General features: G+C 36.7%; 1 protein-coding gene across 21 annotated transcripts; it reads left to right on the top strand.

Annotated features, from left to right (window-relative positions):
* The first annotated feature begins 37,149 nt into the window (after nt 1-37,149).
* fgfr3 (fibroblast growth factor receptor 3) lies at nt 37,150-118,500 on the top strand. 21 transcript variants are annotated; one of them, NM_131606.2, is made up of 18 exons: nt 37,150-37,580; nt 45,345-45,569; nt 67,751-68,017; nt 73,452-73,517; nt 78,234-78,406; nt 86,466-86,589; nt 86,685-86,875; nt 92,536-92,680; nt 96,521-96,696; nt 101,715-101,860; nt 101,950-102,071; nt 103,251-103,361; nt 103,488-103,678; nt 103,837-103,959; nt 106,625-106,695; nt 110,479-110,616; nt 112,995-113,100; nt 113,194-118,499. In NM_131606.2, the coding sequence occupies exons 2-18, from the start codon at nt 45,425-45,427 to the stop codon at nt 113,356-113,358; spliced, it is 2,460 nt and encodes an 819-aa protein (NP_571681.2). In that variant the 5' UTR covers nt 37,150-37,580; nt 45,345-45,424; the 3' UTR covers nt 113,359-118,499. The 21 variants fall into 21 exon arrangements, with proteins under 21 accessions (NP_571681.2, XP_073776025.1, XP_021336334.1 ...); XM_073919924.1 differs by having other exon boundaries at nt 37,158-37,580; nt 73,452-73,505; nt 78,237-78,406; nt 113,194-118,500; XM_021480659.2 differs by having other exon boundaries at nt 37,158-37,580; nt 73,452-73,505; nt 78,237-78,406; nt 101,712-101,860; nt 113,194-118,500.
* The last annotated feature ends 25,679 nt before the right edge of the window (nt 118,501-144,179 follow it).

Here is a 144,179-nt window from a genome sequence, read left to right as displayed (position 1 = left end):
GCCCAGAAGCACACTTTTTATTTTTTGTGTTTCCACACTGTCTCGACTTTTTCCTGGTTTGGGGTTGTACATATAGTTAAGAGCACATAATATAAAGTGGGACCTTAGTTACATTGTAAAAATATCTTTTTTTAAAATGCAAAAACACATAATCCTTATTTCCTTTAGCTTTTTCTTGTTCACTCAACTTTTAAAAACATCAGCTACACTGACCAAAAACATTTTTGACAGTAATCAGTAAAACAAAAACATTTAGTTGGATTAACATAAGATTATATGTTTTCTGGAGACGTGAACTGCTCTGTAACAAAACTTTTTAAGTTGTGCCAACTGAATTTTATGTTTTTGCCTGAACAAAAATCCCTACTTCCTTTTTTTTTGTACTCAACTTTTTAAAATATTAGTTGCACATACCTAAAATGTCTGAAAAAAAAAAACTCTTGAAAATTGGTATTACAAAATAATACATTATCAGAACAAACAAAGAGAAAAAAAAAACTAAAACAAAGACAAATGTTAACAAAACATTAAGACACCAAATTAGAAACAGGACAGGAGGTAAAACAACAATAATAGTTTACAGCCAATAAAGGATCAAAACATGACAGGACAAACAGGGAAAAATGCTTTGTAATGCCTCACAGGGAAAAACAAGACTCAGCAAAGAGTCCAAGTGAATGAGTTGTCTTTATAGTCTTAGTTATCAGTACATCATGAGCTCCCAGCTGTGTGCGTAATCAGGAGTTGGTTCCTGATTTGTCATTTAATTATTACATGATTTTACAAAGTTGTTCATGAAAATTCAATATCCAATACAGTTGATTTCTCATTTGAAAATGCATTTGCATTTATTTTTTGATTGTTTAAGCATTTGATTTATCGTTTGGGTAGCTGTTTTAAATTAATGTTATTATTATTGACCTTAATTTTATGATTTTTGAGACTATTATTTTTGTCATTGTTAGGGTTAGAAATACTGCAACCTTTATTTTTTTAAGTAAGAAGGTCTGAGAATAACTCAACTTAAAGTAATAAATTGGCAGGAGCTTTTTTGGGTGAACTTTTTGGGTGAACTTTCACCCAACTTTATTTTGGGTCAAGTGAGCGTGTTTTTAAGTGAATTTTTTACAGTGTGTATGGGAACATTGGATGCGATATGAAGCCAAAGCTTTAGATATATGTCCTCACAATAAGGTCAGACTGCTGAGCTGTGACTTGACTGCTCACATTATACATGTGAAATCAACACATCACACAACCTTCTTCTTTTTTATTTAATGGCAGTTGCCAAACCCAAAAATGGTGTCTTTATTCCAGCGAATGAGAATTCACAAGTCCACACTTAGAGATTTTTGACTGAATAGAATATGCATAATTGGCATCCTGTCCTGGAAGAGGGCTCCAAGCTTGGAAACACATCCTAACTCATGTTATTTCCCTCATCAAAATAAAGAGAGAGAGGGGTCTGAGTACAGTGTATAGCCTGGCTTCAGAGTGCTATGATTTATTAAAGAATCAGCTTTAAAGGTGTGGAGTTGGGGTGGTGGAGGGATGCTGAAAAATAAGAGAAAACCTAGGGCATTGATTATTTAAAGGGGTTTGGTTTTAAGATGATTAGATAATAATGATTATCAATAATAAGTTAGCGATGTTAAAACATGTGCATGCTCTTTTCGTAATTTGTTTATTAAACATCACAGTGAGTGAAGCTCAAGTGAAATTTACCCTTTAATACTCCACCATCAGAGACATGTGAACACGAAGTGTAATTGTTTTTGCACAGGTGCAGTGAATGCACAAACACTGACCAAAGCCAGCCACATTTCTGACATTTCTGAAAATGATTTGACCATTCAGTTGCTGATCATGAGTGGTTAAAAGCCTCTCCGTTTCCTTTCAAAAAAGCTGAAATTCAGCCTGAGTAAAAAAAGAGTCACACAAGTCAGAATTTGCTCAAAGACGGATTAAAAACTGCACAGTTCTATTATTCTACTTCTACAAAAATAAACATATTTTGACCAACCAGCTTCTTTTGCTCTGGTAAAAGGCTCATTTTGGACAACCTGCTGAAAGTTTGTCACTTTACAATGACTTATTATCTTGAAAAGTCAATGACTGTTTAACACCAGTAACTTTGAGGAATCGGAAGGTGTTCTGTATTTTGATCAGTGTTTTTTTCCTTCACATTTATAATTTAAAGAGCCCATGGAATTATAACAAATATTTTATTAGATGTTAGTTTCAGTCTGTTAATTTTAAGGATATCTATCAGTTAGTGTGCTTCAAAAAACTGAAAATAAATTGCATTTAGAAAATATAAAACTGATATAAACATGGTCACTTCCATCTAAATACTTCTCATTAAATCCTAACCAATCACATGCTCTCCAATATCTGACATGCCCCGCTCTCTTCAAGACACTTCTCCTTTGCTTTTAATTTGCTGCTCTCACTAGCAAAGTTGTGATAAAACCAAAACACTATAGGCTATTTTAAAAAGGGGAGGAGCTAGATTGTGTCCAAGCAGCTTAACATAGTATTTCTAAAATTGAAACTGTAAGTCCGGTTTTCAGAGTGCAAAACTGAAGTCCAAACAATAAAGAGTAAATCCATCAATGTGCAGCTCCACAAGTCTCAAACCAAGCAAGCCAACAGCAACAGTGGCAAGGAACAAAACTTCTCCAATTGACAAAAGTGAAGAAAAAACCATGAGAGAAACCAGGCTCAGTTTGGCACGACCATTTCTCGTCTGGCCAAACTTGTTAACATCCTCTCTTAATTTTTCAGTTGAGACTATGTCAAACATTGAATAAGGAAATGCACATTTCAAAGCACTTCATGGGACCTTTAAGGGCCTACTCACACTATGCCATCCGTAACGTGCCCAGGCCCGTTTCCCGGATCGTTTGAGAAGTGTGAGTGTGCTGAATCAGTCTCAAGCACGGTTCACTTGGCCAGCCCTGGCCCGGTTGGAAGAGGTGGGCCTGAGCGCCGTTCACTTGGCCTTTGTGTGTGAGTGCAAAACGCGCCCAAGCCCGAAGCTGAAAGTGAGACGTGACTTTTAAGGGACTGTTTCATATGGATTTATTAATCATTCTTACTGTTCAGTGAAAGCAAACTGCCGTAGTTTATTAAAGACGCAAACTCCTCACTGCACGACAGCTGCACGCCTTCAGCAGACCTCCTCATTCCTGCAGCACGAGAGCTTTATGACTGTTTATGAGCGCCAAAAGTGGCGGATCTGTTCGGCGAAATATCTGACTGCGTGTCCCTAAGGAATGCTTGGCGAAATCAAATGACGGCATATCAAACGACTGAAACGATATAACTAGAGAAATCTCCACTGCCGCTGGGTGAGAGAGCGCTTCTCACTGAACAGCGCAGCAGCGATGACGTAAGCGTGCCGAAGCCCGTTTGTGGTGTGAGTGCGGGCCGTCGGGGGAGACGGGAGGAGGGACAAGCGTGCTTTGGCCCGGTTCGAGGCAACTGTACCTAGTGTGAAAACGGCCTAAGTTTAATACTTCAGAACATACATAACGCATGAAATATGCTTACAAATCAGTTTTTTACTGCGGTTAAGATATTTTTAAATAGAACTAACCAGTGAGCATGCAAATGTAGGAAATTGGTTGCTCCCCCAAAGCTGTTTGATGATCAATTAAATGATTTAATATCTCCTGAAAATGAAATTTTGTTTACTACCTGATTTCCATGGCCAGTAATAGCACAATGTTAACTCCACCAAAAAAAAAATATGCTGAATTTCCCAAATAAGATGGCTAATTTGCATAGAACTGAGTTTGTTTGTGCTTCATTTAATTACTTTATTTACATAATTAGGTTGCAGCGCTATTTCAGCACATTTCCCGCATAATAATCTAGTTTGCGTGTGGTTAATGATGAAGACGCTGATTATTTTATTGCTTCGGAAGTCGTTAAATTGCAGTCTTTTGCCAAATTTGCACATTTTCATATTATTATGGTTATCTGAAAGCATGTGGTGTTAGTGTATGCAAAAATTAAATATATATTGCTGTTAATAAACAGTGTTGAACAAATGTTAACTATTTTTAAAAATGTACATCTGAAATCCCTGGAACACTGCGATTCATCATCCTCTAAAGTGTACTTGATTCAGTTTAAATTGAATATAACTGATCCTGTTCATTAGTCAGTACCCCTGCCTAGTGTGTACACATAATCTTCTCTATTTCATTCCAGGCCATGCAAGCAAAAAAATGTCAGCTTACCACATTGCTCTGTAGTGGATTTTAGATTTCAGCCTGCATATCCTGTGCTTGGTAACCGCATGTGCGTAATACAGTAATTTCAACACGCACTTATTTGGGGGGTAATTACACAGTGCAGCAATTGAGATCTTAAAGGATGAGAGGCGATTACGTAGAAAAATGTCATAATTGCGCTGGCTTCATTGAAGTCATCATTCTCAGCTTCTTTTTTTGTGGCTCCTTTTTTGAGGAGGATTCGAGGTAGATGAAGAGTGAAAGGGAAGTTTTGATGCAAACCGCTGGGAGAAGCTCAGAACGGAGAGAAAGACACACACACACAAAAGAAGTGAGTGAAAGAGAGTACTGGGAGATGTGTAATTTGTATTTTGCCAACAAAAGCCCTAATCCCTATACAGTCCACCTTCACCAGGCCTGCAGTTCGCACCTCCTACTATTGTTGGGCAGAAAGTAAAGGGAGGGAGTGAGACTGTGTTAAACAGAAAGAGAGATTTGGGACTGAGGTTGCTTCGTTGTCAGCCTCCTACCGTTTTCTGCCTGACAGAGTTTATTTAGAGCTAATCTCTGCTCTTTCATCCCCTCCGGACGATCTTTCGCTTGCGTTTTCTCACAGGCTCTTAGGCTTGCTGTTTCTCTGGCGGTGTGGGGGTTAGAGGTCCGTGGGAGGGTCGCAACGGTTGTTGGAGTCGTTTAACACGAGCCGCTGATGAGCTTTGTGACAGGAGGCGGTCAAAATAAAGTTGCCAAACTGACACAAACATGTGCACCCGATCAACAGGTTCAAACAGGTCTTGAAAGAGGGGGAGAGTGTTTTGCACTCACACTCACAGCAGGTGAAAATGGTTGTCAGTTCAGTTTAAATTTGTTTTGAAACATCAGATATCATTGAGAGTCAGTGCAGGTGGAAGAATCCCATGGAGTTGTAGTCAGTGCATGTTTTGAGGATTTTTAAATATTATATTATAAAAATAGATTTTTTTATTGCAGATATTGAAATAAATTTGCTTCGGTGGAAGCCTATTTCACTACATGATAAGTAATTCATAAGTACAGTGCCTTTCGAAAATCATCAAACCTTTTTTTATAATTGTAACTTTTTTTTTTTCATACAGCCTGAAATCAAATCACATTCCAAAGCCCTTGAAATTCTTTTGTAGCCTTCTTCTAACCTGTGCCATTCTACAACTTTATCCCAATGGGCTTTGATAGCAGGGTCTAATGTGACTGAAGGTATAGATTTTCACAGGTTATAAGCACTGTAAATCACATATATGACCATACATGACGATATGTGAATTTTCATAAACTAATTTCGAGAGGAGCACATGATCACTTTCTCCTTTTTGCCCTATCGTTATTTTGGAAGAATCCCCCCTTCCACCCCATCTCCTCCTTTTCCTCCCCTTTCTAAAGAGGGAACCATCGAGACCTACCTGATCTCGGATCCCCTGATATGCTTATTGAGCGGGCGGGAGCCCTGGGCTCAAATATCTCTGAGCTCAGGGTTCTCTCCCAGGACAACATGCCAAACCTGCTATTCACCTTATTCTCAGCTGACGAGCGGGCGCTGCCATTTGAATCTTTTTGTCTCGCGACTTCCGATCACATTCACTTCCATTCATTTTTGACGTTAACAACTGCTCGTTACGCTGCTTGATGTTGCAATTTAATATTTTCTTATTATATTATGCTACTTGGTCTGTGTAGTCATGCAAACATTTGTTTGTTGAGCAAGTAGTTTGGCCATTTTCTGCCGTTTATTATTCCTAGTTATTTCTCCCATAGGCGTCTGAATCGGAAGTTCTAAGACAATCGTGAAAACAGGCGCACTTCCGCATTTTAGAATAAGGTCAATAAATGCTAAGAATATCTAAGTGGGAAGTCTTGAAAGGTAATATGTTTGAACATATGTGTACATTTTTGTAATATTAGTGATTGAAGAGATGTATGTGCAGTAAATGGGCATTTTTGCTATATTTTGAAATGTATGTTGCATGTATGACATATGTTTTAGGTAAAATACAAACATGAACTTATATATTTTATTTACATTGTCATTAATTAAGTTATTTTATTTTCGGCTTAGTCTGTTTATTAAACTGGGGTCGCCACAGCGAAATGAACCACCAATTTATCCAGCATATGTTTTATACAGCGGATGCCCTTCTAGATGAAACCGATCACTGGGAAACACCCATACACTCTCGTTCAAACACATATATGAACAATTTAGCTTCTCCAATTCACCTAAATACCAAATGTTTTTGACTTGTGGGGGGAAACCCAGAGGAAACCCACTCGAACATGGGAGAAACATGCAGACTCCACACAGAAATGCCAACTGGCCCAGCTGATGCTCAAACCCAACGACCTTCTTGCTGTGAGGCAATTGTGCTACCCACTGCACCACCGTGACGCCAATTTTATAAAATAATTAATATAATAATGTAGACTTTATGTTTTGACAGGATAAAGTACTGACTTTTTATACTTACTGTCATAAATATGCATTTTAATTGCAATTCATATATTGTTAATCTGTTATTAGATTATTGATACATCTTGACTGATCATAAAAAGACATTATGGGATATTTTGTCATAATTCTGGCCACCTTAAGTCATTGGCATTGTTTTTTATTAAAGCATGATCCTTTTTTCTAACTTATGCAGCAGATGTGTTTCCACAGATCTGTATTTATTTATTTACCACATACTTATGAATCACAATTAAACATTTTTTATGTCATGATTTTTTCTTATGATTTTTCTTTTTTAGTTTTATTGTTTTTCAATATTTCAACATAAAAAATAGCATTTTTCATCAAATAAAACTAAAAAGTTGCAAACAATTTGAAGTAGTAAAACATGGTTTTAAGTGAATCAATGTGACTGCATCAAATTGCAGCAACAAAAGTCATTTCAAGACTCATTTTCTGACACCTTTAGTCTTTTAGGAAAGAAAGGTCCATTTTTTATAGCACAGTAAAGTAAAAGTCACAGCTCAGACAGAAGTCACCAACCAGCCTCCCTTCAACTGGACAGCCGAGTAAATTCACTTTCTCAACTTAAAATTAGCCTCAATGGTTAAGGATCTTTTTTTGCCTTTTCACAAATCTCCTAAACAGAGTTGGGTGTAAATCGATCAACAGCAATGCGTTACTGTATTGTAAGTACATTTTTGAGAAACGTAGTAATGTAAAAAAGTTTGATTTATGTATAAACTAATTTTAAAAGGATCGCATGATAATGATTGAACTCGGCTGGTTCTGCATTAACTATGGATGATCCACCAATCAGACGATTACTAACCCACTATAAAGAGCCAGGGTTTCTCACTACAGTCATCTTCGATTTGAAGAATCCCCCCTTCCACCTCTACTCCTCCACCTTTCCCTTCATAGGGTGGCACGGTGGCCCAGTGGTTAGCACTTTTGCCTCACAGCAAGAAAGCACCGGTTCTAGTTCTTTAACAGGCCGGCTGTCGTTTCTGTGCGAGGTTGGCATGTTCTTCCCATGCTTGCGTGAGTTTCCCCTGGGTTCTCCAGTTTCCTCTCACATTCCAAAAACATCCACTGCAAGTGAATTGATAAATCTAATTTTAGCCCTACAGTTAAACTTTCATCCAGAAGCATATCTCTTCATAGCAATCATTTTAGTCATCAGCTCTTATCAAAAAGGGGGAGTTGTTAGGATCTACCTGAGCTCAAAGCTCCCCTCTCGCCCTGCAAACGGGAGGGAGCCCAGGGCTCAAGGACCTTTTGAGCTCAGGGCTCTCTCTCCCTGGACAGCATGCCAAACTTGCTTATAATCAATCATCAGCCAAGTGTGAACTCTTGAATTACATTTTAAATTTGTGTATATTGATTACAGTTACTAAACTCAATGTGATTGCATTACTTACATTACAAATATAGTTTTTAATGAAGCTTTTTTTTAAATCCCGTTTTGCACTGCACAGTCAGTTAAGAAGCATGCGCTTTTAAATTAATGGAGAATGCGAGCTGAAATGGCTGCTGTCGAGAGTGGCTGCTTCTTTAAGTGGAAACACAAACACTACTTTAATTTCATCAAATGTAAAAACAAAAATATGTCTGTAAAATTCAGCCTATGGCCTGTCTCTAAGGACTTTCAACTGCTTTTAACTCGACCAGTAACTTGTTCAGCACAAGAAACAGAAAGCATTCTACAACGATATTCGTTACCAAGGAAAACACCAGCGCCCAAAAACATGGCAGCCCAACTCAACCTAAACAGGCTAAATTTAATTTTTGAGGATTGGGAGTGGAGGTATCTTATGAATGTAAAGAGAACTGCTTCACATATCTCATCTTTTGTGCGAGCGCGTGCATATTGGGAATGCATATTGCGTGCACACATATGGAGCGCATATTTTCCAGGTGCGCTAGCATTTCCCAGGTCCCAGTTGAAAACAGTGAGTCACCTGTCAAGAACTGACCAATCAGCTTTATACTTTGTAAGGAATATACACATTTCTGTAGACTAACCTCAAACACAGAACACCCAACACTACAGTGCTTTTTCAAACTATGTACTTCAATAGTTACAGGTATCCAGTTGTCTTCTTTTGTGTTAAAAAAACAACAACAAAATGGGTTTTGAACAAGTGAATAATGAGAGATTTTTCAGTTTTGGGCAAACTCTTTAAGTCTTATGAATATGTCAAGCTGCTATGATCAACCCATTGTAATGTTTCTTAGTGAATATTACATTACTGAAAGAGCTGCTGTTTATTTCGTATTTTTATTGGTATATTTTATATGTTTAGGTAACTTCAAAGTACTTTTTACATAAAGTAATTAGTAATGTAATCAGATTGTAATTTTTCAATAGCAATCAGTAATTTGTAACCTATTACTTCTTAAAAGTAATTTACCCAACACTGCTCCTAAATATTTGCAGATTCCAAATTGATTTTGCCCACTGTATTTTTCCAAGCAATAGTCAATCCAGGACAATTTGGATATTTACAGTTGCTAACAGTGCAAGAGTAATCTATGATAACCTTTTACACTGCTTCTGAAAAAGACCAAAAAAGATAACCCGAAAGCAAGAGATAAACTGCTTCATCTAATCCAGGTCTCATCCAATCAGATAAAACAAACCAGCAGCTCTTAAATTACATCCTCATGTCCACGTGTGTGCGTGTGTGTGTGTGTGTGTGTGTGTGAGTGAGTGAGTGAGTGAAAGTGCTGAACAAAAGAGATGGAAAATGTGGTGATGGCAACTTTGTGAGTAAAGAAGCAGTGAACGGGGTATGGGAAGCAGCTTTTTGTCCACCCCCTCAGTCATTAGTAGTAAGAGAAGAGTCCTCACTCAGCCTCTTTCAGTCTGTTTCATCTCTAACTCTCTCCCTCTCTCTCTCTCGCTCTCTCTCTCTCTCTCCCTCTCTCTCAAATGCAGCAGATTGCATGTCACTTTCAAACCCCGCTCTCTCTCTCTCTTTCTCTCTCTCTCTCTCTCTCTCTCTCCCCCCCGCTCCCTCTTCTATCCCTATTTCTTTTTGATGTTAGCCTGATCACTGAGGTTTGAACTGAAAAATCCAACAGCTAAAAATAGAACTTGAACAAGCTGAAAATTGGCTTTAATCTGCTTACGTTTCATAAAACGTTCGTGTGTGTGTGTGTGTATGTGTGTGTGTGTGTGTGTGTGTGTGTGTGTGTGTGTGTGTGTGTGTGTGTGTTAGGGTACGTTAAGAATCCTAGTGTGTAAACATGCATAATAATCATAGATTAATTCTGACCGAGAGCAAGGTTATGAGTTTACATAAACCTCAATAATAATTCTCATGTGTCTCGTAGAAGAGCCCAGATTTTTTCTCTTTCATAACCATGAAAATGAATCATTCAGCAGTAGCTGCATGTGGGATATGCGGTAGCAGTAAAGGCTGGATTTATGAACAAGAAGAATCAAAAGCAAGGGTATCCTGTTGTATTAGTGGGAGTGTAAATTCAAACAACAGAGCATATGAGAATATAATCACTATACAGATGCACAGCATTTAATGCACACCTTTCAGAAATCCACATTTCACACGCATACATAAAATCCTTGAGTTAAGAGAAAGAAGAGGTAAAAATGATCAACAAAAGTATAATAAATCTCATAAAATGTAGAATATGAGGGGAAAATTTCTTTTTTTTTAGCATATTACACTACAAAAATATATATTTTTAAACTCTTTCAAACTACTTAATTAAAATGAACTGAAACAACACAATTTTTGAGATTTCATTGGGATAACTTAATTTTTTTATTTTCAATTCACATAAATTTGTTAAAAGTGCCAACTTAATTGATTTGTGTTGAGACAACATGAATGAATTGTGTGGAACCCTGCGTTTTTTACAATGTATTGTGAATTATATTAAAGAAGACTAATGATTCATTTAGATGAAACTTGCAGTTCAGTGAGTCACTGTTGGATTCAGAAGCCTCTCTGATGGATTAAGTGACTTTATTTAGTGATTTACAGAACTGAAATAAACAGGTGACTCCTGTATTTGAATGATTCTTTTTGAATCATTAATGATGTAACATCTCCAAATCATTTCCAAATCTGCTTTAAAGTTGAATGTGTTGTCCAGTCAGGGATGCTTTTCTGCAGATCTCCGATGCAACAAGCTACTGCTGCCTTTGTCAGTTGAATCAGTTTGGTCATTCTCATCTAAGATCAGGATGGCATTTTTAAATACAAGAACAAGGCTAACAATCCATGCCAATACAGTAGATGTCCTTTTACTATATTTAGTGTTGAAACATCATGATCTTTGTATTCTCAATACTTTAATACAAAAGTAAAATTAAACTATTCGGAAAGCTTTGTTCTAGTCTTGAACTCATGAGGTGAAAACCAAATTTTGAGAAGCTCAAAGCATTTTTCTTTTCATAAAAGATCCGTTAGAACTAAAAAAATAACTTTAGAGAGCTGCGAAAGATTCAAAATCAATCTCAGCACCCTCCATAAATTGTAGAGTATGGAAGAAAAATGTCCTATTTTTGGCATATTATTGTGAATTATATTAAAGAAGACTAATGATTAATTTAGATGGAACTTGTTGTTCATTGAGTCATTTGTTGGATTCAGAAGCCTATACAGTTGATGAGTTTGTTCAGTGATGGATTTGCCAAATTGAATTAAACAGGCAACTTGTGTATTTGTGAGTCTTTTTAAATGGTTAATGAATCACAAGAGTGATTTTGCACAATTATGCTCAACAATTGGCATAATCAATTCCTTATTTAAAAATTTACTACTCCTTACACCAGGTTATCTTTTCCAGTCTTTTTTGTTAGTGAGCTTGTGTGAATTATAAACTTTGTTTTTAGCTGACAAGGCAAGGCAAGGCAAACTTTATTTATAGAGCACAATTTTACACAACCGTAGTTGATCCATAGTACTTTTCAATAAAATAAACTAGACAATAAAACAAAAAAACTGGTATTAAAAATACAAGGAAATGTATATGTTTAAAAGTAATACTAAAATACAAATAATTAAAAAAAAAATAACATGCATACGTCACTAAGAGGCAAGAGACTAAAAATAAGTGTTTAAGTTAGATTTAAAAGCATACAATGAAGGAGAAATCCTGATGTTCCAGAGCCTTGGGGCTGCAACACAGAAAGCTCGTAGAAGCAGAAATCACCTTTTGATTTTGCAGCGAGACCGAGGGACAGACAAAAGAAACTGGTCATGGGATCTTATCGGTCTACAAACTGTATAAGGCCTAATAAGTTCACTGACATAGGCCGGGGCAGAATTGTGCAATGCTTTATAAGTGAAAAGAAGAATTTTAAAATCAACTATTTATTTTTATTTTTTATTTTTAACCTGTATTTTATAGGAAGCCAGTGCAATGACGCGAGGACAGGGCAGATATGATCTCTTTTTCTGGTTCCTGTTATTAATTTGGTGGCTGCATTTTGGACCAACTGTAGCCGAGAGAGTGTTGCCCGAGACCAATGTACAAAGAGTTGCAGTAGTCTAACCGAGAGGACAAGAGTTTCACTGTTGTGCTCTTCTTCTGCTGCTTTCAATAAATCCTCTTTAAGGTTGGATGTGTTGTGCATTCGGGCATGCTTTTCTGCAGATCTCAGATATAACAAGTTACTGTTGCTTTTCTTACCAGCCTGGTCATTCTCCTCAAAGATCAGCAAGGTATTTTAAAATACAAGAATGAGTCTAATTATCCATGCAAATAGAGTAGAGGTCATTTTATTATATTTAATGTTAAAACATCCTGATCTTTGTATTCTCAATGGTTGCTTCTTTTATACAAAAGTAAAGTGTTGCTGTTCAGAAAGCTTTGTACAAGTCTTAATATACTCATGACGTGATAAACAATTTTTTACTTTAACTTTAGAGAGCTTTAAAATCAATCTCAGTGCCCTTCATAAATTGTAGAATATGAGGGGAAAATCTCTTTTTTTATGGCATATTATTGTGAATTATATTAAAAAAGATTAATGATTCATTTAAATGGAACTTTCAGTTCAATGAATCATTTGTTGGATTCAGAATGCTCTCTGATGGATTTAGTGACTTTGTTCGATGATGGATTTACCAAACTGAATTAAACAGGTAGCTTGTGTATTTCTGAGTCATTTTTGAATGATTAATGAGTCACAAGAGTGACTTTGAAAGCACACTTATGATCACCAATTAGCATACCAATTCCTTATTTAAGAAAGTAATTCAAGCATGTACTACTCCTCAGTCCAGGTAACATTTTTTAGTGTTTTTAGAAAGTGAGCCTGTGTGAATTGTAATCTTAGTTGGCTGTTTTAGCAGACAAGAGTGTCACTGTCGTGCTCATCTTATGCTGCTTTTCAAATCTGCTTTAAAGTCGGACATACTGTGCATTCAGGGATGCTCTTCTGCAGATTGCAGATGTAACAAGTTACTGTACAAGTTACTATTGCCTTTCTATCAGTTGAATTGGTCTGGTCATTCTCTAGGATCTTCAAGGCATTTTTACCGACAGAATTGACACTCATTGTTTGTAAAAACTACAGATGGTTGTGTGATCCAAGTAGATCAGCAGTTTCTGCAACAACTCAGATCAGCCCATTGGACACCAACAATTATTTAACCTTCAAAGTCACCTAAAATTACATTTCTTCCTTTATCTCATGATTCTTTTGAACTTCAGCGATCTTCATGGCCACATCTCCATGTCTAAATGCGATGTGTTGCTGCTAAAGTATTAGGTGCTTAGATATTTGGATTCATTCATTCATTCATTCTTTCATTCATTCATTAATTTATTTTCTTTTAGGCTTAGTCCCTCTATTGATCCAGGGTCACCACAGTGGAATGAACCGTCAACTTATCTAGTACGTTTATAGACAGCGGATGCCCTTCCAGCTGCAACCCATATCTGGGAATCATCTACACAGATAATTTAGCCTATCCAATTCACCTGTACCGCATGTCTTTGGACTGTGGGGAAAACCGGACACCCGCAGGAAACCTACTGCGCCACTGCGTCACCTATCATTCAGTTAAAAATAACAGAAAATTGCTGGGTTGACTGTTGCACCAAAACTAGTGCTTCATGTTGTCTCAACACAAATTGTTAAGTTTTTTCTTCATTTAAGTGGATTGAACATAAAACAAATGTGTTGTTCTAAATAAATGCCTTGTTTTGGCTTATTTTAAACAAGTTTAAACAACCAGCAAAACTCTATTTTGGAGTGAAGATATACCTCAAACATAGTTGAATTGTTCTTATTTCTGCTGTGCTGCTGCACACTACTACCAAAGTAAAGCAATCTGCTAGAATCTCGTACATAAATCTTTTAGATAAAACAGGAGTGAACAGATGACTCACGCTAAAACCCCAAATCAAATCCTCCTTCTTCCCAGCATCTAGCCAAGTCATTTATCATTTTAAATCAAACTATACTGTAGTTGATGACATTCACCTTACAAGGCTACAAGGCTAATGACCTATGCAAATACAGTAGATGTCTTTTTGGCATATTTAATGTTCAAATATGATGATATTGGGGTCTTCGTATTTCCTTTTTTCAATACAAAAGTAAAGTTTAGCTGTTCAGAAATTGTTGTACTAGTTTTGAACTCAAAGAAAAAAAATTTTTTTTTCATAAAAGATCCACTAGAACTGAAATAACTTTAGAGAGCTGTAAAATGTTTAAAAGGATGATGTCATCGGCTTATTGGATTGGCTGTTAAGTGTTACATTGTTGGCGCTTCTTCAGAAACAAACACATACACAAGGACATACTGAAACTCTCCCACCCAGTCTTTTGGTATATGGTAAAAACCAATTACTTGCCTGTGCAGTAACGGTAAACAGTGTATGCAGTGGAGATTAGTGGAGACACGATGACTTTAATAGAATTAATCGAACATGAAAACAGGATCATGAAAACACCTTAATCATATTATTGTCTTATTTAGATTAAACATGTCATTTTATCACTAATCTTCATGTAAACGTAGATACTCAGCAAATGTAGTCTTCAAACTGTACTTTAAAAAATGTACTTTTAAAATTCCACATGCACTCCAAATGAAGGTAAAACAAAATGGAGTATGCTTCTTTTTTGCTTGCAGTCTTTTGAATTTCAGTCTGCCTTCAGAGAGCTATAGAAACAAAATATATAAGTCATGAGAATAATTTTTATGGAGCTTTTTTATGATGTTCTTTTGTCTTTTTTGGATCTTTATAGCCTTGAACTGTCATAGTATGACAAGTGACAGTAATAAGTAGACATTTGCACCAAGATATTCAATAACAAATTTGAAAAAAGCAACCCTACCTCTGAAAAGCAATGCAGCAAATTCAACATTTAATGCTTTAATCTCTTTTTCTCTGTGTCTGTCTTTTGTGACAGGTTTTTGTCCGGCTTTTTTTTAAGGCTGAGCGCTATGTGTACAGTGGGGTCTATAGAGACTGCCCAGTAATCCTGCTCTCTCTTAAGGCTCAGTCTGAATCTCAATAGGAATGTAGGGGGCAGATTTACTCCTAAATCCGTTGGTAAACATCGCACCGACGCTGCTCTCGGAGTACCAACAGGTCTCCTGTAATTGTTCTCTGTGTGTATTTGTGTGTGTCCGTGTGAGTGTGTATACAGCGGAGGGTGTTTCTTTGTTTGTTCTGGTGACTCACAGTTCTTGGCCCACTCGCTTATTGAGTTAGATGCTAGGCTAAGCTAATCTCTGCGAAGGAAAAACAAGCACACGGAGAAGCGGATTTGTTCTGCTTTTTCAGTTCTGCTTTTTTAGTGGAATTATGTGACCCATGCAAGAAGGTTATGTGCCAGCATCATGGTAATGTGCTAAAAGTCCCAAAAAACATGATAGCCTAATATAATAGTGTTTATCTATTTATTTATTTTTTTTGGTATTGAATGCTAAGCTAGCAGTATAATAGGTAGCCTTGTACATTTGTTTACATAAGAAAGTATATAAGACAGTTAGAAAAGGTAATCACAACATATTTCCACCAAGAATTGTGATGTATTAATTCATTTAAAGCTAAAATATTGGTGTTGCAGTGTCTAAAATTTAATAGATACATGTCTGATAGCATGGCACATTTGATTGTTGTTTATTTGTAAAATTAAATTCCTCTAAATGATTCCTCTAAATTAATTTAGTAAATTAATAATTTCTCCAGATGATTGTAGCTCTTTTATGACAAGGAATGATACTAAAATACTATGCTTTGATTAATCATGTGATGATCCTACATCACATTTCACATTATATTTAATGTTGTTATAGGCAGTGTTGGGGAAAGTTACTTTTGAAAGTAATGCATTACAATATTGAGTTACTTGGCAAAAAAGTAACAAATTGCTTTACTGTAACCTTTATTTATCTTTATAATTAAATATATTATTAAATATATAAATATATATATTAGGTTAATGTTATCAGATTATGGAAAGTTAAAAGCAATGTGTTTGCTACTTTGGTACTATTTGTCTTAAGTAAAATCACTGTCCATTGAGACAATCCCGTTTTCCTTTTCTTCGATGCGTTCTAAATAATGAGTACATTCTCTCATTGACTGCGTGATTCATTGTGACTATTTTAAATTCAGAAATGTTTTTTTAAAGCTAATTAATTAAACTAAAAAGTAACTCGCATTACATTTTTTTAAGAAGTAACTCAAATATTAGGTATTATTTGAAAGTAATGCGTTACTTTACTCGTTACTTAGAAAAGTAATATTGTTAATTAACTTGCGTTACTTATAATGCGTTACACCCAACACTGGTAATAGGTTTGTATATTAGAGTCATTTAATGTTAAAATTATTTGATGTTATGAAAATGAAATATTTAATTGCACTTTATTAATGTTAAATTAATGTTAAGCTTAAAATGAGTCTGTACCGTCTAAGATGGTGCTACTTTTTCCGCAATTTTTAAAAAATGCTTTTTAATATTGTCACTTTAGGATTATAAGGTTCTATCTGACATTTTTATCAAAATTGAGTTATTCAAATATTCTTATTAAATGACAACTTGTTTACATTTGTGGTGTTTTTGTTTAAGTTGTTTACATTTTAAGAATTTTTAATTAAATTAAAAAAAAAGATTTTATCTAAAGTTGAACTCTAGCTTGGCTCTATAAATATAGGTAGTACATATGTAGATACAAACTTTTATCTTGTGTGTAATTACTGTGTTGGTACATTGTATCTACTATGTAATTACATTTTTAATACATTGTAATTACATCCAAGACAATATTTATAAACTCAAATGGCTTTTTTGTATATTTCATGTACAGTATATTTGTATGTGTAAATATATGCAGTACATATGTAATTATAAACTTTGATTTTGGGTGTAATTATTAGGTAAAAACATTGTAGCTACATTGTTGTAAAACTGTATTTATATTGTTATAACATTGTACTATGTAATTGCATACATTTATTTTGGATATAATTGTTATGTAATAACACTGTTAAAACATTGTACTTACTATATTGTTATAACATTGCAAATACATTGTTCTAACATTTAAATATATATAATAACAAACTTTCACAATGTATTTAGATACTGTCATTAGACTGTAATTACATTGCAGTTACATCCGAGATAATATTTATAAGTTTAAATGTTTCTTTGTATATTGCATGTATGATATGTGGTTATCTATAGTTGTATTTGCTATTACAGTGAAATTACATTGTATTTGCATTGTTATTGCATTGTAATTACATTCAAGATGCTATTTATAAACTTAAATGTTTCTTTGTATATTTCATGTACAGTATTTGTGTATTCATACGTAAATATATGCAGTACACATGTATTAATAAACTTTTATTGTGTACAATTGCTGTGTCAGTACATTATAATTACTATGTCATTACATTGCCATTACATTGTAAATACATCCAAGACAATGTTTATAAACATGTTTCTTTGTATATTCCATCTGTAGTGTTTGAGTATTTATACGTCAGTAAATATATGCAGTACATATGTAATTACAAACTTTGATTTTGAACGTAGTTAATATGAAAAACATTGCAGCTACATTGTTACAACATTGTATTTATGTTGTTATAATATTGTACTATTTAATTACAAACCTTTATTTTGTATGTAATTATTATGTAATGGCATTGTTAACATAGTAATTACATTATTGTAATAACGTTGTTATAACAATGTAGTAACGATGTAACTACATTGTTTTAGCATTGTAATAAGGATGGAGTTACATTGTAATTACTATATTGTTATAACATTGTAGTTGCATTGTTCTAACATTAAAACATGTAATTACAAACTTGTTACAAAGATGTAATTTGTAATTACAAACTTGTCTTATGTGCAATTACTGTGTCGTTACATTGTATTTACTATGTCATTACATTGTAATCATATTGTAGTTTCATTTAAGATACAATTTATAAATGTGAATATTTATTTGTATATTGGATATACAGTATTTGGCTATCCAGAGTTGTATATATAAATATACACAGTACACATGTAATTACAAACTTAATTACTATGTCATTACATTGTAAATACTTTGCTTTTGCTTTGTAATTACATCCAAGATACTATTTATAAACAAGTTTCTTTGTATATTTGTGTATTTAAGCGTAAATATCCACAGTACATATGTAATTACAAATGTTTATTTCGGTTGTAGTTACTATGTAATAACATTGTAACTACATTGTTATAACATAAAATATTTAATTACAAAATGTTATAATGGATGTAACTACTATGTCATTTCATTGTAGTTACATTGCAGTTGCATCCCCAAAAATTATTTATAAACCTAAATGTTTCTTTGTATATTTTTAAGTCAGATCATAGACTGGTCACACAAAAGCAAAAATTAGCTTTTGCACTGTTGCAAATTTTAACGAACAATAAACTATTGCCCACATCTGCATCTGAGTCTGAAATTTGATATATGACAAAATTACATACATGACAATTAATTTCATATTTGAATTTTATATAATTCAAATGTACTTCAGCAAAAAAAAAAAAAAAAAAAATATATATATATATATATATATATATATATATATATATATATATATATATATATATATATATATATATATATATATATATAACAACAGTTCTGTCTGGTTCTCGAATCTGATTGGCTTATAGCCGTGATATATTTAAGTAATATCAGCACCCGTACAGCCTCTAAACCCTTTTAGTAGTGTACTACAGTACACTAAAGTAGACACTACAGATCTAAAGTTTAAAAGATGCTTGCTCAGCTGTTTAACTGTCAGCTTATGATTTAAATCCAACACGGAAGAAAGTGGTTCCTCATACAAAAGGGTTTTTGAGACTTTCCATGTTTGATTTTGTTTTTATATAAACAATTATGCCGTCAAACTGTTGTATAAACGCAATATCACACTCGTAGCAGTGAGATATGGCTGTATATCGGCACTGGTGGGGGCAGTAAGCCAACGCACACCTCCCACCAGTGCCGGTATACAGCCATATCACACTGCTACTCGTGTGATATTGCTCATATACATACATACAAACTTTTTTGTTCATTTGAAATTTGTCCATCATTGTCAGTGTCATTATTTAACTTTATGCATATATTGTGATCATTAAAATCTAAACAACTGATTATTCATTTCTTTTGTGGTATGATTTTTTTTGGGTTGAGGGGTCATTGAGGATTTCGAATATCGAAAAAAAAAAAAAAAAGTTTGTGAACCACTGACATAGTAAAAGTGTCTACTTTTAACAGCATCTCAAATGTTGATCTTTAATAACCAGCACAGATGTGATGTTTAACATGTCTGTTCCCCATCAGCACAGTGGACGTCCGATGCTTCAGAGAAATGCATTAAACTCTTATCAGTGGAGAATGTGGCGTTAATTCAGGGTGTCTGAGCGGGAGATTAAGAGGAGATGGAGCGGGGCTTTAGGGTGAGCGGGAGGACAGGAGGGGTGCAGCAGGCCCAAATTCCAGGGATGCCTACTGGATCAGGGACGAGGGCTGCTGTGTTTGGATATGGATCAGCAGCAGTTGCACAGGCCTGGGACCAGAGTCCATCTGCTCCACTTCAGATGAACAAATCCACCTACAGCCTTTAATAACGCTGCATCATCGGGCATGATAACACACGTCTTATGAATCCATTGGAAAACTAATATCATTTGACTCATGTTGACGAGCTAGGTTTCAGTGCAAATGAAGGTGACATCATTGTGATCTACTCCCAGATTTATAGGACATCCACTTGCAAATATGCGTCCTCAGAAAGACTCTTGAATACATACATACAAATTGAAGGGTGAGATGAGAGTGGTCAGCGGCTTTCAGAAGGATAATGGGAAACAGAGGGAGATGGGAAGAAAAGATGCTGATGGGAGAGAATGATATGTGATGGATATAAGCACGGGCTTTCAGGTATATATGCCAGAAACTACTGCACACGGTGGACTTCTAAAATGAGAGCGTCCTCTGTTTGCCTTTGGTTTTCTTTGGTCTAATGTAAATTCACATTCTCTTTGATGTTTGTGGGTTGAAAGGGTTTATAGAATAACATTTGCCTTACACTGTAAACAAAAAAGCTAAGCTATAACATTTGTGTATGTTTATTTTGGCTAAATATTTATTTACTACCAGTTCACATATAACTAAAGTTTAAACTTCTGTAAGGATAACGCTTAATGAAGATTTTTATTTATTTATTTATTTATTTATTTATTTATTTATTTATTTATTTATTTATTCATTTATTTATTTAGTTAATTATTTATTTATTTATTTATTTTGAGAGAGAAAGAACGCGTTGACAGAGAGACATGGTGAGAACAGTGCATTTTATTCAGCAAGAAATCATTTATTTAAAGTAAGATATATGTAGAAAATTACAGTACAAAAGATTTCTGTTACAAATTATTTGATTTTAAATCACACTTACTGGCCACTTTTTTAGGTACACTTAACTATTAACGGGTTGGACCCCTTTTTGTCTTCAGAACTGTCTTAATCCTTTTGTGCCATTGATCCAACAAGGTACTGGAAATCTTCCTCAGAGATTTTGGCCCATGTTGACACAATAGCATCATACAGTTGCTGCAGATTTGTTGGCTGCACGTTAATGATGCGAATTTACCATTCCATCACATCCCAACGGTGCTTAATTGAATTGAGTTCTGGTGACTGTGTAGGCCATTTGAGTAAAGTGAACTCATTGTCATGTTAAAAATAAAAACCAGTCTGAGATGATTTGCGCTTTATGAAATGGTGCATTATCCTGCTGAAAGTAGTCATCAGAAGATGGGTATACTGTGATTATAAAGAGATAGACATGGTCAGCAACAATACTCAGGTAGGCTGTGGCGTTAGCACAATGCTTATTTGGTCTTAATAGTCTCAAAGTGTGCCAAAAAATATCCTGCACACCATTACAAAACCACCACCGGCCTGAATTGTTGATACAAGGCAGGATGGATCCATGCTTTCATGTTGTTGATGCCAAATTTTGACCCTACCATCTGAATGTTGCAGCAGAAATCGAGACTCATCAGATCCGGCAACGGTTTTCCAATCTTCTATTGTCCAATTTTGGTGAGCCTATGCGAATTCTAGCCTCAGTTTCCTGTTCTTTGCTGACAGGAGTAACACAGAGATGTTCAGAGATGCTCTTTTGCACACTTCAGTTGTGATGAGTGATAATTTGAGTTTGTGTTGCCTTTCTATCAGGTTGTGATAATGGTTGTGCGTGAAAATCCCAGTAGATCAGCAATTTCTGACATATTCAGACCAGCCTGTCTGGCACCTAGAATCATGCTATGTTCAAAGTCACTTAAATTACCTTTCTTTCCCATTCTGATGATTGGTTTGAACTTCAGCAGATTGTCTTGACCATGTCTACATGCCTAAATGCATTGAGTTGCTGCCATGTCATTGGCTGATTAGAAATTTGTCTGAATGAGCAGTTAGGACAGGTGAACCTAATAAACTTGCCAGTGAGTGTATTTAAAATAAGTTTCTCACCATTAAATTTTTCTTTTATTTTGTATTATTTGAACACAGAAAAACATGCCGAAGACGATTAGCATATAGGAGTGTGCACATGTAATAACCAATATACAGGTTGCTAAATAATAATATTAATAATAATGGCAACAACAACAACAATAATGACAATAAAAAGGAAAAACTGAAGAATTGATGACAAAGACCTACAAAAAAAAAAAAACTTAGATATACTATCTATACTATATATATATATATATATATATATATATATATATATATATATATATTCTTTTTTTTTTTTTTTACATACACATATACATATACATATGCATATACACATACACATACACATACACATACACATACACATACACATACACATAGACATAAAAAATATTTCCAAACCAGACAAGAGAAGACAATAGAAGACAATAAACCAAATCTGTAATCAAAACAATGCTGAAGGAGATACAATGAAGGAAAGTTATTACAAGCCCAAAGAGGGAACCTTAAATTTGAACAGTTTCTAAAGGATTATGTGACCCTAATTAAAGTAATGGCTGTTGAATTAATTACAAAAAAATGAAAAATAAAAAATTGTACAAAAAAAAGCATTATATTCAAATATTATATTTTTTATTGTATTTTTCAGCAAATAAGTGTAACTTCGGTAAGGGAGATATTTTAAAGCATAAAAGAAGTGTATTCTGCATGTTTTTTGAACAATTAGTTTATATTATTTCCAAAATTAGAAATATTTATATTATGTGTTTCTCCTCGTTGCTGTTTCCTGCTGTTATTACAGTTTTTTAAAATTGCTATGACACTTTTATCAATACATTTGACAAGTTTCCTAAACTCTTAACACAGTTAGCACAACATCCGTCTTGGTGGGCTATACAATTAACACATTTCTTGTTGTTTTGACACAAAATGCATCCAGTTAACACAAATTTGAAATGCTTTAACTTCTTTTACACACAAGCACAACCAAGAACAAAACAATGTAATTTTACAGTCAAATTTACAAATGCTTTAACACAGTATGTCAGAACAGATAACACCATGTTCTAAACAGAACTTATATAGGATAAAGTCAAAGTGAACAGCTGTTCTAATTGTGAATTATAACACAAATATATTCCCTGTATTTTATTCAATTGCCAATGAGAAACAGCATATTGCGGTTATATAAATGAATAAATAAATGTATATATATATATATATATATATATATATATATATATATATATATATATATATATATATATATATATATATATATATATATTTCTTTATTTATTTATATAACCGCAATAGGCTGTTTCCCATTGGCAAATGAAAAAAAAAAAATATATATATATATATATATATATATATATATATATATATATATATATATATATATATATATATATATATATATATATATATATATATATATATATGACAGCTGATTCCCATCTAGAAAGCACACTCATGTCCTGTTTTGGTTTTTCCAATCACATGATCATATGTTCTAATAGAGGACTCTTGAGGTTTTTGAAAGGAACAGTGAGCGCATCAAAGAACTCTGTCACCAATACGTCCATGTAAGATTATGCAATACAGTCATTACTGTACTATACACAGTGTGTTTTGCAGTAAACTACTCTTTAAACGTGGAGTTCATTAGAACATACAGTACATATACAGTACAGCATTTGCATACACTGTGTCTAATTACTTTCAGAGAGTCATGAAGTTGGAGGCCAATCAAGTACCACATGAAATTTTCAATGTTGACAAAGCTGGGGATGTCGCCGTAGGAAAAACATAATAGGCCAAAGGGCCACAGTTACCGTGCAGGGCCACACAAGATATCAAGTATAATGTGGATGAGATCATGTGGCAAGAATAGAAGATAACTTTGTTATTTTACAGTTTTTTACAATTGCTATGACACTTTTATCAATACATTTAACAAGTTTCCTAAACTCTTAACACAGTTAGCACAACATCCGTCTTCGTGGGCTATACAGTTAACACATTTCTTGTTGTTTTGACACAAAATGCATCCAGTTAACACAAATTTAAAATGCTTTAACTTCTTTTACACACAAGCACAACCAAGAACAAAACAATGTAATTTTACAGTCAAATTTACAAATGCTTTAACACAGTATGTCAGAACAGATAACACCATGTTCTAAACAGAAATTATATAGGATAAAGTCAAAGTGAACAGCTGTTCTAATTGTGAATTGAAACATAAATATGTTCCCTGTATTTTATTCAATTGCCAATGAGAAACATCATATTGCGGTTATATAAATAAATAAATAAATAAATAAATGTGTGTGTGTGTGTGTGTGTTTATATATATATATATATATATATATATATATATATATATATATCTTTATTTATTTATATAACCGCAATATGCTATTTCTCATTGGCAACTGAAAAAAAATAAATAAATAAAAAAATTTATATATATATATATATATATATATATATATATATATATATATATATATATATATATATATATATATATATATATATATATATATATATATATATTTAAAACCGCAATATGAGTCTCTCATATATATATCAGTTGCCAATGAGAAATAGCATATTGCGGTTATATAAATAAATAAAGATATATATAAACATATAGATAAACAGCTGATTCCCATCTAGAAAGCACACTCATGTCTTGTTTTGGTTTTTCCAATCACATGATCATATGTTCTAATAGAGGACTCTTGAGGTTTTTGAAAGGAACATCAAAGAACTGTCACCAATACGTCCATGTAAGATTATGCAATACAGTCATTACTGTACTATACAAAGTGTTTTGCAGTAAACTACTCTTTAAACCTGGAGTTCATTAGTACATACAGTACACTACATATACAGTACAGCATTTGCATACACTGTGTCTAATTACTTTCAGAGAGTCATGAAGTTAGAGGCCAATCAAGTACCACATGAAATTTTCAATGTTGACAAGGTTGGGGATGTCGCCGTAGGAAAAACATAATAGGCCAAAGGGCCACAGTTACTGTGCCGGGCCACAGAAGATATCAAGTATAATGTGGATGAGAACATGTGGCAAAAGACCGAGCAGAATAGAAGATTACTTTGTTATTTTATCATAATTGTGGTGCTTTTTCTGTTTGCAGTGATGTCCTTCTGCAAAAAAAGTCTGTACTGCAGAAATTCTGTGTCTGTATTTTTTTTTTTTTTTACATAAACTGTAAGTTTTATAAAGCAATTTATTTTTTTTTTTTAATAGAATTTTTGCCCTAAACGAAAGAAAATGCATGCATTTACTTAACCCAACAAAACAAAACTGTAACGAGACTTCAAATATAAGGGCAGAGCTGACACATAAACTAATGGAGTTTCTGTAATGTCAGCTGATGATAGTGTTTTTTATGTCAGTGTTTTCTGATTGACTGAATGTTTATGTTGGAAGAGAACATGTGTTTGTGTTTTGAACAATAATTTCATTTTGAAACATGATTGTAGTGTTTTGTTAGACATGGTGTAGTGTGTTTGTTTATTATTGTATTTTGAAAAGTAGTTTGGAGGTTTAGTTTATAATGTTTGATTTTGAGCATAAAATTAACTGTTTTGCCAATTGTGTATTTTAGGTGTGTTGCTGCGTTAAGAGTTTAGCAAACTTGTTAAATGTATTGAAAAAAGTGTCATAGCCATTGTAAAAAACTGTAATAGCATTTTGTATTAAATGTTTCCACATCTTCTTTCTTGTATCCTCTGAGAAAACGTCGCTGCCAGAATCTCATTTCTGCTCCCGTGTCCTTGTTGCTCAAACTCGCTTTCACATCTCAGTGATGTAGCATCTAATTGATTATTCATTACAGTACCGGCAGGTGACTGCATACAGATACTGTATACAGAAATAGAACTAGTGACACAGATATGCCAGTTTCCTCTCTGTATTGGACATAATTGCACAAAGTCCAAAGACAATACCTTTACACAAGCACATTTTCCGTGTTGGCTTTGCACGTGGATCCGGGTGTGTTGATGTGTGTTTGATTTTGTGCCTTTATTCTATGTGCAAGTGTGTGTGTGTGTGTGTGTGTGTGTGTGTGTGTGTGTGTGTGTGTGTGTGTGTGTGTGTGTGTGTGTGTGTGTGTGTGTGTGTGTGTGTGTGTGTGTGTGTGTGTCGTGGTTTAGAGAGAGAAAACAGACTCTGTATTAAACAGACTATATATTGCTGAGAGACACACCTTATGATCGGTAGCTGAATGCATATTGTTTCTTGGTATATTTAACAGAACTTGTGTGGAATTACACAAACATTATTTAAACTAAGGATTCCACAAAGCAGTTTTGCTAGCAATCACTTAAAAGAAGTGTTTAGGTTTCTTAAAGAGCCATTCAAAGAACAGTTCTTGAAAGAATCTTTTTTTTTTTTTTTGTATAAAGAACACTCAATGCCAAAACTATTCAGAAACAAGCTCTTAAAATAACCACTATTTTCTTAGTATAAATATGTTTTGATAATATTTTTTTTAAATAATTTTTTGATAGAGCTCATTGAGTATGCTGGGTACTCATACATTTCAAGTTCTGCAGTCCTTGAGCGAACTCCTAACTCAGAGTAGGTTCTATCCCAGCACAACAGGAGCTGCGGTGATGTAAGTATGCTAATTGGGTAAATGTATGCTATATGAAACATGGGCACATATTTTAAAGTATTACAAGATATCATATGTGATTTAGGTCTTCTTTTTGCTGTTTCAGTCACATATCTGTACATACATATAGTCTACATTCCATCTTAATTATCACAAAACACATGTCACAGTGAAAACACAGCTTCCATGATGTCCTCTAGAAAGTTCCTTGATGGTGCAAATGCAACTAGGAAGCGGATCTGATGAGGAAATTAGTTTTCTAGAGTTCACACTAAGCTGATGATTGATACTAAAGCGTATTTGGCATGCTGTCCCGGGAGAGAGCCCTGAGCTCGTAATATCCTCAAGCCCGGGGCTCCATCCCATTAAGCTGGATTTTAATTTTCTTTCTTTTTTGGATTTATACCTCTGCTGAGTGCATGCGCACCTCACAAAAAGGACGAGGCTTTTATACTTGATGCGTTCTTCATTGTGATATTTTTTTTTTTAAATGACAGGGAGCGGTCAAAAATAACCCACTGTAAAGTCAGACGGATCAACAGAGAAGTAGAAAGTTTCCAGCACTATGTCATATCATTAATATAATTCAACATGTTTAAACAATTTTTTAAAATTATTTTTATAAAATATTTTAATGACTACATTTTTTTATAACCATTCAAAAAAAATTTAAATCAAACTGTGATGCATCATTTACTTTTGTTTATATCTCGGAAAGTTTTACATATAAAAGTTTATTAAATATTAATGACAAGAGAACATGTGTTGCTCTACAAATATATTTTTATTAGTTTGAGAATACAAGCAAAAGCATACACTTACTAAAAATACATATGTTTTTTTTTATTATTTAATCTAGCCCGCTCTCCAATTCTCACATTACTGTCTGGCTAGTTTTTGTCCCATACTTATACTAAAAAGGCAATAATGCTCCAACATTCCTGACCATTATCACCAATAAGGCCTAAAAAACAGACATCAGTAAATTGTAAACCGATTGGTTCAAATATTCCTTTCCGGTTGTCAAAGAAATAATTTGTTCCTAGATTATAGTTTTGTAATTATCAAATTGTTTTAAATTCTAAACTGTAACATATAGCTTACATTAAAAGCTATGAATGATGGAAGAACATATTTCTGTAATTGTGTACTTGGGTCTCCACTTTTGCCATGGCCTCTTTTGGCTTTTACAAACTTATCCCTCAGGTTTTTCCAAACTTAAAAAAAAAAAAAAAACGTTTCTCCTTTCCAAAGGCTGTTGCAACGTCTAACCAAGAAATATTGATGGTTATTTCTTCTTTCTGATGGTTATGTCACACACATCCGAAGTGAACCTCTGCAAATTCCACGATGACGTCACATTTGCCGCGTGACTCAGGTGAACTAGCGGACAGGTCGAGTATAAACCAGGCTTTAGAAAGGAGAAAGGGGAGTTTGTGCTCAGGTAGGTCTTGAGAGCTCCCCTGCTTGTAAGCATGCTGAGAAGTGTCTGGCTAAGTGTTGTCCTAAGATGCTATTTTGGAATAATCAATGTACTTATGGTGTATGTCTTTGGATGGTGGGAAGAAACCAGGGAACCCAGGGGGAAACCCACACGTACAAGGGGAGAACATGCAAAGTCTGCACAGAAACGCCAGCTGACCTGGTGAGGGACCGAACCAGCCTAGTGAGTGGCAGAACCAGCGGCGTTCTTGCTGTGAGGCAACACTGAGCCGCTGTGCACCCTATTGGAAAAAGGGGGGAGTAGGGATGAAAGGGGGGCTTCTTCAAGACGAAAATGACTGGAGTCAAAAACTCATTATTTATAGTGTGTCTGTGTGAAAAAACCTTTAACACTGCATTGTTAGGAACTTTGTAAGGGGATTCACAACTCGAAAGCTATTTCTTCATAACTCTGGTTTAAAAGTGGTACTAACCCTGTTTCTAAGGGTGTGTTCACAACATGTAAAGCAGTCAAAACAGTGGCAAAAATTCCAAAGATTTCCTGGAAGGAACCTCATTTCTAGCTGCTTGTCCACTATTGTGCCGAATAGTTCTAAGAACAATCAGGTATGGTTCCATTTGTATTTTCTTGTGAGCCTGATATGAGCGAGGGAAGACTACAAACCGATCTCAACCTGGAATATATGGTTAGACATGCATGCTGAGCTGTGCTGGTAGAGTGTGCGCATGTGACATTGCTACTCTACTGGATGCCAATTTCTCCATAGTAGAAGCATGCTATTTTTTGTTATTTAAAGAGGTAAATATGTGTTCAAACTAATGGCCAAAAACAGAAATAACAAATTGTCAATCATATCGCTATTTACATTATACTTGCATTACCAAGGCAACGATTGACGCATTTTTATTATGTTCCAAAAAGCTTAATTATCAGCACCACTGTGAAAAAATAAATTCATATCTGTGCGGATGCAGGCCCGGATTTGTGTGAAATGGAACTATTAAGCAAAGTGAACTGTTTGGACTGATTGTGGAAAAGTGGCTTCTTATGCCTGTATAGAACTATTATGGGTAACTCTAATGAGTACAAAGAAATTTGCTTGAGCTTTCTGTCCTTTTTATGGTCACATACAATGACATCATGCCCTTTTTTTGGTTCATTTCAATGTTTTTATTTTACATTGTGCTCATAATACACGACCAGCTATTCCTTTCAGGCCCTGTTTACACTAGTAGGTTTTGGTTTTAAAACAACCATTTAGAATGAAAAAGATCTGCGTCCACACTAGCGTTTCACTCAGCGTTTCTGAACAGCTCTCCGTCTACAACACACCAATGAAAACACACAACTCACATCACATGACCACACACACACTCTGGCATGAGCTGCAGCTTGTATGGACGTCTGAGCTCCAGGCAGTCATCTACCCAGATGAGAGCTGTGCTCGTCGGACTGTTTATCAAGGATCTACCGCTGGATCTAATATCACTATATTTGTTAAACGTGATATTTAATTCATCTTGTTGTTTATATCTAACGACATATTCCTCAACTTTGGTATTTTGAATTTATTACTTCTTAGGTAACGTGTTTTGGCTCATGTTTTTCTTTTCTTTTTCATTATCTTATAACCTACTTCAACACATTTTTTATTTGATTTTTGATAAATTTTTTATTCTTATTTTTAATTTTTATTATTTGTTTTTATTTTCTTACACTTGTCTCTTTTATACCTATTTATGTAAAGCTCTTTGAATTGCCTCTGTGTATGAAATATGCTATATAAATAAATTTGCCTTGCCTTGCCTTGAGCACAAAGATAGATTAATAATTAATGAATACACTGATTCTGCAAATTGACTGATTGCTTGCCTTTATTTCCTATAATGTATAAACCTGTTGTATGTAATACTTTTATAATAGCCATTATTGATTATTTAAACTGATATTTAGCAAAATAGAGCATATGTTTCGTATTTTCAATGAGAATGAAAAGAGGCAGTAATGTTATAGGCTCCGTTTTGTTATAAATATGCATATGACGCTCATAAATATGTAGCTACACGATGCTTCAACATTTCTTCTGTCTTTTAAGTTGCTAATATCAAAATGAAAATTGCAGTTCCTTAAATCATATTTTAATTTTATTGTTAAGAAAGTGAAACAACATAGCCAGGGTGATGCGAATAAGGTTATAAAGTACACTGTTCTCTTTGAAGATGTACCCTTCCTCTGGAGTTTGTTTTCCATATCATACTTGTGAAGTCTGAACATACAAGGAGAGGATGCAGAACTGAAATGTGTGTAAACTACTTAATATTGAGGAAAAAGCCCCAATCAGAATTGTCTCCAGCCCCGCCTCCGTTTTCAGATGTCTCCGTTTTCCCCCATCCACACTGAGACGGAGCAGAAGTGTTTTAGAGAGAAAGCGGCCTCTTCAGCGTTTTCAAAACGCTCCGTTTTCAGTGCTCAAAAACTCCAGCGTAGACTTATGCATTTTAAAAAATAAAACGTATTAGTGTAAACGGGGCCTCAGATTTAACTTTATTATCCCGTTTAGGGAAACTAAAACTGCAAGGTGCCATAGCACAGATGAAGTTCCATGTACACATTACCAAACTATTACCACAAATTATACAATACATCATTTTTTTAGATGCGTCTCCCTCACTGCTGGACTCATTTAATAACCTAATGGCCACAATTATAAAATCATTTCTAATTCTGTTTGTCCTGCATATAGAAACTCTAAAACTACGCCCTGATGGCAACAGCTGAAACACTAAAAACAATGAATGATCTGGGGTGCATAAGATACCTGAGCTCTTTTTAAAACATAACTATGGTAAGTTACCATTGGACCAGTTAAAACCGATGATCTTGCCTGCCACCTTCACAAGGCTACTCAACCTGTTCTTATTTGACAGACTTACTGTACAAAGCTATTTCAAAGTGAACTGAATCTCTGCAGGAGCCTTTGTTTTTGTTACCAAACCTGCCAAGTGTGAAAACACTCTAAATTATAACTGTAAATAAAGCAGGGTTTGAAACAATTCCCATCAGTGGTTAAGCGCAGTGTGAACAGCTCTAATTAGAAATGAAATAGGAAATAGAAAGTAAAAGGTTTTTCAATTAACTTACGTTACAACCAGCACACACACTCACACACAATCAGATACTTGCAGTCAATATGCAAAGAGACAAAAGAAAACAAACAGAATTTTATCAGCCCTTTAGGCTATCAGTAAAAGTATGCACACTGATAAGAGCTGAACTAGCAAAAGGATCTTTCTAGTGCTTTCTCTCACACACTTACAATCTACAGACATTCTCATCTCTCCTCTCCTCGCGTTTACACACTTTGAGAGCTCATGTGGTGTGCCGATGCTTTAAATCTCATGCTCATCCTGGGTTGTTTTCAGGGATTTAGCCCCATCTGTAATCAATGAAGGAGGTATTGATTTGTGATTATCTCCTACCGCTCACAAAATCACAACTCTCTGATGTTGTGAAACATGGCCAGTAGGTGCTCACAAAAGACCTTATGGATTACAGGGATCAATGAGAAGTGTTTTTCAGGGCATAATTGTGGGATGGTTTAATATTCAACGTCTTGTGAAGGGAGACCCTGGTCTTCACCTCTGCCCCATTGTGTGTTGTAGCCAGAGGCTGGGGTTATGCTGAGGGGTGAAGCTGGGGAGAGTTCGGGGGTTCACGTGGCTCTTGGGGTAAGAGGTCACCTATCCATTCTGTTCTTCAAGTTTCAGAAAGGCTGACGTTGCATTCTGTGTGGCTTTGGGATCATTATTTACCCCTATGCTACAAACACATGCTGATTTTATTGAAGCATCAGTCTTTCTTTTGATAATAAAGTAGTTTCTGTTGTTTAAAAGACCTACCCCTGACTGACAAAGATCCAAAATTTCCTATACATGAGCTCATTTGTCTTAATTTAGCTGCTATTCTATCATAAATTGTGAAAAAAAAACAATCAAAAAAGGCTTTAAGACCAAGCGAAATCCTTGGCTGTCGCTTCGGTGTGACTTCGGCTAATCAATTTTGACTAATGCAAACTATTGTTTTTCATGGGTCCAACATCCAACAGTGCAAGAAAACATACAATCTGACGTAAGTGAAGTCATCTTTCACTGAGGTATTGTTTTTAAAGAGAGACATTTTATAAGTCATTTTTATTCTAAATGTTGGACCTTATTCCTGAAACAACAAAAAAATAGCAATAAAAAGGTGTAAAGCATGAAAAGCGGTCCGTATTAAAATGAATTTAAATACTATTTTAGCTAATGCTGTTATTGATCAATATTCAAATTTACTCTTTTTCAAGAGAGGTTAGAAAAATTCTACATTATTATTATTATTGTTGTTGTTGTTGTTGTGCAATAGACAACAGTTTTAATTTAAAACTTTAACAGATTCCTATTTTTTTAATGATGTAATATGATACATTTGTATTTTAAAAATAAGTATTTATTCATATTTCTTTGTTCTAAATCTTCAGGAAATGTTTTTTGGTACATCAAAATGTGATTATGACGACCACCTGGCAAGCTAATCCAACTAAAAGTAGTGCTTAAATTGTCACAAAAACATGCTATTTAAATTTCATAATTAAATAGAAAATGAGGCGAATAACTCCAAAAAGGTCCACTTTTTGAAAAAAAAGAACCTTCTTTTCCACCAGGTTGGCTATAGGCCTGTATTCGAGTCCTGATCGGGAGGTAACATCCGAAGCCGATTGAATCGGAAACTGCATGATCGGGCTGGATTTCCGATCATGTGATAGGATCTGGACATCCCTAGTGCTTTACACAATAATTATCATTCCAAAGCAATACAAGCTTTACAAAAGCACAATATTACTATATTACAGTCAAAATCAGAAACTGAATCAGGAGTTGTGTATAGAGTGGGCAGTATATAAATATGGTTAACCTGCAGTTATACAGTGTATATAGTGTCATTTCAAAAAGGTAAGGTCTATGTGTATGATACATGTTCAATGAAGTGTATTTGTGTTTTAAGCGTATGTGTTGAAATTCTCAAATTCTGAATGAGTTGCACTCCACAATATAGAGGCTAGTGGAAATAGAGAGCAAAGAAGATAATTAGCACACAAAAAAAGTATCTGTAAAATAACGAAGAAAAAACAATTGTTCAACTTATTACCCAGTATTTGCTCTATAATTTGTGTGACCAACCCAAATAAAAGGGCTGCAAAATTTGAAGAAAAAATCTAATTGTGATTTATCTCAACAAAATTCCAATTTAAAATGTGATTTACTACCATAATTTTATAAAAGAGTTTCCGGTTTGATTTGGTGTTTTTAACTGCCTTAAAGAAAGATTTATTTATTTAAAACCATTTAAACCATGAAAAATTACGAAAATAGCTTAACAGCATTTTAAATTCAATTTATTAAATGATACATAAAATCTTAAATAGAGGTATATAAAACCTTTACATTTTTCAAATAGATTTTATGACATTCACGGTGCATTGACAATGCTTTCCATACACAATTATAGATATTACTTCACAACACAAGAATTATTCTATTAAAATGTATAATTTATAAATATATTTATATTCATATAGTATTTGTAACACAATCTTGTCCTTTAATACAAGCAATCAGATAAATGAATTGTACCTTTAATTTTACCTGCTCAAAGAAAACACTCATTTTAAATGTTTCAAATAAAACTCAAGTACAGAACAGCACAGATAAACATGAGCATTTATAGCAAAAAAATAAATAAATGCTATTTATGTAAATAAATGTAAATCCTGCTTTCTCTTTGAGCACTGTTCAGCAAGTTCTTAAACGTCCCAATGAACCGGAATTTGCGATCGTTATTTTGTTTGTATTGTGACTCAGTTCCCAGAAAAAATAAAAATTTTAAATGAGCAAACAGCATTCGGGTTTAAAATCACGATTTCTGTTTAAAATCGATTAATTGTGCAGGCCTACCAGATAATATATAATATTTAATTTTGAACAACTAAAAATTCAGTATGTTTTTATTAAAGGTCAGGTGGCACGGCAATCCAGTACTGTTGCCTCACAGCAAGAACGCTGTTTTGGCCACTCACTGGGCCAGTCTGTGTTTCTGTGCAGAGTTTGCATGTTCTTCCCGTGTACGCGTGGGTTTCCCCCGGGTTTCCCGGTTTCCCCCCACCGTCCAAAGACATACACCATAAGTAAATTGACTTCTTCAAATTCAAAACAGCATCTTAAGACAACTCTTAGCCAGATATATCTTAGCACGTTCATAAGCAAGGGAGTTTTCAAATTCTCTACCTGAGCTCAAACTCCCCTCTCGTCCTTCAAAAGAGAGGGAGCCACAGGCTCGAGGATATTTTGAGCTCAGGCCTCTCTCCTGGGACAGCATGCCAAATACGCTTTATTATCAATTATCAGCTAAGTGTGAAGTCTATAGAAGTTTGTTTAAGATGTTGGCTTGAAGTTGGATTTTTGTCCCTTTCCAACACAACCTAAAAACAACCAAATATCAACGTCATTTGATGCCGTTATTGGACAACAAAATAATTTTGTCCTTAGACACTGGCTAGACATCGAATTATGGTCAACTGACTTTACATCCTAAATTTAACCTAATATTAATGTCTTATGATGATGTGTGCCTGCTGGGTATGTAGATTGTTTTACATAATTTTGGCTCATAACTATTTAAATAGAAACAATTATTTGGTAATAGGACACTAGAAACAACATCCAAAACCTTTTTTCTTTTGATATAATCACTGTAACCACATTGACTGAAAATACATTTTAGTATTTGGGCACATTTTTTTTACTCCCTCTTTCAGCCTTCATGTTTTTTAGCAGTCGTTTTTACCACACGCTGCCAACAAGCCACTAAAACTCCCATAAACACCCTCGCTGGGGTCAGAAGTCATCACTTACTGCACTGCGTCCAACTTGTCAATCAATAAATCAATCTTCTTTCTCAAGGCTCTAATAGATATAATGATAGTGGCAGCACATTAGTATTCACAGTGGATACGTTTCGAAATAGGCTAACAGGGGTTATTATTGAATGGGTGATGTTTATGTGTCTTTTTACTGAATGTCTTTAACCCTGGTGTCAGAAAACGGGATGTTGATGTGACTGAAGATCCTCATGTTTGCATGCTGATTTTACCACTCGCAGCCTAACAGCCCTCCTTTAAAGCAAACACAGATGGACAGCTACTAAGAACTCTCTGTCTGCTTCTCTAACACGTACACACACTCCTCTGGTAATTAAGAAGAGGTTTCTTCTCTTTATGGTCTCATAAAGTTCTCTCTGCAAACATGTTTGTAGCTTTAAAAGTAATTGAGTCTTTGTTTTGGTGCTTATTCTACAGAATTACGGCTTTCGTCGACACTTGCCGCTCGGCTAATCAGCCTTCAGGAGACACATGACAGCTTTACGAGATGAGAAATCAACACACAAGCACAGAAACACACAAACCACACACACATACACACACCTGTAGAGATACATAAGCAGAAATACCTGATTACGCAGCCTGTAATTACACACACACTTGCTTTTCTGGTTTCTCTTGAAGAAATGACAGCAGCCCGAGATGGCTGCAAGTAAAAAAATCAAAACATACAAGGAAAAAACTTCAGTTTGAGGATATAGAATTTCATTTTAAAGTACACCATTGCAAAATAGATATCAAATGCCTCCAAATGCTCAGCCTTGTGGTTTAATTCCCAGCAGCAAGTGATTTGTCAGTGAATTAGTCAATGTCAGAGACATGAAATGACAGTCAGCCAGAAACATTCTCGCTGGTAAGGTATTTTAGGTTTATTTTATCCCAGTAGTTTAAATCCTGAAGTGCTTTCTTAACTGCGCAGTGTGAGCTGAGAGGCATTACAGTAATGGCCATGTGTTGACATATAGAAACTCATATTAGTGACAGGATACTTTAAATTTATAAACATAATTGAAGCACAAATTATTCCATGACTGTTATGGAAAGGTAAATTTCAAGGTGCAATTGACTGATGCTATAAGTCTTGCACTATAAACTGGGAAAAAAAAGATAAACTGGAGTTGCTTCGGTTTCCCCCATAAATCCAAAGACATGCGCTTTAGGTGATTTGGGTAAGCTAAAATTGTCCATAGTGTATGTGTGTGAATGAGAGTGTATGGGTATTTCTTAGTGATGGCAGGGCATCCGCTGCGTAAAACACATGCTGGATAAGTTAGCAGTTCATTTTGTTGTGGCAAACCCTGATTAATAAAGAGGCTAAGCTGAAAAGAAAATGAATGAATTTACTTCACAAGTGCATCACCACATACAGATACACAACATCACTATAAATAAATAAATAAATAAAAATCTGTTTTCATTAATAATTCTGACATAATTGTGCACAAAAGACATTTACTTTCCTTATCCATATTTTCTCCCACATATATCCTGCAATGTTCCACAAAATCAGATCTGCTGTCCTGCAACAAAACTGTATCTGGTTGCTTTCAGTGTTTTTTTTCCTATTAGAAAAGTCAATGGCTACAACATTCTTCAAAATATCTTTCTTACTGTCCAAGAACAAATAGAAATAAATTACATTTAAAAATCAAAGCTTTAGATGCACTTGACAGAAAAGAAATGGTCAGTACATTGTGAGATTTTTGGGGGGCTGATCTACAGCATGTCTAATGCAAAGTGTTCTGATCAAGTCATAAATTTAGTGTAGACATTATAAATATATCTCCCAAAAATATATATTTTGTGAAACATAAGGCAAACTTTGTTTCGTCAAATGTATGCGTATTTCTCCATAAAGTCTGAGACTCCGCAGCAGTTACCATGGGAGCTTCCTAAAACAATGACAGCCAGCTCAGAGTCAGACTGACTTGTGTACTTTTGTGCTTACTGAAACGTTGTTGTAATACCCCCAAAACCTCGCTATAATTCGCACCCTAAAAGGAGTACATACAGCAAAATCTTTGCTATTTTTAATTGTTTTTCTGCTGACTCTCTCCACGGTCCGTAGAGCGGTTTGGGTTCGCTGAGCGCAGCTAATTTGACAGTGAGTAAGTTGATTGAATATTCGGGTTTGGTGTGGGAGGCGCCTGCGGCTCTCTCTCTCTCTCTTTCTCTCTCTCTCTCTGCCCTGAACTCGCAAGGGGGGCGGCAGGCGGCGAGCACTGCACTCGCAGCAGGGACACGGTTTGAAATCCGATCCTAGTTAATTTTTTTCCCTCTCTCCAGAGCCCGGTGCTCAAACTGTTAGTGGGAGTCTGTGAGCCAAGCTTTCACACAGCACCAAACGCCCCGCACTTCACAACCGACCCAGCGGCGCAGCGGAGCAGTTGTGCCCGGACAGCGCAGCGTAGTAGAGCGGACACTCAAAACTACCCGTGCGCTCCTTTACACGAGACAGTCGAGTGTGATTTTGATACACTTTTCACCGGTTTAAGGACTGGACAGAGTCGGACAGCTTAAGAGGCTGTGGTGAATACGACTTCTGTCCCAAACACTCCACTGACTTCGCGTCTTTCCTTTTCGCCTGGATTTGGAAACTTCAGTGGATTTGGATGATTTGCCCCCTGCATGTGATTCACGAAACATCTGGAGGGACCAGTCTTTCTTAAAAACCCAATCAACGTATTTTGTGGTGACCTTGGAAAGGATTACTGTCACGAAATAATTTGGTGAGAAGTTTATTTTTATTTATAAGGCTACTTATTATATTGTCTTTATAATTGTATGAATTAGTGATATTGTGGAATCTGTCCTACAATTTATGAATATAGGCTATATAGATTATAAAATGTTAACATGTAAATACAAACAGGCAATCTTTCACAAGAATAACAAAATCTAAAGCTGATCTCATGCTTGCATCATTTGCGGACGCAAAGCAGCATCAGAGCAGCCGTGATATTTGGCTTTATACGGGTTGATGTGGGTCAATTCTGCACATTCACAAGTTCCTAATCGGCCATTTCATTTTGACACATTATTTAAACTAGAAAGAATCTGAGAGACTGCTCAGACCAGCCCAAATTCAGGCGCCTTTTGGGGGCTTGGAAATGTGCCTTTCCCTCACATTTTCAGTTGTGTCTTTGTGTTGTTTACTTTACGTTTTTTTTTTAAATCAGACTATTTGTTCAATCAAAACCTTGTGAATGGAAACAAAGTTTTAGTGTAGAAGTGAGCTGCGGTGACATGTGGTGTGTGCCCGTATCGCTTACAGACGGACAGGTGTTGCGCGGTGTGTGTGTTTGTGTGTGAAAGAGAGAGTGTCTGTGTATGAATACCGCGTGCTAAAAGACTTCTCTACGAGTCGCGAGGAAAAGCCGCACCTGTGCTGTAATACATTTCAAAAAGTCTCAATTAAAAGTGTTTGCAGTGCATAATTTAGCTGGTTGTTTGGTCAGTCGACGTAAGCTGTGAAATTTAATACTCATTTTCTTAAATGGGAGTCAGAAACCAGTCTTTAATTGGTCACCACTGCCCTGTCTTTGTCATAGGTGTAGGTGTTGTAATAATGGTGCCGAAACCAACCTTGGGATGCGAGTGACGGAAAACGCAGTCAGAGGCGCTTATCCTGTATCAACCAATAATCAGTGCATGACTGCTATTTGTTTTGATCTTAAACATAAACTGTATCGATTCCCTTTAGACAGTGTTCATGCACCTATTCATGTTTTCACCTTTTGTAAACTAATTCCTTAAGGATCACTGTCTTGGGGTGCCTTTCTGATGAGACACTGAAAAGCCCTTTACGGCTTGACGTATGACGCATTTAAAAACCAAAATTACATCTATTTTCTTCTGTGGCCACCTTAGCAGGGCTTCATTTATGTTGTTTTTAGCTCGCACTGAACTGAAGCGCACCAGTCTTTTCCTCTGCCATACCCACGGGCCATCTGAAACCAATTGTAGCTATCGGAGTGAATTAGAGTCTCCGGAGGTGTTAACGCGGGCTACTGGGGGCAATTAGCCACCTCATGTACTAGAGTCATTCAAACTCTACTGGAGTCCATGGTGAAAACTAAACTAGGATGTAAACTTGATAATGTCATTTGTTTTAAAGCAGATCTATTGGTGAAATACATACTTCTTTGGGATTTTTGTGCCAGATATGAAAAGTTATTGCTGTCAGTTTCAGCTTGAAAGATATCTCGATAGTATGGTTGTTCAACTCATGAAGTGTAAAATAATTTAGCCTTCTAAAATTTGAGTTTAATTGTTTCCTTAAATGTTTAAGTTGTGCCAACATAATCTTAATGTGCAGCTAACTTAATCAACCGATTAAATTCTTGAAAACTCATTCAATTCTGTTGGAAATGTAGAGTCAGCTTTGTCTGTAGTGTGCAATTCAATCATTATCTCTCCCTTTTAGAAATGCCTGCTCCAAATTTAGGGGGATAATCATCACTTTTCTAGCCATACACCCTCTGCATCTTTCCAACCAGCCCTAGTGTCACTAGAAAAGGTCTCTAAAAGACATTCAAACAACTCAAACGTAAGGGTTCATGTCAAAGAGGCTCTTTTCTATTGGAACCTCAACTAATTATGACCCTTAGCAGACCGGTGCCGAGTTAAAATCAATACACCACTCTGTAGACTGTTGAAAGTTTGGGAGTTGAAGTACCTAAGAAATGCCTTTATTTTTCTCTCTCTTTCTGTAAAGCTCTTTATTCTTTATGTAGACCTTTTGGCTATTGCTAAAGGTTTTAGGTAGTATGTAAAAATGTGCGCAAGTTCATTTTACACACAATGCACAATGCAGTTCAAGGGCTAAATACAGCATGAATGAAAACAAGCACACAATAAACAATGGACAATGTTACTGTGCATGCTCTCTCGCTCCTTCATCCTTCTGTTTTTAATTACCCTCATGTTTTTATTTTTCTTCGTGGACATTATCATACCAGACGCTGTATGTAAGCATATGAGATGATGAGTTTAATGCTTGAAAGCACAGCAAAGTCTGACTGACTGAGAAGTTTAGAGAAGCCCATAATTTCCTAGTGACAAACATCTGTAAATGTGGTTTGTAAATGGCTCCTCTGTGATTTGAGTGTTTTTGGTGTGTTCCTCCATGGGGATGTTTAAAAGGGTGGGTTAGTGAGTTTAATTCTCACCTTAATGCAGTTGTCTAAACTAGAGAAAGGCAGAACCCGGAGCTGCACACACTCCCACTGACAGAGCTCTCAGAAAGCCCCAGGAGGGTGAGTGAAGTCCTCGCAAGAGGATTACAGCCAAACTCTAATAGAGACACCTCAGACTTCAGCTTTTCATCTGCTGTCTCTCTTTCTCTCTCTTTCTATTTTACCTTCTTTATCTCTCTCTGAGTTTGCCTCCCTCCTAATCCCTATTTTCATTGGCAGATTTAGGCTGGGCTGGCCGTTGACATGGCTGCACAATTACTGGAGATTACTGACATTTTTGAGTCCCAGATTTGTTGCAAGGTGTGACTAGCGTGTGATAGGATTCCATTAAAACACTCTTTCATCCAAAGTATCAGACATTACATGTATAAATGCCCAGGGAATTCTAGCATGGCCTTGTTCAGGTCTGTAGTTTGTTTGGTTTCTATTAAGATGGTTTTCTATATTACTGTTGAACGATGGGTCTAAAAGTAAGAGATAAAGACAGACAGAAAGGGAGATACAGACAGACAGACGGTAAAAACATAGTAGCTAGCTAATGTTGATTTATTGACTAGACTGATAATCACAATATTTCAATAGAGTCCAAATCAAATTCTTCAGTAATCCCCAAGATAAACACGGACTCTTCTGTGAGAGTTAGAGTTTTACACACCATACGGCAGCACGCTGCTGCACATTAGTCATGTCACACAAGCCCAGCTGCATATATTCTGAAGTTTCATTAGCACTAAAGTACTGTATGTACCTAAGTTGGAAGTCAAAACAATGATTTACAGTTGAAGTCAGAATTATAAGTCCAGTTTTTTCCCTCAATTTCTGTTTAATTGAGAGATTTTTTTCAGCACATTTCTAAACATAATAGTTTTAATACCTCATTTCAAATAACTGATTTATTTTGTCTTTGCCATAATGACAGTACATATGTTACTGTATATTTTTCAACACACTTCTATACAGTTTAAAGTGATATTTAAGGGCATAATTAGGTTAACTAGGCAGGTTAGGGTAATTAGGCAAGTTATTGTATAAAGATGATTTATTCTGTAGACTATCAGAAAAAAATATTTCATAAAGGGGCTAATCATTCTGACCTTAAAATGTTTACTAAAAAAAAAAAACTTATTTTATTTTAGCCAATATAAAACAAATAAGACTTTCTCCAGAAGAAAAAATATTATCAGACATACTGTAAAAAAATTCTTGCTTTGTTAAACACCATTTGTGAAATATTTAAAAAAGAAAAAAAAAACATAAAAGGGCAGCTAATAATTCAACCATATATGAGTATTTAATTATAACAGGATTATATGATTTGATTAATCCTGCAAAAAACAATTGAAAATAAACGTTTATATATTATACATAATAACAAATAAAAATAAATATAGTAAAAATATATTGGATTATTATTATATCATAATTATTATATAGTTATTATATTATAATAATATTATAAAGACAGTCTTGTTCGGGTTGTCACTTTAAATAAATCCTGAAAACAACAACAACGTATTTTGCTCAACATCAGTATATTCAAATGATTTATGAAGGATCATGTGACAGTGAAGACTGCTGAAAATTTAGCTTTTCTGTAAACTGTTACAGAAAACTGTTACTGTAAACTTTGTTTTGCAACATGATAGATTTAAATATATCACACCACACACATAAGACAAACATTAAACAACATTAGTACTACAAAAACTGGTCCCACTTTTTATTAAGTGGCCTTAACTAATATGCACTTACACTGTAGTTAATAATTAGTTACATTGTACTTATTGTGCAAATACATGTTTGTACATTGTACTTATGCTTGATTAAATACTTGCATGTAATTACATCTGTAATTCGTTTCTCTAATTACATTTATAATTACACTGTTGACCATCCTTTACACCTTAACCCACTCTGAAACCATACCCATACCATCAAACCAGTCTCTAACCGTACCCATATCCCACCTCAAAAGCACCAGAAGTGTTCTGGAATACATTATGAACAGAGTAAGTACATTGTATTTATATTTACATGTAAGTACATAGTAGTTAAGGTCACTTAAAATAAAGTGGGACCCAAAAACTGCAACTACCTCTTCCCATTAAAGCAAATCATTTCAGCAAATCAATTAGAAGAATTTGAAATAATTGAAAAAGATAAGGGGATATATCAGATGTAATCGGATGTGCTTTCTTTAACACCTGGCTTTCATACAAAAAAGGATAACCCCACCGCTTTTACCCCTAGTAACCCTGCAGGTATTTAAAATGTTAGAAAGTGAGTTCTTCTGTTTTACTTTTTAGAAGCAAACAAATCAATAAAAGTGTTAAAATAGATTCTTTATAGGCCTTTTAAAATGCCATCATCAGAGTCCTAAACTCAAAATCAATATAAAACTTCGCTAATCAGACAATAAAGTGCATATCCAGACTAAAATGCACGTCTTGACATGACTAAGTTGGTTTAAGTAACAGACAATGTAAAAAAACATACCCTCTCTCTAGATGACTGGCAAACTGTTCATTACCTCACTTGTTGTTACACAGCTTCTGAATAAATAAATAAATGAAGGACATGTATCATTGATAAGAGTTTAAGTTATTTCTAGAATACAGCTAAGCGTCAAAGAGTAAAGTTCCTTATACAAATATATACAACCTCAGTTTGCTAAAACTGACTAATCCGAATAAAGCATTCCAAAAATATGCATAACATAAACCCTTTTCTCACAACACATCCATTTGTTTAGGCCTCTCCACCCGACTTTTAAGCAGTGATACAGTAAGATAGTATGGCTCCAGTAACATGCTCTAAAAACACACCTACGATACACACTCCAGAAATACGCTCCACAAATATACCCGTCTCTCCTACAACAGCCAGTGCTGATACACTATCAGCCCACAATGCACTGCACACTCCTGCTCCGCCAGCCAGAGAAAACACTGAGTTACTCAACACACCGACCCGGCTTCTCTCTCTCTCTCTTCAGTATGTGCTGACCAAGAACTGAGCGTCTCTCGTCAAGGGAAAGAAAAACACCACCACACCGGCCCCAGGAGACTGTGTGCGTCCATTCAGGAAAGTTAACGCAAACATTTAGTGCGTCTAAACCAAGGCTGTTCTGAAATAACAGCAGTTCAAGTTTAAAGCAACACAGAGTCCACTCATATTCTCATCGTCTTTGAGCGAAAATCTCTCAACAGGGAACAAACCGTAGTGTAGTGTAGTATACATATATGTGTGTGTATGTGTGTGTATTTAAAGCTCTTTACATTCCTTTTATTGTGACTAATGTAAACTCTATGTGGCAAGACAGACACACACACACACACACACACACACACACTAGTCACAGAGTGTGAGGGGAGCATATGTTTTCTTTAGAGAGATAAGTGTGTTTGTGTTAGCTTAGTGAAAGACGTGTTTCAGAGTAGCCCGACCAGAGAGAAGGAGGGGAAAAAAAGGGAGAGTAAGAACGCGAAAGAGAGTTTACAACAAATCCCAGTCTCGTCTAAACTAGCGCGGGACACATAATATCAAATCAGTCTGTTTCATGCACTTGTGGCAGTTGTGTGTGGTCGTCGCACTTTATATTTCAGTTTTCGGTGCACGCAGAGACATTATACTGCAGACATTAGCACGCCAGCACGGTATTTCAATAGAGTGCTCTGAAAGATGTGTCTGATGTCAAAATAACAAGAAACAGATCATGTTTATTGAATATCTTTGAGTATTTATACCTTTGAAAATATGATAAAAGTACCTTTTATACTAAAAACGATTGCTGTTTTAATATAATAAAGTGTTGCACTGCAAGTTTGTTATTAGATGCTTGCAAGCTTTTAAGCACTCTGGATTCTGATTGGATGTCAATGTTTTGTTATATCTATATATATATATGTACTGATGAAGTCAAAACTATTAGCCCCCCTGTTTATTTTTTTTTCTCAATTTCTGTTTAACCGAGAGATTTTTTTTTTCAATACATTCCTAAACATAATAGTTTTAATAACTTATTTCTCTATATGATTATATATTTTAAATATGTTATATTTATATATGAGTGGATTCTGCTATTAATGGGGTCAGAAAAAACAACTATTAATAGTTATCACCATGTTACAGTTGATTTATTGCATGAAGAATAACAAACTTTTTAGTATTAATTATTTTTTTTGATTCTGTGTTAATGTTTATGCAAATGAGGCATTGTTTTATTAAATATGTACTCGTTTGCAAACATTTTGAGCATAAAAATCTGATTGATTTCATGTTCACAATTCTTTTTTTTTTCTTTTTTTTTGTAGTCAAAGGTTTAGAATTGTTTATACAGAATGGATATTTTAGGCATCTATTTTTATCTAGCCAGAAGAAAATAGCCAGAAAAAAAAAAGTTTTTGGTAGAATAAAATGTTAAATATAGTAAGAAAAAATATATATGAACTAGGCATGGGATGATAACCGTTTCAAGGTATACCGTGGTTTGGAAAAGTCAAGGTTTTAAAACCGGCAAAATTTTCTCCTATACCATTTCTAAGGTATGTGTAAGATTTTTTTATTTATGTTTATTTTTAGGACAACAGTATCTTCAGCAGAAAAGGTATCCAATGGTATCTGCAGTGCATTTTAAATTGTAAAGAAATTTTTGAAACAAGACAGCAGAAGTCCATGTTTCATTTGAATTATTTAGCCTGACATGTTTACTGTTCCAAAAACTTTAAAAGCTTCTTAAAATAAAATATAGTGTGTTCAAAGAGGAAAAAAGATTTAGTTTTTTTACACAGGCATTTAAAAATAATATATTTTAGAGACAACACAGTGAAACGATCATGTATTTATCCAACGTTATCGTACAGTCAGAATCTTATACCGGCCCACGCCTATATGAACATATCCACCAGTAAAAGCCTTTGGAATATAGATATGAATAAGACTCCATATGAAGTGAAGATATTTGTGAAGTGAAAACATGAAAACCTTTTCTTTTTTTTTTGGATAAAACAGCCTTTAAAAATGTGCATTGTAATTGAAATGTATAGAAATCTAAAAGTATGATGTCTTCATTTTATTGCACTGGAAAAACGACACCATATAAAATGTTTATATGAAAAAAGCCAAATATTTCAGAAATGAATTGACAAAAAACCTGTATGTTGTGTGTCTGTAGCATCTCCTCTTTAATTTCAAACAATCTAAATCTTCATGATACTTTGTCTGAATGGGGCCTCATGCAGTTGTTTGTTGTGTGTTCCTTCTCTTATGACCGTTGAATGTGCTCTTGTGTTTCAGGTGGGGGACAGGCAGACAGCAGTGTGTTTGTGTGAGTGTGTGGCAGCGCTCCATTGACAGCATGTGTGGAACGGTTGAGGATGTCTGAGTCTGCTCTCCGTGGTGAGGAAAGTCGTCCCCGCGTCGCTCCGACCGGGATGGTCCCACTCTGTCTCCTCCTGTACCTCGCAACCCTCGTCTTCCCACCAGTGTACAGTGCACACCTGCTGTCCCCAGAGCCCACAGGTCAGACATTACACCTCATTTTTACCGTTTCACTGTCAGCATCCTTTGCACAGGGAAAATTAAGAGATTTATTTCATTGAAAAGTACTACAATCTGAACGTTTGGGGTCTGTAAAGTTAGGTTACCAAGCAAAGGTGGCACTGAGGTGCTTCTGAAATTTACAGTAAGTGTCTACACAGATTGAAATTTAACATGAATGTAATTACAAAGTCATTGCAACTGTAAGAATTTATACTTTTGAAAAAAAGCTTGCAAGAAAATAAATTTACAAAATAATTATGAAAAACAGAGTTTAACTGAAATATTTATGAAATGTCTTGACTTTTGATTAATTTATCTTTTGTTCTTGTTAAATTAAAGTATTAATATGTTTTTAAAAATTTTAATAATAATCACACTGACTTTCCCAGTGCTGGGTTGCATCTGGAAGGGCATTCGCTGTGTAAATCATAAGTTGGCGGTTCATTCTGCTGTGGTGACCCCTGATTAATAAAGGGATAAAGCTGAAAAAAATTCATAAATAAATTAATGAATCATACTGATTTCCCAGTACTGTGTTGCAGCTGGGAGGGCATCCGCTGTGTAAAACATATGCAGGATAAGTTGGCGGTTCATTCCGCTGTGGCGACCTCTGATTAATAAAGGGATAAAGCCCCCCCCCAAAAAAAATGAATGAATGAATGAATTACACTGACTATTCCCAGTACTGGGTTGCAGCTGGAAGGGCATCCGCTGCATAAAACATATGCAGGATAAGTTTTCGGTTCATTCCGCTGTGGTGACCCCTGATTAGTAAAGGGATAAAGCCCAAAAAAAGAATAAATGAATCAATGAATCAATCACACTGACTTTCCCAGTACTGGGTTGCAGCTGGAAAGGCATCCGCTGCGTAAAACATATGCAGGATAAGTTTGTGGGTCTGTGGTGACCCCTGATAAATTAAGGGTTCTAAGCCAAAGAAAAATCAATTAAGGGATCATACTGACCCCACACTCCAAATCATGCTGTGTTTTATCTTAAATTGCTTCAGAATTTATTATTTTAAACATGTTTTGTTTAATTCATCTGTTAATCAGTTCACAAATTGAGCTAAAATATTCATTAATGAATCGGGTTGAATCAAAATAGCTTTAAAACACTCAATAAACTGGATATGTTGTGAGTATTTCAATATTTTTACAGTTATGAATGCATGTTCTGAATTATGTTGGCACTTTGATATACAGTAGTATTGTGCATGCTTGATTTACAAGTGAATGGGTCTCTTCAAAGAATCACTGTGTTTTAAATGATTCATTTAAATTAATTGAATCTTTGTACCTCCTTTTGAAGTCCATCAACCTTGAACTTCAAATACTAATTGGACAGTCTCAAAGACAGAGCACATTTAGTTTTATTATTTGTAACATTATGAAAATGAGCATGTTGTCAAGGATTCAGTGTTTTTAAAGCGATAGTTTACCCAAAAATATATAAATATTGTACTATTATTTATACTATTTACTCACCCTCAAGTGGTTTCAAAACCTTTATGAGTTGCTTTCTTCTGTTGAACACAAAAGAAGATATTTTGATGAAAGCTGAAAGCCAGTAACCATTGACTTTCATAGGAAAACAAAATCCATGGAAGTCAATGGTTACAGGTTTACAGCATTCTTCAAAATATCTTCTTTTGCATTCAATAGAAGAAAGAAACTCAAACAGGTTTGAAAGAGAAGTGTGAATTAATGTAAATGTTTTGGGTGAACTATCCCTTTAAGGATCTTGAGTTGCAGTCTCTTAGTTTGGCTAGTGTGTAGCGGCCCAAGTTTGTACAGTGGTACAAAGTGGGTATTGTGGCAATGAACACTTGTGTAGCCGATATTATGTAAACACACTTTGTCCTTGCCATTGATTTATTATCCCGCAGTTGACGGATGAGGCCCTGCAGAGCGGATTACATGACAGCTAAATGTGTGTGTGTGCTCGCATATATGTGTGTGTGTGAACGGAATAATAGCGTATCTCTCCAGGAAGATAGTGTCACAGTTTTCGGCGTAAGTGTGCAGGTATGAGAGCCAGGGTGTTGAGAGAGGTGCTGATCATTATCAATTGTTTGTTAAAGACAGGTTTTTTTGGCTAAGTTCACCTGAGCCTCAGTTGTTTTTGTATTCCTGATGGCTCTACTAAACACGTTGCAGTCACTTAGAAAATAGAAAGGAGTCTGATGCCTTCTTGGCTCATTTCTTGACTCGCTCTGTGAGTGTGTGTTGGGAGTGATTGTCTGATTGCTGGCTGATCTGATTTCTCATGCTGATAGCAGGTAAATACTAGAAGACAGTGAGAGAATTACAGTTAATGCTCACACATGGTCCAATAGGAGAGAATGCAGAGAGTCTACTGCAAAACCACAGCATAAACAAAGAGGGATTGTTATGTGGCAGGAAAGTGCAAACACTTCACCTCTCGGCTCCTTTTCACTTTTAAACCTAACCACCAAATCCCCTCTTTTTTTCCTTTGTTTATTTCATTCTATCATTTTAGGTTTGTGTAATCATTTACAGTCAGTTTAAATGGAGCATTTCAGACAGACAGACAGATTAAAGAAACAAGCCACAAGAGAATATGCGTTACAGTGATTTTATTAGAGCATGAGTCATAAATCATAGTTTTTACTTAAGTTTTATAAAGTCATATTGTCATTCATGCTTATGATAACAGCATGCAATTGGATCATTCTGATGTATGAAATGTTGAAAATGTTAACATCTAAATGTGCCACATTCATAAATAGAATATGCCAATACCTTCAGCAGATAATATAGTCTCATGCAAGGCATTCAGTATCACATAGTATGTCAGTAGATAGCGCTGGGTGATTTGGCCTAAAATCTAAATCTCGATTAATTGAACATTTTAATTCGATTGGATTACGATTACTGAACAATTAATTCATTGAAAGATTAATTTGTTTTATGTCTTTGCCCTCATAACAATTTTTGAATGTGGGGTGCAATTTTTGATTTTAAAATAATTGAAGTATACGCACACCATCTACCAATGATTCTTTATTAAACATCAACGGTGAACTGAACAACACACAATGCCTAAAATGTGTCTCTCCGCACCGCCCACCCTTGTCACCGATACCAAACTGACCAATCACAAAGCTTGCACTTGTTGTTACATATTTTTGAGAGATGCATGGGTTTGCGAAGGCTGCGCGAGACCATGTACATGCGCTTAGCAGAAGGATAATATTAGAGTAATCTAGTAACTATAAATCATAATATATTAAGTACAAAATAGCTTTAACAGAGCGGGGTCTCGTTACTCCAAACACAATAGGGAAAGTAATTGAAAATTTTCACCTGGAATAATTAGGTTGATTATAGGTTCTGAGTGTCGATTTCGATTACTTTTCCATGAATCGCCCAGCCCTATCAGCAGATATAATTTACATGTAATTACTATGTTGTAACACAAATTTGATATTAACATAGTAAAAGAAGAACAATATTATTACACAAAATGTTTGACAATATTTGTAATATATATATATATATATATTTATATATATATATATATATAATATTTGGCAGTATGACACTGTTCCTTTTCACGCTTACCTGCTGACCACTTACCTCCGTATGGATGGCTTTTCTGCTGTTACCAGTATGTCCAGTTAGCTCGCCATGTATGTTAGTGGACTTGAGATACAGAGAGTAGTTGACTACGACGATGGGGTTCAAGTCTTGTGAAGAACAGTTCTAGAAAGCAGGTAAAACAAAAACAAATCCAAAAAATAAACTAGTAAATAACAGGGTGTGAATGTGGTAAAATCTGAAAATTTGGTAAAAATCAGGCAAGGGCTTTTCTTTTTCTGGATTTTTTGAGAAACTGTTGGATGGGTTTAGGGAAGTGGGTGGGCGCTGGTCAATCAGTGCTTTTGAAAACACTATTGGTTGGGTTAGGGAAGGAGGAGGGTGGGTCAGCCGATCGGTCAGTCAGTCAGTCAGTCAGTCAGTCAGTTAGTCAACAGTGGCCTCTGGTGGATTTACACGAGAACAAAAACTGCAAAAAACATAGCTCCTGTTAGAGGTCTGCATTCCCGTGAAGCAGTGGGACCCGACCAAATTTTTCTAATTAATTTCCAAATAAAGTGCGGGAGCGTGTGTGTAAATGAGAGAGAGCGTAATGCTGTCTGTGTGTGTCACTTGCTTGGTGCTTATGTGTGTGTATTTATACAGACAGCTTGTTATAGGCTGTCTGGACCCTGTATAGCTGGGTGGTTTTCTGTTTTGTTCACCCCCCCCGCTCGTTAGTGGGAACGGGCAGAAAATGGGGCGAGTCAGGCAGCGGGACAACACATGCTGAATATAAGCGGGAGCGGTCCGGGTCGGACTAAAACCTGTCGGGAGCAGGATACAAAATTTAGTCCGGTGCAGATCTCTAGCTCCTGGGACATATTTGTCGCTCTTCAGAAATGCATATAGCGGTACGTTTTCAAAATGAACCTGGGTTGTCATGATTTGCCAGTTCAAGAATGTAGATCAAATAATTTTCCAAATTTTATACAGGAATAAAATGTGGTTGCATATAATAACATAAATAAAAGTAATTTCACAACTATTTCAGTCATATGCTATCTATTTTATAACATTGGAGCAGTTACTATTATATTGTGTCTACTCCTAATATTGTCTATGTTTGTATGCACAAACATTTCATAAATGTCTCATAAAAGTCTTCATCATGCTTTCAATAGACATGTATGTTGCCTGATTACATTCTGATTACATATTTTTAGACCTTCAGTCCATGTGTGTGTGTGTCCTTCCGGTGTGTGTTATTATTAGTTGGGGGTTTGTTCACCTCATTATAACTCTTTGAAACTCTCTGCAGGTCAGCAGATGACTTTTTAATGAGAAAATAAACATGCTCTCTAAATGTGGCCTGTAACCACCTGTTCACACACACGCACACACACACAAACACACTGAGAGAGACACTTCCTTGTAGCAGATACCTGCGCAGTAATGCAGACAGACAGAGGCAGAGGTGTGTGAAGCACGTACACACTTGCTGGCCTGTCAACCTGTAGGATGGGTGTCTTCAACATAATTATCTGTTCCCCTGAAGGACATTACTTAGATACTTACATAAAAGTCATGAGTGGTAAAACAAACAGCTCACTGTGTGTGTGTTTGTGTGTAGGAGGACTTGCTTCATTTCAGACAGACATCACAGATTTGTTCTGAAATGTTTCTGTCTTGACCAGGTCTCATCAGACTGTTTCTTTTGTTGTTTTATGCATCAGTTTGTGCTAGTCTGAGCATTCTATTCATCACAGATCCTGCCACAAATTTCTTAATGCTCCTCAAACATAAATTTAAATCGGTTATATGTGCAAGCATTTATTATGACCTACAGTTATTTACGTTTTAAGGTTAAACACTCTCTAGCTGTCGTAAAAAAAAATGTCATGAATTTGTCATGAAAAAAAAAAAAAATGCAGGCTCATTTTCTCACGGTGTATAGAGTTTTTAGATTGACCCTTACACACATTTGCTTTTGGCAGAGGCTTTGGAACATGATTTACAGCCTATTTAAGATACTCATTTTAACATTTTAAATTTTGTGCAACCTTGTGATTGAACCATTTATTATTTATTTTGCAAACTGTAATAATATTCTTTCTATATATGGTCCCTCATCATAACGTAGTTCACCTTTCACAGTCTTGCAGTTTTGCAGATTTTTTTTGGTGTAATTTGACATGCTTTTTTTTACAGTACATTGTGTTCTGCGTCCTGATTAGCGCATTGTGTTCTGTTTCCTGATTGGCTGTAGATCATTGTCGATCAATCTCCTCCATGTCGTGTCTCATTTACAGTAGAGCTGTGAACCAACACTGGTCTCACTGTTCAATTCGGTTACGATTATCATGCCATCGATTGGGTTCAATTCAATATCTCGATGCATCGCAGTGCATTGACAATGCTTTCCATACACAGTTTTATATTTTCTTCACAGTACCAATTCTTGTATTTAAATGTATAAATATATTTATATTTATATACTATTTGTAATACAATACAAACAGTCAGATATATAAATGTAAAGATGTACCTTTAAACAAAACGAGCATTACATAGCAAATAAACAAATATCAATATCCCACTCGCTTTCTGAGCCTTGTCTACATCCCTTTATTTGGTCACACGCTCGACAGAAAGGGTTGCGATTGGCTCTTACCAATGACTATAAAATAGCTCTTACGCAACGGCGCTCTTTAAACAGATGAGTGACACTGATAAACGGCAGCGGAGATCACAACTGATCTATGAGAGACACGGTGGAGAAAACTCTGCAGACACACGCTCATGTCTGTATCCAGAAGTATCGCTGTAACAGTCGAGAGGAGAGGAAAAGTTACGCCAGCAGGTCAAATAGGCCACAGTGAGAGAGAGAGAGGAATGGAGTTTACTCACACGCAGTGAAAAGTACACAGCTTCTGCGTTTTAAGTAGTTGGAGCATTGTAAATACCCGCGCTCGCCTCCCTCGCCATAGTAAGCTACAACGATAAATGTAAGATAAGAAAGATAAATGCCGTCATTATATAATAACCGGTTATGATTATTACCGATTATTACTGATTGTCCTCGTCTGCATCGCGGTGCTACAAATAGAAACAATTAATTCATAATAACCCCTACTGTACATTACAGAATGCTTTCAGCTTGTCAATTTAACATAAATCTTTGATCACTAGCAGTGTGACTCTGAAGTGCTGTATTGTATGTTTATACTGCAAGTTTTCTCCCTAACAAACCCCAAAATGTCGACAAAACATTCTGCACTGTCAAAGGCACGGTAGCACCCAAAAGGCAGAGGAAGATGCTAACCATCGCACAAAAAGTTGGGCTTCTGGACTAGGTAAAGGAAGGTAGAAGTTACACAAGTGTTTAAGCATGAGAGAAAATAGTGTAGTAAGGGCTTTTACAGTCTTAAAACATTCATAATAATTGTAAAAAATAAAGCAAACTACTTTGCAATTTTCACCTATTGTGGGCTATTTTAGGAACAAAACTCCCGTGATTAACGATTGACCACAGAACGGTGCAGTGCATCTTAATCACAGTAGGGAAACGATTAGTAAATGTTGTAAAAATTACCTATACAGTTAGGTTGCCACATAAATATTACTATTAACAACACAACAACTTTGGTTGGTGCCAATAGCCTAGTGGTTAGTGTGTTGACACATAGCAAAAGGTGCTTGTGGTGACCCAAGTTCAATTCCCGGCTTGAGATCCTTTGCCCCCACACTTTCCTGCGTGCTAGAGAAATTATGTGCTTCGCCAGCACATTAATAAATGACTTTTTTAAACCTATTAAAATCTCAAACATTATTTATTATCTATTAAATCTTATTGGTAACACTTAAGTTTAGGTCACAATTCACGGTCTTATTAAACCATTAACTAACACTACTAGCTTAATAAACTACTAATTAGCTGTTTATTAATAGTAAGGTAGAATTTGGGTTTAGGTTTTGGGTAGGATTAGGGATGCAAAATAAGATCTTAATTTAAACCTACTTATAAACAGTTAATAACTTAATAATAAACAGGTAATAAGCCAGCAGTTAATAGTGTGAATTGGGACCTAAACTAAAGTGTTACTACCTTATTTTTTAAAAATTATGTTAATACAACTGCGGGCGGCACGGTCGTCTCACAGCAAGAAGGTCGCTGTTTCGAGTCTCGGCTGGGCCAGTTGGCATTTATATGTGGAGTTTGCAAGTTCTCCGCATGTTCTTGTGGGTTTCCTCTGGGTGCTCTGGTTTTCTCCACAGTCAGTACACTATTGGTGAATTGAATAAACTAAATTGGCCATAGTGTATGAGTTTGTTTGTGAATGAGTGTGTATAGGTGTTTCCCAGTACTGGATTGTGGCTGGAAGGGCATCCGCAGTGTAAAACACATGCTGAAACTGTTGGAGGTTCATTCCGCTTTCGCTATTCCTGATTAATCAGGGCCGAAGGAAAATTAATAAATAAATATAATACAATTTGAATGTTTTTTCCTCACAATCTTACATTTTTTCTCTACTTTTGATCAAGCCTGAGCAAGACTTATTTTGTATAAAAATCTGAAACTATTCTGACCCCAAACATTTCAATATGTTATTCTTAAGAGTTCGAGTCAACTTTAGGTAATTCTAAATATCATTATATACAGTAAAAACAGTAGAGGTCTATGGTATGCCATCACTTTGCCAAGTCATGTGCCAAGTGTGTGTGTGTGTGTGTGTGTGTGTGTGTGTGTGTGTGTGTGTTGCTGATTTCCCTCCCAGCTCCTCTATACCACTTCTGGCAGTCATGAACAGATGGCAGAACTTATGTGCTGTAAGAAGTCCAACAAACACACACAGAGAGACATGTACACTTCTCCTTTACCACCCATGGCATGAACCTCTGCCTTGGCAAAATTCCTGGTCCAACATGTATATCCCACACACACATTCACAACAAACCAACCCTTAATTTGTCACAACACCCTTCTATCTATTCGGTGACTGTGGTTCATTTTTAGCTTTTGGTTTAGTAGCTCCTATATTTGAGTATTCAGAGTCCCATGTGGCTGCGTTCCCTCCTGGGATGCTTATGAATAGTTTATAAAGCATTAATAATGCATTTATGACAGTGTAACAAAGCTTATACCGCACACAGATCAGTTTGTACCTGAAAGTGATCAAGTACTGGCTTTGTTTAGCAGTTTGAGAGCATAATAAACTGTTAGAATGTTGCACTGGGAATAATGACGTTTTTGCTTGCAGTTATTAGCCGTTTGTACTGCGCAATAGACTAAATAGAGTGTCAGGTGTTTAGGGGAATCTTATTTTGTTAATAATTTTGTATAACAAATGGTATTGCATATTCATGTTAATACAGTCTGATCCTCTTAGACTGCATGTGTGTGTGTGTGTGTGTGTGTGTGTGTGTGTGTGTGTGTGTGTGTGTGTGTGTGTGTGTGTGTGTGTGTGTGTGATTTTGGGATATTTCTAAGCAGCTGTTGCCAGTTGCTTCTGGGTATCATTGGCTGGAAGGAAGCAAGGCGGAGGATTAGTACTTTTCCTGCGCAGTAATACCCCATCTCTCGAACTCAGTTCTCTCTACTAAATGCCATGTTTCTATTCATCGTAAAAGACAGAGGGGGTAAAGGGGGCAGGGCAGAGGCCATGGAGAGGTGACATGTTTGTGTGTGTGTGTTTGCTTGAACGCTTGTGTTTTCCTTGAGGGCAATTTGAGGTCACAGAGATGAAAGAGTAATGTCTCACTCTGCTCATTTCTTACTCTGTCATCATCACAATAGCATGCTTTGACTTTGTTCTCACAGTTAGAACAAATGTATTTAGCTTTATTGTGCTCATTTGACATGTGAAACTATTTAGCAGCTATAGACTAGGGCTGCGCAATATATTGCAAAAATATCGTTATCGCAATAATAGTATATGCAATATCATTCATTCATTCATTTTCTTGTCGGCTTAGTCCCTTTATTAATCCGAGGTTTGCCACAGCGGAATGAACCGCCAATTTATCCAGCACGTTTTTACGCAGCGGATGCCCTTCCAGCTGCAACCCATCTCTGGGAAACATCCACACACACACACACACACACACACACACACACACACACACACACACACACACACACACCACACACACACACACTCATACACACACTCATACACACTCATACACTACGGACAATTAGCCTATCCAATTCACCTGTAACGCATGCCTTTGAACTGTAGGGCAAACGAAGCACCGGGAGGAATCTTTAATTAGGATCTTTAATCTACACCAGCACATGTAACCTCTTGTTAGAAAATAATTTTGTCATTCCGAGTTCATAATACTCCAAAAGGTGATGATAATAGTTACTGTAAATGGGGCAGTTTGTTCATATTTTAGGTTGCTAAAAGAATCATTGCTCGTTAATTTTTTTTTCGGCTTCCCCTTTGTTTTTCGCATTTTACTTTTGCGTTTGTCCGTTTTTGAAAGGATTGAATGTCAGAAGTGCTTAAATAATCAAGAAATTTGTTATTTCAAATATAGACGCACACGCAAGCTCTCTTGAGAAAGTGAAACTGCTTGCGCTTTAGATGGCTCTTCTTCTTGGAAGAGATGTCATCAAGACCATGACATGGTTTGTTTAAACTCGGGTTTACCATGGCTTGTTATCATATGTATATTTTATTACGGTGTAATGTCTCGGCTGTGTATTTGAAAAAAAGGCACTTCCTTTGTCATTCGCCTGGCTTGTGCATGACCAAGTGACGCATCTCTGTAAACCATACCGTTCAGCTGCACATCTGGCTCTGCCTTTTGGTACCCTTTTATCGTGCTAGGTATCCTTTCGAAAGGGTAACCAAAAAGTGGAATCGAACCGTACTATACTGTACCACTCAGTGAAAAGGAGCCATTAGATGATTTAGGTACTATATACCAACTCTATTATAAAATGATTCTGTGATGTTGTACTACTAAAAACAGTAAAATATAATAAAGCCTACTAATACTTTTTACACTAGTAGCTTTTTTATGTCATGTGGGGTTCATTTTTTGCTTAAAATTTACACTCCAAAAAATATTGACTGTTACCTTTATTATGCTTATGTGTATTTGAGCTCCCTGTGTTTAGTTAAGGACCTCGTTAAATCCGCTGTACAGATATGCCATATAAATTAAAACAAGAAATCTACTGTTTTGGTCACTTGAATTTTTAAGTAAAGAATTAGATTATAAAAATGTGTCTTAAATCAGTGCTACACTGTATTAAATTTGCAAACAATAATAGAGTAAAATATAATTAAAACAGATTATTGCAATATTAACCATAAATAACAAAAAAATCTTTAACAAATAATTCTAAAACTTAACTAAGCAAACTAAAAACTTATTTGAGGAGTTTTTTTTTTTTGGATGGAATAAAATGTGAATATTGTTGACATGCTGAATATTTAATCAAGAACAAGCCTTAATTTCCACTTCTAATTGAACACTCTGCCGTGTTTAAAAGATCATGCAAGCTTTGTTAACCCCACTTCTGGGAAAATGATTGAAGTCGAGAAAGTATTTAGACGTTTGTGAAATATCCAACATTTTGCTGATCTTGCTTTAGATTAGGAGCATGTGTTCATTTACTTTACAAGCTGCTGCAATGTGTTTGGAGTGTGTGTTCTGTACAGTGTGTAGGGTTTGAAACTAGGCCAGTTCGTCTATGGAATGACAATTAAGAAGGTCCAGTCTTTGATTACAACCTGTGTGTTTGTTTCGGTGCTTGTGTGTGTGGCTCTTTCAGCATGGGTGTATGCGAATGTATTTAAAAAAAAAAAGTACTAAAGTAGGTTTCTGCAGAGATAAATCAGTATAGGTGTACATTTATTAATGAAAATGTGCTTAAAAAGAAAAAAAAAAAAATGCTTGGCTCAGACTCTGGATGGGGTCTAAATGCTCAGAACATCCAGCTTCCGTTACTAATTAGACCACTGATGCGGTAGAGTTTGTGTGTGTGTGTGTGTGTGTGTGTGTGTGTGTGTGTGTGTGTGTGTGTGTGTGTGTATGTGTGGACAATGCTTTTTGGACGCAGCAGCTTTCTTTAAATTTCCTCAGGGCATGCCGTCTCACACACACACACACACAAACACACACATACACACACACGCCTCAACAGGGCAGAATAAAAGAGGTAACAAGCTGCAAACTTTCCTCCGCCCACCTCTCTTTATGTTGTAATCCTAATCGCCAATTGCTTCTTTCTCTATTTGGTGCATGCCAGTCTCCTTCAGAGGAGGATCCAGCTCAGAAACGTGAGCTATTTACATCCGGCATGTGTGTTTTTTTGTTGTTGTTGTTGTTGTTTTAAAGCATAGTTGACGCAGACTTCAGTTGCTTCTTGAAATGAGACATGTTATGCCTAATTTCATACATTGTCAAATAAATCTGTCCCCAGAATGTGTTGAATTGTCAGCTCATAGATCATTAATTATAGCTTGTCGAAATGGCCCTATGTTCGTGTCTCTTACTTTAAATGCAAACGAGCTGCTTCTTTCCAAAAAGGGGCGGAGCCTTTACACGCTATTCTGATACTCCAGAAACAACAAAAGAGGGTAATCTCATGCAGCCAAAATTCCAGACACAACTAGTAGTGAATTAAAGCCTTTCATGTTCAAACCAGAGTCTGACAGTGATGGAGAGGAAGAGGTTACAACTTCTATACTGAACCAGGATGTTTCTGAACAGTTAGAGGATCAGTTTATGAAGATATATAAATTTGATTCAACTTATCAATTAGCTTATTACAGCCTTATACAAACATGCTGGTTTTTATAAATAAACATTACACTATTAGTACAATTCTCTCACTTTACAGAAAGGTAGTTCAAAATAAATGTGCGTTTGTGAATTATGCTGACAGTGAGCATTTTATTTTTTGATATATCAGCTCTGTGAACACAGTCATGTTAACCGCACAGCATGTTAACAAGCACATTCAGAAAGGTAATTTAGAAACATTCTCAAAAGTTTGAAGTGGCACACTTGATCAGAAAATGAAGCATGAAGCTTTTTTGCTTATTTCCTTTGAAATTAAAAATAAACCATGATGTCCTCAATGGCTTTGATGTTGGTAGTCTATGGATCAGACATTTAGTTTGATATTTTTATGGTAGGAAATTTATAAAACATATTTATGGAACTTGATCTTTATGTAGGATTCTAGTGATTTTTGCAATGAAAGAAAAATTAAATTGGGTTCGAACCACTAAGGAGTCTAATATAAATATAATATAAAGCAAATATAAATATGCATATAATAAATAAAACTTAATAATAATGATAATAATAATAATAATAATAATAATAATAATAATAATAAACATTATACAAATGCAAATTGTCATGTATAAACTGAAAAAAAGCCCCTTGAGGTAAAGAAGGCATAGCGGTAGTGGTTTTAATATCTATGTTAAAAATAAGAACTTTTGTAACCTTTTAATCCTTTCATTTTTTTATATGTAAAAATATTTGTGTATTGCTGTAAATCCTGTGTGTATTAAGCAATGTGTAAGTGTTTGGACCTGCACATGTGCATAACTAAGAGACCTGCTTTTAGTTGGTCAATGGCACGGTCTATTTCAGTTCTTCAAAACAGCAATGCGCCAGCAATGCACCTTGACACACCTCCTTTCTAGACCGACACACCCATGAGCCCACAAAGCGGCGCAAATGGATTTGCTATTTAAACAACATGTTGCAAAATGTAAAAATTAGGGACGCGCTGGTCTATAAATAGCAATAAATCGCAACTAACACGTCTTGCGCCTTATTGTGCTGGTTGTATGATAGGGCCCAATGTATTTTTGAATATTGTCAAAAATATACACCTGCAACTTATGATCCAGGGGTTTCTTTCTGTCTTGCACAAACATTAAAATGTGATTTTGTGTAACTTACAAATTGCTTTAGCATGTGAAGAGAAATGGCGAACTGCTGCATCAGCAATGTGGGTGGAAACAAGCAGATTAATGTTTATAATATATTATATAATCTCTTTCCTAGTAAAGTGAAATGGCAAGTTTTTCCACATTTGTTGAGAAAAGATTAGCCGAAATATAGTTACTTTTCATGTCTGATTTGTTTGATACACAGGGGATGGGATATAGCACTTAAATACTGATAAAGGCAAATTTTCATGTCACCTTAACACAGCCAGATTGTAGAATGTTGATACTGAGAGAGCGGAGAGGAAGATGGCATGAGAAAAGAGTATGTGTGTGTGTGTGTGTGTGTGTGTGTGTGTGTGTGTGTGTGTGTGTGTGTGTGTGTGTGTGTGTGTGTGTGTATGTGTGTGAATGTGTGTTCAATCTGAAGGTCAGATGACAGTAGGGGTTGTTGACTGAGAGCGTATCTTGCCAATCGTCTGAAAGCAGCAGGAAACAGCAAAAAAGCAGACTGGCCCAGCTCAAATTGGTGCGTGTGTGTGTGTGTGAGAGAGTAGATAAAGGTGCAGACTAATTACCTGCTATAAATCAGCTGTGTGTATTGATTACAGTGTGTCACAATGGATCACAAATCCATGCATGATGAGAGAGAGTGTGTGGGTGTGTGTCTGTGTGTGCACATTCTCTATCCTCCTCCCATTCTCTTGTTTTAACCTGTCGCTTTATTGCAACACTCAAAACAAGTGGAACCAGAGACTGTTATTCGTACTCACATTCATCACCTGCTGTCAGCTCTGTTTGTGTGTTTGTGCATGTGTGTGAATGTTAACAGTATATAGCAACTTCACTTCACATCCATAAAAACAGAGTAAATCAAGAAGCTTTATTAACCACCACACAATGCACACTTGTGTGTTGTATTTAAAATGTGCTTTAATTATAGAAGATGAAAACACTTTCTTGTAGAGTGAGTGTGTACTGTTCCAAAACTGGAGCTAATTAAAGCTTTATTTTAAGTTCTTATTTTTGTTACACTGTATTTAAAAAATTTCAGAGCGTTTTATTTCAAATAAATGCTGTTCTTTTGAAAATAATGAATTGATTAAAGAATGCTAGAAAGGCCCGTACATGGGTTTAATCCAGCCCGCGAGGTGATTCTGTCAAGTTTTAAAATATTTACATTTTCAAATTTTCATACCGTCAAACCTCCTCCCTGTTTTCCTACGGTTTTACCGTGAATAATTAAAAAAATGACATAAAAATGTGCACACAAATTAAATAAATTAGATAGTTTTTCTACTGAGTGGAAAGAGATCATTTTCTTTGTAATATGTCACTGCATCAGTACAGGTTTTTTAACAAACACTGTCCCTTTTAAACCTTTTTGTTGCAAAATTTGCAAGTTGTTTTATCCATATTTACTGCCTCTCTCTTCTCGTTTGGTTGAAACTTGAAATACTGTCAAACTGCAGAAGTTGTATGCTTTTTTTGAGACCAGGTAACTTGGTGCGCGACTCGCCATCTTTCTCTACCTCTCTCTTTCTCCTCCACACTGTCCCATTATGCCAACCATGCATTTTTAGGCAAATTCTATTTAATATTCAATCCTTGTCTTATATATAAGTGCATTGTTTTTTTATGATGTATAAAGGTATTGAAACTGATACTGTTGCTATTTTTAGATAACGCGGTATACCATATTATCGTATTACCGGCCAAGCCTAGTGGCTAATTCGCATAAGTTCAGTCATATGAAAATTTATGATTTAAAAAAAAAGGAGACGTGGCACTCAACTACACCCCTAAACCCAACCCTCATTGGTGGATAAGCAAATAGTACGAATAAGATTGTACAAATCTATATGAATTAGCCACTAAATCAAAAAGTTATGAATTGTCGTGAGATCGTGTTTTCCTCGGGCTCCAGCTTTATGTTTTATGTTGATCATAATAAAACAAAGAAAACATATCTGAAGTTGTTGTTTTTAAGTTATATATACCATGATTTTACCGATCCGGCTCACCCCTGAAGTAAAATAATGAAACTTAAAACCCATAAAATGAATTCAGAAATGTATAAAAAATTTTAAATGTAAAAATTAAAGGGCACCTATTATGCAAAAATCACTTTCATAAAGGCTTTAAGCACAGTTTGGGGCAACAGTCTGTGAACATAACTAGCTTCTAATGGTAAAAAAGTATTTTCTAATGGGTAATGGTAAAAAAGTATGCTTCAGCGTCAACGTTTAAAGGAGGGCATGTCTAAAGTTGGGACTGACGCAATCGTCATAGCACCATCCACCAAAGAAATTAGCCGGCAATCGACTACTGTCTGAGCTGGGGGAATAGCATATAGTGATCTGATCAGCCGATGCTTCCATTGGCGCTTGAAAGGTTGAGAAATTCCCAACTTCAGATCCACAATTCAGTTCGGCAACACTTGACATCACCCATTCAAAGTGAACGGAAGCATTGACGCTGACGCCTGTGTGAATCAGGTGTTATTGGACATTAGTCTTGTTTTAAAATCTGCCACTATGCTGGCACACAGACATTTGTACCTCCGCCTTCATTTTAAGATGAAAAAATAAGCTAATTTGCATTGAAAGCATCAGTCACTAAAATGGCAAAATTCGGTTTAAAGCTTTTAAGGGGCAGTTTCAAAGAGTTATAAAACATTATTTCTGGGGTATTTTGAGGTGATATTCACATGCACGCTTTAGGGACATATTGGCATAATAGGTCCCCTTTAAAATTTAGTAGTAAATATATTTCATATATTTGTGTGACATTTAGAATTTTATTCTACAATGAGCATTTTTCTCTGCCTCTTTTGTTTATGTTTAGTTATTTCATGTTAATTTGCTGAAAATAACCTATTCTTTGCCGTAAAAGTAAACTTACTGAATCAAGACATAGGAGTCTGAGAAAAATGCTAATTTTTAGAAGGAAATTTTAAATGATTATTTTCATATATCATCATATTTATTACATCTTCAAAACATAAATATAGCTTAAATGAGCATGAAAACATTGTACAAATCCTAAAGGTTTGAATGGAAGCTTGTATATAATGTAGTTTTCTTTATATAGTAAAAGTATTACATTGAAAGCTGATAGACATGTATTGCATTCTTATTTTGTCAACTAAAAAAAAAAAAACACTTATTATTAAAAGCATGCATTTATATTTGGTGCAAAAAGTAAATAAAATGGCCGCTGTGTTCTGACTTATGCTAAAAACACCTTTCTAACCCAAACACACACAGAGTGTTGACCTGTACACACTGTATGTTTCATAACAGCAGTCAAATATATTCCAGCAACTGCTGTGTTGCCCATGGCAGCCAGTTTTAAATCACATCTCACATTTTACCCTGCGCAACTCTGGCAAAACACAAAAAAAACCTTTCATCTTTTCCGCATGATCAAAGGAAAACTGTCCTCAATGCATGCAAGTGTGTGTGTGTGTGTGAGTGTGTATGTGCTGCATATAAAACAGTGCTTGAATCTGCAGTGATTATGAAAATACATGAAGCTGATTAGAGTAAAAGGAAGGTAACACTGTAGTCAAAAAGGGCAAGACATTTGTGTCACACTAATACTGAAACACAGAGATCACTCATATCAGACTCTTGTAGATTTGTAATAAAGTTCAGTCTTTTAGTCAGTGTTAATATGATGTCATTACTGTATATGTGCAGTGTATGCATACTGTAAAGTGTTTGAGAGCTTCACTGAAATGTTGTGAAGGTGAGCCCAATGATATAAGTTCTCTAAATAATTATTGGTATCAATGTGGTCTGAACGCTGTTATTGTTTTATTAATCAGAACAGGTTTTAGAAATATAGGCATATTGTTATTATTGTAATGAATGTTAATTGGCATTAAAGCACAGCTCATGGGAATTCTTTCCAATCAAGCTGCTTTCTAGATTGGTGGTGAATTTATTTAACTGACCAACCAAAGTTAGCTAAATCGGACAAATCTGAAAATATATATTTTCAAATACTTTTTCAATCCAAGATATTGTAGATTTTCTCATAAAACTGCTCAATTTCACTCAAGAAAATGCCAGTGGTTTTCTACATTGCAAAAGATTTGAGAAATTTCTTCTTTTTTTTAATATTATTAATTTCTCTCTTTTTTTTTTTTTTTTTTGTTAAACAGCTACAATATTACAATAAAAATACTTTGCTGCTTGTTCATACTAGTTATTTAAAAAATTTGCTGAAACTATGCAGTTTTTAAGTATGCTAGATCATGGTTTCAAAGAATGCCAAGGAACATAAACTGGAAAGTCATTCTATTTATTATCTAAATTAGTGGTCCCCAACCATTTATCACTGCAGACCGGTCAATGCTTGAAATTTTTTCTATGGCCCGGAGTGGAGAGGGTTGGTGGTTGTACGTGGATTGCCGGGCAACAATTAACTGTTTTCTCAAAGGATGACAAGCTGACAAAACGTTGCTGCTACTATGATACAAGTTTTGCTTATGGAGAAAATTAAAAAGCACTGCAATGTTTGTCTAGTTTACCGATATGTGTATTCCATACAAAATATGAAGCTGATCAGTTGGTTCATGTCACTTGACAAGAATGACGTGCAGGCACATTATTCTTAAGATGCTTTCAACTGGATGTGCCTCGCAAGTCGCTCCCAATATGAGCACAATTGATTGGAAATAACGAACTTTTGAATGGAAAAGACGTGATATGTGAACAGCCGCTGTCATTTGTGACCTCCAGCCGTTGATCTTTTTCTTGAAAAGACATACTGAATTCACCTGATTTGTTGACAAATAGGTTGCGGATCCATTCCTTGCCAGTTCGAGGGTCCTTCACTAGGCCCTTTTCCCTTCGCAAAGAAACTTTCCAAAGACGTCTGTTTGTTATGCCACGGTCACACTAGAGTTTGAGCATGCAAAAATCTGTCGTATAAAGCTTCGAAAAAGGGTGGGATAAAATAGGATGATTAGACATTGCAAAAAGTTAGTGATTTGTCCTTATTTTAAATTTCTGTACAGAGAGATCATGTTTTGAACTTCGATAGGTCTCATGCAGTAAAGTGATGCGATTGCACAGATCAGAGCTCACCAATCTTGAACTTTGCAATGCAGCAAACTGCGAAACTTGTCACACAAGCTTTCTGTCACATTCGCCTGCATATGAATGGAAGTCTGTGGGGCGAAAATTCAATGTGACTGTGACTTTACTCAATTTGATAGTTTGTGGGTTAAATTATGGCACTCAAGTGACAGATGTAACCGAGAGAATACAATCATTTTTCAAAATAAAAGTTAGTTTATTTAGTAAGACTTAATGATTTTTTCTGTGGCCCGGTACCAATTGATCTGTGGACCGGCAATGGTCCACAGCCTGGGGGTTGGCAACCACTGATCTAAATGTATATAAATAAAACTTTCATTTTTATCACCACGATCTATTGCTGAAATGACAGACAGGGATTGGCTGAGAGAAATATCGTACAATAGTCACATTAATGATATTGGGAAACAACCCAATTCTTAAGTATTTTTGGAAAAAACTTATTTGTTTTATGTTTAATCCACCTAAATTTATAAAATCAATTAAATTATTGTGTTTGGACAGCATGAATAAATTGTGTGGAACCCAGCATTTTTTACAGTGTACATAAGTACATAAAGCAGCTGATTTTGTTTTGTGTGGTGCTAATAAGACACAGAAAATCGCATTCTTTATGATCTTGGTTTTAAAAAAGAAAACTAAAAAAATATAAAGAGATTTCTTTATTTTACTGTATCGAAAATGTACCAAATTATAACAACTACTGTGTAATATTGAACCAAACCAACTTAAGTGAACCGCTACACCCCTAATAAAAGCCTAAATCTGTAGACCTCACAAGGTTTCCATATCAGCCCTGTAAATCCTCAGCGCTCACACTGCCTCTATTCTCCACACACCTCCTGGGAAATATGGAAACACTAGTAGCCATTTACGATATTTATTTATAAACCCTTCCCCCACGCACATTAGTGTCCTTCACTGGGCCCAGCATACGTTACACAAACACTCATACACATCTCACACACTCCCTCTCTTTCGCAGGATATACTGTTGAATAAACTCAGACACACACAGAGCAGCATTTATTCACTGAAGGAGTCTCCGTCTGATGTCAGCACTATGGATTTGAGTGGTGGAGTTGAGGGGGGGGGGGGGGGGGGGGGTAAAGTTGAGTGAAAGACAAGATGAAAGGTAGAAAAAGGGGGGACGGTGACGGCGTCAAGAGTGAAACACATGAGAAGCGATATGAGAAGTGATCAAAGAGATATTAACTCTTCACGTGGCCTTCAGACTCCCTCAGAAACAGTGGTGTTTTTTGGACTTTGCTCTTACCAGCGCGTGTATGCCTTCACATGTAGCGGGCGATCTATAATTCATACACCACCATTCTGTATTCCGCTCGAGCTTAGTCTTGTCTGCCAGTCGTCTGCCAACACACTCCTGACCTCATACACACACATCAGCGCAACATCTATCAAATATATCAATCCTTTGTAAGTCTGTCACCGCTGTTCGCAGAGATGAATGTCACTTTGAAAAGAGAGAATGAAAGAGTGATAGAGATGCTACAGAAAGAAAGCCGGGTCTTACGGAGGTGAAGGGGAAAATAACGTCAGGTGGAATATTTATTTGAGCATGTTGTGTTTCTGTTTCTCAGCGGGGTCTCCATGGCGTTCGCCGGGGTGGGTAATAAACATATTTGTTTGTTTTTCCTTGTGTGCGTTCGTGTGATGTTAGAATGATCCCAGAGAGAGAGAATGGTGTTACAGTATTATATATTATTCATTTTAGATCTTTCAATATAATCCAGTTGAAATTTGGATCCATGTATCTTAATTAATGGTGCTGTTTTGCTAGATCAAGGTGTTAGCGAATGCCAAGGATATGATTTGATCCTTTTATTTTTTACAGAAACATATAGAGCACTTATCCAAACTAATAAGCATGATTGATTTTCTAGAATTTTCCAAGTGAACATACTGTTTTGTAATTAGAAAGTGATTCTATTAGTTATCTAAATGTATATAAATACTTGTTTAAGTTTTTTTTTTTTTTTTACCTTCATCTTCTGCTAAAGAGACAGACACTGATTGGCTAAGAGAAATGTTGTCCCACGAACAATATTCAAAATATTGATATTTGGAAACAACACAATTTTTAAGTATTTTGGGACAACATATTTGTTTTACAGTATGTTCAATCCACCTACATTTAAAACATTTTCTCTATTATGTTTCTTTTTTACCTCAATCTTCTGGTTAAATGACAGATCGTGATTGTTTGAGCAGCTGCTTCGAATGTTATCACTCGATTAAATGGGCGTTATCAGTGGTTATCAGCTGATATGGTTACCCATGGTTAATCAGCAATACTAACAGAGAAGACCCAGATCCAGATCTATTTTTACATTACTGTAACAATGGGTTTAGGGTTGGAATAGGGGTAGACATTAATAAAATAGATTTAATGGGAAATTTAACAAATAATATAAATATTTATCATGGTTAATCAGTTATACTAATAAAGAACACGCCAGATCAAGATCTATTTTAAATTACTGTGAAAGTTGGGTTTAGGGTTAGGGTAGGGGTAGACGTCAATAAAATACATTAAATCATTCATTTTCACTTTGGTTTAGTCCCTTATCAATCTAGGGTCGCCACAGTGTAATGAACTGCCAACCAAATTCCATCTATTATGTTAATATTATTACATATTATGCAATATTATTACATTTGACATTTTTTGCAGCTGGAAGGGCATCTGCTGCACTGTAAAACCAAAAATGTTAAGGTAACTCAAAACATTTGAGGAAACCGATTGTAACAAACCATTTAAGTTTAAAAACTAATCCTAATCCTAATCCTAATGAGTACTGTGCCCTCAGCACACATTTAAAGGGTTTTGGTTAGCCAAAAAGGGACATTCTGTTATTAATTGCTTACCCTCATGTCTTTCCAATCCCCTGGGACCTTGGTTTGTTTTCTATACACAAATTAAGATATTTTATATGAAACATAAGAGCTCTCTTATCCTCCATTGACAGCAATACGTTTAAAATGTTCAAAACACTGTCAAAACCGTCCATGTGACTTCAGTAGTTCAACTGTAATCATTTGAAGTTCCAAGAACACTTTTGTGCAACAAAAAACCTGTAAACAAAAAGACTTTGTTTACATATACTGGATCTTTCATGGAAAGTCAGGGTGCACGTTTAATATATACAATGTTTGCAGGTTGCAAAGTTAATTTTGACCATTTTTTGTTGCACAAAAGTGTTAATGAAGCTACATATGAATGCAGTTGAACACCTGAAGCCACATAAAAATGTTTTGACAAAAGTTTCTAGTTCCTTTTCTGGACGTCTTAGGACCATTTCTGTATATGGAGGAAGAGGGAGCTCTCAGATTTCATTTAAAACATGTTAAATTGTGCTTTGAAGATGAACACAGGTCTTAGGGAATTAACAGTAATTAATAACAGCATTTAAATGTTTGGGTGAAGTAACACTTTAAATCAGTTAATAAAATCAGAACAGCATGATGCAAATATACATGTTATTATAAAACTTCGATTGACTGCAGGTTGAAGATCCTCCATTAACTCATCTCTGTCTGTCTTGTCTCTGTTAGACTGGGTATCGAGTGAGGTGGAGGTGTTTCTGGAGGACTATGTGGCGGGAGTCGGGGATACAGTAGTTCTGTCCTGCACGCCGCAAGACTTCCTCCTTCCCATTGTATGGCAAAAAGACGGAGACGCCGTTTCTTCAAGCAACCGTACACGAGTGGGCCAGAAAGCCCTCCGCATCATCAATGTCTCCTATGAAGACTCGGGTGTTTACTCCTGCAGACATGCCCACAAGAGCATGCTTCTGAGCAACTACACCGTCAAAGTCATCGGTCAGTGCTTCTTAATGTCATTTAAGTGCTGTTCTTCCTTTTCTACTGTAGACTTCAGTGCACAAGCTCAGGCATGCAAAGCATTAATTGGAAACTCGCCAGTCAGACTCGTTCCCAACAGGCAAACAGATCTTGAGACACACACCTCCTGGCTGACTTGACGTTTATCGTACAAGCAGAGCAAGGTGGAATGTTAACAGTCTAGGTGATTTTTAATATTCTAGTACAAAATACACAAAATAGCGCCTCCTTGGGGAAATAGAGGGAGAAATGGTAGATTCTGGTTATTAGAGATTCAACATAGGCTCATTCTGAAAACGTTGCTCTATATACATTTCTGGAGATCGCAAATTTTGTAGCCAGAGGAATGTATGGCTGCATTTCATCTTTAAAATGGACGCCACAGGGCGGTATAACTCCCTTTTGAGCTTACCAGCTGACTTCTTATCTTCGTTTGGACGGCTTTTCTGCTGTTACCACTTTGTCCAGCGGCTCACCACTTATGTCGGAGGATTTAAGTCACAGAGAGGAGTTAACTGTTACAACAGGGTTCAAGTCCGGTAAAGAAAGGTTACAGAATGGCAAAAAAAAAATAAATAAATAAACAAGTAAATTACAAGTGTGGTATGTGGTAAAATCTGAAAACGTGGTGAAAATCTGGCTGCCGCAAGGGTTTTTCCTTTTTCTGGATTGCTTTTGAAAACACTGCGGTTGGGTTTAGGGAAGTGAGTGGGCGCTAATCAATCAGTGCTTTTTAAAACACTGTCGGTTGGGTTTAGGGAAGAAGGACATTGGGCTAGTTGGTCTGTCAGTCAGTCAATCGACAACCTCTGGCAGATTCGCGAAAAAAAAAAATGCAAAAACGTACCTCCTGGGACATTTGTGGCTCTCTTCAGAAATGTATATACCAGTACGTTTTCAGAATTAGCCAGTAGTCGGAATTTAAATTAGTGTGAAAGATTCTGGAATAGACAGAGTTGTTGTTCGTCTGTGTGTCAGATTTTCATTAGTTGTGATTGAAACATCAGTTTGTTGATCTGTCAAATCACTCGTATTGTGTTAATAAATAATTAATAGTACTCTTGACATGTAATCTTTATATGTCATCTGTTGTATTCAGAGCAATACTACTCCTACAGTAAAGTATTATAATTTAAATATATTAATTGTAAAATGGTGACGCGGTAACACAGTAGGTAGTGCTGTTGCCTCACAGCAAGAAGGTCGCTGGTTCGAGCCTCGGCTGGGTCAGTTGGCGTTTCTGTGTGGAGTTTGCATGTTTGCAAGAAAAAAATAAACAAAGGGGCTAATAGATCTGGGTTAGGTTGTATATATATATATATATATATATATATATATATATATATATATATATATATAGGTTTATATTCTATATTTTTTCACATATCTTACACTAAAAATACAGCAGATGTAGCAGTAGTGGTATAATGATATGCTGTTCTGAACATGTTTATACTGTAACAAAAAACATCATTAACTACATAATTGCATAGCAGAATGTACATCGTTATTTTAAAGATTTATTTTTGTGGACTGTACAGGTATGGTGTGTGTATCTAGTATTCCTTACATTATGACCTTTTTTTCCCTTGAGGAAAATAGCTTATAAATCATTCCGGATTAAGTATATTAAAATGTAAATATGCAGGATGTTTTCTCTAAAGGTTGTGTTTAGGAGATGCAATTTACCGTGTGTAGAGTATTAAAACTATTAGACCTATGGAAAGTTAGTGTGTGTGTGTGCGTGTGTGTGTGTGTCTGTGTGTGTGTGTGTGTGTGTGTGTGTGTGTGTGTGTGTGTGTGTGTGTGTGTGTGTGTGTGTGTGTGTGTGTGTGTGAGTGTTTTGAAACGGTACGGGTGCAGAGTGATCTTTGGTTGTGTAAACTCAAGGACACAAGCTGAGCTGCTCATTGACAAATAATTAGAATGTAATTATGTGGAATCGCCTCATCATTTAAAGCAGATGGAAAAAGCAGGAGAGAGTTTTACTTTACCGACATGTGTTTGGCGTTAGGCCAATCGGTTCTCCTTCTCGCCAGCGTCTGGAGAAAGACCGGAAAAAAAACTTAGCGAAACGGGCACAACCTGTATCAATTATCACAAGCCGATAAAACGTCCACAAGACAGCAATATCCTGTTCTGCACACTTTAACACAACACACAGCTACCAGACACATTGACAGACAGAAACATGCAACACAGATTTACAGGCAAAGTGTGTGCAGAGGAATAGCATTAATGAGTTTTACTTTTTTCCACTGTGGAACATAAAAGAAGAAATTTCAAAGAATGTTGAAGCTGCTCTTTTTTAACTTAATAAAAGTGAATAGGATTTAAGCTTAATAAATAAAGTGAAAAAATACATGTAACATGTCACGTGTGTATACATAAATATATTTTTTTATTTATATATTTACTTAACATAGATATAATAATTACACTGGACAATCAAATGCATTTGTTTAAGTGTTTTAGCAGACTTATGAAATATAATAGATACATACACACGACATTATAATTCTTTACATAAAATTGCTGTAAGGCAAAAGCAAAAGTGACGTGATCAAACAAACTAATACTTAACTATTTGTGCAAACACTGCTGTTTTTGGGTTTTTTTTTTACCACTTTTTAAGTACACTACTAAAACAGTTATATTACTTTCTAATTTTAGGCTAACAGGTAAATCATTCCACAATTAGGTTCCCTTAACAGAGAAAACAGATTAACCAAAAGAGGTTTTACACTTTGGAATAAGACACCATTAGCAGTTGCTTGTGTGACTCTGTGTGAGGTTTAATGCCTACTAATTAGATTAGATTAGATTAGATTAGATTAGATTAGATTAGATTAGAAAACAGCATTATAATTATTTAAACAATTAAAAATTTTAGATAATTAAATTTAGGATAATTAAATTTAATAAAACTATAGAAACTCAAAAGGTTATGTTTACATAAAACATCACAATGATGCCATCACATAGCCGTTAAGTCCATATTTTTAATTGCTTGTTTATACATTGAATCAATAGACTTCAGTGTGGTTCAAGAGGCTAGTGACCATGATATAATGCAATATGACAGGTGAGAGAATATCACTGAGTGCATGTTTAATTCTGCAGTTTGATATGCAAAAAAAAATTAATAAAAAAAAACTGTTTAGACTTGGCTTCACCTTCTTACACATATTTTTAACATGACTATCAAATTTTAAATTCATGTCTAGAGTTATGCCAAGATATTTGAATTTTTTCACTTCTTCAATAACTTTATTTTTTATCAGCACCTCAAATTGATCCCTTGCAGGCCTATTTCTTATGGATAAACCGTTAAATTTGCCGTTTACACCAATAAACTTGGTTACAAAATTATATAAAATGTATTGCTAATGTATAGTAGAATTTATTTTTCAATGTAATGATTATAAAAGTGTTGTTTATTTGTGATAACAATAATAAAATACTGAAAAATAGTAATAATTTCTAATGCATAATAGTGCTTCTCAATCATTTGAATGAGATTTTTATATTTTTGGTTTATTTATTTTTGTTTGCTTAGTCATTTGAAGCGCTTTTGTGGGTTGTATTAGTTCATTTCTGTTTCTAATTAACTTTTTTTTTTTTTTTTACAGTTTTGTTCTGGTTCATGAGCTGACTTTTCAAATTTTTGTTTCACATTTTTTAAATAATACTTTTTAGCTATAATGGTATTAAAAGTCTGTGATCAATAGCCAGATATTTTATTCTCATTAAACTCAAACATATATTAGTAATAGTAGTAGTAGTAGTTTTATTTTTTATTTTTAGTGGTATCATTAATATTGCCAGCATATTTATTACTCCAAACTTATCACACAAAAAAAATCATTGTATCATTAATATTGCCAGCTTTTATTTTACTCCAAACTTATTACACAATATTTTCCTCATAGTATCATTATATTGCCAGCATATGTATTACTCTAAGTGTATTACACATAAAAAATCCTCATAGTATCATTTATTAATATTGCCGGCATATTTATTACTCCAAACTGATTACACAAAAAAATTATTCATAGTATCATTAATAATACCAGCTTAAACTTTACTCCAATACTCAATACTTATTGATTTTCCATGTTTTGATTTGAACATTGTCAAAATTGTCACGGTCAACAACAATCTAATCCTTGCAGATTGCTGGAGAGCCACACATCTGTCACTGAATTGGACTACACATACCATCATGCACTTCACAGACACCGGTTCCTGATTCTCCCTGATTACACACACACAGCTGGACTTTTTTTATTCACCTCCCACACACTCACATTGCTGAGTTTTGTTAAACTGTAGCAATACGAATCGTTTTCCTGGTCTTGTTAACGTTAATGTTTTGCTGTCTGTACTGACCATTCGCCTTTTTCTGACTATGCTTTTAGATTACCCTCATGATTTTGTTTGCACCTGTTTAACTGTTGCCTGCCTCACCATTCTGTCCTCAATAAACCGCTTGTGGATTCTCATTTTCATTGTCCAGCGATCCCATGTTGCAAAAGTAACATTTGGGGGAAAATTAAAAGTTTTTTTCTTTCAATGAAAGTAAAATCCAGGGCTAAAATTTTGTCTTGTTTTATCATTGCCATCAAAAATTCAGGTTCATTCATTTATTACAAAAATAACAATGCCACAGAACAACACCACACACCTTCATAACTCAACAATAAAGAAAGAAAGAAAATAAGATAGACCTCCAGTGTAACCGATGAAGACAAATTAACCCACAACACGTGAAAATGTAGCATAAATCTAATGGTTGTAGTACAACCAACACCATAAAAGCCAGAACACACACACACACAAACTCACACAGAAAGCTTCAGTGTTCCAGTAACTGCATATCTTTAGCACTAAATAGGCCTAGTGTTGGCTTTCACGCTCCGCTGGTATTTTAGGAGTGTGTGCGGTACACTTTTACCTGTGTAAATGTTCACAGAGGAGGAGCCGAAGACAGAATAATCTTCTTTTCAGGGTCACAGAGCCTTTTTTTTCTCCCTCTGAATGAGTTCATTTAGAAGCAGGATACGGGAGTGTGTGTTTATATGTGTGTATTTCAAGACATGTGTGTAAAAATACAGCTGTTGTCAGAAATCTCACTGAATCTCTGTTAACATCTGCCATCCATTAAGTGCTGTGTCTGTATGTGTGTGTGTGTGTGTGTGTGTGTGTGTGTGTGTGTGTGTGTGTGTGTGTGTGCGCATGTGTGTGCGCATGTGTGTGCGCATGTGTGTGCGTGTGTGTAGTAATTGGTTTTGATTTGTTATCAGTTTATTTTCCTCATTCTGCAGTTCATATGAATGGTTTCATTGTTCATACAGAAAGGCCACTGTGCTGCAGACTAAAAGCATCTCTCTCTTTCTTCATTTCTCAGATTCGCTGTCCTCTGGTGATGATGAGGACTATGATGAAGATGAGGACGAGGCAGGTAATGGAAATGGTGTGTTTCGCTCTCTTATTTCTCATTTCATTACTGAGTTTTTGATCGAGTTTTGGTGAACTCTCTGTTGTATAATAAATGCATGAGATTGCTGTCTTTCATGGCTGGGGATCGGTTGCATCTCATTTCATCAGCTGCTTTTCCCCCCACTTGATGCTAAAACGCAAATTCTCTTGTGAGAGATGAAGGGGGAAGAAGAGAAATGATTTAAAATCTAACAGTGTTAAGTGGAATGTGACGAAAAAACACAGAATATGTTCAATTATGCGTGTAACAAGAGGAAGATTTTATTTCACAGTGTCTTAGAGTTGGTAAGTCCTCGATTCGGTGAGCCGAATTATGTTTTATGTTTTGTTTAAAGAGATTTTGAATCACTAGAATCACTGGTTGTGTCTATAAATCAGAACAGTTGTGACAAGAGCAGCAAATCATAACTTAACTTTTAATTGATCATTTGGAAAAGGGGCAGAAGGTAAATTTTTCAGATGAATCACTAATGCTGCAGAAATCAAAGAAATCAGTCAAGCTTGGTGAAGGAAAATCATGGTTTGGGGTTACATTCAGTATTGGTGCATGCAAAATATCTGCAGAGTGGATGGCAATATCAACAGCCTGAGGAGTCAAGACATTTGTGCTGCCCATTACATTACAAACCACAGGAAAGGGCAAATTTATTAGCACGATAGCACTCCTTCTCATACTCCAGCCTCCACATCAAAGTTCCTGAAAGCAAAGAAGGTCAAGGTGCTCAAGGATTGGCCAGCCCAGTCACCAGACAGGCATTGAAGATGAATCCAAAGAATCTTGATGAACTCTGGGAGTCCTGCAAGATCACTTTCTTTGGCATTCCAGATGACATTATTAATAGGTTATTTGAGGCATTGCAGAGATGTATGGATGCAGTCGTCCAAGCTCATGAGAATTATGGTGTTAGTTGTGCTACAACCATTAGATTTATGCAAGATTTTCATGTTTTGTGCATTATTTTGTATTCATCGTAGGTCTATCTTATTTTCTTTCTATATTTATAAGAATTAATGTATACACCAGGTTTTTTTTTTTATTAATGATGGCAATGATTAAACAAGACAAAGTTTTTGCCCTGGATTTTACTTTCATAGAAAAAAAACTTTTTTCCCCATATGGTATTTTATTTTGGTAAAATAAGTTTAATCTGGAGGCTTTTGCCTTTCATATACGCCACTTCTGATACCAAATGATCAACTAGAAGTCAAGTTATTATTTGTTGTTCCTAAATCTTGGATTGGCACAAGACTTTTGTCAGTTACTGTAGCACTTGGGTGTGAATTATAGGGGGTTTGAAGGAGGGTTCAATGCCCTAAATTTAAGCTTGATCCCCCTTGAAGGATGTCAAGACAAGATGTGTGAGGGCTTCTGAAACGTTGTATTTGAAAAGTTTAAATAATACTAAACTAATAAAAGTTAATAAATAAGTATAACTTTAGCCCATAAGAGACTGCTGTAAGTAAGAATTCAAATGATAATTCATAAAAACAAAATAAAAACAAAGTTTGGGGTCAGTAGGATTTTAAAATGTTTTAAAATAAACTTCTCCTGCTCACCAAGGCTGCATTTATTCAATTAAAAATACAGTACAAATTGTAAAATTGTGAAACGTTATTGCAGTATTATTATTATTATTATTATTATTATTATTATTATTATTTATATTTTATTGTTATTGTTGTTGTAATAATAATAATAATAATAATAATAATAATAATAATAATAATAATAATAATAATAATAATAATAATAAGTATTATTATTATTATTATTATTATTATTATTATTATTACTATTATTATTATTTTTATTTTTATTATTTCCCAGAGATGGGTTGCAGCTAGAAGGGTATCCGCTGCGTAAAACATGGGCTGGATAAGTTGTGGCGCTGTGGCTGTGGTGACCCCGGATAATAAAATGACTAAGCCGAAAGAAAATGAATGAATGAATTATTATTATTGTTGTTGTTGTTGTTGTTGTTGTTGTTGTTGTTAATGGTAGTAGTAATAAAAGCAATAATGACTGGAGTAATAATTATATTTGAAACTGCATACAATAAGAAAGCAGTTATTTATCTGAATAAATATTTAACTATTTAACCTTTTTTTACATTTAGTAAATGCCACCTTGATGAGCAGAATATTTTTTAAAAAAGAAAAGAAAAAAGAAAAAAAACGAACCAAAACTTTAGACCAGTAGTGTATGTTACTAAATGCTAAACGAGAAGAATTTAAATTAAATACGTGAAGTTAGTTTAGCGAGGCATGTATTACAAAATTAGACAGATTTAATTAGGAAAACTTGACATTAAAATACTAATAGATAATCTCTTCTGAAACTAAGATTCTTGTTACAAAGGAGAGAAAAGAACAGCAAATGAGAGAATCTGAAACTTTCTCCATTTGATCCTTATTTGATCTCATTGCTCTGTAGGAGAATCCGCTGAGGTTCGAAAGAGATCTCATTTGAGATTTTTCACAAAGAAAGAGCGAGGGAAGCGAAAGCCATCACATCTGTCTGTTGTGGTGGGATCAGGGTTGGGGGAGGGTCTCAGGGTTGAGGGGAGGCCATGAAACAAGGGATTAAGCAAAAACCAAAACCCCTTTAGAGTTTAATGACCAGTAATCCAACTCTAATTAAGAAAGAGAGAGAGGGAGAGAGATCTAGAGCTGTGAGGTCTGGAACATTTGAGAAGAGCTGAGGTCATGTGACATCTGATGACATCATTCTGTAATATCTTAATGATGCAGTGCTGGTTGCTGCTCTCCGTTTGGCTGACTGAAGCAAGCTGTGCGTAATATCAGCTGTGTGGAGTTGCGCTGCACTTTGATGGCTTTTTTTGGCTGTAGAATAAAAGTGAATGGAAAAAAAGAAGTTGGGTCACTGTAGATTCGCGGTTCCCACTTCAAAGCTCAAATTGTCTGTATTCAACTAAATAAAATATCCAACCACACACACAAATGCACATATGTGACCCTGGATCTCAAAACCAGTAATAAATGTATTTTTTTTATTAGAGTTATACATCACATTGAATATGAATAAACATGCTTAGGCTGAGATAATTTTTTTGGAAATCTATAATTTGAGGCTTTAAAAGAACATAATATAAAAGAAATCTCTATTAAAGTTGTCTACAATGTATGAATATGTAAAAAATATTGGATATGATTTTAACTTAATATTCAATTTTTTTGGGCTATTGTGTAAGAATAAGTTTTGTGGTCCAGGGTCACATTTAGGGTCCAGATCATATCTGCCAACACTCTTGGTTTTTTTTTTTCGGGAGTCTCCTATATTTTACACCCGCCACCCTCCCATTTTGTTATTTCTTACGGAAAACTCCCGTAATTCCACCCCCTCCCCCTTGTCCTCATCTTTTTGGTACAGTCTCAAACACCCAACGTCTTCCACTTCCCATACCAAGTTTGGTTTAGTATACAATCGCTGCTGCTGCTCGGAACCAGGTTCTTGATTCAGTTACTAACACCACAAGCCTCATCTTTATAACCCCCACTTTGTCTCGTCCCCCATCCTCGCTCTCCCGGAAAATTGCTGACAAATGTTGGCAGGTATCCTTACAGTGCCTTTATGGTGCCACTGACCATCTGAGAATGCATTGAAAACTGGCATGCCAAAGGAAATGCCAGCCTGCCAATCACCCCTTCACATTCATCTGATACCACAAGCAAAATAACACCAGCTAAAGCCATATTCAGTCTACTTAATGGGTTTATTGTGAGCGTATGTGTGTGCGCGCACACTTACAAATGTGGGTTTGTGAGCTTGCATGTACGTCTGGAGTCAAATGTGGCGTCTGTGGGTTTAATCGCCAAGTTTTGTGGGCTGATCTGATCTGGAGTTAATTGTTTGAGGCGGGATGAAAGCATGTTTACTCAGTCTCTTAAAGACACACACACACTTCTTAAGTCCAAAAATGACTATCATTTTAGCTGAAGGGTGTATTTATGCTCTGATATTGACGTTAAGAAGCGTAAAAACACAGGCCTGACCACATGATGGATCAAATCATGAAGAGAATTTGTGGGAACATTAAATAAAGGAAAATTGTTCAGTTGTTATAATAGGTTATTATTAGGAACCTGCATTGTGCGTTCATGGCGCTGCAAAGGATTTAACAACGGGAATCTGTCTGCCAGAGCATAAATGTGCCTCACACTCACGTAAGAGTGTATGCAAGTGTGTTTGCTTTTCCAAACAAATTTGAATTCAGTCTGGGAATTAGGCAGCCAGTCTGACGCTGCTGCAGAAAGCTAGAAAAATCTTTCCATAAACATTCACCCACAGAAGACTCCCGGAGAAGTAACACCCCCCCACCCATTCCACATCCCTTTAAAAAAACTGAACTTCATGTTAATATACATTAACGTACATAGAAGTATATTGGTGCCTATGAATTAATGAGTTACATCAGGGGTTACCAATCTCAGTCCTGGAGGGCCGGTGTCCCTGCAGGGTTTAGCTCCAACTTGCCTCAACACACCTGCCTGAATGTTTCAAGTATACCTTGTAAGACCTTGATTAGCTTGTTCAGGTGTGTTTGATTAGTGTTAGAGATAAAATCTGTAGGACACCGACGCTCCAGGAACAAGTTTGGTGACCCCTGGGTTACATCATGCTTGGTTTCTACTTTATGATTTTACTTTCATGTTTATGTTTTTATCTCAGCAGAAGCTCCATACTGGACCCGTTCGGACCGGATGGAGAAGAAACTATTGGCTGTTCCTGCTGCCAATACAGTCAAGTTCCGCTGTCCTGCTGCTGGCAACCCAACGCCCAGTATCCATTGGCTGAAAAATGGCAAGGAATTCAAGGGAGAGCAGAGAATGGGCGGCATTAAGGTAAGCCAATAAGACTATCAATGTGCATGCGCAAACATGTGATTGTGTGTTGAGGATTACAGATAATAAGAGTCTGCAATTAGTAATCATTTGCACAGATCCCCAACATCTGCTCCTCCAAGCGCTCTCTGTCTCTGGCTCTCTGGATTTTATTTGCTTGTTGTCTCTAGAGAAAACGTCCACCTGTTGCTGTTCTTCTGAAAGAGCAGAGGAACGCAAAGTTGCTGTGTGGTCTTGTTATTGATGTGTTGATATGCTTGCTTGCGTGCGTGTGTTGTTTGTGATGATGTGTATTGGAGGTCATCCACTGATTGTTAAGATTATTTTAATTTATTAGCATTTTATTATTTTAAGTATTAGCATTTTTTAATCTCTTTAGTGCCTTATGATCTCCCCCACCCCAGACACACAAACAATTTAAATGAAGTTTCACTCAAAAATTAAAATTCTTTTAGCTTCATTTTATCTGTAATGTCTAAACCTATATGATTTTCTTACATGTGTGGAACATTAATTTAATTTAAATAAATACATTTTATTTTATATTATTTTATTTTATCATTCATTTTCCTTCGTCTTAGTCCCTTTATCCATCAGGGGTCACCACAGCGGAATGAATCACCAACTTATCTAGCATATGTTTTACACAGTGGATGCTCTTCTAGCTGCAACCCAGTACTGGGAAACATCCATACACACTCATTCACATACATACACTACGGCCATTTTAGTTAATTCAATTCACCTATAGCATAGAAATGCCAACTGACCAAGGTTGAACCAGCGGCCTTCTTGCTTGTGACAGTGCTAACCACAACCACTGTGTTTGCAATTTAATTTAATTTAATTTAATTTAATTTAATTTAATTTAATTTAATTTAATTTAATTTAATTTAATTTAATTTAATTTAATTTAATTTAATCATTAATTTTCCTTCAGCTTAATTATTTAATTTTATTTTTATTTCTTATTTTTATTTTTTATTTTTTAGTGTGACCAACTTAATTTTATTTTATTTTATTATTAATATTCAATTAGCTTAATTTGTTAAAAAAAAGAAAGAAAATCATACCGGTTTGGAGCTACATTATGACAGAATTGTACGTTTTTAAGCAACCCATTAAATACTACAGCCTTCGTAAACAAAATCAAAATTAGATCTTTTAATATTTCCGTAGTTTCTTTTACATAGCGCTGAGATACATGCAGACGCTTAATGAAAACCTTAACAGTATTTACAAGACATCAAGACATTTGAGTTTCCATTGCAATCCGAAATTATGTGCTAAGTAACAAATATACGATTTCAAAAGAGACCAACGCCTAATTTTAAAAGAACTCAATTGCTTCTTTTCAACCAGAATTTTTAACATTCTGCGGCCAATGTCTGCTCTCGGCACATTATCCGTCAGTTAAATTGAAGTGTATCGCAAACACTGCATGTTTCCACAGATTTGGCGAACAAACTGTGTTTCTCCAGGCAGTTTGGCATTTCTATTCTGCTAAATATTACCAAGGCTGAATCCATAGACGGCACCTCACATGAAATGCCAATAGTCCTGAAATTGAAACCGATTCTGGCTTCACTCACTCTCCTGCACGACAGGCCACTCTTTCTCACCCAATTTTAGATATCCAGACATATAGAGCAATATAGTATAGCTTTAAAAAATATTCAACGGGATTGCCATAGTCAACGACAACATTTCTCCATGCAAACTCCCTGGCTTTTAATAAAACCAGCTAGTTTTAGGGAGTTTAACTAATTTATTTAGCTCAGAAAGTTACAGAATAATTAAAAAATACATATGCTTTGAACTGGCAACTGGGTCAAAATGGGTATTTCTCACCAACTTTGAGTCGTGCAGTTCACATTCATTTAATATTCTCCTATTTTTTTTATTTTATTTGAGCCTACGGACATAAAGAATGTATTGAAAAAGCACTTGCAAGTGTTCAGGGGCCTTCTAAGTGACTTCAATGCGCACATTTATGCATTCAGACACTTAAACACCCTTGCTTCGCATTGATCTATATGCTAAGAGTGCCCCCCCTCATAAGAGAGACATTTAGAAACAAAACATTGACCTCTCCACCTCTCCATGACCACAGTGTGACCAGCGTGCCCTTACAAACACACACACGTATATGCACACCAGGGGTCCCGACTGACCCAGGGTCATCCTTTATACCAGACCTGCCCTCTGCATCAGCGCAGTCACTGTTGGCATAGAAATATCTGACAGCTTCATAATAGCTGTATTTAACACACACATACACAGGAGCTTGACAGCTCAGCTAAATGTCTTCTGTCTCTATTAAGACCAAGGCTAAAAGTCAAGCCTCTCATATTTATATTATGCGTAAGTATGTGCCCCCCTCTTTAAGTTTCGATATGACAGGCCTGATGGCTTGATAAGGCACTCAACAATGTGTTAAAGCACGGAGCGTCATGCAGAATTAAATGCAAAGAGTTCTCTGAGATAAACGTCGTCAATCTTAAAGCTCTTTTCTGCACTGCAAGGGGAACAGTAATGTGACGGTTATGTTTCCGTTGGCACTGGATCTGGCTGTAAGTTTGACTACCTCTCTGGCCGACAGTCAGGGCGCGTTAATTGCCGACTAAATGCGGTAAGATTGCAGAATGAGTTTTAAATGCAAGTAAATGAGTCACGTTCTGTACTCTCATAGTTTGAAAGTACCCAAGGCTTTGTTTAGACAGTTGACTTTCCCACAGCTTTCCCCTTCAAACGGCCACACACACATGAACCCAAACACACACACCTCAGACACTTTCTGGCAGGGTTCTAAGGTCAGAGGTCAACTCTCTATTGAGTCATCAGAAGGGGGATGTTCTAAGGGGGTGTTGCCGTGGCGATTTAGATACCTTGATTGACAGGGGGGAGGCGTGGCCTTTGTCGTGCTCACATATGGCAGCCGAAGTCGCTTTGTTAGAATGCTAATCTGTGGCACTGTGGGTTAGTCACACCTCACGCACACATACACACTGATGTTTTGTGAAAATGTTGCATTGGGGAGTGTGTATGCAAGTGGCTCGCAACATATTCAACAGCTCAATTGACAAGCGAGTGAAGAAAGACTGCTTCGTCCTCAGAGAGATGACTCAATTTCAGTCGCGGTTCTCTGTGGGACCACCAGTGCTTGAAATTCTACATGCTTCAGTAATGAAATGCTGAATATTTAATCCACTGACAAATGTGTCTTTTGTCTGTTCGCTACAGCGGTATATGTCTTTATTTAGTGCTTGGGTGCGATGTGTCATTCATTTAGGTTTACAAATGTTTAAAGGGCAAGTGTGTAATTTAGCCATGTTCTATTCGACCTGAATGTTCATGTTTCTCATGTATTATTATTGGACATTAATTAAATCCACTCTGAAAGTGACAGTAGCATTTTGTTGGTGGCTTCAGGTAAGCAGGAAATTTTCCAAGACCATCTAGAACCTGATGGAAAATCTTTGTAAGGTTTTTTTTTTTTTTTACTGGGCCTGGTTTCTCTCAAGAATTTTTTTTTCTTTCACTTTTGACAATTGGTGAAGTTTTGTCCCTTGCCACTGCCGCCACTGACTTGCTTGGTTTGGGACTTGTGGAGCTGTGCATCAATGGATTTGCTCTTCAGTGTTTGAACTTTCAGCAGTGAAAATTAAACCAAAATAAACTGAATTCTGAATTCTCTTGCGGTCCATCATGGGATAGTGTAGCGTCAAGCTGAAGCACACTTCAGAATCTCGCCAGAAGTAGTCAGTCATCCAGGTAATTCGCACGTACTTTTTTTCAAATTCTATGAATTTAGACATGCTACTCGGCTCGCGTACTGTTTTAGTGTACTATTTTGTGTGGAAGTATGCGATTTCGAACGCAGCTCTAGAGTTTTTTTTTAATGGTTGGGCAACTTAATTGTTTTTTGTTCAATCCACTTAAATTTGTAAAAACTGATAAGTTAACTTAAATACTTTATGTTGTTTCCACACATTGTGTGGTACCCAGCATGTTGTATGGCGTATCAACAGGTTTTATATGACAGTTGACCTTGGTAATAGACTGGTGTGATAATAAATACAGATTACACCACAATTAAAACTCCGAAATAAGTCAAAGTATACAATTCTGTATATTTCTAGAAAACCAGATTAAATGTACATTATTTCTCAAAATTGGTTAAGGAAACCTGTTTGAAAACCAGTTTATTTCTAATTCACTCTGCTACCACTTGTTGCCAGTAAACATGTCATCTTTAAGTTGTTAGAAGAATAGATCAGATTTAGATGAAAGATATGCTGTTGTTGGTTACCTGAATAAGAAAAAAGTGTCCAACATTCTTCAAAACATCTTCTCTTATGTTCAACAGAAGAAAGAAACTTAAACCAATTATAGTACAATTAAGAAATTATTACAGAACTTTTATTTTTGGGTGAACTGTCCCTTTAAGTGAAAACAACATTGAATATATGTGTTTGTGTCTTTAAGCTGGAATCTTTATCAACAGAGACTGATTGATGTCCCCCTGTAGTTCACTCTCCGAGGCTCTAGAACAGTCTCTCACATGATGGCTTGTGAGATTATGGGCCGGCTGTACAATATTGATGGCTTTCCGGCAAGACTACCACTTTCCACTGGGAGGGAGAGAGAGAAACCATTTTGTCGTTTTAATGACTAGCCCTGGGGTCAGTTGTTTTTGCTTCCTGTCTCTGTGGGTCAAATTAAACAGTTCTGCTGTCGGAACGAGCCTGCACCATTTTGGCACAACCATAAATCCTGGACATGCACATACAAACACATACTCAAGAGAGACCTGGTCTTCCTAGCACCTCTAGACTCCCAAAGTTCTGTCACAATTCAATATGCAACACACCAGTCTTAACTCCTAGCCTCTGAGTGTGACATCAGAGTTAAAGAGGCTTTAGCAGTGTAATGCCGGGAGGAATTTTTTCAGGACGAATTTTGGACTGATTAACAGACCTTTTCTTTTTTGCAACGGGGTACACCATGACATGGCAACACTTTTTACCTCTTATCTTTTGATGAAAGATGGGATAAATGTACTTACTCTCTCCTCCCGTTCCCTCTAGATAAAGTGCTTGGGTAGATTGAGGAACAGCTGAGAATTCCTCGCAGCATTTCTTTACTGCAGACACATTGAGATAAATGTCTTACACACACACACACACACACACTCACAAAATGTCATCGTCAAGTAAGATATGGCCTTAAATTAACTCTCTCATACTCTCGCTCCACATGGGGAACTGACATTAAATACTTTTGGGAAGTTAACAAGGCTAGGCTAGGATTTCAGTGCAACCGGCTCAGACAATCAGCACAAGCTTATGCAGTCCAGCCCAGTATTTCTTGTCTTTGGCAGTGTGTTTGCACTGTCTTTGCAGTGTTTGAGTTTGACTCAGTTTACACAATTAAATGTCAAATAATATCGATGTTCTTTTGATGTCGATTTTATAAGCATACATTAGTGCCGTTGTACTTTTGTGCTCATTATTTCTATTGTTTCATTGGTGATAATAAAAGGCAACATGCCTATTGAAGAATGCACAGGAGAATGGCTGATAATTGAAACGAAACAATGAAATGGTAATAGTGTATTATGCAGTCGCTGTGCTTTATTTCTTTTGAAGCTTTGTATATTTGCATAGTAAAATAAAACTCATATTCTGTGATAAGCTGTAGTTTTTTTTTCAGCTATTGTGTCAAATTAACTAAGTTTATTGTTTGTTTTTTTTCTTCTTCAGAATATAGCTTGATGATTTAACCAAACTTGCAAGGCCATTAAAAGCTAAAATTTTGTTGTTCTTTATTTAAGCTAATCAAAAACTTTCAAAGAAAAGTTACAGAACAATATAATTTCCCTTGTGCATTTGCATTTGTGTTAACCTGTATCGGTAGACACATTAAATGTCAAGTACTCCCATGCAGACACGCACACACCCACATTTCTAATACCGCGGTGCGTGTCAATCAGCAGACAGTAAAGCTTCAGTGAGTGAGAGTGAGCCAGTGAGAGGAGCTGAAGATCCAGAAGACGAGGAGGAGGTGGAGGAGTGCAGGGGGCACAGGCGCCTCTGCCAACTTTCTTAGGCATGTGTGTTTGTCTATGTGCGTGTTGCCCGCTCAGGCAGTGTTACCATGCAACTGTTCAAAAACACAGCCCATAATATTTACACAGTTACATTTCTTTCCACTCAGACTTTCGAAGTGCTCGGAGAAGGAATGAGAGAGAGACCGAGAGCAAGAGGACTAAAAAGAGGCAGAGAGAGAGAGAGAGAGAGAGAGGGAGAGAGAGAGAGAGAGAGATATATATATATATATAATTATAATAAGTGAATGAATGGGTTCTTCTGTGCGTGTATATATATATATATATATATATATATATATATATATATATATATATATATATATATATATATATATATATATATATATATATATATATACATATATAAACAGTACATGTGTATGAGATGAAGGGACTTTCTATACAAAAAGAGACATTGAAATCAATTCTGTCTGTTGGTGTTCGAGGAATTACAAAATGAAGCCAAAAATAAGTAAATAAAACAAACCTGTGATTATTTACTCATTCTTGTGTTGTTCTCCATCTGAATGTTTTTAGAAAGTAGACTGTCTATCTATCTGTCTACTCATCGAATCTATTCATTTAGCTATCTACTGTATGTTTGTCTGTCTGTTTGTTTATGTCTGTTTTTCAAAACATTTAAACAAATCATGAACAAGACAACGTTTATTAATAGTTCAGGCCAACTTAATTATGTTTACAAGTTATGTACTGTATACTGTTCATAACTATATAGACTTCTGTAAAATAGTAGAATTTAATATAAAAAAATGTTTCTCATTTTCCTTGAGTTATTTTGTTATTCTCATACATTATCACAAAATGTATATATATGTACATATATAGTCAAGCCTAAAGTTATTCATACCTTATTCATGAATAATTATAAATATTTTATGACTTAAAGGTACTTTAAGAAAGATTTTTACTTAGAGAATGGACTCTTACAAATCCGGACATTACTGTATTTTGTATTTCTGCAATATACAGTTGAAGTCAAAATTATTAGCATCCCTGAATTATTATCCCCTCTGTTTATTTTTTCCCCGATTTCAGTTTAGCTGCAAGAACATCTTTTCAACACATTTCTAAACATAATAGTTTTAATAAATGTTTTATTTTATCTTTGCTATGATGACAGTAAATAATATTTTACTAGATATTTTAACTAGGCAGGTTAGGGTAATTAGGCAAGTTTTTGTATCATGATGGTTTGTTCATTGCATGAATTTGTAAGGGAACAAATAATGCATGAAATGGTAAATGCAAATATAAGAGTGAAATGTAAAGACTTTACTGTTTAAACAGTTTAAAATTATAAAATAATTTTCTTTTAATTATTGTGTCTGAAAGCTATTAGCGCTTAAAAACATGTGCAAATGATACATTTTTACTCCATTAAGGTTAAACTTTTTTTAAACTTACAACTTGATATAAGAACTATATAATCCCAACTCAATATTGCAGATCATGTGATGTGACTATTGTGGATGTACACATTGCGATATCAATGCTAAATAGATATATTGTGCAGCCTTAATATATATTTATATTTTTTATAATATATATTATTACATATATATATATTTTTTTATTTTTTTATTTTTTTTTTTTAGATTTTTCAATTGTTTTATTTTATAGATAATTGTTATAAAATTTACAATATATTGTTATTGTGAAAAAAAGCAAAACATCTAATACTAAAATCTAAAATTGATGACAATAATTTTGATGTCAATTCTGCATCCTGTTTAGTATTTGAACTCCAAATCATTTCCGATGTATCAGCCTAGTGGATCTAACTCATGCACTAACATTATACAGACACAGAGAATTAAGCACCTGTTCTATCTCAAAAGAAAAACCTTAGGAAAGATTCAAGTGGACCTCTTATGTAATGTCCTACTTTATGAATAAAACTCTGTCTCTGTCATCCTCTTTGTCTAGCTGAGGGATCAGCAGTGGAGCTTGGTCATGGAGAGTGCCGTTCCATCCGACCGGGGAAATTACACATGTGTGGTGCAGAACAAATACGGGACAATCAAGCACACTTATCAACTCGATGTGCTGGGTATAAACACGCAACACACACACATACTGTATACAACTTTTAATTTTAAACTCAACATTATGACTAAATGCCCCCTTTGTCTCTCATCCAATCAGAGCGCTCCCCTCACCGGCCCATCTTACAGGCAGGACTGCCAGCCAATCAGACGGTAGTGGTGGGCAGTGATGTGGAGTTCCACTGTAAGGTGTACAGTGATGCTCAGCCACACATCCAGTGGCTGAAACACATTGAAGTCAATGGAAGCCAATATGGGCCCAATGGCGCCCCCTACGTCAATGTTCTTAAGGTACAGTTGGAAGAATTCATGAATGAAACACTTGAAACTGTTTTCTTATCAAATACTGTTGTTAAAATTTTGTTTCAGGAGTTTTATACTGATTTTAAGGGGTCATGAACTGCCTTTTTTGTACTGTGCTGTGAGGCTCACTTATAATGTAAAGGTTGTACTGTTCTGTGAGGGTCACTTATAGTGTTATTTAGATTTTACTTTCATAAAAAATATATCTATTTAGAAGTTATAAACTATTTGTTTTGATTATCTAATTTTAACACACTGAAGGTGCGGCAGATTATAGACTCAGAGGTAAATAAGTAAGTCCATTGTATGATTGAGTATCTTGCAAATTTTAAAAAGGATAGCTGTTTGTCCTCTAGTGCATGTACGTTTGACAGCATAGATACTTAATAGATAGATGTGGCTTTGATTTAAGTCAAAACACAAAAATACTGAGTACATATCAATAGATCAGTAATAAGCAGCCATTTCGAATGTTATTACACAATGGGAGTTTTCAGTGGTTATCAGCTGATAGATATGGGCCAGTAGGGATTTCTGCACCTACTAGTAGGCTTAGAAAGCTGCTATCATCCACCCCCATGGTTAATCAACTATAGATCTCATACGGCTGTGGCCAGTTAATGAGAAATATTTATACTATCTATTAAATTTTCCATTAATTGTACTGTTTAACGTCTACCCCCACCTCAACCCTAAACCCAGCCGTCACAGTACTGTAAAAACATATATAGATCTGGAGTCTTCTCTATTAGTATAGTTGATTAACCATGTGGATGACGATAACAGCCTTCTGAGCCTACTAGTAGGTGCAGAAGGCCCCTACTCACCCATACCTATCAGCTGATAACCACTGATAACGGCCATTCAAACGAGTGATGCAAACGAGTCAAATATTCGAAGAGGGTGTAATAACAGACAAAGCAACAGTGGACATGAAACAAAAACAGTTACTGTCGTCGTACTGACATGTTAAAAAGTATAAATATAAAAAACACAGTTAATATATTTATTTCCAAGGTTGAGTTTAGGAGGAGGGAAATGGAAAAACACTGTTTTTCCACAACATAGCACTACACAGCATCTTGCTGTCTTCATAGAACATTGTTTGGTTTCTGTTTGACCTCTTTCGCTATTTACCTACTACAGCTTGAATCAGTGGGCGGAGCTAAACAGGCAGTAATCTAGAAGTGGGTGTTGATCTTCTGTGGAGGTGGAGTTTAACCATACTGTTACATAATAAAGTTGCACATATACATCTTGTTATTTTGACAGATTGGCTTCAATATATGCAGTTTTATAATTATAATTCTATATAATATGCAGTTGCAGTTTTTGGGCTAACGAGAGCATTTTGAGTCATTAAACGAAGAAGATGTTTTTATAATACAACTCTCTTATAATCTCTTATATGTCAAAAGATCAAGCAAATTAACATTTCAGTTCATGACCCCTTTAAAATATATACATGATTTAATGGAAAAAAAATACAGGCAAACTTTTATTATGAAAGCTTAGTTTGTTTAAAATATGTGCTTCAAAATATGTGCAGATCAAATTAAACCACATATTCTTTATAAGCTTTGGGTGACTCTTGAAGAACCTCCTTCAAAGTAATAATCCCACCCATGTTCACATCTCGCTGTAGATCCTGCAACTGGAGAATTAGGGGTCCCTCGCTCTCTTTTTCCTCTTGGAGGAGTGAGAGAGGAGGCAGACATCTGTTTTGGGCTAAGCTAACCGCCGCGGTGGCGTCGCGCACAGAGACAGCCATTAGCTGTGCTGCCCCACTCACTCTTCAGAGGAGAAGGAGGAAGGGAACGAGGGAAGAGGCTCCTGAAAAAGCCATGGAAAAAATGAGTGCGGGAAGCGAGGGAAGGGCCGAGTCAGCAGGCAGAGGAGGGGAGTGCGTCGGCTGGCCAGACCGCCGCGCTATTTTAGACTCCCACATAATTGAAACAGTATTTTACTAGGAGCCGCGCGCCGGCTTTTCCCTTCCCCGCAGTCTCATCTGCGCACCCTCTAAAGCCTTCCCCAGCCCTCCCAGACCGAGAGTGCTGAGCGACAGATCATGTGTGGCACAGCGCCTGCGATCAAGGCAAAGATCGGAAACAGAGAATGAAGCAAATGAAGCATCAGAAAGAAATACAGAAACGCATATGTGTGGGGTGAAGACAATTTTTGAGGATTTAATTATAGCGAACGCCTAGCAATTGGCAGGTTGAGTCATGGCACCAATGCTGGGCAAATGAGTTTGAATCCTGCTTGCAATATTTCTAACACTCTTATTATGGGAATTTTCGATTAAAACGAAGCGCTATAAAATGGCACTTAGATATGAATCAGTCTCAATCTATAAGCAATATATGCATGCAAATGTGGACAACATAAAAATACAGAGGGCTGCAACATGATTTCTGCTCCAATAACTCCAAAACTCAGTTATTGGAAATAAAACTAAGCCTTTTTTATCTTCGAATCAAGTATACCATATCAGTTAGCAAAGATTAAATCCTTAAGAATAATGAATAATAAATATTTGAATGCATTTAACAACATGCATGTCTATACTACAAAAGCAATATGACTGATAAATGTGTTTTCGACAACATTTGGAAGTGGCTTTAAGACGTTAAACAATATTCTGAAGGTGGTTAACAGGCCTTTATGGTCTATTTGAATGCATTCAACAACATGCATGTCTATACTATAAAACCAATCTGACCAACACAGTCTCATTCTGAAAACGTAGTCCTGAAGACGTTTCTGAAGACAGCAAATTACATTGCCGTAGGTACATATGGCAGTAGAACGCTACCGGGGCGGTATAACCTCCATGTGGAGGGCTTTCCTGCCGCAAACAGTTTGTCCAGTTAGCTCGTTGTGTACGTCGGCGGACTTGAGGTGCAGAGAAGAGTTGACAACAAATGCGTTCGAGTCCGGGGAAGAGCGGTTCGAGAAAGCTGGTAAGAAAAAATCAGAATCCAAAAAATAAAATGAGCGAGTGAACATTGGGGTGAAAATGTAAAAAAATGTAAAATCCGAAAATAAGACGAGGGCTTTTCTTTTTCTGGACGGCTTTTGTAAACCATTGGTTGGGTTTAGGGAAGTAAGCGGGCGGGCGGGTAAATCGGTAAAATTGGTTGGATTCGTAGATACGAACAGCACTCGCGAGAGAGAAGATGCGAAAAAGCACACACATCGGCCTCTCACGAAAACAAAAACGTAGAGGCATACCTCTAGGAACGTATATTGCGGTCTGCAGAAACGTCCACGGGACTACGCTTTCAAAATGAGCCTGGTTTGAATCTGACTGATGACTGTGTTTTTGACAACATTTTGAAGTGGTCAAAATAGGGCTGTGCGGTTTGGGGAAAATATCTAATTGTGATTTTTTTGACAGATATTGCAATTTGATTTATGTTTTATTTCAAGCTTCAAGACGTTAAAAAATTATCTGAAGGTGTTTAACAGCCCTTTATGGGCTATTTGAATGCATTCAACAACATGCATGTCTATAATACAAAAGCATTTGGACATTTGGAAAAGGTCAAAATGCGACAGATATTGTGATTGCGATTTCATTTACGATTTCATTCAAGCTTCAAACTAATTTTATTTTAATTCAGGATTCAGCTCAATAATCTGTAAGCCGTGGCAACAGTTCTGCAACAGCTCATAAAAATTACCTGTTTTTGTTTGGCGTTTTTGACTTAAAAACCAAAATATTCCCATATTACAAATACTGTTTTTCTTTGATATTAATTTGTCTACTAATCCAACTTGTTTTGTTTTCTTTTTTGTATTGTGGGTGTATATCAGTTGCGCAATTCTGGTTGGGCAGAACAAAAGTGTGCTCACTCAGTTGGCGAGTTATAAAGCCCCGGTCAGATCACACGGTTTTGGCACAATTTTCTGGACGTAGGGTGTTGTGGGGAGTCGTAAATGACAAATGGACTTTGTGACACAAGATTCAATCGTTTCTTCTCGTGTAATGTGGCAGTTCACTACAAGCAATACCATGTTTGCGATGCCTCGCAGAAAGTTTAGCTTGTTTCATTTTCTGAAGCATAGTAGACTGGTTTTGAAGCACTTCACCTCAGATGTTATTTGTTATTCTTGTTTACATATACACAGACAGTTGAAGTCAGAATTATTAGCCCCCCTTTGAATTTTTTTTTTTTTTAATATTTCCCAAATTATGTTTAACAGAGCTAAGAAATTTTCACAGCATGTCCAGCTAACCTAGTTAAGCCTTTACATGTCACTTTAAGCTTAATAGAAGTGTCTTAAAAAATATCTAGTAAAATATTATGTACTGTCATCATGGCAAAGAATAAATCAGTTATTAAAAAACAAGTTATTAAAACTATTATGTTTAGAAATGTATGAAAAAAAATCTTCCCTTTATTAAACAGAAATTTGGTGGAAAAAAATAAACAGGGGGTTAATAATTCAGTGGGGGCTAATAATTCTGACTTTAACTGTATATATTTTATATTGCAACCTTTTGCGATTAACTAATCGCAACATTTCAAATTGCGATTTAATTTCGATTAATCGCACAGCCCTAGGTCAAATTTCTCAGATCCCATTTAAATTAGTATTTAGCATCAGCCACTTGTGATCAGATCAACAAAAAACATCCTAAATCCTTCAAACAGGGCCTACGATACAAGATTTTGGCACTGAAATAACAGATTGACGCAACTGTTCTGTAAATTTGGCCCCAAGTATATCAGTATCTTAAAAAAAGTGGAAGAGCAAGTTGTGTGGGAGTGCTTTAAATCATTAAGTGTGTGTGTGTGTGTGTGTGTGTGTGTGTGTGTGTGTGTGTTCATGTGTGAACGTGCTCGCCTCTGATTAAGTGTGTGTATGTGTTTCTGCAGAGTTTTGTCAGTAATGTAAAAGAGGCCCAAGATACGCTGACTGTGTATAATGTGTCAGAAAAAGATGCAGGCCAGTACTGGTGCAGAGCCCACAACTTTTTAGGCATGTCAGAGAATTCATTCTGGCTCACAGTGTCCCAGCCAGGTAAATATCCTTCCTAAAAACAGCTGCTGTCAATCAAGACCTTTGGTGGCATAGAGTCAAGCTTCCCTGAACTCCCTCTGTCTCTCACTGCTCTTCTCGCACAATAAATAAGGTGACTTCATTCAAGGGCTTGTTGTTTGCGGCCAGTCTGTTTCATTTAAGTGATCGCTTCTTCTTGCTCTTCTTACCAATCAATGCAGCAGGGGTGTGTTTAATAGCACCTGAGACACACACACACTCTCTCATTGATTTTCTCACTTACTTGCTCTCTTGAGTGTTGAGACACATGCTAATACATAAATAGGTTTCGGTTTTATTTTCTAGCAAGATGGTAAATTAAACTTAAATCTGGTGATATTCTTTAAACCGGCGCTCTGGATGAGAACTAATGTGACCTGCTTTTGCTGACGGGGCGTTCAATTTCCCACTAGAGTTTCACTTTGCATTCTAGGTCATCTCCTTATGAGCAGGATGGTGGTATTTCTGGGTTACTGGTGATGGGTTGACTGATCTTCTCTTGTTCAGATCTTTCTCCTGGTGATGGGTGCTGTGCTTTTTCTCAAGGGTTCTGGTTTAAGCTTTTCCGTCTTTCCTTTTTCTCTCTCTGCTTTTTCCAGACTGCTGGGATAAATACTACGGATAAAGAGCTGGAGATTCTCTACCTGACCAATGTGTCTTTCGAGGATGCGGGGCAATACACTTGTCTGGCAGGGAACTCGATTGGCTATAACCATCACTCTGCTTGGCTTACAGTCTTACCAGGTATAGGCTCACTTTCCGGGGTTTTCTTTTTCCTCTAAGTTTCAGTACTTCATGTTTTCCAAGTTGTCTTTGCATCTTATGCTTTTGAAATGTTTTTAATGTTATATGACTTGGGTTGTTCCAATTCTGATACTACTATCAAAAATGCTACTAATACCACAAAAAATCCTGGGATCGGTATCGGAGAGTAATTGATGCACTATAATTATACTGTTAATTATACCATAATAGCTTTGCTTAACACTGCAAACTATAAATCCATTCTCCTTTGCTGCACAGAAAACCAGCACAGGAAGCTGTGTTGCCACAGTTTAAAGCAGTGAAAAAAGAAATCAAAATATACCATCCAGTGTTGGCAGTATTTCAGAATAAAACAACACTGCAAAAAATTTTGATATTTTATTGATCCCATTGGCAGAGTATTTTTGCATGTTTAAAAAAAATCCATTAACAGATTATCTGTATTATATGTATAACTGTGTTATATGTGTCATAATACATATTATTTCTGAAAACGAGACAGCTTTTTGATTTAAGAATTTTTACATATTTGTACTAGGAACAAGACAAAAGTTTCTAACCAGTAAAATGGTGACCCATGGTGTCCCGTATGCAATAATATTATGCAATGATGCAACTTTGGCATAAGTTAAATAGTAAATTGAAGACTAGTAAACATTAGGATGTACCGTTCCAGAATCATAACGTATGGTAACCCCATTGAAACAAAGTTTTCAATAGACAGCCAATGAGCAATTAAGATTAAAGAGCAACTAATTTATTATTGTTTTGGATGACCAGTCAACAAAATTGTTTATGGACTTTGTTTTAGAGAGATTATCTTATCTTATTTATATATAGTTTTTTATAATTTTAGATTTGTTTGTTTTATAGTGTGAAATAAAAATACACATTTCACTTTACAGTATCTGATTTGTAGCTGCATTGTACTTTTTACAGTGAAGAACAGTGAATTATATTACTATTTGTTAAATAAATATTAAATAATAAAAATACTTTAGTTTACTGTATGGACTCTGTTTTAAAGATCTATGCGCAAAGTCTAGGGCGCAGAAGCATTAAGGCGTGCTCAAATACACTTCTGCTATTTTAAGGATGGAAAAATACGGTTTGCGCCACGGTGCATGGTCTAGTTATAGGTCTGTTTTAAGCATAACGTACCTTAAACCAATCAGAGTCTCATCTCCCATAAGAGTCAGTTGTGTTTTTTGGCGCATTTGCTATTTACATGGCGTACTTTATTAGTGGAATAACTGAACGCTACACTAGCAAGAAAAAAGTATCAAACTGTGCGAGGATAAAGAACGAGCCTCCTCCATTCCACCTCTTTACTTTCTATTTACTTTGCTTTGAACTCTTTACTCCTTTACTTTCGTGGATAAGGAAACATATTGTTTTTTAAGCACACAGATTTGTTTAAAAAACAATTTCTAAATTCAGTCCTAATTTCCAGCAAACACATAAATGAACAATAATAGCGAATAGTAATGTAGATAATAGTATGTTACAAAAAAATATTATTATATCCAAACACACGTCTTATTCTTATAACCAATATAGTGATGCATACGTCGCCAAAACAAATCTAATCTTGGTGGATAAATCTAATCTTCTTTTTATTAGAACAAATTTAAATATGCATATAACAAATAACACTACAACTAATAATAATATTATACTAATGCGAATTGTCATGAACAAACCGATTCCCTGCTGAACATCCTATATGTATATCAAGCAATGTGTGAGCGTTTGGACCTACTTAGGCACATAACTAACGTGCTCTGTGCTGGACTTTAGATCAGCTTTTAGTTGGTTTATGGTCAATGTCTATTTCAGCTCCGAAAAACACACCAACAATGCGCCTCAACACACCTCCTTTTTAGAGCAGCACGCCCATGAGTCCACAAATTGGTTCAAATAGATTTGCTATTTAAATAACGGAGTACAAAATATGAAAATTAGGGTTGTGCTGGTCTGAAAATAGCAACAAATCGTGCCAAACACGTCTTGTGCCTTATTGTGCCAGGTGTATGTTAGGGCCTTTTGTATTTATTCATGTTTTATGAAGGTACAAGTCTGAAGCTTACAATAAAATGAAGCAATTCTATGAACTCATAAAATGCTAGTTGTATATACAGATATACAATCAGGTATCAGTACTCTGTAACCTGAGCCCAGAAATTGGAATTGGAAAGGGGAAAAAAAAGAGTATCGGAACATGTCAGTATTTGACTAGACGTCTGTTTCTTTTTAGTCACATCAAATTAAATATGGCACTCAACTAAAATCCTTAGAAAAACACCCTAGTAGTTTTTAATTGTTTTTAGATTTAAGCGCGAAAAAATAGATGATGGGTTTTCCTCATCGACTGTTTCCACTTGATAACTCATGCGCTCGTGATGGAAGTGCTTGTCGTGTTTGCTGGAGTATTTACTGATGGCACAGAGTCCCAGTATCTGGGAGGCCCGATTCATTAATTCTTACATCCCCTGCGCTCATCCTGTTATCCTGCTCTCCGTTCTGCTGCTGTAATTAAAATCGCTGGTCTCGTGTAGAGCCACTGAACTCAATCTGTGGAGCTCATCGCACAAGTGCCAAATAAGCCTCCCGGAGAGAGGGACATTATAGGATGTTTGTACCTGCATGGGGGTGCAATAGCATGCTAATTAGTTTTAAAGGTGGCTGTAAATTAACTGCAGACCTTTAATCGAGAAAAATAAATAATGATTGACTTAAAGGATATTTCACCTACAAAAAATTACATTTTACTCACCCTCAATTGTGTTTTTTCTGTTGAACACTAAAGAAAATATTTTGAAGAATGCTGTTAACTTGTAGCCATTGATTAAATGTTGGCGGAATTTACATTTTTAATCTAACCATTAGTAAGATTTGTTTGTAAAGTTACTCTTAAATTAAAGTCTCGAGATTGTAATTAGTGGCCAGTTTGTTTTGGATTTGGTGTTTTAATAAGCTTTATTAATAACATGGTTAATTCAATGTCGATTCTTAAAAATTGCGAATCTATTCTATCAATATTAACATTGCTCACTTGCAATGTAGTGCATAAGTATTATTAAATGAACAAACCCATGTTACACAGCATCCCAGCAAGCAAATCAAAAGGATGTGGATTGTATTTGACCAGTGAGTTTGTAATTAGTTTGTTTTGGTACAATACAGTGAGGCATGAATACCTTGTTTATAAATACATTTTGAAACAAGAAATAGGTGGAAAGTATTTTTTTTTAGCTATTAAAACACATTAAATGAAAAGGATATTTACTTTGATTACAAACCAGTCAAATGTTTTTTTTTTACTGCCTACGGAAGTAGTCAATATATTTTAGGGGGTCCAGTGGTTACGTACTTAAATGGAATAGTTTAGGTAATAGTTTAAATGTTCCAAACCTGTTTGATTTTGTTGATTTTGAAGATTTTTTTGAGGACAAGCTTCCAACCTGGAACCATTGACTTGCCTTGTGATTGTTTTTCCTGCTATAGAAGTCAGTGGTTACGGGTTTTCACTTTTCTTCAAAATATCTTCTTTAGCGTTCAACTTGATACATAAACTTGATTGGTTTGAAACCCCATCAGTGTGGGTAAATTGAGAGGACATTTAAATTTTGGTGTGAACGATCCCAGGAATCCCACTCACTGGAAGTAACCCGAATTCTGAATTGAGTTTTCATTTATTTTGCATCTGCTATGTAGCACAGAAGGTGGCATTTTAGTTTATTGTGCAAAATGTTTGGTGCATATGTCTCATGTTGTCATTACTAGAAGTCTGATCTGTGCTTTTGTGCTCTGTGTCAGCGGTGGAGATGGAGAGAGAGGATGATTATGCAGACATCCTCATCTATGTGACAAGCTGCGTGCTCTTCATTCTCACCATGGTCATCATTATTCTCTGCCGAATGTGGATAAACACGCAGAAGACTCTCCCGGCACCACCTGTTCAAAAACTGTCCAAATTCCCCCTCAAGAGACAGGTAACAGAAAGTAGATACAAGATTTGATCAACCTATTTCCTCTACTCTATCTTTATCTCCTCTCTAAACTACTACACATTTATTTATTTATTTATTTATTTATTTATTTATTTATTTATTTATTTATTTATTTATTTATTTATTTATTTATTTTATTTTTATCTATCTATTTATTTATTTGTCCATTAATTTATTTATTTTTCTCTATGTATTTATTTATTTATCTATCTATTTATTTATTTGTCTATCTCTTTATTTATTTATTTATTATCTATTTGTGTGTGTATTTATTTATTTATTTATTTATCTATTTATTTATTTATTTATTTATCTCTTTATCTATATATTTATTTATCTATTTATTTATTCATCTGTTTATTTATTTCTATATTTTTATTTGTGTATTTACTTATTTATCTATTTATTTATTGATCTATTTATTTAATGATCAATTTATTTATTTATTTGTTTGTTTGTTTGTTTGTTTGTTTGTTTGTTTGTTTGTTTGTTTGTTTGTTTTTTTGAAAATAGGCTCATTTTACAAATCACCTAGAGTTAAACATTAGAGTTGTATCATTTTCAAATCCATTCAGCCATCTCCAGGTCTAAGCTAGATACTAATGGTATAATGCAATTCAATGATTTATGCTAAGCTAAGCTAAGCTGATCTAAGCTAAGCTAATGTCTTAGATTAGATTAGTGGATTCCAAAATGGAAAAATTTAACTGTTAAACTCCAGATAATAAAAATAAGCCTATTTAAAAAAAAGCTGCCAAAAACTGCTTAAAAAGCTTTTTTATTGAAATTTTTTGTCTTGTTTCAAGTCGTAGTATGTACAAATTCTTAAATCAAGAAGCAAAAAATGCTGTCTTGTTGTAAGAAATAATTTAAAAATTATTGACAATAATGATAATGACAATATTTTTTGCTTTTAAAGAAAATGCTTTTTGATTTAAGAATGTTTAGATATTTGAACAAGAAACAAGACAAACACTCCTGTAAGAAAAAAATAGTTTGCAGTGTGACAGTTCACCAGTTCAATGAAAATGCTATCATCCCTTACTCTCATGATTCACACTTGTTAGATTTCTTACTTCTATTGAACACAAAATAATATATTTTGAACAATGTTGGAAACTGGTAAATATCTGAAAATTGTTCAATCAAGAAGCATTTTTTAGACGAGCAAGAAATATTGTTCTGTTTTCAGAAATAACATGTTGACAATAATAATAATGACAATATTTTTGCTTGTCTAGAAAATGCTTTTTGATTAAAAAACATTTGGATACTTGGACTAGAAATTAAACAAAAATGCCTTTTTGCAATGTTTAAAGGGACAGTTTACAAATTCTAAGAAAATGCTGTCATCATTTACTCTCTTGATCCACACTTGTTAATTTTCTTTCTTCTATTGAATACAAAAGAAGATATTTTAAAGCATACAGGAAACTGGTAGATATTGACTTCCATATTGACTTGCTTTTTTCATACTATGGAGTCCGTGTCTCACAGTTTCTGACATTCTTTAAAATATCTTCTTTTGTGTTGAACAGAAAAAAGAAAATGTTTGGAGCCACTTGGGCTGCTAGGTGTATAAAGACGTTCTCTGTGTATGTCATGTGGCAGAGGAATATCCATGCTCTCCTGGTGACTGATCATGTTTCTCTCCTGGTGAAACTTGCTCTCTCTCTCAGTTGTTTTAAACATTTTAAATCATGGCAGCTGCAACTGACACGCACTGTCTCTCTAATCTCTGTTGCTCCCTCTCTCCATCTCTTCTTCTTTTTCCCCTCAAGTTATTTCCAGCAATCAAAGTCTGACAATGTCACACTGGAATCAGCGCAAGCTACATAATCATGTTGCGGTTTTGTTTTTTTATCTCTTTTCTTCAAATAGAAAGTGTGTAGGTGTATTGTGAGCTACTTCTGTAGTTCTGATTTTAGAAAATATTGAGATATCATTGTCAGACAGTTTGATCTTCCTGCAGCTGACATATTTTCTCAGTGCGTCATCAAAATCTAGATGGATTTGCATTTCCTGAAAGAAATAGCAGTGCTTGGAAAGAACTAAAAATAAGATTTAAGTGTGCTGATTTTGGCGAAAAAATTGAAATTTATTTATTTAACAGGGACAATCCTCATCAATCAACAGTAAAACTGTTAAGAGTTACCCACAAGGGCTAATTTTTATCTGTTGCCCCCCTTCCAAATTTAAAATAAAGGCAACCTAAAATAAAGAAAATACATTATTACACATACAATAATAGTAAAGTTACATACAGAAAAGGGATAAAACATATAATAAGAATTTCATAAAAATCGAGAGAGAAAAATTACACATGATTACACATGAAACTTGATTTGCTTTTTCCCATTTCTTTAACTTGTATTTAAATGTTAAATAATGTGTAATAGCCCTTAAATCAATAGGAAGTGTGTTCCAGAAATGACTGGCTCTAACTGAGAACACTGACCGTGAAAAGGTTGTACGTCTACAGCACAGTCTCCTCTAGTAATAGATTGTGTTGCTTGACTATTATTATTCTTGTGTATCACAAACTCACACAATGGAGTTGGAGCATATCTGTTTACATTTTTTTTAAATCATACAAGCATCCATCATTTATATTATCAAAGCTCAATAAATAATGTTATTGTATAATATTACAAAGATGATACCTAAACGTCTTCTGATCAGATACTTTAAGTGTCTGTTTATAGTGATTCAACTGTTTTACTGATGTGTGACCAACTAGTAAGACAACATATAATATAAGACAAAATCATGGAGTGCATGAAAAGTTTTGCTGCTTCATTAGTCCAGTAAGGTTGTATATGCCTGAAATTGGCCAGATTAAATTTAACAACTTTAACAACGTTCTTGGCATGCTTTTGGAATGTCAATATCTAAAGTTAGACCTAAATATTTAAGATTAGAAAAAGAGTTAGACAGCCAAGAACATCCAAAGATTCAATGATCAAAAATATAGGACAGCTTAAATTCAACATGCAATGATTTAGTTATAACAATGTCATTGCTTTTAAATACATCGTTCACAAAAATGAAGATTCTGTCAACATTCACCTACCTTTTATGTGTTTCGAATCTGGATGATTTTATTCTGTTGAAAATAAATGAAGATATTTTGAAAAATGCTGAAACCATTAATTTCCATACTATTTGTTTACGGTCATGAAAAACCTGGAAAAGTTATGGAATTTTGACATGGCACTTTCCAGGCCTGAAAAAGTTTTGTAAGACCTGAAAAGCCCACAAAGTTTTGGAAAAGTCATGGAAATTAGTTTAAAAAATATCCGTATACTTAAATATGGGTTAGTTGTCTTCACTTCACATGCAAACAAACACATGCTCTCACATTATTAGCGCTGTGAGAGCATTATCTAAATACATATTACATAGATATAAAGATTAATTAAAAAACTAAATAGATTGAAGCATGTGTTATGATATGAAGCTGCATTATTTTTCTTTTTATTTACCACGTATACATAGACGTTGCGTAAAACAATAGTTCATGAAAATGTACTTGAAAGTCATGGAAAAGTCATTGAATTTTAGTAGTAAAAATGTGAATGAACCCTGTATGGAAGTCTTAGCTTCTGCAGCTTTCTGCAAAATATCTTATTTCATGTTTAGCGGAATAAAGAAACTCATAATCGTTTGAAACCACTCAAAATGTGAATAGTAAGTAAATTGTCATTCTTAATTGAACTATCCCATTTATTCATTTATTCATTAATTTTCCTTCGCCTTAGTCACTTATTTATAAGGGATCGCCACAGCGGTAAGAGCCGCCAACGTATCCAGCATATGTTTTACACAGTGGATGCCCTTCCAGATGCAACCCAGTACTGGGGAACACCCATACACTCTCAAATCCACACACATATACTACAGCCAATTTAGTTTATTCTTTGGACTGTGGGTTAAACGGGAGCACCCAGAGGAAATCCACTCAAACACAGGGAAAACATGCCAACTGACTCAGCCAGGACTCGAACCAGCAGTGTTCTTGCTGTGAGGCGGCAGTGCTAACCACTGAGCCACCGTGTCACCCCTGAACTACACCTTTAACAAAGTTTTGAATGCTTAAAGATGGAATGAAATGAAAACTTTATCTATTGTGACATTTATCCTAGTGAAGTTGCTTCTCAGATGCTTCAGAAACATTAGTGGCCACTGATTTGGCCACTAAATCAAAAAGGTATGAATATCCATGAGATTGGGTTGGATCACTTTTTTTGTTTTGCTGTTGATAGATCCAATCCAGCATGGCAATTCGTAACTTTTTGATTTAGTGGGTAATTTTTATGAATTGGACATTAATTTGTACATTTAGTACATGAGATGCTCTAATGATGGTTGGGTTTAGCGGTGGGGATTGGTGGCATGTCTTCTTTTAAAATATCATAAATATAAATTTAAACGAATCAGCCACTTTTCTGACAATATATAAAATAGTTATGTTTACTTATGAGATCCAGTTGGTGGATCTCATCTGAGGGATTGGCTGTTCCATCCCACATGCTGATAAATATTTTTTTTGGTTAAAAGAATATGAGGAGGAATAAAAATGTTACATCAAACATTCTGAGTTCAAATCTTGTAGACCTTTCCTCTCTCATTCCAACTTCGCTTCCTGTCTAGTTACTGTCAAAAAATATATATTTATTTATGTAGAATTAATGGGTTAAATCTAAGGGAAAAAAAGATGTGTGTGTGTGCATGTGCGGCATCAGGGAAAATGTTTCTTCACACACAATCTTCTGTGGTCCATTACAGGTAGATCTGACAGCTACAAACCTTTGTCTCTCAGGAGCACTTCTCCCGAGAACAGAGACCGTGTTTATGTCTGCAACACAACACTTCAGAGTTGATGATATTCTTAAAATAGACATCTTGATTCCCTCTCTCTCTTTTTCTGGCTCTTGCACTCGCTGTCTCGCTGTCTTGCAGGGACAATAACATGCTGTTTTTATTCTTTACCCAAGCAGGTGTCCTTGGAATCCAACTCTTCCATGAATTCAAACACCCCGCTGGTCAGGATCGCCCGCCTGTCATCCAGCGATGGGCCGATGTTGCCTAACGTGTCTGAACTTGAACTGCCCTCTGACCCCAAGTGGGAGTTTACTCGAACAAAGTGAGTTGAAGCTAAAGCACTCATCAGATGATTTTAATGAAGCTAATTGTTTGTTTATTTGTTGAGTTTAAATGATGATTTGGTTACAGGTTAACGTTGGGGAAACCGTTGGGAGAGGGCTGCTTTGGGCAGGTGGTGATGGCTGAAGCCATTGGGATTGACAAAGAAAAACCCAACAAACCTCTAACTGTTGCTGTCAAGATGCTCAAAGGTGAGTGTATATTCAAATGCCATCATTTTTGTGTGTTTTTTATTTTTGAAAATTGATTAGTTACTTTTAAAAGAGTATACATTCTTTGTAATAGCTTATTTAAACTTAATATAAACTTATTTTTAATAATAATATTATATTATGCAATAATTAACAATTAATAATAAATCGTAATTATGCGCATAGTTCACGTAATAATTTTAGAGCAACAGGTTTACTCACTTTATTGAGTAAAGTCACCTAATCGATTTAAAAGAAACAGTTTTACTCACTGAAGTAACTTTTTCTTTTTTAAATATCAAGATAGCAAGAGAGACATTAAATAATTAATTCTTAAATCTAAACGACTCTGACAAACTTTACTAAATACGACGAAAATACATCTAAATTGGCTGCAGAATATTTGTATACTATTTGAAATAGGTAATCAACTCATTCGTCTTATTTAAATAACCTGCACATGTTATTGTTGTAATTATTAAAATCTTTAGAGATATTATCTGTTTTTATTCCCTTTTTTTCTGTCATTTATTTCTCATTTGCTGAATATTTTATTAATTTGATGATGTCAATATAATACATATTTTATACCTCTAACATGCTTCGGCAATACTGTACAAAATGCCATGCCAATAAAGCAACCTGAACTTGAATGAAAGATAGAGAGAAGCCGATTTCAACTCTCAGTGGGTGCACATGGCTCCTGAATAGCATAAAAGAGAAATCGTGGATTTTAAAAATTTATTTCAACAGTCTTTTTTTTTTACTTTAACTCATTGAAAAAAAAGGTTTAAAAAAGATAATAATAAAAACAGTGTTAAAAATCAAATTCTGTTTTGTTTGTTATGTGCTGTGGGTAAAAGGTGTGTTTCAATCTGGCTACCACCGCAAGCATATTTCAAACCTGTGGGAAGCACTGTGATTATTAACATATGTAATTAAAATAAATGTATAGATTGCTTTGATCTTCTAACACTAGCTGTCTTTGTGTTGTCTTCTGTAAGTGCCACAAAAATAATAATAATAATAATAATAATAATAATAATAATAATATAAACTGACAAAAGACAGAAATAATGACTGCAGAACATCAAGCTTTGCCCTCTCAGTAATAAATAACATTTTAACCATTGTTTAAAAAAAGAAACTGTTATTTTAACTCACATTTTAAATTCCTAGATGACGGCACAGATAAAGACCTGTCAGACCTTGTGTCTGAAATGGAGATGATGAAGATGATTGGGAAACATAAGAACATCATTAACTTGCTGGGAGCATGTACTCAAGACGGTCAGCACACAAACACACACACACACACACACACACACACACACACACACACACACAATACAAATTCAGCTTTGAAATTAGCCTTTGATTTTTCTAACTGAATGTGTTCTGACTGTGTTCACTCAGGTCCTCTGTACGTGCTGGTAGAATACGCCTCTAAAGGGAATCTTAGGGAATACTTACGAGCCAGAAGGCCACCTGGGATGGACTACTCATTCGACACCTGTAAGATCCCAAACGAAACGCTAACATTTAAAGACCTGGTGTCCTGCGCCTATCAGGTCGCCAGGGGTATGGAGTACCTGGCCTCAAAGAAGGTAATGTGTCTGCTTATCTTAGTTTGTAAACTAGTTTGAACCGAAGTCATTTAAGATACGCGCCATGTTTATAAAGTTTATAATACTGACAGGTATTATTTTCCAAGTGTGTATTTATCAGACTTAAAAGATGGCCCTCTCTTTGTTTGTGTTGCCAGTGTATCCATAGGGACCTCGCAGCCCGGAATGTTCTGGTTACCGAGGACAACGTGATGAAGATTGCAGACTTCGGCCTTGCCAGAGATGTGCACAACATTGACTACTACAAGAAGACCACCAACGTAAGTCGACACTGATTATCAATCTCGAAGGAGAGAGCTCTTGGGTGGCATTGTGTTTTGGAGCACAGCAGATATGGTTATGCATTGTATTTTAAATGTTAAGATGACTGTTGTTAAATCAGTGTTCAGGAAAATTTAAAGATGCGTTTGTGAGCAGCTGAATGAGGTTTGGAATTGGTAGAGTGTGTGAGTATTGGCATGGATTTAAACACATGACTGTTTACCTGGCACACCATGCATTGTAGGAAACAGTATTCAGAGTCGACTAACTAAAACTATTATTACTTTCATTTTGATCATCTAAGGCCAAGTTTTCTTGAATGGAGAATACTGAACTCTCGTCACACTCACATAACAAATTTCAAGATCAGTGACAAATCATACATTTGATTAAGTTTGTTAAATAAATAGTAGCAGCAGTTTAGGTTTTATGTTCGACTGAACTCAAAAGAAGATATTTTGAATAATCTGGAAACAGGTAGCCAGTGATATTCTAAATAGGGAAAACATGCTATAGATGTAAATGTCTCCAACATTCTTCAAGATATCTTCTTTTGTGTTTAACGAAAGATGTTTAAAATAAGTGAAGGGTGAGTAGAAGAGTGTTTACTTTTCTATATCTTTGATCAGTTAAATATACCATTTAATAAAGTACTCATATTCATTTTATACTCACTGACAACCACTAAAAATAGATTGTGATGAGAAAGTCACATGATTAATCAAAGTTCATCACAAGCAGCTTTCCCACAAGCTGACAACACTGAATACAAGAAATGAATGAATGATTTAAGAAGACTCAGATACAGATACAGACTAGAAACATTTTAAAGTATCTGTCAGTGCAGTAAGATGATTATTCCTGGTAAGATTTCTTGAAATAAGAAATATTGTACCGGCTTTTTAAGATTTTTTATGTCTTTCGTGTCTCCAGAATGTTTCTGTAAAAGTTTCAGCTCAAAATCCCTATCAGATTATTTATTATACCTTTCTGAATCTGGGAAATTTGAGCTGTTGCCTGTGCCTTTAATGCAAATTTGCTAGTTCTCCCCGCCCACTGTTCCCATGTGCCTGTCAGAGCCATAGGCTGCTTCTCATTTCCAAGAACGCAAAGAACGTACTCATGTTCTTGTGGAGACCGGTCTTGCCAAGTTACCTCGGAAGAACGAACTCGGGAAACCGTGACAACAGAGAATGCAAGAAATGAGAGGCTACGTTCTTCCTGATGGTCATATGAAATTCACGAGTTTTTAATGGAAAATTATTTAAACATTACAACATTAATACAATGATTTATAGTTTTTTTTTTCTTTTTCACAATAAATACTATAAATACTATACATAAAGACCTTACAAATACACTTTGCACAATACAAATATAACAAATTTTAATACGGATTTCAGTAAATAAACACCCTTAATGTGTTAATGCCTTTATAAAGATTTTCAGGGTCATTTTAACATTCACCGTTTCATTTAGTGAAACAATTAAGTTTTATCTTTGAACTTTAATAATAAATCTATGTATATAAAATGCTGCTACTTTATTGAGCCGCAATGAATTCTATGACTTCTTAAGCGAGTTTTGCACTCAAGTCTGCATCCTCAATATCAAGATCACATCTGGGAACTTTGACGCTTCCTTTGTTCTTGCGGCTTTGAGTTTTGGAACTGAACTTTGCAGTTGAAGATGATGTTACACGGGGACACAAGAACGCTGAAGAACGCATATTGAGAAACAGCTATAGAGATCACTCTATTATGACTGTTGACACACTATACCCACACTAAACACAGTTCTGTCCAAACAGCTTACAAAATCTGATTTTAATCATAGGTGCCCTAAAAAATAAGTAATAATTTTTCAACAGTTTGCTTCGTGTGTGTGTGAAAAAGTCTTAAAACTAGAGTTACTCAACAGGAGAATTATATATATATATATATAAATATATAAATAAATATATATATATATATATATATATATATATATATATATATATATATATATATATATATATATATATATATATATATATATATTTAAAACAATCATATTAATCTTACACAATCTGATCTTACATATTATTGTGTTCTTAAAACAAAATCAATACCTTATTTTTGGGTAAAAATAAGCTTGTAACTCTTCACTAAATAAGGAGTTTTTGCATTGAAAGTACACAATAGAATATAGAAAATGCAAAGTTTCATCCCACAACTACTAAACACAGTCATGGTAACCCACAACACTGAAGTAATGTAATGCACATCAATTTAACAACATTAGATGTAGTCTAAATCATTGTGGCTGCACGACGACATCAGGATGTACGTTATCTTCTAATAAATGCAATGACTGCTTATTTATAATAGCTTATAGCAAGATCAAACTAGCTTCCTTCACAAGGGCATGCATTGAATGAAGATGTTCAGTGTTGTGACGGCAGGTTTTAGATGTGGGGTGCGGTCGGTGAAGTATTTGGATATTGGATGGGACAGTTGGAGATTAGAGTGCATTGGGGAGTAGGACCGATGGGGCTGCTGGAGTGTATTTGTATTAGATTGGACAGTAGGAGATTAAGCTGCAGGCCTGTTGATGTCCGCTGGGCGTCTGTATGTCTTGCTGGGTCAGCACCGCTGTTGTTCTGACTGATCTGTGTCCTTTCAGGGTCGTCTGCCCGTCAAATGGATGGCACCAGAAGCACTGTTCGATCGCGTCTACACGCACCAGAGCGATGTGTGAGTTTACATTACCGTGCATACCTCTTGTTTGTTTCCATCCATCACTTCATGCCATCTGTTCATCAAAGTTCATCAAGCGGTAAAGGAATGCTAGGGAACATCATAACTCTGCAACGATAGCATCAAAGCCATTCAAAAGAGGGTGCCAGTGTTTCCTGGGCTTGGAGACATGAAGGATGAAATATAATGGGAATTAAATCTATTGAGTTTAATGGCTGACAACTGGTAGATAACACAAGGAAAAGCATATGTATGTTTTCTGTAATTAACAATAATAAATGTTTGTGAATTGGTAATAGAAAAGATATATACCGTACTAGACACTGTAAAACATATCTGTTAATGAACAGTTTCTGTATTTTTCGTTTTCCGTTTATTTTACGGTTGTGAATTGCATTGTGGGATGTTGATCTCTGCTCTGTTGTCTTTTGATGTTGAAACTCAATTCTGCAGTTAGATAAAGTGACTTTTATTGACATTTTAGTAGTTTGAGGCAAGATATTGTTTAAGAAATAATATGTAGAGAGCTAAGTTTGTAAAATAACAGAAAATCTACTGGCAGGTTATTACACAGTTTTTGCAGCAACACCAACCCAGACAATATATCACTTTAAACTTTTAAAAATGTTCATGAAAGTCACCTTTTCTAACTTTTCAAGATTAAATGTTGTTGGAAAGATCAAGGTCTTGTAATACAATTCAAAAGCATCAATAAATTAAGTAAAAAAAATTAATCACAAAATTTGGAAAATTATCAATTTACAGATAATTTTTACAGTGTATATATACAGTATAAATTCCACTTAAATGGTAATGCCAGTCAAACATAATTTCACGATGACACGCAACAGAACGCTGCCATTATACAGTATTGATGCCAGCTATAAAAAAGAAAAAAACATTGGAAAACAGGTTTTATTGTGCAGGTTTTTGAAAACAATACATCAGCTCAATTTATTCATAAAGCACCTTCAACAACAAGTGGAACAAAAGTGCTTTACAGAAAAAGTAAAACAATATAAAACCTAAAATAAATAAAAAAATATAAAAAAGGCAACTTACAGGCAGTTTTTAAAAGCAACAGAAATGCATACGTGCATAAAATAAGATGTGTGTGTTCATTTCTGTCATCCATTCTTCCATCTAAAAATGTCTGCTTGAGATGTAATATCTCTTCTGCCAGGGAATCCTGGGGCCTCATGTATCAACGCTGCAAAACTTTGCGTACGCCAGGTTTCACGCTCAGAATCGCTCACGTTTGGATTTACTAACAATGAACTGAACGTGGGAATGTGCGCAGGTTCACGGCAGCTTTCTGGCAGGCGTACGCACATTTTTTGTGCGTGTCTGTTTTATTTCCATTGGCGACTCCTAGAGGCAGTTGTGTTAAATTCTTCTCTACAAAGTGTCTGATCCTTGCAATGGCAGCTGTATGAGACGGGTTCATATAGTAGGTATGTAAGATTTCCATACCATACAGTTGACCAGCTAAACATTAAAGCACAATTTGCAGCGGTCGCCTGTTTTCCCAATGTAATCTGAGCGATCTACCGCACACACATTGCTATAAAGACACTATCTGAAGATGAATTTGCATGCGTGAATCAGAAACATTTCCATTCAATAAATGTGCAAATAAAATATGATGCACAAACTTATTGATGATTCCTACTTGTCTTTCTCTTGATAAATAGTGGGCAAAATCTGATATGTAGCGGGGAAAAAAAGAAAGAATTCATTAGACGCTGGATTCGAGCCGAGTTTATGCTCGAACATGTCAGTACATGATCACATGCTTCTTATGAGGTGCGCCACTGAGACTGCTAAGTGTACTGCAACATTTTTCAGTTATAAACCACACTATTTCTTTTTTAAATGCACTCAGTGCGATGTTCAGACCCAACTGTGTTAACCGTATCAGCTAAACTCTTCCACTCTATTTTTTTCTTTTGTTGTTAATTCCGGAGAACAAACTTGCAAATAACACCGCTTTTCTCCGGTCTACCTCCGAAAGCAGCACCTCCAATTCACATTCTGTTCAAAGTTTCTCTTTTTGCTTGATTTTGCCGTTGCTTTTTCGTTGGGTTTTGCCATTAGCATAGTCATTAGCATATTCATACGGGGGAGGAGGCAGGGAGGGGTTTTGTGCTCGTGCATGTTGCGCTCAGTTTCACGTTCATTCAGATGTACAAAAGAATATGCGTGAGATTCGGCGTACGCAGTGTTTCATACATCTGAATTTTTTTCTGCGTACGCACATTTACAGCTTTGTGCGTACGCAATGTTTTAGTAAGATTTCCACGCAAGTCTTCGTACATGAGGCCCCTGGTCAAGATGGCTAGCAGAAAAAAAAAAATTACAAAAAAAGTAACATATTTTAAAAACAAACACAAAACAACAGAATCTAAACCCTAATCTAAGTTGGCCGAGAGAGCTTAACGTGCTGCAATTTAAGAAAGCACATGCATTTACACAAAACACCAGCAAATAAAAAAAACAAACTTCCTCAATTTGACAGCACACGTGTTGCAAACCGGTCACAACACATACAACTGATGAAATGCGCAGCAAATTGGTCACAACATTTGCAAATATCCACGTAACACAATGGAAATGTTTCAAGGGGACCCAACAACATGACAAACCCTGCTGAAATATGGATGTGTTGTCATGTGATCAGGATATTCAAATAAATGAAAAACAATTCCCCGTTCAAAGACCACCAATCACTTCAATGAGCAAAAGTCACGGCATAATAACATCCATACGTCAGCAGTGTCAGTCATATATTTTTTTTTTTTCATTTTTACTAACATTATACATGTCTTTATTATCACTTTTGACCAGTTTAATGCATTCTTAATAAATAAATGTGTTAATCTCTTTAAAAAAAAAAAAAAAAAAAAACTTTACTAGTCCCAAACATTTGAAGACTACAATATGTCTATGTGTGCCACCAGACTAGTGTGTACTTATACATCAGGTTTTGATTAGTATGTTAGTACATCGCACACAGTCTCCCAGCTGAATGAACTCCCATTCATCACACTCAGACTGGTACCCGGAGCTGCACTTTCCAATATGTCTAAATACTCTTTAATCACAGCTGGACTGAGACAGCGGTAATCAAATAATATCATCCGCCTCTGCCTATAGGCTCTACTTACACGATGATATATGAGCAGCAAGCCCTTCGTTCGCTCAATCTGCTCTATGTGTGTGTGTGTTGTGTTAGCGCCACACTGATGGGTGTAAATGAGATTTGACTCCAACATAAAGCTAATGAACGGATAGTGATATAATGACGAGCCAATTATTTGGCTCCCATAAGGCTTCTAACTCACCATGTGTGTGTTTGGCTGGCTAGCTTTAGCTGGCCCATAGCTCCTGTTGTCTCTTAGCGTGGCTAATTTGATTAGCACTGCTCAGTGGTGGCGTGGGAGGAATGGGGCCAAAACAAAAGAGCCCTGAGTTAACAGACCAGCTTGTGATAACACACACCCACATACACATATGTGTGCGCACACACTCGCTCTAGTTTAATAGACTCGCATCTCATATCACAGACATACACCCTCAGTGAGAACCGTAAAAACTCCACTCTCACATCTGCCAAATATCTACACCCCAGAGAGAGCCACAGATAGTGAGAGTATTGTTAACTCCACTTTTTTTTAATAACAACCGCCAAATAACAAGTGTTTATATTTGGTCAGTGAATATACCGTGTGTGGTATACCGTGTGACTATCATCTTATATGTGCTCTTTTGTCTTCTCAGGTGGTCTTATGGTGTGTTGTTGTGGGAGATTTTCACTCTTGGTGGATCCCCGTATCCAGGTATCCCAGTGGAGGAGCTCTTTAAACTGCTGAAGGAAGGCCATCGGATGGACAAACCGGCCAACTGCACTCATGAACTGTACGCTTGTTATTCATCTTTTAAAACGCCTCATGTTTTGAGTCATCTCATGAAGAATTGTTGCAGTGTAGGGTTGATCATTAGCAATTTAGCTCTACAGTCAAGTTTTCCATGCTTTTATTATATAAGAAGTTCATTTTCTCATTTTCCTTCAACTTAGTCCATTTATTAATCAGGGGTTGCCACAGCGGAATGAACCGCCAACTTATCCAGCATATGTTGTACACAGTGAATGTCCTTCCAGCTTCAACCCAGTACTGGGAAACATCCATACACACTCATTCATTCGCACACATACACAGCCGAATGCAGTTTAGTTTATTGGCCAATTTAGTTTATTGAATTCATCTATATCACATATCTTTGGACTGTGGGGGAAACTGGAACACCCAGAGGAAACCCATGAAACACAGAGAGAACATGCAAACTCCACACAGAAATGCCAACTGTCCCAGACGAGGCTCAACCAGAGACCTTCTTGCTGTGAGGCAGCAGTGCTAACCACTGAGCCACAGTGTTGCCATATAAGATGTTCAGTATACAGTAAATCAGTTAAAAGGGATAGCTCTCACTAAAATTAAGTTTCTCTTATCATTTACTCACATTTGACTTCTTCCAAATCATTTTGTTTGTTTGTTTGCTGTTGAAGATTGACATATTGAAGAACATTAGTAACCATTGACATCCAGAGGATTTGTTTTTCATATTATGGATGTAAATGGTTGTCGGTTTCCAACATTCTTCAAAACACATTCTTTTGTGTTTAACAGAACGCAAAAAAAAAAAAAAAAACTGGTTTGAAATAAGTGCAATGATCCATTAAAGTAAGAAAACCTCAAATACTATACATGAAAAAACAGTCAGCATTGCTTTCGATTAGAATTATGCTTCAATTTCTAATATTAAGCAGCTCTTTAATGATGATTTTTTTGTTTATGGATGTCAGACCCAACATATTAAGGAGAGTAATTAAAGAGAGAGAATTCCCTAGTATGAAAAGTTTTAGGGCTACGCCCACCTATTACATAATTGCCATGGACTAGTGGGTGTTTTAAGGTGTTTTGTCAAGCTGTTACAAACTTCAAACAAATTTAATTTTGGACTGGTTTTGTTCAACATGACATCACACTTGTTTGCTTCTCTATTGTGGCTTTTAAGGGCCCTTAATGGTTTTCTCCAAATTAAAAACTTCAAAGTTACAAAAAAAAAAAAAAAAGAAAAAATGTTAACAAAAAGAATGCGTGATTCAAGACTGATTTATTAAGGCTCTAATTTACAATTTGAAGTTGACACTTAATGTATAATAAAAACCACATAACTATAGTACCATGACTTTTCCTAAATGTGTTTACATTTCATTCTAACATTCTTATTTTATTTCAGTTACAAAACACAAAAGAGTTATTTATTTATTTATTTCAGCATCTGCTACTTTTTCCTATTCCTTTGAATATGCATGCCTTTATTGCCCAGCAACTTTGTGCTAACAACAACTTATAATAACTTTATGTTTTCTAAGATTTGCACAGTGTTAGTTTAAAATAATATGTATGGTGTTGAAGTCAAATAAAGGGGGGGGGGGCATGAATGTGTATGTGGGGGTTGTTCCATCTTGCTTCAAATATATTCATCTGAAGTATAAGGCAATAAGTTATACTTTCAATTTTTGAAATTTATCAAATTTATCTTATCCATTGATCATATATAGGTGGATCTGATCAGAGCCCGTTTAGTGCTGCAAAAAGCAATATTTGAAGTAAATAAATAACTCTTCTTTCCTCCCATGCTCTCAGGCACCATGCCTAGGACTGCCACAGTTGGATCAAAGGAAATATCAGTGTCTTAAGTACCATAAAGATATTATGCCAGAACTGCCACAGTTTTGGGCAATATGATGAGAGTATGAGAGTGGTTCCCGAAATGATCACCACATTCTCTCCAGCATCTGTTAGATGAGCCGATTCTTATCTTTTGTTACAAAAATAACTTTCTAATAGCAAAAAATAAATAAATAAATAAACAACTTCAGAAATATCTTTCAAACTTTAAAAAGCTAAATTTTCAGTGTGTTAAAAAACTGCTCTCCTGCTTGCTAGACAAAATGAAGTATGCACCTTCACGCGCAGTCTAGTAACACATACACAATTATAGTCTATACTACAAAAAAGATTTGTAGTTTAATGACTTCATAAAACAACACAACAGACATTCGAATCTCAAATGTAAATATGGTGTAATATAAAGTTCAATTTGGTGCAGTAAGAAAGGTCAGGATGGCTACTATTGGCCATTCTAGTAGTTATAGACTTCCTGTAGTTCTAATGTTAATTAAAAAGCACAATGGTAATGCTTTGTTTTGTATGTTGTGATCTGTGCAGGTACATGATCATGCGAGAATGTTGGCATGCTGTTCCTTCACAAAGACCCACGTTCAGACAGCTGGTGGAGGACCACGACAGGGTTCTTTCCATGACCTCCACTGACGTAAGAGCTCTGGTGCATCAAACCAAACACCTTAAACCTTTCACACTCAACTCCTACAGCCAATCCTGACAAATCCTGCGTTTAATATTTTAGGAGTACCTGGACCTCTCTGTACCGTTCGAGCAGTATTCACCGACCTGTCCGGACTCCAACAGCACCTGTTCCTCTGGCGATGACTCTGTGTTTGCCCACGACCCCTTACCTGAGGAGCCATGCCTCCCTAAACACCACCACAGCAACGGGGTCATACGAACATAAAGAAAAAAAAAACAGGGAGCTTTAGGGTTTGGCTGCACTGGACCAGCATGTGGCAGAGAAGCGCAGTGTGGGGATCTCATGAAAGCTTCAGACTTTCAGCTGTTCGCAGGTTTGAAGGACGGATTTAGCTTTTCTCCTTCAGCACCTGCTTTTCTTCCAAATCATTATTCAGCTTTTTGTCTTTGAAAAGAGAATTCCTATTTTTGTATTCGGCCAGTTTCGTTTTTCCACAGTGAGAAGGGTCAAACCATTCCGTGCCTACCAAAAAAAAAAAACAGAAAAAAACAGACAATTGCTGAACTAACTAAGAATGGATCAACACTGTGTGATGGCACAGTTCGGATAAGAGTCGTCCTGTCGAACGTGGACAAGACGTGATTTTACAGCAATATCTGACTGGAGTGAGAATCAAACCCATGGCCAGTCTCTTTTCTCCACTCCTCACAAAGATCCTTTTTTTAAGAAGGAAAGAGAGAGAGGTCTCCTAGATGTGAGATTTAATTGGAAGATAAATATATATAACTGTGTGCTTTGTATGTATCTTAAAGTTTTTATTGTAAATATATAGATATAAATATGTATCATATTGCAGTCGGTAGCAGTGTACTAAAAAAGAGAAGAAAGGCAACATTTTTAAAGCAAGTGATTATACACTGTTGAGATCATGTAAACATTTAATCTTAAAAAAGCAAAACAAAAGTTTTATTTGAATTAACGTGTATATTTGTAAAGCTATTTATAGACTTAAGGTTTTTAAGGGGGTCTAAAATTATAGTGGGGTTTTGGTACTGTAAACAAGGGTCGTTTTCTTTTCTTTGAATTTTTGTAAGTTATTTACCACAGAAGTGCAAGATCACAACCAGTGGGTTGTATTTTATTTTATTTTTGCTTTCTTTTCTTTCTTTTTTGTTCCATTAGTTTACAGTGACGAGAATGTATGAGTAACTAATTGGCGATAGTAGCAGAGTTTAATGAAATTTTCTAATCTGAAAGCATGAAACAGGTACTATTTGCTGTATCTCAGTATTGAATCCTATGGTAAAAGGACCACGAGTGCTTCTGCTCTTTACGAGAAAACTGCAGACTTACACTTAAAGCACTTTTATATAATAAAAATATTTTCCATATTTGGGCTTCCATGCATGACAGTTCACCATAGTATTTCTTTAAAAAAACAGTGTTGGTTTTCTCCAAAGGCGAGTGCTGTGGTCCTTTTATTTAACATTATATGAAGGAGTGCTATGAGGGTGAAACCTAACATAGCGTTTATAGATTATATGGTGAAACCATATTTCAAATTTATCGCTCTTATTTGCTCTTTTTGCTAATGAATATGTATAATAACACTTTGAGGTAATCCTCCGGGTCGGTATGTTTGCAAAGTGCCAAAATCTTTCTCTCTGCTCTGAGTTTTATGTTAATGAGTACAGAACCGTTATTGCTATTCAACTCTAGCGTGCATGGTTGTCAGATGAGTGTCTCTGGCCCTGCGAATCGAAGCGAAGCATTATGGGATAGCTTGGTTGTGTCTCAGGGTGTCCTCAGACAATTGCATTCAAGCAGAAAGCTGGCAATAATATATAATAGGGGGAGAAAAAAAGAGGATGATTCGCTTGCTGCTAAACTCGAAAACTGTAGATTTGATGGGAGGTGACTGTACAGGTGGCTCCCTCCTCCTGCAAACCATTGAATTTTTTTGTACTTGTTAAGTGCCTGGGAGGGAGTTGAGCGGCTTGCAAAATGTGTACGGTTTGAATGTACAGCCACTTCAGTAAAGGTTTAAGCAGGGTGTTTCTTAAAAGCGAGAACGTTAATATTTGTAAGGCACTTTGATGCATTGAGAGTGGTAGCACACTGGATGAGAAGCTCAGCACTGTGTCATGTTTAAAATCAGTTCATCTGATGCTTATAATCTGATCACTAAACTTGATTGAAGGTGGTTCAAAGTGTTCGAAGAAACATATAGCTTTTTTGTAAATAACACCAACTTAATTAAAGCAACAAAAGAAATCTGAAATTGCATACTAATACATATATAGTAGGTGAAAAACACTCTGTTACACATGTAAACTATTATTCCCTGAAAAACAGAGATGTTGTGTTGATACTATTTGGGGATCCACTTAGAATGGGAGCCATGTGTGACAAAAGTATGATGTCTGAATTTAAAAACTGGGCAAACATGTACTATAATGTACTATACTACACACATTCATAATATGTAGCCTATACTTTTTAAGTACTTGTGTAGTTATTTATTCAGAACAAGTACAGTACCTACTCAATTATGCAATTTGAGGATGCTGCCCAGATGTTGCATGTGTCAAGATTTTTTAACAGCCCATCTGGAAACAAAAGCTGTGCCTGAAAGCTTTACATTTAAATTCCAAGGCAGGATGGCATCAGGCACGTCTGAATCTGAACTGTGATCGAATTTTGAAGGCAGTCTAGATGTGCCCTTCACTGCTCTCCATATCCCACAAACTTGAGCGTCCCATTACTGACAGTTGAGCTGAAAAATAAACATGATGTTGTCTACATCATGTCATGACCGTTTTCCACATTTGAGGGCATTTCTAGCAAGTATTTAATACTGTAGTAAGCAAAAAAATCCCCTGGTTATCACCAACGTTCTCTTTATCTTACTGTACATGTTTTGCTGTCTCAGAACCCTGTCGAAATCCAGTTTTACAATGTGCCTTCATGCACAAATGCTGACCCTAATTTCACTGCCTGATAGGCCAGCGAGGCAACAAGTCATGTCACTTTTTGCCCCCATTGACTTCCATTTATATTTGTGCAAATGCATAAGACTGAAAATGCAACGAGTTTCGCATGTTGCTGCGTTCAAAAGTTCAAGCTTTGTGAATTATTCACTGAGCTAAATAAAAGCCAAGCAAGCATTTTTTTTCTTTGATTTTAAAAGATGTCTAATAGATGACTAATAGATGTCAAACATAGCCGTCTAGGCTAAAACAAGGCTAAATTGGAGCTGTCAGTGAAAATAGAATAGAATAGGCCAAAACTAGACTAGTCATCAAATAAACAGAAATGATTGACTACACATAAAGTCTGTCCAGTCGGTCTATTTGACGACTAGTCTAGTTTTGGGCTGTTCTTAGATGTTTATAAGATAGTTTTGTTGTTTTAGCCAAACTGTCAACATTAAGATGTCTATTAAACGTCTATTAAACACAAAATTGTTAGCTGGTAGATTAAAAATGTTAAATATAGAGCAATCAACCGTTTTATCAAAGTCACATCAATGTGTTTTGTCCTGTACCTTTTTGCAGCTCCTCCAGAACAAATTTCTCATTCTCAAACTCTATTGAGAGCACAACTTAAGCTCTCAGACACAACTTTAATATTGAAATAGACAGCCAATGTTTTACAACTATGAAATGTAGTTATCATGATCAACTAAATGCAAGGTCTTCAAAAGTATGTGTAGTTATGGACTTTTCAAAGCTCCCCAAATTGTTTATCGACATCACTGTTACATTTTTAAACTCCTAAATAATGTACTTAAATAAACAAACTGTGACTGGTAGATTTACATACCAGTCAATCAATCACTGGTTGGTTTTTGGCCAATAAAAGTATGAAATTGTCCAGACGTTCTGTTGTCATTTTGGCTAATATTGTTAAACTCTATTCTTATTGTTCCTGCTGTATTGTTTGTAAAATATAAGTTGGATCTGCTGTACTGCTCTTTTAATTCAATATACTGTAGCAGTCAAATGTTTGAATTTGGATGCAGCTCAACTGTTTAAAATTTAAAGACATTGTGCTGTGCTTTTCATCCAGTTGTGCAACCACTTTAATGGGATAGTTCACCCAAAAAATACCGCCATTTACTTACCCTCTGCTTGTTTCATTCCTCTTTTGAATACAGTGGATGAAATTCTGAATTCTGAATGTTTAAAAACAGGTAGTCATTGACTACCCTTAGTTAATTTGTTTGTATTTTCCCCTACACTGGGTGTCAGTAGTTACCAGTTTTTAAAATTCGTTTGAAAAAGAACTTGAGGGATTGAGTAAATTAATTTTATTTTTGTGGAACTATTTCTTTCATTCTCAGATTATGTACTTTTCAGATTTGAATGACATTGTTCTGTATTTCCTTCTCCCAGCTGAGGGACTTCATGTTTATCCAGTGTTTGTCCATAATGAGTTATTGATTTACTGTTTGGTGTGGGATGGCAGGGCAGGGCAAGCGATCGCTCTCAGCTTACTCTTTTTTTTAATTTTTAAATTGTTTGTACAACCTGTAACCTCTGGCTCCCCTCCTTATCCTCCGCTCTACTACTGACAGCCATCTTGCATTGTTTTAGACATATCAAACAATGTTGCTGGTCCTCCCCCCCCCCATCACTAACCTACATTATTTATTCCCTATATTATTTATGTTTGATTTATTGTTTGTTTGTTTTTTTCATCCTTTGACTTTCATGCCCTTGTCTTATTCAAAAGGACAGCATTCCCTTCACATTTTGTTGTTGTTGTTGCTGTTTATGATGGAGGTAGAGCCAGGATGCGTTTTTCAGAGTTGAAGAAAGTTTTCTTTAATGTTTACAAGGAACATCCAGACAGTTTTCTAAAGGACGGTGTGTTTCCCAGCACTTTTTAAGCAGCTGGATGATGATGAGCAATACTGGTCTGATGTCAACACTCTTTGATTTGACTCATTTGTTCTTTTCTTCAATGTGATACAGTAGCTCTATGTGATAGTGCCATTCAGCTCTTATTAGAATTAAGCTATTAAATTAAGTTATAGATTTAAATTTGCGAATGATTGTTATGTGTCAAGTAGATTTTATCTAGGTCTTTTTTTTTCTTGTTCACAGGGATGAAATATTCTTTTCGGTAATATTTCTTACATTGCATTCCAGGTAGATTTGGGTTTTACATGCGATGAGGTAACATCAGCATCTGCATCGCTCTTCATTTAACAAAAGAGTGGAATAGTCGACTAACAGTGTTTTATGTTTTATTTTCCCATGTCTCTGTGTCTGTGGAACATTCCGTTTTGTTTCAGTTGTGCCCCTTACGAGCTGTTAAACCTCTTTACACTCTATCAGTCTGTGCCTGACAGAATTACGCTGTCAATCAAAACCTTTTCAATAAACAAAACAAAATGACTGCTTGCTTGCTTGTCACGTTATTTTCTAATATCGTATATATGACACGTTCATTATAGCCAGAGGGTTTGATAAGCATTTTGAATCCTGAGTCCTGCAGAATAATAACCATGGTCAAAAGTTTCTAAATATAAGGTCATAAAACAGATTGGCTGTACTGTTGTCTACATGAAAGTTATAAAATAAAATCTAATTGTGAAGAAAATTTATATGTGAAGTTGAAGTCCAAGGTATTAGCCCTCCTGTGAACATTTTATTCTTTTTCAAATATTTCCCAATTTTTTCACAGTATTTCCTATGATATTCTTTCCTCTGGGGGAAAGACTTTTTTGTTTTATTTCGACTAGAAAGTCTCTAGTAATATTTTAAAGTCAATATTACTAACGCCCTTAAGCATTTTTCTTTTTTTCAGTTGTCTACAGAACAAACGGGACATTCTACCTGAAATGTAGATTTTCACTTATAAAAAATGTAACAGAACCTGAGCTTTAAGCTTGTTCTCCTCTTCAAAAAAAACTGTCACACTTTATTTTGATTGTCCATTTGTTGAATTTGAGTTACATTGCATCTACATGCCAACTAATTCCCATTAGATTATTAGGGAATTACCAACCTATGTCACACATGATGTCAAACAGGTTCAACCGCTCATAGCAGTTGCAAAAAAAGACGTTGTGTTGTGTGGTAGGATGCCAAATTTGAAAGTCCAAAAACAGAAAACCTAAATTTTACAGTACACCACACTGCTTTTAATGCCAACTGCAGACGTTTTTGGCTAACAGCATCAGAAGAGCTGAATGGAGTAAGGAGCTAATTAAAAATGCTCGCCTCTGCAGTTCTCATTTCATATCAGGTGTTCACGATATGCTGAATCATACACATTACTCGTTTTTAATTGCAGCAATAATTTCTGCAAAAACTGTTAAATATGGTTGATTAAACTGCGGACACTGAATGCTTAAAATGAAATGTAAAAATGTAAGTTCACACACCCTACCATACAGGTGTAGTTCGCTGTCAGAATGCAGTTGTTTTGCTTGATGATTACCCAGGCCTTGCACAGTTCCGTCTTGTCTTTGACTCGGCTTTTTAGCACTACATAGTTTTGAATCTGGTAATCATGGAACATGAAAAACACTTGGAGTTTCAGTGAGATAGTTGGCTGGATGCTTGGCCATTTCGTCGTGTCCAATATCCACCGGGAAGGGTGCTATAACAAATGGACCTCACAAATTTAACTTTAATCTTGCATGTATATTTATGTATATATATATATATATATATATATATATATATATATATATATATATATATATATATACATACATACACATACATACATACATACATACATACATACATATATATATATATATATATATATATATATATATATATATATATATATATATATATATATATATATATATATATATATACATACATACAGTTGAATTCAGAATTATTAGCCCCCTTTACATTTTTTTCTTATTTTTTAAATCTTTTCCAAATGATGTTTAACAGAACAAGGAAATTTTCACAGTATGTCTGATAATATTTATTCTTCTGGAGAAAGTCTTATTTGTTTTATTTCCGCTACAATAAAAGTAGTTTTAAATTTTTTAAACACCATTTTGGGGACAAAATTATTAGCCCCTTTAAGCTATATTTTTTCTCGATAATCTACAGAACAAACCATCGTTATACAATAACTTGCCTAGCTACCCTAACCTGCCTAGTTTACCTAATTAACCTAGTTAAGCCTTTAAATGTAACTTTTAGCTGTTTAGAAGTGTCTTGAAAAATATCTAGTAAAATAATATTTACTGTCATCATGGCAAAGAAAAAATAAACCAGTTATTAAAAATGAGATATTAAAAACTATTTTGTTTAGAAATCTGTTAAAAGAATCTTCTCTCCGTTAAACAGAAATTGGGGAAAAAATAAACAAGCAGTCTAATAATTCACGGGGGCTAATAATTCTTACTTCAATTGTGTGTGTATATATATAAATAGGTAATCAATATAAATTTTCTCTAATACAACATCAAACTTTGTACCGCATCGGATGTCATTCCCTTACTGTAAATGCTAGCGCTCCTGTTTATTTTATTTTATTTTATTTTATTTTTTTGCAACCTCACTGCGACCTGACTGAAACATGGGGACATTTGTAAAATAGTATTTATTTATAATTTTATGTTTTTAAATAACTGATTTAAATGATAGCAACTTAAACTTGCTATTTCTAAAGTATTTTTTCCTAAACTGCAGTTTTTAGCATAACTATTAAAGCTGTTGGTTCAATTGGGCAGAGGACAAGATCAATGACAGGGTTTGTACATTTGTAAAAGATTTTTAATAAAGAAAAAACACCTGAGAACCAAATGAATGACATTTTCCCTTACAAAACAACTCACAGAAATCAACCATCAGTCTAACATTAGAAATGTTCTGGCTTGAAATACTTTTGATTCACTGTATTTACGTTTTATTTATAAGGACAGATAATGTATGTTTTTTTTTGTAAAATGTATCCAACCATTATGTCTGGAAATGTGTTGAAAAAAAAAATCTTTTTGTGTAATTCCATGGACAGAGGCCAGTGGGCCAATTTGGCCAGGGGACCGGGGTTAAACCCTTACTCTTTTTTGAAGGACAATGACCACAGAGAGTCAGGATTTCAGTTTAATGTCTCATCCGAAAAACGCAGCTCACTGAGCAGTATAGAGTCCCCTATCACTATGCTGGGGCATTAGGGCCCACACAAACCGCAGGTTGAGCACCCCTGCTGGCCTCACTAACACCACTTCCGGCAGCAACCTAGCTTTCCCATGTGGTCTCCCATTCAGGTACTGACCAGGCACAGCCCTGCTTAGCTTCAGTGGGTGAACATGTGAGAGTTGCAAAGAGCTAGTTGCCGATCATTACTTGTGGTATAAAATTACAGATTTTTTGCAGGCTTTTCTCAAAACAAAAAAAATATTTGCTTAATTTTTTTGTTTTGTTTTGCAAATCTCAAGAACCATTCAAGAGTTCACATTTAGCTGATGATTGATTATAAAGCTTGTTTGGCATGCTGTCCCGGTAGAGAGCCCTGAGCTCATAAGATCCTCGAGCTCGGGTAGATATCGAGAACTTCCCTGCTGTAGTAACTGATTAACAGATAGTGGTTGCTCTTAGGAGATAACTACTTACTAGGAGCATGTCTATGGTGTCGATTTGGATTAATCAGTTAACTTAAGTTGCATGTTTTTGGACGGTGAGAGGAAACCGTGGAACCTGGGGGAAACCTACATGAGCAGGGGAGAATGTGTAAACTCCGCACAGAAACGTTGGCTGGCTTGGTAAGGACTAGAACCAGTGACGTTCTTACAGTGAGGCAACAGTAACCACTGGGCCATCATGCCACCCATCTAGGAAAGGAGGAGGAGTAGGGCTGGAAGGGGGAATTCTACAAAACAAATATGGCTATCATATGGATCTTGGGGTATTTAAAGTGGCTTAGAAATTGTCTGATTGGTGAATCCTGAATTGAATAATGCGGGCCGGCTGCAAGCAATCATAAGCACATGATCCTCTCGAAATGATAAATAAACTTCATTTAATTTCACAAAATACTGGAGGGACTGGATCTTAAAACGTCATTAAATGGTTGCTCTTTTTCTAAATTTGTCTCACAAGATACATCTGTTGGAATAAAAATGATGTTGTCTGTAAGTCATGGGATTTAATTATAATAGTCAGAAAATTAATTATTTACTTAGAAAACTACAATTAAACTAATTCAACATTCAGTTCTCAATTCTCATCTGCTCTAAATGCAAACATAATAATTATTATTGTTATTAGCGGAACTCATTTTGGTACATCACTATACAGAACATTATGGATAATGTGCAGCCGTTCAGTCATTAATGCAAAATGAACACTAATAGGGGACCACATGGACTTCAATTACCTAGTTGGATTAATTTTGCCATAATGATGTAATTGCCTGTACATTATCCCATTTACCACATTGCTGCTTATTAAATCAACATGTGGACATGAAATATGCACTAGCTTTAAAAATATATACATTGCAATACAATGCAAAAAAAATTACAAGACTAACTATACAGTAAACTTGTTATAAGCAGCTTTTTGTGTATCTTAATTTTTCATATTTTACTGAGATTTCCTTTGAATATAGACTACACAAACATGTTAGTAATGAAGTATTCCAAGGCAAGTGTATCAGAGAGTAAGGTCAATCCGAATCAGAACTAAATGACGCTAATGTAAATGTCTTGCATTCGCTGTATAAAAAGTTCAATTCTTTTGCATTTATTCTTTTGCATTTATGAGCAAACAATAATGATGATCATTCATATTATACAGTAGCATCATTTGATGACATACACTCACTTGGCACTTTATTAGATACACCTGTCAACTGCTTGTTAACGCAAATTTCTAATCAGCCAATCACATGGCAGCACATGCTCAAGATGAGCAAGTTCAAACCGAGCATCAGAATGGGGATTGGGGGGGGGGGGGTGATTAAAGTGACGTTAAAGTATTTTGGAGTATTTTGGAAACTGCTAATCTAATACAACCATTTGAATAGAATGGTCTGAAATAAAGAAAAGTAACTCAAATCACCACTTGTTACAACCAAGGTATGCAGAAGAGCATCTCTGAATGCACAACACTTAAGGCAGATGCGCTACAGCAGCAGAAGGCCATGCCAGGTCAACAACATGAAAGCATGGATCCATCCAGCCTTGTATTAACGGTTCAGGCTGGTGGTGTAATGGTGTGGGGGATATTTTCTTGGCACACTTTGGGCCCATTAGTACAAATTGAGCATCGTGTCAACCCCACGGCTTACCTGAGAATTTTTGCTGACCATGTCTATCCCTTTATCTTATGATGGCTACTTCCAGCAGTATAACACGCCATGTTATAAAGCTCGATTCATCTCAGACTGTTTTTTTGAACATGACAATGAGTTCACTGTACTCAAATAGCCTCCACAGTCACCAGTTTTAATCCAAAAGAGCACCTTTGGGATGTAGTGGAATGGGAGATTCTCATCATGGATGTACAGCCGACATATCTGCAGCAACTGCATGATGCTATCATGTCAATATGGACTAAAATCTCTAAGGAATATTTCCAGTATCTTGTTAAATCCATACCACGAAGGATTAAAGCAGTTCTGAAGTCAAAAGTGGACCCAACCCGGTACTAGTAAGGTGTACATACCTAATAAAGTGACCGGTGAGTGTATATTAAAGTACTATTCATTCATTTATTCAGTTTCTTTTCGGCTTAGTCCCTTTATTAATCAGGGGGTCACCACAGCAGAATAAACCGTCAACTTATCCAGCATATGTTTTACACAACGGATGCCTTTCCAACTGGGCAACATCCATACAAACACTGATTTACAGACATACAATATGAACAATTTAGCTTACCCAAACTACCTATAGCGCATGTCTTTGGACTTGTAGGAGAAATTGGAGCACTTGGAAGAAAACCCACGTGACCAAGGGTTACTATATATACTTTATTTATGTTCTGCAAAAATACATGTAAAGGTCACAATGCAGCCATAAAATATTATTTAATAGTGATTTAAAAGAATTGTACTTTGCTGACGAATATGTAAAACCTAGTACTCAATATTATTATGTTGCTTCATTTTGCATAAATATATTTAATATACTTATAATATTTTGTGGTAAATTAAAGTTTATGTCCCATATATTTTGTAAAATAATAAATAAAAATATGTTGCAAGAATTATTTGATGGCACATTAAAATGCTATATTTACTTTAATTGTTATATTATACAAAACTTTATTAAAAGATTACAATGCTGCCCCAAAATAGAATTTATTTGTGACCTGAAGAATTGACCTTTGTACTTCGTGCCTATCAGTCAAAAAGTTGTTAATCATTTAAAATAAAATTATGTTTAACATGATTCTCTATTCTATATGCATTTCAGTTAGTAGAAGTCAAAAAAATTGTGTTGCCTCATTTTCTATAAATAAATTGTATATATTTTACTTAATAAATTAAAAAAATTTAAAATTAAATATGCTGTGCCATATATTTAAAAAAAATATATTAAAAATATATTTCAAATATACAGTTGAAATCAGAATTATTAGCCCCCCATTGAATTTCTTTTTCTTTTTTAAATATTTCCCAAATTAAGTTTAACAGAGCAAGGAAATTTTCACAGTATATTTGATAATATTTTTTTCTTCTGCAGAAAGTCTTATTTGTTTTATTTTGCGTAGAATAAAGGCAGTTTTTATTTTTTAACAGCTATTTTAAGGTTAAAATTATTAGCCCTTTTAAGCTATCTTTTTTTCGTAGTCTACAGCACAAACTATTGTTATACAACAACTTGCCTAATTCCACTAACCTGCCTAATTAACCTAGTAAAGCCTTTAAATGTCACTTTAAGCTGTATAGAAGTGTCTTGAAAAATAGTCAAATATTATTTACTGTCATCATGGCAAAGATAAAATAAATCAGTTATTAGAAATGAGTTATTCAAACTATTATGTTTAGAAATGTGTTAAAGAAATGTTCTCTCCATTAAACAGAAATTGGGGAAAAAATAAACAGGGGTGCTAATAATTCTGACTACAACTGTAAATCATATATAAATCTAAAACAAATAAGACAAAAACAGAAGAAAATGCCCAGTTCATAGAGTTTAGATTAGAACAAACAGTCAGACAAACTGCATCAGTGACTGTGAGTGTTTGTTTGCTGAAGTCCTGCAGGCTCTCCAGAGCTGAAAGACTCAAATATGTCCTGAAGGGGAACATCCTGCTTCCCCAGAGCTCTAAAGAGTTTCATTCAGTCCGTTCAGATCAGTGTGTGAGTGTGTGCGTGTGTGTGAGCCTGCCGCTGAAGAGCTCCTTTCACAAATGTGTTTGCGAGGGCCAGGTCTAAATTGGTGTGTCTGATTCAGAGCTGTGTTTGCTCAGGGGGAGGCTTTGGATCCCTCATTCCTTTACACCTCTTTTTTGATTCTTGGACAGTTCTCTGACTCCCACAAGCCATGATTCCTCTAGTTTTCCCTCTTCACATGTCAACTTTTGCTGCTGTCACCCTATTACCAGGTTGTCCCACCGAGCAGCGGTTTGGATGTGATTGCTCAAGGTTCACTGAAAATCGGTCACTTCACTGTCAGACTTTTCAAACGCTCCATGGGATTTGTCACTTCTGTAATCTTTGCCATTTATACTGCCCCTTATAAAGAGCTTTACAAACTGTTTCTGGATAATTAGTTTTGCTGAAGGCGACTTCAATGAGGACATGTGTTTATGTACGGATGCGTAATGTATTCGGTCATGCAATGGCACTAGTGATGCTGAAGTCATCTTTAGGACATCTGAAGGAATGAGTTTTGCATTGCTGCAGGACACTGGATGATTATTGTGCTGTCGACAGCATCGGCGATCCAGGATCACAGAAAATCAATTTTCAAAATCAAACTCTTTTGTCTTTTTGGTAGAACTGGACACAGTACTATTGAACCACAAAAGCAGAAATGTAGAGCTTCTACAAAAACTTAAAGGTGACCCCCAATATCCTCTGAGGTGGCTATAGTTAAACCTTGCATGCAATGGTGCACACACACACTAATAGACCCAAGTCTATTCTTCGTAAAAAATTTTTAAATGTATGTCAGTGCTGTAAATGTGCGATAAAGTTGAACCTGTTATTATAAATTAAATCTGCTTTATCTGACGTTATTGCGGTGTCTTTAATATAATGTAATTACCCTATAGTATCTATAAGCTACTATAGTGACTATATAGTGCATAGTATCTATAAACGACTATTTTTTACTTTTCAGTAGGTTATAGAAAAATATGATAATTCTTATGGTTTAATAAAAATAAATAGATATTTGAAAATCACCAGGTGACCACCCTTTTCCATTGTCCTGTGACCCCTCAGGGGGTTCCAAACCTCCACTGTGAGAACCACTGTTCTAAAGCATTAAAATACAATAGTATGTTTTCAGAAACTTACGAAAATATTTATTAGACATACTTGTTTGTCTGAAAATCAATGCTAAAGTCGGTTATTCTTCTTTAAAAAATGGGTGTTCCTAGTCGGAATGTCAGTCTTTGTTTTGATCTTGAGTGAAGTGGTTAAAGGTTAAATGCATGTAAGCCTTTTCTAGTGCTTCTACAAATAATTCTGTTATTTATTAGAATTTATTTGTATTTGTTTTTCAGCTCCGAATTGAATCTGACTTCAATTTTGAGTGGCCGTCAAATTTAGGCTGTATTTCTAATTGTAAGAAAGGATCACATTCATAATTTATGACTTAATTTAGTTTTGATTTATATCTGATCCCATACTCTTCAGTTATACGTTCATTAGGGACCAAACTCTGCTTAGAGTTTCAGGCCCCGAGATTGTGCACAGTCAAATGCAATCATGTTACAACATAATGGTAGCTCAGACTCCACTTAATCTACTGGATATAAAAAGATTTCAGAAGATTTTGCAAACATGCAAAATTCTGTTTCAGCCATGACTCGAATCTGTGACCTTCTTGCTGTGTGGCAATCATGCTAATCATGCCACTCTACTACCAAACTCAAAAGGCTCAAAAGATAACCTGCTTAAATATAAAGGGCTCTCTAAAAGAAAAATTTTCCAGTAGTTTTGAAATGTTTTCGAATCTCAGTTCAATTCAATGTTGATTCAGGTTTTATTACGGACTCCCCTGCCACCAGTAACTATCAATATTTTTTTCTTGCTGTTTGTACTTAAAAATTACACTTCCTGTGTTGTCATTGGCTAAATGAATGGGCAAGTGATGATTCTCTGTTAACCAATAGCATTCAGCAGCAAGTCTAGCTCCACCCTTTTGGTACCATACTGTTGTGCTGGATAGCCTTATAAAAAAATCCCGAAAAAAGTGGTAGTGTACGGTTCAGTATTTTTGGCACTTCTCACAATGGAAAAGAAAATAAATGTTTACTGTACTACTGAACCAAACCTCAGCCATTTATTGTGTTTAAAAGTTCAAATATACACAAGGCTATATAAATGCAATTCATAATTGGCATACACGATTAGCTTCATCTGTGAAACCTGGGAAAGAAAGTTTACACTAGATATGATATATTAGATATACTGTATTATAGAAAAAACTGCTCTTGACTGAATAACATTAGTAGTTTGATGAGCATGAATTTAATATTTCTATGTGGAGATTTTTTCTGGTCTGTGCTAATAGGTCAGATCATCCACTATTAGGAGTGGGACTTGTGACATCACAGTAGGGGAAAATCTGCAACAGAATATTTACAGCAGTGCTTCTGAATACAAAATGGGGTGGGTGGATTTTTAGCATTTTTGGCTGGTTGTTTATACAAACCCAGTGTTCAAACTGGGGCACACAAGTGCTCCTCTAGATATTTGACCATGAAATCTATACTGAAATGTATGAAATGTTAGTCATTTTCTGTATAACTGAGAGTTATGAGAGTCTGATTTGGGAAAATCTCCATTTTACAGCAGCTTGCACAATGATAGTGTTCAAAACCCAAGATGGTGGACCTTTCACGTGGCTTCAGTATATTACTAATGCAAAAGCTATGTGTTTGTTAGAGCTGATGATAGGCCACAAGATAACTGTGGCCGTCTGGTAGTCCACACCATGACTGAATCCCTCAGTGCTTTATATGTGGTGTGTATGGTAAACATACACAAAATACCAGATGGCTCATGCAATTCAAGCAAAGCCATGTACAGTATACAGTAATTTTCTTACGCTGTGAAACCCAACAGTCAAATTAAATGAGTGTAGTTAACTCAAAATTTACTGAAAATTAATTCTACTCATTTGAAAAGAGTTTTAAATACTTTGAAGGTATTGAGTTAATTAAATAACTCATTACTTCTGCTTTAATGGAGTAAGTTCACAGTACTGATATAGATTAGTTTTTTTTACTCAAATGGTTTGTTGCAATCTGTTTCCTCAGACAATTTGAGTTGCCTTGACTTATTGGGTTTTACAGTACTCAGTTGGTTTGAGTTTTCTTCTTTTATTGGGTTTTACTGAGTTAAAATTGCTTTATTTACTCAAACGGTTTTCAGTACTCATTAGGATTAGTTTTTGAACTTAAATGGTTTGTTGCTATTGGTTTTCTCAAACAGTTTGAATTACCTTAACTTTTTGAGTTTTAGCAGTAAACATAAATAAAGCATCCGTGTTGCTTTGAATTAGAATTACACTTCAATGTCTACTTTTAATCAGATCTAAGTGTTTCTACTCAAACTAATCAGTATAAATGTATCCAGTACAAAACTTCAAGACTAATTAAATGCAAACCAGTTGTGCAGGAACACACTTTCATTCACTTCACATGCAAAGAGGGAGTCTTAAAAGTACAGCAGCAACAAACAGCCCATTTTATAAGGGTCAGAGAGAAACTGGAAACTGGCTTTTGGCACCAGTAAGGACAAAACTAGTTTCAGTTATAAATGAACCATAGAGAACACTTAGAATGATAAAAATATAACATGATATAATTTTAAATAATTGCCCGTATTAAGTTTTAAAAATAAAACGGCTTTGAATGCTATAATGTCCTTGTAACTATGACTTGTGGGTTGTGTCGGGATGATTATGGCTCTCTGTACCCAGCTATGTTTCTGTATCCTCAGTCGACACACTGAATATTTTCTGACCAAAGAAAGAGTCCAAAAACGGCCCCACTGCATAAACATACCTAAAAACAGAGGGTGCAGGAAATCTCCTCCCGATTGCACTTAATTCATTGGATTGGTGTGTGTTTGCTGGACTTATGTTGTGCCAGACCATTCTGTAATTGTTGGTGGTGTGTGTATAGTGCACACTAAAACACACACATACACACACACACACACACGAGTGGTCTGAGGTATGCAAGAGTTTGGGAGGCCTGAGCATAATTAATACCTTCAATGTGGTTACAGAAAAGGCGGAGTCACTGGCTATTTTTTGCTAAATTTAATAAAGTAAAAACATGTTTTCATGTGCATGTGTGTGCTCCACTGGCACTGCGCTCTGACCAGACAAGATGTTTACCGTTAGTCTGTGGCGTTGGACGGCGAAGCAGCGACATTTTTTAGCCTCTATTAAAAAGCCACTGCAGATACCAACGCTCATGACGCACAGAGAGAAGGGGGAGAGCGGCAAGGCGGAAGGGAAAAATGACACAAAAGTGAGAAGTAGAGGTTGTGAGTAGAGAAATGTGTCAAACGTAGCGTCAGCATGGAGACTTTTCTAACATGTGGGCTGGAGTCCAGAGTGAATGAAGCTGGCCAGGACACAGGACTCCCTGAAATACTGTCAGAAGTTTACAGAAAACTGAATGCCAGCGCTGCAGAATGAACTCGGTGTTGTGAGAGATGGTTGACAAGTAAGACACTCACGAAGACTGTTCCATACGCTCAACTTTGGCTGATGAGAGAAGTTGCAGAAGAATCATGTCCATTCAATTGAGATGTTGTGAATGTAAATAACATGGAATAAAATGTTATAACTTCATGGATTGAGGTGGTGCAGTGGGTAGCAGGATCGCCTTATAGCAAAAAGATCGCTGGTTCGAGCCTCAGCTGGGTCAGTTGGCAGTTTCCCCCACAGTCCAAAGACATGTGGTATAGGTGAATTGGGTAAGATCAAATTGTCTGTAGTGAATGAGTGTGTATGGATGTTTCCCAGTGTTGGGTTGCAGCTGGAAGGGCATCCACTGCGTAGAACATATGCTGGATAAGTTGACGGTTTATTTCGCTGTGTCGACCCCTGATTAATAAAAGGGAGTATGCCGAAAAAGAAAATGAACGAATGAATGTATGTGTGTGAACAACAGCATATGGGGGTTTCCCAGTACTGGCTTGCAGCTGGAAGGACATCCGCTACATAATACATATGCTGGATAAGTTGGCAGTTCATTCCGCTTTGGCCACCCCTGATTAATAAAGGGACTAAGCCAAAAAAAATGAATGAATGAATGAATTAATTAATTAATTAATTAATTAATTTAGATAACTTAGATTAGATAACTTTCACAATGAACACATCCTGATAAAATACTTCCTTGTAATGTAAAATGTTCATTTCTTTATTTCTTCAGTCAAAAAAAAATATGTTGTTTTGAGGAAAACAATCTAAAGAAATAATTTCTTCTTTTCTTTTAAAAAAAAATTTCATATGCACCACTGTTATTTACGGAATGTGCTCCAGTTTTTCCCGCACTCCAAAGATATGCCGTTTATGTTAATTGGATTAACTAAATAGGCTCTAGTGTGTGAATTGCAGAAGTGTGTGGGTGTTTCCCTGAAATAGGAATGCAGAAGTTTGTGTACTCTCAGCTAGGTGCTGGGTTGTTGCAGGAAGGATACATTCATTAATTTTCTATGGCTTAGGAGAGAACTCTAGACTTCCCTCTCCCCAAACACTTCCTCCAGCTCCTCCGGGGGGATCCCGAGGCATTCCCAAACCAGCCAAGAGACATAGTCCCTCCAGTCCTGGGTTTTCCCTGAGGCCTCCTCCCATTGGGACATGACTAGAACACCTCCCTAGGTAGGCATCCAGGATGCATCCGAAACAGATGCCCAAGCCACCTCAGCTGACTTCTCTCAATGTGGAGGAGCAGCGGCTTTACTCTGAGCTCTTCACCCTATCCATAAGGGTGCACCCTGCCACCTTGTGAAGGAAACTAATTTCGGCCACTTGTATCCGATCTTGTCCTTTCGAACATGACCCAAAGCTCAGTAGGAATGTAGGAACGTAGATTGACCAGTAAATAGAAAGCTTTGCCTTTCGGCTCAGCTCCTTTTTTCCTATAGATATATACACTAGATATCACATAGGGACCCTGAGCATGAGTCAATAGTGCCGCCACATTTGTACAGTGCTCCCAGGACATGTGTCATTCAACCGCACTAGTCAAGACAGCTACTACGTGAAGATGCTGGACTTTAGCGATGTGTACAGGTGTAGTAACAAGCAAACAAAGAAAACAAAGCACAAAGGCAGAACATTTCATAGGTAAGATTAATTTTTTTACGCTTTTATATGTTATGAACTTTTGAGGGGTAGCAAAAACGGGTAGCGTTATTGATAATAATACAGTCACTTACTGCATTCATCACAAGGCAAAGTAGCACCAACTCGTACTAAATACCAAGCTTATGCTAGTTTTGTTGAATAAATTCAGCAAACAATGCAAATAAATATGACAACGAGATGCTGCAGTGCCAGAAACTTGGATTATTGTCAGCTAAGTGAACGAGTTGTTCATAACAGAGATTCGTTCACAAATGAATCCATCAGTATGAGAAGTGAAAGCAGGAGAGGAGGTGTGTTTCAGGACACGGATTAGATCAAATTGACACAAACACAAGCTTTTTGTCAGGAATGCCTGTGCGATCACTTTTCCATCAATGTAGAAAAGTGAAACAAAATGCTCATTTTCGTAATAAAAAAAAATTGCATACTAACCTCCGGGAAAACTCCTGAATGTAGCTACATGTGTATATGTGTATATATCTGGCTCTGGGTGGCCACAGTCCTCCACTGCAGCTTGGTCCCGCAATTATTTCAAAGGAGCCTGTACTAAAATGGCGGCTCTATTGATGCATTCCTTCTAATAGACAACAACAGGGTAGGCGACATTTAATGGATTTACTGTATCTATGCTTCTTTACCACAATGGACCGGTACATCGACCGTATTACTGCCAATGCGCCTGTCAATCTCATGTTCCATCCTTATCTCACTCGTGAACAAAACCCCAGGTTACTTGAAACCCTCCACCTGGGGTAAGGACCTTCCTCCTACCTGGAGATACCTAACGGTAAAACATCTGCCAGACTTGTCACTGGTTGCCCAGCTTCTTTAATAAACAAGCTTTAGTTTTTGCATCTGGATCCTCTATAATAACCTTCCTGATAATTCCTACTTCTAATATTCCTACTTCTTTCTTTTTTAAATAGCAACCTGTCGTTTAAATGCCAGGTTTAAATTGTCTGTAAAACTGTATTTTTTATCTTAAAAATGTTGCCAAACTTAGACATGTGCTATCAATGTCTGACGCCGACAAGCATATTCATGCTTTCATGACCTCTCGATTAGATTACTGTAATGCATTACTAGGAGGATGCCCTGTTGGCCTAATTAACAAACTTAAGCTAGTTCAAAATGCAGCTGGACAATTCTGCACAATTGGTTATTCCAAGAATAGCAAAATCAACTGTAGGCGGTAGATCCGTCTCATATTTGGCACCTAAACTCTAGAACAGCCTTCCTAGCACAGTTCGGGAAACAGACACTCTTTGTCAGTTTAAAACAACATTAAAGACATCTTATTGCATTAGCATACGCATAAAACACAAATGCTATTGAAGTCCAAATCCTCTGAAGGATTGTTAGTCTGCATTATTTAGGGCAACCGGAGCCAGGAACACTTCCCAAAAGGCATTATAATTTAAAAGGCATCTACGCTTATGTTAGTCTGTTTTTCATTATTCCCAAGTTTTTCATAATCCTGCACAGGGTTGTATCCTAACCAAATGCTGTGGTGGTCATGAAGGAGTGGAGATTATGAGACTGATTCCTGGAAAACACCAATGACAAACTAGGCTCTGCACTGACTCCGTGGGACAGCCTAAACATCCGCCGGTGACCTACTCACACCTGATGTCAGGGTTCTGCCACTCTGGTCTTGTAAATTCTTGTTTTGGTGGCAGAGCTAGGACACTAGTTCTGTCTTGTCCTGTTTCTGTAATTGTGTGTCTCTGTGTGCGCGCGCGGCATCATGGGTGTACGCAGAGTGTGCACGATCCCGCTTGATGCGGCCGCGCGGGCTCTGTGTGCCTCGGACGCGCATGCTCTTGTACTCATGTTAGTGTTCGTCTGTCTGCAGCGTGGTGTTTCATTCCCAGCGTCTCAGTCTAGTTGGTTTCGGTTTTGGTCGGCGCTGGGATGAAAAATGCATGCTGCGTGTGTGAGTGCACGGTGAGTGTTTTCATTCATCGTGCACTCGTTTCTTGCGTTCAGTCTTCTGTTGGTGTTGTGTTTAGCACGTGGTGCGTGTTTACATGCACCGCTTGCTTATGTTATGAACACGCGGTTAATGAGTTATTTCATTGACTGCGTGTTCTAGTCTTGTTTTATGTGAGCGCATGGCTTGTTTTGTCTCTTTGTGTCATGTGCTATCCCGTCTATTGTCTAGTTCCACCCTCCTTGTTACCCCGTTATTAGTTAATTATGTTCATCTGTTTGTGTGTTAATTTAGCCCTGCATATAATCCCCTCATGTCTGCCGTCCTGTGCCAGTTCATCATCACATGTTGTCGTTTGAAGTCTTGTCCTGCTGTGTTTCAAGTTCTGATCCTTGCCAGCCTGCCCATTCCAGTTTGTTTGTGTATGTATTTGTTTTGTTAATGTTTTCCCCCTCGGGGTAGTTTCTTTTGCATTTTATTTTATTTTTTATTATTTAATAAATTCCCCAGTTACCAGCACCTGAGTCCACCTGAGGCCCCTTTTTACCCATTTCCGCTCACCAACCCTGACACCTGAAGCTTCTACATATTGACATCCAGCGTTCTCCAACCTCCAGCACCTAGACAGCAGCTCTGTACAGGACATTTGGCCAGAGGAGAAATGGTCATGACCAACTAAACCTGGTTTCTCTCAAGGTTTTTTTTCTTCAATTTCATCAATTGGTGAAGTTTTGTTTCTCGCCAATGGCTTGCATGTTTCAGCACTTGTAGAGCTGCGTATTGATGGATTTGCTCTTCAGTGTTTGGACTTTCAGCAGAGAAAATTAAACCACACTGAACTGAACTAAACTGAACATCAACTCTGAAAACTGAACTGACATGGTTTCAGTTTACTGCAACTTCTATGTAAGCTGATTCGATACAATCTACATTGTTAAAGAGTTGATAAATTGAATTAAATTAAATAATGTTCAAAGATCAGACACACTCAGTTTAAAACTACATGAAAGGCATACATTTTTGGTAAGGCATGTACAGTATTGACCTTATTCTACAATGCAGAAGTGTGCCTGTTTTCGTGATTGTTTTAGAACTTCCGATTCAGTCGCCTATAGGAGAAATGACTAGGAATAATAAACGACAGAAAAAGGTCAAACTACTTGCTCTACAAACAAATGTTTGCGTGACTATATAGACCAAGTAGAATTATTGAATAAGGAAATATCAGTGTGCAACCTCAAGCAGTGTAACTAGCAGTTTTTAACGTCTAAAAATGAATGGAAGTGAATGAGACCGGAAGTCTCGAGCCAAAAAGATTCAAATGGCTGCGCCTGCTCATCGGCGAAGAATAAGGTGAATACAGTAGATCTTATAAGTTTCTGCTTCAGCACATGTCATTAAATTTAACCTATGAAATTCACATCAATATTTCCTGCTTAAAAATACTATGAACAGCAGCTAAGCTAATTGTCTTTTATCTGCTTTCTGTTTCTACCCCGGGATACAAATTGCGAGGCATCCAGAGATTGTGCAGTAAAGTTGATCAGCTCCAAGACCTGGATCAAAAGATTGTACAATACTGGGTGTGCTTCACACACTCAACTTATTGCCTAGAAAATATGCTCTGTCTTCTCCAGTGGTGTAAAGTAACAAATTACAAATTCTCAAACTACTGTAATTAAGTAGTTTTTCTCAGAAGTTGTAGTTTACTAAGTAGTTTTAAAAAAGTGCAATTTTACTTTCCCTTGTGTAAATTTTTTGTGCTGTATTGGCACTTTTACTATGCCCTTCCAGCTGCAACCCATCTCTGGGATACACTCTCATTCACCCACATACACTATGGACAATTTTAGCTTATTCAATTCGACTGTATCACATGTCTTTGAAGTTGTGGGGTAAACCAGAGCACCCTGGGGAAACCCTCACAAACACAGGGAGAAAATGCAAACTCCACACAGAAATGCCAACTGACCCAGCCGAGGCTCAAACCAGCAACCTTCTTGCCACCGCGTCACCCTTTTTACTCACACTTTGAGTAATATTTACAACAGATACTTTAACTCTACTTGCACTACATTTATGGGAAAGTAATGGTACTTTTACTTGAGTATGGTTTTTCAGTACTCTTTCCACCACTGTTTCTCTCTATATGCAGTAGACATTTTCTTACACCCCATGTTACAAATAAATAAATAAAATAGAATAGATGTCACCTTTTTGAAAAGTACAATAGAACTGCAGAGTAATGTACTGTATATTCTGGACAGCAGCATTGTCCACCCCTAACCACTCCTTAACTTTTTTTCTGATTTTGATTGTAATTAAATAATGTGCACCTTTTGTCAAAAGCGCTACACAATTAGAGTGGAATTTAATTTAATTAAATCATTCAATTGTTAAAGAAATGATAAGCAAACATGTTTACAGCATTCACATTTGGACACAGAAGCTCAAGCATGCTTGCTTGATGAGTGAGAACCAATTAGGTTCATTCCTGACAGTCACATGGCAAGTTTGAGGTTCTGCAAGAACCAGTGATGATTGTTCTCAAACGTAAAAGCAGGTTTGTTTTAGCTTTTGTTTAGCTTTTAGTTTATACTGAGGAATGTTTATAAATATATGGCGTCACAGTGTCTTAATGTGTAGCACTTTTGCCTCACAACAAGAAGGTCGCTGGTTCGAGCTCTGGCTGGGTCAATTGGCATTTCTGTGTGGAGTTTGCATGTTCTCCCCGTGTTTGCGTGGGTTTTCTTCAGGTGCTTCCCCACACCCAGTTTTCCCCACAGCCCAGAGACATGTGCTATAGGCAAATTGAATAAGCTAAATTGGCTGTAGTGGATGTGTATAATTGCAAGAGTGTATGGGTGTTTCCCAGTGGCTGCTCTAGCACATAAAACATATGCTGTAAAACATATGCTGAATAAGTTGGCAGTTCATTCCACTGTGATGACCCCTAATAATTAAAGGGCCTAAGCCAAAAAGAAAATGAATAAATTAATGTTTATATTTATGCCATATTCAGTCTGAATATTTAATTGTGATTGGTTAGAAATCACTTAATAAAGTCGGTTCCCCTTCGGGGGGAACTTCAGCACTATAAGTGGATTTGATTGTAAAATCCACGCATTGGGAGGTTCGGTTCAGAAGCTACTCGTCTGAAAGAGTATTGAACGGGCCAATTAAGAATGAATTGGCAGCGCAAGCCTGCGCAGGTGAGCGGCATAAGCAATCAACTGAGTATATAAGCTCACCTGGCGCCAGCAGACGCTATCCTTTTCGCTTCAGAGACTTTCTGATCGAGTCGATGAGGGTTCCTCCTGCTGTGACCAGCGATTCTGAGCGAACGAGAGCATTCTCCCGGTCCAGAGTGTGTACACGCAGTGGCAGACGGTCGAGCTGGGGTTCTCCCTTGCCTGGCGTTCTTTGGGTCCGGTCCTCCAGAGCGGTGCGTATAAAGTTGCAAACTTCACAGAAAGAGCAACACAGTCGTGCAGCACGTCCTTTTCAGGACGGCGCTCCGACTGTGCGTTTCTGGATGCGGTGGTTTCCTGTCCTCGGATGATGGGCGCGGGCACTGCGTTACATGTCTGGGGGTCCAGCATGTTAATGCGCTGCTCGCGGGCAGTTCATGTCGTCATTGCGATGCCATGACTGTTGCGCAAGATCGCGGTTAGCCTTTGCAAAAGGGCGAACCACCCCAGTTGTCCCCTGCTCTGCAGCGGGCACTCGGGCAGATCTGAGGGTTTCAGCGAGAGATAATCCGTCGCCCACGGGCCCGCGGACCTCCCGCTCCTCTAAGCGCTCCATCCAAGCTTCGGGCGGGGGAAGCGATCCGTCTAACAGATGGTAGCCCTTACGCCCGATGACACCGGAGACCAGATGTCCACCGCGGCATCGGAGGGTGGGCTTTCATTGTCCGATGATGATCCAGACCCGCTCGCCCCCTTCGGGCTGGTGAGCGCTGTCACTACGGATCCTGAAACGGACATGTTAGCCGTGCTTTCCCGGGCTGCTTCGGCCGTGGGTTGGAGATGGTTTATCCCCCAGCTCCGCGGCCGGACCGACTAGAGGGGCGTTCCCTTCTTCCCGGAGGTGCACAGTAGGCTCACGCGGTCTTGTAAAGCACTTTTTTCTGCTCGTGCTGCGTGTTCCTCCACCCTAACCACTCTTGACGGTGAAACAGCCAGGGGGTATGTGGCGATTCCTCAGGTTGAGTGCGCGATGGCGGTAAATCCGCGCGGCGCCTCTTCTTGGCGGGGTCCGCCTCGTATCCCATCCAAAGCCTGTAAGTTATCTACCTCCCTCGGAGCTAGAGCTTACATAGCTGCGGGCCAGGCTGCTTCCGCCTTGCATGCGATAGCCACCTACCAGCGCTACCAAGCGCAGGCGCTGGCCGAGCTGCACGAGGGTGGGTCCAACCCAGGCTTACGAGCTTCGCACCGGCGCCGACTTAGCTCTTCGGACTACTGAGTCCGCTGCGTGTGCGTTGGGGAGGACGATGTCCACATTAGTGGTCCAGGAGCGCCACCCCTGGCTGATATGCGCAAAGTCGACAAAGTCCGCTTTCTTGACTTCCCCATATCCCCAGCCAGGTTCGGCGACACTGTCTGTGAATTCACCCAGGAATTCAAGGCGGTGAGAGAGCAGTTGGTGGGTGATGTCTTATCGGCGGTCCGTAGCCCGCTCCGCCCGCCGTGCCATTCATACCTGCTCCTCGCCGAAGGCGCCCGCCTACGAGAGCTGCTCCGCCCCCGCACACGCCTCTGGCGAAGCGAGCGCGTCGGGCACCTCGGAAGCAGGCAGCCCCCCTGCCCAGAATGCCGCTAAGTCCGGCAACGGACCGCGAAGCGCCCCTGGGACAGGCCATCTGGAGAAGAGGGAACTTGCTCTTTCCCCGCTGGAGGGCGGGGCCCCATTTCCAACGGCACTTTTTACTGCCATGAAAACATTATGAAAGGGCACTTTTCACTTCCCCAGATGTGACAGCCCGAAATCTGCCAGTCTGGGACGCTATGCTTTCTAGCTTGCAGATTCGGTGCGTTTCGCCAGTGGCTCACGAGCGCTGGGAGGACGGTCTCCTTTCTCCCACCCCTCGAGCCTCCCCTCCGGAGCTCGGGTTTGGAGTGAGAGCAAATATCTCACCTCCAGCTTTTCCGTGGGACCCGCGAGCTTCCCGGATCAGCACACCCACTCCGCGCTGCCCCACTGCTGGTACATCAGCGATTGTAGCGATGAGTCCATTAGCTAGAGCTCTGCCTGCCTGGTTAGCGCGGGCCAGCTCTTCGCGGTGGCTCATACGCACAATCAGACTCGGCTATGCGATTCAGTTCGCGAAACGGCCCCCCAAGTCACGGGTGTGTATTCACCAGGGTCAGCCCCCTGTCCGCCCCTGTCTTGCGAGAGGAGATTGCTGTCCTCCTGGCGAAGGATGCAATCGAGCCGCTCCCTCCAGCCGAGATGGAGAGCGGGTTTTACAGCCCACGCTTCATCGTGCCCAAAAAGAGCGGTGGGTCACGGCCAATCCTAGATCTGCGCGTTTTGAACCGCTGCCTGCACAAGCTGCCGTTCAGAATGCTCACGCAGAAGCGCATCCTCCGGTGCGTTCGTCCTCTGGGTTGGTCTGCAGCATTAGACCTGATGGACGCGTATTTCCATGTCTCCACTCTTCCTCGCCACCGACAGTTTCTGCAGTTGCGTTTTTTAAGGTCGAGCTTGGCAATACAAAACCCTCCCCTTCGGGCTCTCTCTGTCTCCGCGGGTCCTCACCAAGCCCGCGGAGGGTGCCTCAGCGCCCCTTCGGCTCGCGGGCATCTGCATACTCAATTCTTTACGACTGGCTGATTTTTGCCCTCTCTCGGAGCAGTTGATTATGCACAGAGACAAAGTGCTCTGGCACTTCCACCTGTGGGGGTTTCAGGTCAACCGAGAAAAGAGCAAACTCGCCCCCGTGCAGAGGATCTCTTCTCTCGGGCTGGAGCTGGACTCGGTCACCATGGCAGCGCGCCTCTCCGGAGAGCGCGCTCAGCTGATGCTGTACCGTCTGAGAGAGCTCGACAGTAAAATAGTGGTCCCACTGAAACTATTTCAGAGGCTCCTGGGGCATATGGCATCCGCAGCCGCTTCATGCTGCTCGGATTATTCTATATGAGACCACTTCAGCACTGGCTTCACGATCGAGTCCCCAGATGCGCATGGCACGCGCGCGCACACCGAGTCTCTGTTACTGCGCTGTGTCGCCGCGCCCTCAGCCCTTGGAGCGACCCCTCGTTCCTACAGGCCTGGGTGTCTCTAGAACAGGCGTCCAGTCTTGTTGTCGTTTCAGCAGACACTTCCAACACGGGCTGGGGGGCTGTGCGTTGCGGGCATGCGGCTGCGGACCTGTGGAAAGGTACCCAGTTGCATTGGCATATCGCCTGGAGCTGTTGGCAGTGTTCCTCGCTCTCCACCGTTTTTTTCCGGTGCTGGAGCGGCAACACGTGCTGGTCAGGACGGACAGTACGGCGGCGGTGGCGTATATCAGCCGTATAGGGGGTATGCGCTCTCGCCGCATGTCTCAGCTCGCCCGCCGTCTGCTCCTCTGGAGTCATCCGCGGCTGAAATCGCTGCACGCCATTCATATTCAGGCAAGCTCAACCGTGCAGCCGATGCGCTCTCACGGCAGCCTTGCGTCCTGGAGAATGGAGACTCCACCCCGAGTCTGTTCAGCTGATATGGGCGCGATTCGGGGAAGCCCAGATCGATCTGTTGCTTCCCCCGAGATCGCTCATTGCCAGTTGTTCTTTCCCTGACCGAGTGCTCTCGGCACGGATGCACTGGCTTACAGCTGGCCTCGGGGCACGCGCAAATACGCGTTTCCCCCAGTGAGCCTGCTCGCGCATTTACTGTGCAAGGTCAGGGAGGACGAGAAACAGGTTGCTGGTTGCGCCCCTCTGGCTCAACCGGACCTGGATGTCAGAGCTCTCCCTCGCGATAGCCCTCCCCTGGCAGTCCCTTCGAGAGAGCACCTACTCTCTCAGGGACAGGGCACCACCTGGCACCCTCGCCGATCTTTGAAGAGATTTTAGACGCGAGGAAGACTTAGGTAACCTCCGATTGCGGTGGCTAATACCGTCACTCGGGCTAGAGCCCCCTCCCCTAGCGCGCCTATGCCCTGACGTGGAGTCTATTCACTGAATGGTGTGTCTCTCGCTGAGAAGACCCCCGTAATTTGCCAGATCAGCGTTGTGCTTTCTTTACGCCGAGAGAAGTTGGAGAGCAGGCTGTCGCCCTCCACACTCAAGGTTACGTGGCTGCCATCTCCGCTCTCATAACGCGGTGGCTGGCAGCACCGTGGGAACGCATAACCTCATCATCCGGTTCCTCAGGGGAGTTAAGCGAATTAATCCACCCCGCCCCCTCTCATGCCCTCTTAGGATCTCGCCCTCGCTACACAAGCCGCGTCAGATCCCTTCGATCCTCGACTCAGTATCTTCTGTCCCTGAAGACAGCTCTGCTGGTCGCGTTGATATCGATTAGAGGGTCGGGGACCCGGAGGCATTTTTCGGTCAGTGACTCGTGCCTGTAATTGGGCTGGCTTCTCTCACGTCCTGAGACCCCGCCCGCGATATGTGCCCAAGGTTCCTACCACTCTGTTTTAATACGAGGTAGTGAGCCTGCAAGCGCTGCCCTCGGAGGAGGCAGACCCAGCCCTTCTTTATTGTCCAGTTCGCGTTTTGCGTATTATCCGGACCGCACTCAGAGTTTAGATCATCTGAGCAGCTCTTCGTCTGTTATAGCGGTCGGCAGCAGGGAAGTGCCGTACCGAAATAAGTTCCCACTAGATTGTGGATGCCTTCTTTCACTATCAGAGCCGAGATGAGCCGCGTCCCCCGAGAGCGCGTGCGCACTCCACTCGGAGCTTCGCATCCTTTCGAGCGCGCGCTCGCGGCGCCCCTCTAACAGACTTCTGTAGAGCTGCGGGCTGGGTGACACCCAACACATTTGCAAGGTTTTACAATCTGCGAGTGGAGCCGGTTTCCTCAAGGGTATTAGGTAACCCTTGGTGATTGAGGAAACAATTCGGTAGGGTGTTAAACATGCTTGCTGCGCCATTTTCCCTAACACGGAGATACGTGCGCCTTTTTATCTGTCAGTAAAGTTCCCCGTCAGGTGAGCCCTGCAGATTCCTCCGTGGCCCCCAGCACTGACTCAGCGGAGGAGTCACTTGCTGGCCCACTACGTTGTAGGTCTGCCCGCTGGTCAGCCCGCGTTTTGGGTAAAGGTGCCTGCTATGCGCGATCCCCACTAGGCGATCCCATATGCTTATTCCGCCACGGTTAAGTCCCCCCCCCTGGGCGGACCCGTGTCTTCCCTCCCCGCTAACCACTCTTTTGCTATGCGTACTCCCCCTTTTTAGGGCTAGTCCATATGTAAATTCTGCCATCTATCCCCCCTTGGGTAACGGATGGCCTCCGCAGCGTCCTCCCTATCGGGATTGCACGCTTCCCAACGTACTGTCGTATTTTCCTAGAATTATCTAGATGCTCACGACTTCCCAAAAAATATATATAAATCCATAAAACTTCTGTTGAAGTAGGATAAATTAGGGCCAGGGACACGTTGGAGGACCGCGCCCCCCATGATGTGGGTGCGTCACGCTTGCTTGACTATCTCCTCATCGGGGGTGTTGGTAAGGTGCAGTCATTATGGCGCTTTCAATGGGCTCCCAATGCGTGGATTTTACAATCAAATCCACTTATAGTGCTGAAGTTCCCCCCGAAGGGGAACGTTCGAGGTTACTAAAGTAACCCTTCGTTCCCCGAGGAGGGGAACGGAAGCACTATACTCCGTCGCCATAATGACTGTCCCTTAGCTGTTGAAAGTCTCTTCAGCTTAAAAAGGATAGCATCTGCTGGCGCCAGGTGAGCTTATATACTCAGTTGATTGCTTATGCCGCTCACCTGCGCAGGCTTGCGCTGCCAATTCATTCTTAATTGGCCCGTTCAATACTCTTTCAGACGAGTAGCTTCTGAACCGAACCTCCCAATGCGTGGATTTTACAATCAAATCCACTTATAGTGCTTCCGTTCCCCTCCTCTGGGAACGAAGGGTTACTTTAGTAACCTCGAACGTTCCTCTGCATTTATTGGCATACATCACAGCCAGAGATGAAAGACTGAGCTGTGCAAACACAGAAATATGTAAGATTTGTTTAGCCACTGAAGTCTTCCAGCAAAAGATTGATGTGACTTTTTTCAATATCATAAGGGACCTTTTACAACATCGATAATGTAGATTTTTATTTGGTTTAACAACAATACATATGTAAATAGCACTTTTTTTGCCTAACCTGCTTTACTGAGCTGAAGTTGTTTTTTTATTCACATTGGTTCATTTTTGAACAATGACAACCTGTGACAAACTTCCTATATTGTTTACCATGCTACTTTAAATATTCGGTCTGAAATAGCATGTATGTATGGCTTAGTAATAAGTGTTATTCCTGCACCCTGCCGGTCAACCACTAAGCATACAGTAGTCGCTTTAGAACAAAGAGTGTGAGAGAGTGAGACCACTATCCTTGCATGCTTGAAATATTGCACATTATGACACGTTTTGCTTCTGACAACGTGCCAGATATAATAGGCTACTATACTTTTTAACTGGCAAATGACATGATCTAGTGGATCTCTGTCATATTTAATGAGCATGTTCGCATTATTTCAGGAGACATGGCTTCGGACGGCAGGGGAGGGACTGTATTCGAAAGTTATTATGCTAAGCGGTTAGCATTTAGGCATATCACCTACTGCACCTTTAAGTAAAATAGCTTTAAGGGATACTTACATATTACAACTGATTAAAGAGCAACAGCAAGTTACAAACTGAACTAAACAACATATTTAAGCAAGCAACATATTTATTCTTTGTTTTATTTACTTCATTACAAAAGCATACTTTGCAAGTTTGGACAACTTGAGGACAAGTAAATGATGACAGAATTATAATTTTGGATGAACTTTCATTTAACTATAATTAACTAATTAGCTGTAATTAGCAGCAGTTCCATTGCTGAAGTTTTATTTTACCTCGGGCACCAAATGAACTCTGGACTGCTGTTGGCGGCTCTTCAAATTAATAGTTACATTATGTTCTTTGATAGATGATGAGCTTGTGAATGCAGGAGGAAAAGAGCTTGAAAATGTCAGATTGATAATTATAATTCTTATTTTTGCCCTCTGGTTATGGAGGTTTTGTGGCAGCATATTTGGCACCCTTAATTCCTTCATATTCCAGATGTTTCCACAGAGAGACGCATTCTCTGTGAACGCTTTTGGCTCTGCAACACAGCGCTTGAATGTTTCAGGAAAGCAGGCACTACAGGCAAACTCAAAGAGCTGCTCTAATGTACCTTTTTATGCTTGTCGTCAGAAGAATTTTCTGGCTTAAATACAGCTTAAGCTGTAACGCCAGCATCTGTGGCATGTTGCTGATTACTCCAGAAAATTATTCTGACTCGTCCCTCAGTCTTTGAAAGCCCATGTACTGTAATCCACTTACAATGGAAATCAGACGTTTTAAAAGCAGAAATGTGAAAGTGTGTGTTCTCTTGGGTCACTTACAGAAATTATATATTGAAAAAATTAGATTTGAAAAAAAAATCAT

Source organism: Danio rerio, chromosome 13 (assembly GCF_049306965.1).
Source record: "Danio rerio strain Tuebingen ecotype United States chromosome 13, GRCz12tu, whole genome shotgun sequence".
Taxonomy (NCBI): Eukaryota; Metazoa; Chordata; class Actinopteri; order Cypriniformes; family Danionidae; genus Danio; species Danio rerio.
This window is presented reverse-complemented; position numbering and strand designations above follow the sequence as displayed.

Bases quoted from the DNA above. Each gene is read 5' to 3' on its own strand.
- fgfr3 (XM_017358795.3), top strand. From the start codon at position 45,425: ATGTCTGAGTCTGCTCTCCGTGGTGAGGAAAGTCGTCCCCGCGTCGCT. The intron at 68,018-73,451 runs GTCAGTGCTTCT...TTCATTTCTCAG, and splicing joins CTACACCGTCAAAGTCATCG to ATTCGCTGTCCTCTGGTGAT. The intron at 103,362-103,487 runs GTCAGCACACAA...GTGTTCACTCAG, and splicing joins GGGAGCATGTACTCAAGACG to GTCCTCTGTACGTGCTGGTA.